At 33.1% G+C, this 128,251-nt stretch overlaps 8 protein-coding genes and 3 long non-coding RNA genes across 17 annotated transcripts; 6 read left to right on the top strand and 5 right to left on the bottom strand.

Moving 5' to 3' along the window:
* Nucleotides 1–12,999: 12,999 nt before the first annotated feature.
* On the bottom strand, nucleotides 13,000–17,098 carry LOC135145215 (uncharacterized protein K02A2.6-like). Its single transcript, XM_064077335.1, has 2 exons — nucleotides 13,219–17,098; nucleotides 13,000–13,148 (listed from the first exon to the last, which is right to left on the bottom strand). The coding sequence occupies exons 1-2, from the start codon at nucleotides 17,096–17,098 to the stop codon at nucleotides 13,000–13,002; spliced, it is 4,029 nt and encodes a 1,342-aa protein (XP_063933405.1).
* Nucleotides 17,099–18,177: 1,079 nt separating this feature from the next.
* On the top strand, nucleotides 18,178–18,946 carry LOC135122297 (uncharacterized). The gene is made up of 2 exons (XM_064046492.1): nucleotides 18,178–18,587; nucleotides 18,645–18,946. Exons 1-2 carry the CDS (start codon nucleotides 18,270–18,272, stop codon nucleotides 18,900–18,902), a joined length of 576 nt encoding a protein of 191 aa, XP_063902562.1. The 5' UTR covers nucleotides 18,178–18,269; the 3' UTR covers nucleotides 18,903–18,946.
* Nucleotides 18,947–18,953: 7 nt separating this feature from the next.
* LOC135122288 (protein FAN-like) lies at nucleotides 18,954–23,367 on the bottom strand. The gene is made up of 11 exons (XM_064046487.1): nucleotides 23,175–23,367; nucleotides 22,679–23,114; nucleotides 22,438–22,620; nucleotides 22,315–22,386; nucleotides 21,559–21,761; nucleotides 20,881–21,509; nucleotides 20,632–20,829; nucleotides 20,327–20,579; nucleotides 19,643–19,873; nucleotides 19,248–19,591; nucleotides 18,954–19,127 (listed from the first exon to the last, which is right to left on the bottom strand). The coding sequence occupies exons 1-11, from the start codon at nucleotides 23,186–23,188 to the stop codon at nucleotides 19,036–19,038; spliced, it is 2,655 nt and encodes an 884-aa protein (XP_063902557.1). The 5' UTR covers nucleotides 23,189–23,367; the 3' UTR covers nucleotides 18,954–19,035.
* A 236-nt stretch (nucleotides 23,368–23,603) lies between these two features.
* Nucleotides 23,604–25,247, top strand: Rpn3 (Regulatory particle non-ATPase 3). Its single transcript, XM_064046479.1, has one exon. It carries the CDS (start codon nucleotides 23,685–23,687, stop codon nucleotides 25,170–25,172), a length of 1,488 nt encoding a protein of 495 aa, XP_063902549.1. The 5' UTR covers nucleotides 23,604–23,684; the 3' UTR covers nucleotides 25,173–25,247.
* A 5,614-nt stretch (nucleotides 25,248–30,861) lies between these two features.
* On the top strand, nucleotides 30,862–46,564 carry LOC135122254 (uncharacterized). 4 transcript variants are annotated; one of them, XM_064046456.1, is made up of 5 exons: nucleotides 30,864–31,425; nucleotides 31,477–32,079; nucleotides 37,748–38,014; nucleotides 40,535–40,774; nucleotides 45,262–46,562. In XM_064046456.1, the coding sequence occupies exons 2-5, from the start codon at nucleotides 31,510–31,512 to the stop codon at nucleotides 45,991–45,993; spliced, it is 1,809 nt and encodes a 602-aa protein (XP_063902526.1). In that variant the 5' UTR covers nucleotides 30,864–31,425; nucleotides 31,477–31,509; the 3' UTR covers nucleotides 45,994–46,562. The 4 variants fall into 4 exon arrangements, with proteins under 4 accessions (XP_063902533.1, XP_063902526.1, XP_063902529.1 ...); XM_064046459.1 differs by having other exon boundaries at nucleotides 37,748–37,900; nucleotides 45,262–46,561; XM_064046463.1 differs by lacking the exon at nucleotides 40,535–40,774 and having other exon boundaries at nucleotides 30,862–31,425; nucleotides 45,262–46,564.
* Nucleotides 46,565–53,085: 6,521 nt separating this feature from the next.
* Golgin97 (Golgin 97) lies at nucleotides 53,086–56,685 on the top strand. Its single transcript, XM_064046448.1, has 7 exons — nucleotides 53,086–53,682; nucleotides 53,739–53,956; nucleotides 54,382–54,642; nucleotides 54,704–54,949; nucleotides 55,360–55,574; nucleotides 55,629–55,857; nucleotides 55,908–56,685. Exons 1-7 carry the CDS (start codon nucleotides 53,307–53,309, stop codon nucleotides 56,301–56,303), a joined length of 1,941 nt encoding a protein of 646 aa, XP_063902518.1. The 5' UTR covers nucleotides 53,086–53,306; the 3' UTR covers nucleotides 56,304–56,685.
* Nucleotides 56,686–59,218: 2,533 nt separating this feature from the next.
* LOC135146323 (uncharacterized) lies at nucleotides 59,219–60,008 on the bottom strand. Its single transcript, XR_010283787.1, has 2 exons — nucleotides 59,607–60,008; nucleotides 59,219–59,548 (listed from the first exon to the last, which is right to left on the bottom strand). It is a non-coding gene; the product is annotated as an uncharacterized LOC135146323 (long non-coding RNA).
* A 3,276-nt stretch (nucleotides 60,009–63,284) lies between these two features.
* Nucleotides 63,285–66,000, top strand: LOC135145209 (uncharacterized). Its single transcript, XM_064077322.1, has 3 exons — nucleotides 63,285–63,461; nucleotides 63,513–63,628; nucleotides 63,688–66,000. The coding sequence occupies exons 1-3, from the start codon at nucleotides 63,353–63,355 to the stop codon at nucleotides 65,998–66,000; spliced, it is 2,538 nt and encodes an 845-aa protein (XP_063933392.1). The 5' UTR covers nucleotides 63,285–63,352.
* A 381-nt stretch (nucleotides 66,001–66,381) lies between these two features.
* On the bottom strand, nucleotides 66,382–68,706 carry LOC135122237 (uncharacterized). 3 transcript variants are annotated; one of them, XR_010279299.1, is made up of 6 exons: nucleotides 68,420–68,706; nucleotides 68,023–68,310; nucleotides 67,765–67,967; nucleotides 67,283–67,709; nucleotides 66,784–67,202; nucleotides 66,382–66,725 (listed from the first exon to the last, which is right to left on the bottom strand). It is a non-coding gene; the product is annotated as an uncharacterized LOC135122237 (long non-coding RNA). The 3 variants fall into 3 exon arrangements; XR_010279300.1 differs by having other exon boundaries at nucleotides 66,784–67,720; XR_010279298.1 differs by having other exon boundaries at nucleotides 66,784–67,709.
* A 290-nt stretch (nucleotides 68,707–68,996) lies between these two features.
* Nucleotides 68,997–69,980, top strand: LOC135146319 (uncharacterized). Its single transcript, XR_010283786.1, has 2 exons — nucleotides 68,997–69,177; nucleotides 69,235–69,980. It is a non-coding gene; the product is annotated as an uncharacterized LOC135146319 (long non-coding RNA).
* A 2,017-nt stretch (nucleotides 69,981–71,997) lies between these two features.
* Nucleotides 71,998–120,318, bottom strand: LOC135122303 (long-chain fatty acid transport protein 4-like). 2 transcript variants are annotated; one of them, XM_064046511.1, is made up of 9 exons: nucleotides 120,294–120,318; nucleotides 86,955–87,259; nucleotides 79,013–79,401; nucleotides 78,729–78,960; nucleotides 78,475–78,676; nucleotides 73,789–73,981; nucleotides 72,787–73,068; nucleotides 72,423–72,734; nucleotides 71,998–72,369 (listed from the first exon to the last, which is right to left on the bottom strand). In XM_064046511.1, exons 1-9 carry the CDS (start codon nucleotides 120,294–120,296, stop codon nucleotides 72,215–72,217), a joined length of 2,073 nt encoding a protein of 690 aa, XP_063902581.1. In that variant the 5' UTR covers nucleotides 120,297–120,318; the 3' UTR covers nucleotides 71,998–72,214. The 2 variants fall into 2 exon arrangements, with proteins under 2 accessions (XP_063902581.1, XP_063902573.1); XM_064046503.1 differs by lacking the exon at nucleotides 120,294–120,318 and adding an exon at nucleotides 108,647–108,844.
* Between the last annotated feature and the right edge of the window lie 7,933 nt (nucleotides 120,319–128,251).

Here is a 128,251-nt window from a genome sequence, read left to right as displayed (position 1 = left end):
AATATAGTTTGTACCACATTTTCTTACTCGCTTTTAAACCCCCTCCCCCTCCCCCATCCACCCCCTAAAAATTACCTCTGGGTGCGTCACTGGTAAAACTTAACATGTTCCCACCGAAGTTTAAGGAAAATTTAAATTAAACTGATTATTTCTACACTATTCCACTCTGCTCAGTAAGAATTATTTTTTTACAGTATTAAAATCACATAAGTACAATACTCCAAGAAATATGTAATAATTTTATCCTCTAAGTGAAACTGAAGGTCGCTTTGATGAATGCCTAATTTCACGGTTTTTCGATATTTTACAGCGTGTAGAATACGAAAATGTCGGTCCTGTTTCCGTTTGTCTGTTAGCTGGAAATTTTACAAGACAGATAATAATCTCCGGAATTACTGAACTGAGTACCGTGAAATTTTCGGTGAGTAGGTTTAATTAAAGTCAATCTTTCTTAAAATTTATATTGTGACATGCTTCTTTATCTTAAGTACCTATATAAACAAACAACCGTGGGATGTAGATGACTTCAGTTCGATTTTTTTTGCAAAAAAAAAAACAAAATCAACTGTCTGATTATCCTCTGCGGTGTTTTAATGATTTTAGGTTACAAAAAACATTCTGTTAAAAAACCAACACATGAATGTGATACAAACTTCAGCCAAATAGTATTTTTGAAATTTGCATAACTTTTTTGCATAATTTTTTATTTTTATGTTGACGTCACATCAAAATTGTTCATAGTAAATGGGTCTTAAATTGTATAAAATAACATAGTTCTACACGTGTAGTTTATGAATCCGTATTAAGTTTTTAGCCGAGATATCCAGATTTTTGGCAAAAATCAAAAGTATAACAACTAGGGATGTACCGACTAGTGGCCGACCGGTCGGATAAGCCGACTATTCGGCCGTTTTTCATCGTCGGCTGCAGTCGGCGACTAGTCGGCTAAACAGCCGATCGGTCGGCTTTTTTAATTAAAATTAAAATAGTATATAAAACAATTAAACCCGGTTTACATAACGTCAATTAAATATTTAATTGCGATTTAATTTTTAACCCCGCGTTAAAGTACCATGTGACCGACTCTACGCCAATCAGACGTCGCTAATGGCGTTGTTAAATGCGCGATCAACTTAATCTCAGTTAAAATATTGTATAAACTGGCCCCAAATTGCGTAATTCTTTATTTTTGTACTGAGTTACTAAAAAAAAATAAATGTTAAAATTATCCAAACAAATTTAACAAATTTTTTGGAAAACAAAGGAACTTTAGTTATTCCTTTTATTAAAATAAAACAAATCTTTAAGGTAGTCAGAGAAATAGAAAAAAAAACACACTGTTTGTCGCATTTATAAACCGGTTTTAGCAAAGCCGAACAGTCGGCCGACTAGTCGGTTTTTACTGGCCGAATAATCGGCTAGTCGGTTAGTCGGCCAGACCTACAGTCGGTACATCTCTAATAACAACATTTTGCAGTTTAATTTTTAATCTACAAAACTGAATGCTTTGAAATGTTACAGACGTTTTATAGTTATTGTAAGCATTGTAAATTTTTGAACAAAAAATTGATGACGTCATCTCAAAATTTAGCCGATTAAGTCCTACTTAAAATGGACAAACTATGTTGAGTCTACACTTGCGATTTATCAGTGCCTTCATATTTCTGAGAATTCCTTATATTCCTGAGATTCCATTAATTTTAATAATAATGAAAAAACTTTCAGAGTTTAAAAAATATATTTGTAGTCACTGCTACACGTGTTTCGGTACACAGTACCGTCTTCAGGCAGAAGAGAAACTGAAGACGGTACTGTGTACCGAAACACGTGTAGCAGTGACTACAAATATATTTTTTAAACTCTGAAAGTTTTTTCATTATTATTAAAATTAATATGGAGTTTAAACACGTATCAGCCTCATCAATACAAACATTCCATTAATTGTCCCGAAAATTTGGAAATACAATATTTTTCATATTTTCGAAGTTTATGCACATATGGCCCAATAAAAAACACGTAAAATTGTAGAGAACAATTTTATAAACTGTGTGAGCCTCGAATTTTTTGAATTTTAGTAAGGCACTGACTAGTTTGCGCTCAACTGCCTGTGACATTAGGAACACCGATCGATTTTTTTTTTACCACGGTGCGCAACTGACCCAGGCCCGTTATTTCTTTTTGTTTTTTTATTTATTTATAATTTAGCTAATCAACTCGACCTACTTACAACGCTAACTAATATGTATTGTTTTAGCCATTAAAAACAATTAACAATTTTTTTTTTGTACCTATCCTTTAAAAAACTGAGGATATCGTTTAAAAACTTATTAAATACTTAAATATTTGTTAACATGTATGCTTTGAAATTAGGTCTTATTAGAATTTTTCTAATGTGGTTTTTGTTTTCACGAGTCTTACAGAGGTGACCAAAAATATTTCAAGTATAATTCGTTGTCTTGTATTAGGTGCGTACATAATATATCAAAATGAAAGTGTCTATGAATCATGACTAAATAAATCTTGATTAAAAAAAAGCTGTAATATGTATGCAGATTAGTTGTATTTCAAAAGCTCTCTTTCAATAACTTTACTCCAGTTTTGTTAAGTTAAAAATATCGTTGAAAGTAAATCAAATAAAAAAGCATGTCCTGTGTATCAAATTTGACAATATGACTGTCATATTTTGAGAACAGAGTTAACAATTTGGATTTTCCCAAACCACCGGGAAGAATTGATACAAAACATTTCAGATGCAATGCAATCCTGTTAGAATGTGTGCAGAGTCTCCCAAGTCATTGATTCAGCTGACGTTACAATAAAATGTTAACTTTTGTGGAGGTAAAATTTCCTGCTCTACGACACTGTTTTCAGTCACATTTTAGAAATTTCAATTTTGGAGTTCACGAAGACCAAATTTTAGGCATGTCCAAATGTAGCAGTTTTCAACGGCCGCCACTGTGCTGTAAAAAGACTTTCTGACAGTACCGCATATCTCATAAATTTGGTTGAAGAAGTGTGTGTAAAGTGAAGTATAACATGGTGAAATGAGATTAGGCTTCCAGATAAAACGTCAAATTCTAATCTTTTAATTTATTCACCTCAACCACTGAAACTGACACTGACAGTAGCAATTTCTAAAACGAAGAAGTAGATAATCTACTAGTATTGTGGCGGTACCAGGTATTCGTCACGGATGTCAATGTCACATTACTAATAAATATTACCTATATGATATTTCTGTTACGACGCTTGTTCCGATTCTTTTTTGAAATACTTACTTTGGCATGTACCTTATCTATTGATTGGTGTTTTTTTCTAAAAATCATATCAATAATATCCACTCGTGAAAATTTATTATAACAATTCTGACAACACTGTTAAAGTCGCAGTTTTTCAGCTTAACCACCAAACAGACTTAATCCCTTTAAAAGTCTCTGACTCAACGGATTAGGACTACCCGTCAGTTCGACCACCACTAATAACCCTGGGAAGGTACAAGGGTAGCGACTAATTTTGATTGACAGTTGTACACAGGTACAGCTTCGAAAGCGACTGGAGATTTTACAGCGGCAATACTCACAGGCGCGGATACAGGATTTCGTTTAAGGGGGGGGGGGGGGCAATTTTTGTGCGATTTTACATATCTCCCAGAAATTTGTTCTAAACAAAAAAATTTATAAAACTTTAGCTAGTTTACTCTTTTTCACATAACATGGGTGACATTTGGTTGTTTTCGTTACAGGTATAGTGTACAGTAGAACCTCAATAATCCGAATTAATTGGCAAAAAGGTGTGTTCAGATTAACGATTTGTTCGGATCAGCGATTTTCCCAAAAATCTGAAAGGGAATTGAATAACAACTTCATACACAGTTGAAAACAAACTTCAAGAAATAAACCTTAATTTTATTAAATAAAATTAAATAATTCTTAAGCAACAATGGATAATAGATACATTCGAAAAAAATATTACTCTGTGACCATAAACACGCTATCATTTTGGAGTCAACACGCCGAGATCTATACCCTGAATTTTTTTAGAATTTTTAGATGAATTTTACAAAAATGAAATTTTCCATGGTATATTACCTCCATTATGCAAATTTCGACTCATTCTCGACGATTTTCGAAATTTAACTAAATACATTTTCTTGTAGATTTTGGGCCTCAGAAGCCACCTCTGGCTTCATTTCTTCGATAACTTAAACCATTTTTCCAGATTCGTCCAGTTGAAATATCGCAATTTTTAAAAATTTCGAAAAATTCCAATTTCACACCGAATTTTCCGAAAATATTGCTCGGTTACCATTAACATACTATATTTTTGGAATCAGCACATCGAGATATACATATATCCCTGAATTTTTTTAAGAATTTTTAGAAAACTTTTTCAAAAGTGAAATTTTCCTCATGCAAATTTCGACCCATTTTCGACGATTTTCGAAATTTAACTAAATACTTTTGCTTGTAGATTTCGGGTCTCATTTCTTCGATAACTTCAACCTTTTTTCCAGAATCAGTTAATTAATTCAGTGCATTGAAATATTGCAATTTTTAAAAATTTCAAAATATTCCATACAACATATGCAGAAAGACCTTGCGTCATTTTTGCAAGTGTTTCCAAGTTCAGTTCGGATTGCAGAGTTTTTGTTCAGATTAAAGAAGCATTGACTTCAAATAGCCTGTGTTTGGATTACTGGATGTTCGAATAATCGTGAATTCGGATTATAGAGGTTGTACTGTATTTACAAAATAAAATGCAATTTCAAAATTTTGAAATTGGTCAAAATAAAGTACCTCGGTCGTGTGTCAGGGGGGGCAATTGCACCCATTGCCCCCCCCCCCCTGGATCCGCGCCTGAATACTCATAATTGGAGTCCTTTGCATTTATCTTTTGGCAAAGTTGAAATAAATTGTAGTGCAAGTTCGTTTTTCTGCAATAGTTTTTATTGTTTGTTTGTCACCCTTTGCTGTTTATGCGATGGCATATTCTAAAGTTCGAGCAGAAACTATAGTCTATTTCAGAACTCCGTTCGCTTAAGCCATAAACTGTCCCAATAAAGATTGACACATTCCAGGGTTGCTCAACCGTCGGTCGCTTGATAGATGATAATTCTCAAAAATCACTACCACAATGGAGCAAACGATTCATTTTGTTTTATTAATTGTAAATAATACAGAAATAGGTTAACTTTAAAAAAATGCTATTTCAATTTCTCTTGTAGATGTAAATGCAGTGCTTCGATATTTTTAACGTCACTGCTTTAAGCATTGAGTAAATCGCTTATCATCCAACCATGCTGAAAGTGCACTACGGTTTTCTTGTTTCAACTTGTTTGCCCTATACTGAAAGACAAGAACACCCTTAGATTCAAGGTTATTCTTTAACAAAAAAAGCGCGGTAAAAGCTGGGTGATAATTGTTGATTTACAATCACCCCAGTTTATGGCTTATGCGAACGAAATTCTGAAATAGACTATATGCACAGCGAAAAGGGGAACATCATGTTAATATGTGATGGTTTTAAATTCTCCAAAGCCCAACTATGCACATATTGTTACGAAATAAACCCATACGAAGCTTCGGTACGACGCCTATGGCGCCGTCGAGAACTTTCTGGTCTTACGCCGATGATGTTCATCTTCAATGCGACCGCGCGGCGGAGCGCTAGAGAAACGGAAGCGGAAGTCGCGAACGGCAATCCAGAAAGATCCCGATCGAGCACATCTCGAAGGAAATATGTTTTTTTTTGAGCTTGGTCAATAATAACTTCACTTTCATTATTAACCTTGGTCAAATTTAATTATCATTATTGACTTTGGTAGAGAAAAACGAACTCACAACTCACAGATAAGCATTCTAATGGTCCATTTCTACGCTACTAGTGAAAAAACATATTTGTTTCCATCTTTCCCTTTTAATTAATCCTCTTATCTACTTAATTCCGCAAGTCGAACACCGTGATCGCACTGACCGGGGGGTTTTATGACCACCCGCCGCCGTGGTCGAACTGACATACGCCCGTTAAAGTGTATTTAAAATTTTAAAGTTTCCTAGTTTCGCAAATTATCTGACAGAACACATTATACAGCACCACATGAATGTGCGAGTTGCAAAACCAATAAATCTTACTAAAGTGCGAAATTAGATTTTCCTAAAAATGATACTAATGCAATGACAATATTAACAGATATATACTATTGTTTAGACGTATAAATAAAAAATATTGCTTTTATTAATAAATTTTTAGTTTTTGACAGTCATGAAGAATTTTCTTTAACATTAAGACCATTTCATTTCACAGGTTGTAATGTATCACATCAGATACAGTTTGCTATAAATTATTTTGTTTTTGGCCACATGGTGATATAATAGGTGTTTATAACATAAGTTTAATAAGTGAGATGTTTATAAATTTCGGGACGAGTACTAAGAAGTGCTACATACACAGAATACAGTATATGTACAACGTGCAACGTTTTACTTTAAACTGTATCATATCTTATCGAATTGCATTGTATAAAATGATTTAATTCAAAATAATAGCTTTAGTGTAATCACATCTTTGACAGCAGTGAACTATTAACTATTTAATTTGTTGATTTTTTTAAGGCCTTGAAAATAAACGTCTATAGTCACTTACATTTTAATTAAATTAAAAGCGAAAAAAGTGGCTAAAGTTATTTAGATACAGGGTGACTGCGAAATATATGCAAATATTTTAACCACGGCATCCCCCACCCTAGTAGAGCCGAAATATAAAAAAACAAATTAAAAATCGAATGGGGCAAAACCCCCATGAACCACCCTCGATACGAAGGCATTGAGCCGCCTTGTAAACAGAGTTGGAAAAACGTTCGAATAAAAACGACCTAAACACTTTCACTTTCAATTAAAAGTAAAACCGACTTTTTGCTGCTTATCATTCGTTCATTCATTTACTCATTCATCGTTAAAGGTCAGTGTGAAAGTTTTTTGGTAATTTTGATTCTGACGGATGTTTGGTCCTTGTCACAACGATTTTACATTGTTTATTGGAACAGAAATAAGAGCAACTTAGAATGCTACTACCTTTTTACAAGAAATGTTGAAAATGTTGTCCTTGACTAGCAATGCAGGTGTCAGAGCATCGCAAGAGGTTTGTTGATAGGTAAAAAAACACCGGAGTAGCGGCTGCCACTTTCACTTGTTGAAGCTCTTCGATAATTTCTGGACACTGTTGATTTCCACAAACGAATTGTTTCATCCAACTAATACACGTTTCTCGAAAACCGTCTCTTGAAATCGTACGTGTTGACGACTATGTAGACTTCCATGGGACAAAAAGTGAGTTACACAACGTGGACAATCAGCGGGCTCCAAACCGTGCATTTTGTCAACATGGTACGGATGTGACCGTGTTCTTTTAATGCAGGATGCACTACAAGCTGCGAAAATCCAAATTCTCCTTTCTGCCCCATCACGACCACGATCGTGAGTTTGAGGTTGAAGGTACCATGATCTCGGAGATGCTGTACCACCATATCGACACACTCTGCATTGGAAAACTGGACCATACACCGATTTCAACGACCGCTGGATAATGACTGGCCCTTTTCGTGTTTTTCACGTTGAGATTAAAAAAGTGCCTGATAAAGTTACTTTTTGGTTCTTACTCCGAGTCCCCTACCCATTCATTGCAGTAATTATGTAGGTCACGAAACATTACCAGCGGCGCGTATAACAATTTACATTTAATTTCAAATAATTTTTTCTAGACACTGCTACCATTTAGGACCGTGAATTTTTGCCAGTGACATAATCATATTGTGAGCTATTCCCCATTTTTTTGCATGTATTTCGCAGTCAGCCTGTATAATTTCCTTCACCCCTGAAGTACAGGCGAACCAATACCTACAGCTTCTTCAAAAATCTATAAAATTGAATTTTACGAATTTTATTTTTAATAAGTTAAAATAAAGATATGTGTGATTTGTTAAGGTAGATAGAAGCATGCTATGCATAATTTTGTTTTCAAGTGAATTTTTCCATAACAAAATTTTGTTACAAAGTCGTCAGCAATTTAGCAATTATCAATTGGAATAGGTGTAGTGTAATACTAATAATAACAGTACTAAAGCTGGTTTAAAAAAAAACGGGACAAGATGAGCAAATTAGGTTCTCATATGTATATACTCCCATTTTTGGAAACATGAAGTGAGTCGTTCTTGATTTGATCAATAAAATAGACTGCCTCATTCATTAACTTATATGAGTCACCCTGTATAAGTAATTCTAAAAACTATGAATGCATTTTTATATTGTCATAATATTTTACATATTTTACACAGGTTTTATTTGACAAAATTTTAAGATGACATAATTAATTTTTGGGAAAAGGGTAAAGGATAAATTTTGATTAACGATTTACGATGCTTGTGATAACTTTTGCAAGATTTCAGAGTATTAAATTTTGCCGTTGCAAAGCTAAATTACAAAATGTTTAAAACATGGAAAATTACTTGCTATGATTGTTATTATATCGAATTTAAGAGGCTTCGAAGTGCATGTAAGAGATTAATAAATGTTGCACACCATAGTCATTTAAGTAAAATTGAAAATTCTCTATATGATTCTCCAAAAAATCTATGGAAATATGTTCAATCTAAGAAAGATACTACTCGTATTCCTAGTAAACTGTGTCATAATGCCAGGGAAAGTGATAATCCTCAGCACTGTGTTGATATGTTTGCAGAACAATTTTCAAGTTCATTTAGACCAAAACTACTTAAATGCTACTGTAACAGATGCTTACACTAATAATCTTTCTTTTATTATCCAAAATGTTTCCGAAGATGAAGTTATATCTGTAATGTCAACCTTATCTAATAAATTGACAGCTGGAGATGATCTCGTTCCTAGTTTCTTGATTCATGATACCCGATTTGTCCTTGGGTCCTTGCTAAACCTATTGCTATTATCATGAACCTAACCATTAAGTCAGCAACATTTCCAGATAAATGGAAGATAGCGAGAACTGTTCCTATCTTTAAAAACGGTGATTGCCACTTAATAAAAAACTATAGACCTATTTCAACCCTTTCCAAAATATTCGAAATTCTCATTTATCGAAATATCTATTATAATATTAAAAGTCATCTCTCCATTTACCAACATGGATTTCTACCAGGTCGGTCAACAATTACCAATTTAGCAGTAATTACACAGTTTATCTCGCAAGAATTAGACAGAAATAATAATCAAGTCGATGTTATTTATACTGATTTTTCTAGCGCTTTTGACTCAATAGATCATTATACTTTATTAAATAAGCTAAGCTGTTTTGGATTTGCGGCCAGTTCTCTCAAGTTATTGCAATCGTATTTAAATAATCGTCCTATGTTTCGTATAACGGTTTTAAGTCCAAGAATTTTATTTCCACTTCCGGAGTCCCCCAAGGGTCTAATTTGGGTCCCTTGCTTTTTGTTATATTTATCAATAATCTATTAGAGCTTCTTAATTGTAAAGTACTGGCATATGCAGACGATATAAAGTTATACTCTTCAATTAATAATATCAATGATGTTAAAATCTTTCAAACTAACTTTGACAAATTAGTAAATTACTGCAATAGTGTTAAACTGGTATTAAATACTGAGAAATGCTTCTATATGACATTCACAAGGAAGGTAAATCCTGTGCATTCTACGTATACTATAAATGGTCAACATCTAAAAAAACGTCAAAATGCTAAAGATCTAGGTATAACATTTGATTCGCAACTTTCTTTTTGGCAACATGTTAACAATATTTCCCTAGCGTCGTTCAAGATGCTAGGATTTATATATCGAACTGCTAAAGATTTCACTGACCCGATCTTAATGAAAATATTATATTTTGCCTTTATTCGAAGCAAACTTGAGTATGGTTCCATTATCTGGTATCCTTATTATGCGTCACATAGCCTGGTACTTGAAAAAATTCAACGCCGTTTTCTCAAATACTTGTGTTTCAAAATTGATGGTAACTATCCTGAGCGTGGTGTAGACTATAACTCTCTATTATCAAGACACCAAATACTTAGCTTAAGTAACCGAAGGGATATCCATAGTGCAAGATTTCTGTGGAAGCTTATACATGGCAAGATCGACTGCCTCCAATTGCTGTCTAGCGTCGATTTCTACGTGCCAAGAATCGCTTCTCGAGACGCAAGTACCTTCTTACCACCACGACCAAGAACCAACTTGTTACGTAAAGCGCCACTATCGCACATGTACATAAATGCTGGAAAACTATATGAAGATATTTTTTGTTGATGTAAAATGTAATGGGAAAGCATTTATTATTATTTTCATATTACTATATATTTTTTTTATATTTTTTATTATAGTATTATTGTATGTACTACTTTTTTTTTCTCTTTTTAGTATTGTCCTATAAAAGGATTGTATATCTGTTGGGCAATAAAATTCTATTTATGGGCTTCCGAAAAGGTAAATTGATGTATTATATCAAAAGGTACAAAAACAATATAATTTTCTCATTTTTTTCTATTATTGAGAACGTCCCAAAAAAATAGTAGTCATACTTTACTGGAAGAAATGTTAGCAAATTATTAATAGTTTTTTGTAAAAAAATATGTATACTAGATTTTCCTAATAACAACCTAAATTGCTGAATTTTTTGAAGTAAAAATCTAAAAGTAAGCATACAGGACATTGCTGCCGTCGTATATACTTACATCCGTTATATTTCTTGCTAACACTGGTGTTAATTTTGAAAAGTTATGCAGAAGAGTTCTTCAATACCTGGTAAACATATAAAAGATCTATCGAAGAAAAACAAAAAATAACTTACATTATTTTTGTGATATTTAATAATAATAAATTTATAGAAATGCAGCTGCAACGAACAAAGGTTTCATCAACAATTTCTAATATTCATGCTATTCTACCAATTAATATTCAGAGAAAATACAGAATGTATTAGTCAGGTAAAAAACCAAATGCATGAAGCATGAGGTATAATTATAGCAATTCTAAAACTGAATTTTGAAACGAAATGTAAACAATAAACCAAAATTCTGTTCATTGACGAATTTATACCTTTGAACTTCACTAAAATAAAATCTAAAATTAGACGATCATAGCGACATCCGCATGTGGCAAATGACGCTGTAAATTGAGTGTAAATACATATGTTGCTGTATTCACCAAAAACAAATACTAATTCATTAAATGAAAATCATTTCCCATATGATAATATATTGCTGTTTTTCTTAACAAATATTCTATTTCTATCTACGAGGAATTCGATTTTATATTCTTGGAATATTGTAATAGGGTCTATACTTGTGGTTTATCAATATATTCCATTTCATATTTTCTAGAATTTCTTATACAAGTGTCTCAAAACAATTAATGAATGAGTCAATTCATTTTATTGATCAAATCAAGAACGGCTCACTCCATTTTCCCGAAAATTTGGAGACACTGTACTATTATTATTATTATTATTATTGTACAATGGACCTATCTAAATTGATATAGGATATAGGAACGTGTCCTTGTAAATGTTGATGCGTCATTACAAAATTTTGTAATAAAAAAATTAACTTGAAATATGTATATGCATAGCATGCTTCTTTACCTTTACTTTAGCACTACAAGTATATATATTTTTATTTTAAGTTACAGGAGTCATCATAAAAAAATTAAATTCGCAAAACCAAATTTTCCGAAAAATCTGAATATGTTGTACATATTGTGCTTCAGGAGTGAGGGAAATTGCGTCTAAATTACTTTAGATCTTTTTTTATTTGTTACATACATCAATAAAAGACATTGTAAAGAAAAAAGAAAGATAATATGTAGTTAAGGCTAACTCATCATTACAGTTCCCGTTTTTTTCATTAGGGACAGTATGTCTGTTGGAAGCTTAAATCAAATGAAAAATTACCTTTCTTACATGCACAGACTGATGTTAAATCAAATGATGTTAATTAATAATTATAGTTTGTAATTTTATTGCATGTACCTATATATAGTTTTGAATCACTTTTATTTAGAAACCATTTTAAGATGTATGATGTGTACTTTATTACATTAAATAAAGCAAAAAATTGTAATAAAATGTTCATATTAAAACCACAACAGTGACGAATGAAATCTTGGAAGAGAGAATTGCAGCATTATAGTGAATTCAGTTATTACAACGTCATCTTCTTTGTACTGCAGTATGGTACATTACTGAAGTCAACGAAAAATAACGTAGGTATTAAATATTCCTTCAACAACAGAATTAGGTAAATTTGGAACCATTTCCGAGTTATTTTGTTAAGAAAAGAAGATTTAACAATTAACTCAGAGAATGACAGATTATCAGTAAAGTGTAAATCCAGCTTCTTATGAAGGAGAATAATTAAGATTTGTTTTTAATTAACATTCCGAAAATAATACGTAGTTCCGATGATTGTACTTATTTTACGCATAAATATCGAAAAAGAACCTTCGAAAAGGGAATCTAAATCTAAATCTGATATGCTCGTATTACAGTAAATTCTGAAAAATGAAATTGCAAAGATAATTGAAAAATTGAAAAACAGTACACTGCATCCTAGTAACAATTACGTTTGAGGATTTAAGAAACAAAAATTGGCCAAAAGTTGTTTCGACAAAACTTCCCTTCCTTTTGAGAGACGTCATCAAGTTTTTAGGGGGAGTAAACAGACATATTTTGATTAACAATTTACCATGCTGTAGGTAAGCGGAGAAAAATGTTGTTACCTCGGTGGGAATTGAACCCACGCCTCTCGCTGTGATGTCTTGTTTGGGGTGGGTAATATTGTTAATTTCTCAAATTACACGAGCTCATTTTTCTAACTTATATATTCTGTCAACTGTCATTCTCTATCTCTTTTTTTAAGCTAGTACATTACATTTCCTCCCTTACTGAAAATTAAAGAACACATACCAAATACAAAATAAAGTTAAACTCAATAACTCATATGACGCACATGCCATTAGAGTTCTACAAGATAGTCCCGGAGCTTCGACGGTGGTTTTCTGTCTCGCTGGGGGCGTCGTCCAGTGGGCGTCTCGACTCGTTGATTTGGGGGACTGTTTACTTTGTCCTCCGTGTTGTCTTGTCTAAGGGGTGTCGTGGCTGGAGCTGTCGACCTTGGAGGTGTTGTGGGGAACGGTGCTCGCGTTTGTTCAGATTGGGAAGATCGACTGGGTGCCAGACTTGTTGAGGGGTGATACTCTGGCCTTGGACTCTGTGCTGAGTGGTGTGGCTTGTCGAGCTTCAATTTGAGAACCGGTGATTCTAGTGATCGTGTATGGATCTGGATCAAAGAGTGGAGTCAGCGAATTCTTCTTTTGTTGTTTGCAAAGAACTTTTTGTCCAAGTTGTAAGCGATGTTCAAATGTCCTTCTTTTACGATTGGCGCGTTCGTTTTGTTTTCTTCTGTTGTCGATGTCCGTTTGGGGATTGTATTCATGAAACGTCTTGTTTTTGAGAGTGGGTAAGAAGTTGTTGATTTCTCTGTTGAACATAATTTGATATGGTGGGCAGTTTGTTGTTGAATGAGGGGTGCTTCGGTAATTGATTAAAAATTCTTGAATTTCTGCGTCTGGATTGTTACTGTTGATCGTTGCGCACAAGAGGGCTTTCTTGAACGTTTTCACGAATCTCTCAGTTCTGCCATTTGCTTCTGGCCAACGTGGTGTTATTAAATGATGCTTGATGTTAAGGCTTGAAAGATATTCTTTCAACTCGTATCCATTAAAGGGTGGTCCATTATCGGATTTAAGTTCTTTTGGTAGGCCAAATAGTGCAAATGTCTCGTCAAGTACGGGCTTCAGCTGTTTGAAATTGGTCGATGGTACTTTTTTGACAAATGGGAACTTTGAGAAATCATCTACCATTATGAAATAATATTTTCCATCTGGAAATGGTCCGGCGTAATCTACATCTAGACATTCAAGCGGGTGAGTGGATGTCGGGTATGTTTGAATCGGATTTCGCTGGTTGTAGGGTGTTACTGCTTGACATGCTGTGCATGACTTCACTACTTCTTCTACCATTTTGTTGATGTTGGGAAACCATACCTTAGTTCTTACCAGTTGTTTGGTTTTAACGAGACCTTGATGACCTTTATGTGCCAATCTGATAATGTTTTTCTGCAGTTTGCTGGGAATTACAATTTGACTACCTTTGAGAATAATATTACCATATACAGTGAGCTCTTGTTTGATTTGTTTGAATGTTTGCAGTTCTCGTTTCTTCCAAAACAAGGAATCATCTTCTAACAAGGCCTTTTTCAGTAGCTGCAACTGAAAATCATCTTTCATTGCATTTTCGATTTCTTCAAGTGAAATTGTGTTTGGTAGTGAATGATTGGTTACAAAAGCTACGTATTCTTCACTTTTATCATATGCTTCTGGTGAGCTGTGTGTTGGATGACGAGATAAATAATCAGACGGATTTGTTATGCCTCTTTCGTGTTGAACTGTAAATTTATAAGGCTGAAGTTTCAAACAAAGTAGTTCAATGCGTGCGTTTGGAGCTGATCGAGGGTTCTGTAGGATTGAGACCAAGGGTTTGTGGTCTGTGTGTAACACAAAGTGACCTCCTAACAGGTATATTCTGAAGTGATGTATGGCCCATGTTGCTGCTAATGTTTCTTTCTCTATTTGACTATATTTCTGTTCGGTCAAAGTTAATGTTCTGCTAGCGTACGAAATAACTTCTGTTTTGTTGTTAAGTTCTTGCGAAAGGATCGCTCCAAGTCCTATGGGACCAGCGTCTACATAGAGGTGCGTCTTTTTCTGTTGGTCAAAATAGGCGAGGTTTCGTGCTGATTCTAGTTGTTTCTTAAGATCATTAAAAGCGCTGTGATGCTTTTCAGTCCAGTCCCATTGAGCATCTTTTGTAATCAGCTCACGTAATATTGCAGTATTTGTTGCTAAGTGAGGCAGGAACTTTCCAACATAATTTAACGTTCCTAGGAAGCTTCTTAGTTCATGTACGTTTCTGGGCGGTTCTAGGTTAGAGACAGATTTGACTTTGTCTGGATCAGGGTAAATGCCTTTGCTAGAGAATACATATCCAAAGAAATCGATTTTGTTTGTGTTAAAAATGCATTTCTTTGTGTTGATTGTCAAATTATGGTTATCCAAACGTTCTATTACTTGCTTGAGAGTCTTATCATGGTCTTGTTGAGTTGTTCCAAAGATTAGTATATCATCGCTGATGTTTAACACACCATCTATTTGGTTTAACAGTTGTCTTATTGTGTTTTGAAAAATCTCTGCAGCGGAATTTATCCCAAAACTCAATCGTTTATATTGATACAAACCAATATGTGTTGAGAAAACTGTTATATACCGTGAAGATTCTTCTAATGTTAGTTGGTGGTAGCCATCTTTCAAATCAATCTTTGAGAAGACTGTTGCGCCATTTAACTGGGCAAATATTTCTTCAATAGTTGGTGTTGGATGCCTTTCTCTAAGTATGGCTTTGTTAGCCTCTCTCATGTCTACACAAATTCTGATAGAGTTAGGATCGTGATGTTTGGGAACTACAACTATGGGTGAAACCCAGGGAGTTGGTCCTGTTGCTTTTTCAATGATGTTTTGTTTCATCAGTCTTGTTATCTCTTGTTCAACTGCTTCACGAAGATTTATTGGAATTCTCCTGTGTTTATTTGCTACTGGAGGAATTGACTCATCAATATGTAGCTTGACAGTTTGGTTCTTGAGACAACCTATGCCATTACACAAATTAGGATGCTTGTTTTTGATATAGTTCATGTCCATAGGTTGATATATCATCATAGATAGTTGTATCAGCTGCAATTTGTTTGCTGTATCATAGCTCAATAATGATTCACTGTTGCCTTTTATCACAAATACATCTGCTCGCGTTTGGTGGTTGTTATAATGGAACAAACCTTTGAATTTTCCAACTACTTCTAACTGTTGTTGACAGTTGTACGGGAGAATCGATGAGGAATCTGGTTGTAGCGACTGCTGATGAAATTCTTTAAATGTGTTTGAGCTTATCAGATTAACAGATGAACCAGTATCTACAATGAAACTGATTACTTTCCCATTCAACTTAACATGTACCTGAGGGCATTTCATGGCTGTTCTGTCGTTTGGACGAATTGTTGTTTTGAAAGATGTCTCAGAATTAGTTGACTCTGGCTCCATATTAAGCTCATTAAAGCGAATTTGTGCTCTGTTCTTCCTCTCTCCATTATGTTTCTTGTTTATGCTAGTATTTGTGCCATGGTTGTTGTGCTGGGGGTTTGCTCGTGATTGTGCTTGTTGCTGTTGTGTTGATGTGGTGGACATGCAGACTCGGGCGTAGTGTCCTTTCTTGCCACAACTTCGACAAATTACATTTAGAGCAGGACAAGCTCTCCTCCCATTTGGATGCCATTTGCCTCCACAATTTTTGCAATTGTTCTTACTGGTACCACTGTTGGCTGGTGCGGTTCTGTGTTGCTTTTGTTTGTTTAAGTAGCTACATTCTTCTGTGCTTGTGTTCATGACAATCTTGTCTTCAATGACCTTCAGTTGATTAGCTGTGCACTCAATTGTACGTGCTCTGCTCAATAGATCATCGAGATTGGGTTGTTCAGTGAGTCCATATTGACGTAGTTCTGTGTACTTTGTGTTCATGATGATTTGAAGTTTGATTTCTTCATTTGGGTTTTCAAACGTGCAAGTCTTGGATAGTTTCAGTAACTTTGCGTAAAACTGATCAATTGTTTCATTCTCGCTCTGTCTGGCTTGCCTAAAATTAAACATTTCAAATTCTTTGTTGACTCTAGGGGTGAAATATTGTTTGAGCTTTCGTTTAGCTGTTAGATAAGGTGATTCATTGGGTTGTGCTGTGTTTGCTGGTAGTTCAGGAAGTGACAAATATAAATCATGAACTTCTTCGCCTGCGTAGTGGAGAAACATGGCTTTCTTTCGGTCTTCATTATCGATGCCTGCTGCTATGAGATAGTTGTCAAAACGGTTGAGCCACTTTTCCCACCTTGAGCCAACGTTATTGGGGTCTTCTGCTATATGAAATGGAGGTACTGGTGTTGAGTGGTTGTCCATGTTCTGCTATCTTTTTCTCGATTCGTTTGTTGCGAACCACGTGTTGTGTTGAGGTTATGTTTTTCTCCTGTTGTCTGTTCCGAGTGTTTGTTGTTTTTCGCTTCGTTGATCTTCTTCTGAGTTCTTTTAATACTCGTCGCCAAAATGTGATGTCTTGTTTGGGGTGGGTAATATTGTTAATTTCTCAAATTACACGAGCTCATTTTTCTAACTTATATATTCTGTCAACTGTCATTCTCTATCTCTTTTTTTAAGCTAGTACATTACACTCGCTTTCCGGGCAAGCATCCAGACCACTAGACCACGAGGCCACTTATCTTTCTTCGCTTACCGATGTGTCATTGTGCCGCCACACATGCTTACAATAACTTTAAAACATCAGCAACATTTCAAAGTATTCGGTTTCGCAGAGTCAAAATTAAATTGCAAAATGTTGTTTTATAATTTTGATTTTTTTCCAAAAATTTGGACGTTTCGAGTAAAAACTCAATACGGACTACCATGTTGTTTTATACAATTTACTATGTACGATTTTGAAGTGACGTCATCACATTGTTGGTGGGGATCATTAGACAAAGTTTAGTTAGCATTTTACCATCTACATGATATTTATAATACACATAAAATTTGACACAATTGGTCCAGAAGTTTCGGAGATTATCTATCTAATAAAAATCCGGACAGACGGCAGACAGATAGACGCAAACGGGAGACCTATTTCTTCGTTCTTTAGGGTTCATAAAAGGTCGAGAAAACGTAAAAAACGGTCGACGGACTCAATTACAAAACTTCCTTCGGTTATGCTCGGGAAGTGAAAAAAATAATTTGCCTCATTCATTAATTTTTTTGAGATACCTGTTTAAGTAATTCGAAAAACTATAAATGCATTACTAAATAATATAATAATATGTGTAGACCATAGTAAAATACTTCCCTAACTTATGTTCGGGAAGGAAAAATTAAAAATTGCTGTTTACAATTTATCTCGTGGTTTTTCAATTTCATTTATTCTAGACTTTACCAGTACATTGTACATGGGATATGTTGTCATGGTTCTAATACTGTTAAATCAATAGATTCTAACATATCAAAATCATCAAAATTAGGTTTGTGCTTACTTGTACTATTTGTGGCAAAAAGAGTTAACTTGCACTCTTTTACGGTGTGCATAATGAGCGAGTTCTACGAAATTCAGCAGCTAGTAAAATTATTTAACCCTCCACGTGATGATGACAACTCAGATTCCGATGACGAAAACTTGCATGAAAATACAAGCACTGAACCTTGTGTGGAAAGCAAACACACTCAAAAGAAAACAAACCCCTACGATAAAGTACAAATCGAAAAAAAGGATAATGAAAAAAGTGATGTTTACGACTTCGAAAGTTCTTTGACTTCAGAAGATGAACCGTCCCCTGACTGGAAAAAAACTCCGAAATGGAATATAAGTTATCGACAGCAGGTTTCGGCATCCGACGTTTTCCTTCAGGTATTACTGTCAGTTCCAACTCGTTTGGAATCATTGCTGTTTTTTATTTATTTCTAGATGGGAGCTAAGACACCAGCGACTGCCAGTTGTGAGGATATGATAGTGACTATAGATCTTCCTGGACAACACGTGCAAAATATGGATATTAAAGTACACAAGAATGAATTAGTCGTGTATTCACCAAATTTTAGCGTCAAAATACCGTTACCGCATCCGGTTCATCCTCAGAAAGGTGACGCAAAATGGGACAAGGAGCAGGAGAAATTAACTGTAACTCTGAGAATGGAAAGAGAATTCGATTTTATTAATTTTTGAAATGGTCACTTAACTGGTTAAAAAATAAATTTTATTAATAAGAATAAAAAATAAAAATAAGAATTTATTAAAATATCACAATACAATTATCTCAATACTACTAAAAATTATTGTTTAAAAATGTATAAATCATTTATTTTGGTTTCCACACTTTAATTAACCGGTCTTCGCTTCCAGTAATAATTATAGACTTATCAGACGAAATATCTACAGTCTTTATGGCCCCTAGAAACCAAAAGCACACTTACATATATTAGGTGAAAACTATATTATCGTCAAGAAATTATAATTTTCCAGTTATTTATTTAAACGGAAAAACAGTAATGTTTAATTTAAAATACGCACCTGAATGGGCTTGGTGAACTTCATATAATAGTTTAACTTCAACCATATCCCAAATAAATAAATTACCATCATCACAGCCTAAAATAAGTAAGAAACCGTCCCATTTTAAAGAGGAAATAGGTGATTTCATCATTTTAGTAAAAACTGATAAACCAGTTTCTACATCGATCACTAATAAAGTTTTATTTTTACTTCCTATAGCTAGCTTCACGTCATCTGGGCTATAATTAATTGTTGTTATACTGGAAGAATTAATCTGGTATTTTTTCTTCAGAATAAATTCTTTAGTCTGCCAAATATAGATTTCTCCATCTTCTGTTCCCACAGCAAGATAATTATTATTGCTGCAAGACTAAAACTTTAACAAGTTTTTAACAATGAAAGACGCTACTTACTGATCAAAATCTAAACAGTTCACATGAGAGTTGTGATCAATTTGTTTTTGTAAACACTGTATTGGTTTGATTACACCATTGGTATTTAAACCCTTCCAAATTTTAACAGTGCAATCGCCGCTGCCGGACACCAAGATATTCGATTTTGTACCCCAACTAATACATGTAATTGCGTCTTCATGGGCTAATACACTTTCGGTAACTTTTCCATAGTCTAAGTCGTACAATATTCTAAAAAATAAATTGAAAATTAACCAGTAGAAATGGTCGTGTTGGCCAAAACACGTTTAATTTACTCAAAAAACAAAGGCAAACCTGATGAGTTAAGCTCTTAAAGGAAGAATTTAAAAATGTTTGTATTCTTTAGTAAAATGATAGTTTCATAAACAATTTAGCTTTTGCTATATTAATGATGATACATTTAGTTCATTTTTGTTGTTTTCTTTAGCTAAATATTTTTTGGTCGAACTCGGTAGACTAAAAAATAATATTTTGGACACCCTTTTTAGGACAATTATCTTTTTATTAACGGCCATCAACAAGGAACATACCACAGATTTTGTTCAACAAATGTTTATTGCAAACGACGATTGTCGAATGTTCTCTAAAAAGGATTTTCAAAATTTATTACTTTCCAAAAATTTAGTACCACAACTGTGCATATGTTGCTTAAGTGCTACTTACATCTGATTATCCCAACTTCCTATAACCAAAATATTAACATTTGGCATCTGGACGCAACTACTTAAAGGCATATATCCAATGTTAGCACTTCTTATTTGACGGTTTTGTTGTAGCGAAAATACTTTTAATTTTGAATCATGACCCACTGAAGTAACTCGTGTGCAATCATCGCTAATAAAAAGACGACTGACGGTATTTTTATGGGTGTTAAACGTACTGATTGATTCTAATAGATTCATATTCCTCCAAAGATCTAAAAACGATCATTTAAAATATAAAGTTGTTGAAATCTTGAACCTTAGTACCCTCAGTTTCTGTTGATTTAACTTGATATGGTTCAGTCAATAATGGAAGACCAACTTTTCTGGAAGGGTGAGGTACTTTGAAAACTTGTTTAGGAATTTGTCCAAACTCCATTATTTGAACCTCTAATGCATGCCGTTGATTTAAATCTTGAATAGAATCTAAATCTACGTTTCCTTCGTAACACAAATGATAAAATACTAAAAAACACATTGATAAATGAAGCAAAATGTTTCAAAACTATGACCTACGGTTATTAGCTTTTATAGCTTCTTCCCCTTGTTGTTTATAACCAAAAATTAAATCGATCCACTGGTGCAGACTCTGGGATACAATATCACTTTCTAATGCACCACGAAGTTTATCAACAAAATTTTTAGGACTCTCTGCCCATGGTGGCAATTCCACATCACCAACTTTAAGTCCGTTATGTCTATAGCCAAAATTTATTCCCAAGTTGTTAACCAGAAATTTCCCTTCTTCTTCCACATCATAAAATTCAGGAATTAATTCTTTAAAATCGGACATATTTGTTTGGCAGTTTTTAAAGACATCTCCCACAGAATTAAACATTCTGTCAGGATGATCAAATCGTCCACTTTGCAAACACAAAACATAATGGGGGTATAGTCTCGCCAAGTAAAACAGTACAAAACCTGGAGTCGAATAATGCGAGCCATACATAAACTTAGGATGAGACATTTCTTCGTAACGTTCAAGAAGTCGTCGTAATCGAACTTTATCTAATGCCCCGACCGGTTTACTCAAATCTCTAAAATTTACTGGATCCTTTAAATCCAATTCGTTATTTGAATAATTCGATACAATCCATGGAAATACTGGATACTGAGTTAGATCATTTATTGTGCGATCACCTAAGCTGTAAATTTTCTGAGTAAATCAGGATGTAAAGTGTAGACAAAAATTACCTATTAACGTATAAAAGATAGTCATAATTCGATATAATACCATTTTGCCACTGCAGTGTCATTACATCCTGATCTAATTCTTCAAGTTTTAATGCGGGTTCTTGTAAAAGTTTATCATATAAATTATCTCTTTTAGCTTGATTTCTAAACGATAAATAAATATGTGGATTATTACAGTTTTCACCAGAGTAAATTTCTAGGCCCTAATAAATGCAAATGGAAATGTTAAAAGATGGATGAAATATGACACTCCAAAGCGGTCCAAACCAATATTTTATAAGAGTGTCTTGCTCTAACAAAACAAAAATAGTTTACAATTATTTAGCACCATCAAACACGTTTAGTTTGTAGATACGTTATTGAAATTGATTGTGCAATGTGTAAATTCTAGATTTTATGATAATACATATTTATATTTTAAAATAAAAAGTAGTACTGTGTTCCCAGAATGTTGGGAAGGTTAGAAAAACCATTTTTGATTTAATCAAGAAAATTAACTAAATTCATAAAAATATAAAAACTCAAAACGCAAAAAACGTTGCATGCCGATTTCGACTTTTTTTCCAAAAACCTACATATTTAAAAATAGAGATGGATGAATAAGTCAGCGGCACATAAGCAAAATTATGACACGTCATTAAATTTGTGGTAGGGATGATAGGTAACTGTACCCTAGCCAGAATATTTTTTATAAAACACTGATTTGGTTGATTTGGCGCGTCATAAACAAATCAAGCACTGTGTAACCTTACTTACAATATGTCGTAACAAGAATCTCCTCTTAACCATTCTTTTGATACTATTAAGTTCAATTTTAATTACTGGAACCTAACATGCAATTTTAGTCTCCAATTCATAAAAATCTCTTAAGATACTTACAGTTTCTACATTATTATAAGGCTGAAAAAATAACCTTGCTGTTGTTAACACAAGACGTCCCGGGTTAATGACTAATGGTGTAACTTTATCAGCCTCAGTTTCCATCACAACCTTTTCATACAAGTCTAGCCACAGTGGGTCAAAACTAACTCGCGCTTGTCGAGAATGGACAATTGTTGCAATCTTAAAAATAATATTACTTAGTACAACACGAATGTAAAATATTAACTATTACACTAACCATATCAGCTTGTTCTGCTGCAGGCAAAGTACTTGCGCGATGTAATTGACAAATTTGTGGTAAACAATTCATAATATTAGCATAATTTAGTTGGAATAAAAAGTTTGTGGATTCTTTAAATTTATAAGGAGCAACAATATTCCCTTCTAGCATTTCAATGTATTCTCGACAATTGACAGCCAGCACATTACTACTATTGGCTAAATACTTTGCGCTGCCCTTCCATTGCTCTATTACAACACAATCTTTTAATGGAATTTTAAGTATAGGTTTGTTGATGTCTTTAGGGTCAAAAACTAATGACTTAGAACACATTTTCAGTCGCCCATCTTGTTTTTTGCTATCGAAGGTTTTCGGAGTGACATCAGGTGGTATCAATACGGCACTAAAGTCTTCAAAATATATTTCACCAGGATCCAGAAGTAATAATGAGAACCTAAAAAATGTAAAAGAAACTATCAAACACTGTGTCACAAAAAATGAAGAACAGACACACTTTCCTCGATCCATTTCACAACTTATAACATGTACGAAAAAGTGCGCAAATTATTGTGATTATAACATTCGCAAATGATATTGTGAAATCTCATTTATCTGTAGAATATAAACAGTGCTATTGCATTGGATTAATATTGCTCACTACAGTGAATAACCTCAAAATTTGTTTATTAGTCAAAAAACTGTCACGATGTCACTCAGTTGTCAACTGTCAAACATTCTATGATAACGTAGGCAGCTGTAATAATGAAATTGAAAGAAAATATTTTCAATAAATTCTTTTTAAATAATTACACACGACGAAATACGTGCGAAGAAACCATACAATGAGAAGAACTCTTGAAAATATTTCCTTATTTTTTTATTTCCATTATCTTAAATTTTAATAATTCTATTCAAAGGTGTCGCCCGTTGCAAGTGGTTTGCATCCCGGGTGCGTTACGAAGCAAAACCAAAATTTTGACAGTCCAGACAGAACAAAAGTGTTGTTTAATTTCATTAATGAAAAATGACTACTTCAGTGGCACCCACAGAAATAACCGACGTAGAAATGAAGAACGCCGATAGCCCCCCTGGTTTAGAAGCTGGTGACAGTAAGCGAACCATCGATTTCCAGAATTTGGTGGAAATTCGTGAACAAGCCCGGCAAATCGAAAAGGCAGTCACCAACAAAGAAAATCGCTTCATCCTTCGAGTCCTGAGATGCCTCCCCAACACCCGAAGGAAACTCAATGGTGCCGTACTTAAAGGTTTAGTTAATCAGATCTATCCAGTCTCGGAAAGAGATGCTTTGACTGAATATCTAGAAGACGTACCCGCAGGGCTGGAACTGGAAACGGGACGAGCAAGATCAGCTACAAAGTCGCCAGTGCCTGAAGTCGATGCTTATATCCATCTCCTTATTTTGGTTTATTTAATAGACACGAACAAGCTCTCAGATGGGGTAAGATGTTCACAAGCTTTAATGAATAAAATCACAAGCCAAAACCGCAGAACTTTAGATCACATTGCGGCCAAGTGCTATTTTTATCACTCTAGAGTGGCCGAACTAACAGGGAAACTGGATTCTATTAGAGCCTTTTTGCATGCTCGCTTGAGAACGGCCACTTTGAGAAATGATTTTGAGGGTCAGGCGGTGCTCATTAATTGCTTGTTACGAAATTACTTGCATTACTCCCTGTATGACCAGTCAGACAAGCTAGTTAGTAAATGTGTCTTCCCTGAAACTGCCAGTAATAATGAGTGGGCTCGCTTTTTGTACTACTTAGGCAGGATAAAAGCAGCCCGGTTGGAATACAGTGTGGCTCATAAACATCTAGTCCAAGCAATGCGGAAAGCCCCGCAAAACGCTGCAGTTGGATTCAGACAAACAGTCCAAAAGCTTCTTGTTGTAGTAGAATTGCTTTTGGGAGACATCCCGGAAAGACAAATTTTCAGACAAGCTAGTATGAGACACTCATTAGCACCATACTTTCAACTCACCCAAGCCGTCCGAATGGGAAATCTACACCGCTTTGGGGAAGTCTTGGAGAATTTTGGACCCCAATTTCGCCAAGACCACACATTTACCCTAATCCTACGTTTAAGGCATAATGTAATCAAAACGGCAATTCGTGCAATTGGGTTGTCCTATTCAAGAATATCTCCACAAGATATTGCAAAGAAACTTGGCCTGGACAGCGCTGAGGATGCGGAGTTTATAGTCGCCAAAGCAATTAGGGATGGCGTTATTGAAGCAACTTTGGACCCAGAAGGTGGTTATATGCGCAGCAAAGAGAGTACCGATATTTACTGCACAAAAGAACCGCAAATGGCGTTTCATCAGCGGATCTCGTTTTGTCTAGATTTGCACAACCAGAGTGTTAAAGCAATGAGGTATCCTCCTAAGGCGTATGGAAAGGAACTCGAATCTGCTGAAGAGCGCAGAGAAAGAGAACAGCAGGATTTAGAACTGGCAAAGGAGATGGCTGAAGAAGATGATGATGGTTTCCCTTAAACATTTCTTCTGTCATACAAAGTTGATCTTAACTGTATTTTATAGTTCAATAAATTTGTGTATTACACTTATAAATGTGCTGTGTCATTTTTGTGGAGGGAAGCACTACTTAAAATAGACATCTTTAGAGTTACAGTAGTTCAGCAAAAGTCTAATTATAGAAGTGTGATGTTTTATAAATACTGTGGGTAATGCGTTTTATTGTAATATAAAATAAAATCAAAATTCCTTGTTTGGAAGATGTGAAATTATTTATCGTGTATAAATAAGATTTTTTTTATACAATTAGTTTTAACTTAACAATTTTTTAAAACTAGTTATTGTTGTGTGCCAGTTTTCAGTGGATGTGATCGCATGTAATAATACTTGTGTATTTTTTTTCTGATCCCCGAAACCATCTTTCATAACCAGATTGCATAAACCTGGCCCGCCACCCTTGAATTTGTCTAATATTTATATGTACAATCTTTTACCATTAAAATCTGAAATTTGTGGAACCGAAATTAGATGCTTATTTAAATGACTAGTAATTGAAAAAATTGATTTTTTCAAATGGAGTGGTGATCAGTATAATTTTTAAATACACTGACCTCTTATTTATTATTATTTTTATTTTTAATATACATTACTGTGGATTTTACTGGCAGTAATACATACCTCAGCCCACTATTATCAAAAATAAATTTTGGTGGAGCATTTTCACCTTAACATTCAGATAGTTGACATTTTATTACTATTATCGTATTCTAATTTTTATGCCGAATTCAAAGTGTAAAATCCAATTTCTTATAAGAATTGTAAAATTTGATTTTGCGAATTTTCTTTTTTTTGTTGTAATAACCCCTTTATGTTAAAATAACGATAGGCAATGGTATGGAGTATGGATTGTTAAAATGCCTACGGGTAAACAAGGTAGCTGTCCGCTTACATTTCAAATGAGTTTTTCTTGATAACAGTTTGTGATGATACTATCAACTTTTTGGTAGGGATAAATATATCACTTTGGATAAGCACAATGTAGTAAACAATAATACTTTATTCCGAGAATTTCAGAAAAATGAGCAAACTATGTATTTTTCATTTATTCAGTACTTACATCAGCGTAATTTTTTTGGCACACTGTATAAGCAATTCTAATATAATAAATTAAATAATAATATATCAATAAATCATAAGAGTGTAGATTCATAACATTTTGTATATTTTAGAAAGAATTTATTCAGCAAAATTTTGAGATGACGTCATCAAATTTTTGAAGGCCATAAACTATGAAGTTAGAATTCATTCCAAGTACTTCCGTGCGATAAACATAGATTTTGATTAGCGATGCTTACGAACTTACGATAACCTTCAAAGATTTGCATGATTTCAGAGTACTGAATTTTCTAATTTTTATAAATTAAATCATTAAATATTGCTATACAATTTGATTTTTTTTTTACAAAAAATATGGATATCGAAGGTAAAAGAAGCATGTTATTTTATAAAATTTCAGTAGGATTCACTTTTCGAAGTTTTGGGATGATATCATCAAATTATTATTGGGATGATGTCATCAGATTATTAGTGGGGATAAAATATGAAGAGAGGAAGGAATATGGTTTGACGTCATTCTATGTCTCCATGAGATAATCGGACAAATTTTGGTTATCGCGTTTTACTGTAAAATTTTGCTGTAAAAGACTAGATGTAGACTACACAGGTATATGTATGTACATATGGGCATATTATTTTATACATTTTAGATAGGATGTTGTAGGTATGTATATACCTACTTATTGTTTTTGGTCAAAATAATCAGACAAATTTTAGTTAGCGTTTTACCTTAACGGAAACGGGAAACATACTATTTCATATTCTAATAAGAGCTACAAAACGTTGAAAACATTAAATTTTATGTTTCGTCAGATGGACCCTCTTACATTAATCCCGCTAATACCCTCGAGAAGCAATTCTGTTGTGTCAGGAAATAAGAGTTAATGAACAATCGATTAAGCAAGCTCAGTTTCTTTTAAATAAACTAGAAAATTTAATTTAAATAAGGGTGGATCATGGAGGTAGAATGATTCCACGTCCACGGGGTGAATTTATGCTTCAAGTAAGATTTTCTCAATAAAATTTTGTGATGACGTTATCATTTTTTTTTTTTTGAAAAAAATAAAAATAATAAATATATCAATTTGAATAGTTACAGAGTAATACTAATTAACAACAGCAGTGTACAACTGTAGAGTTTTGGAAAAACCAGCTAAGCCGTTTTTGATTAAATTAATAGTTTCATTTATTAGTAATTTTGAGCCATATATATAAACAAAACTAAAAAATACGAAGCATGTGAAGAAACAGATATACATCGGTATATGCAGAAGTAGGTACGCTTTTCTGAATATTTCAAATGAGATTGGGTTTGCAAAATTTTGATATGACATCATGAAATTTTTGAAAGGGATGAGATGCTGATTCACATTTTTCGTGAGAATGAGTAAACAAAATTTGATTAGCACCTTAGGCCTTACCATTGTAAGGATCCAATTCGAATTTTTAAATTTCAAACGAATTCCGCGCGCACAAGAAACGGTTAGTGAGAAGAAGGAGAGGTTGGCAACCAACCACCCCAAAGAAACAGAGATGCGAAAAGCGAGGGTGATATTGTCTTGAAAACGGTCACTTCGCTTTGACCGCTTGGAACGAACGGTCGACTTCTTTTCGAGCGCTTCGAGCAACAGGTTGTATTTTTAATTGTGAATTATTCTGTGCCTTTTGCTGTTGTGTTTTGTTTTTCCAGTGTTGATCTGTTCCATTGGAAAACCTAGCAGCCTCGTTGAGCCATTGGGTGTTCCTGATTTCTCATCGTTCTTACGACGAGGTTTTTGTGTTCCTGTTGGCGGTAAGCCGTGTCGAAATCTTCGCATCTTTGGAGAGGTATGTTTTGAACACCTGTTTGGCGGCGAATTTCAAGCCCCGACGATGCTTCTGGCCTCGTGACATCGACGCGTGCGCTTTTTTCCACTAATCTCGTTTTTTTATCTTTCATTTAAAATCCATCGCAGTAGGGCTTTACAGGAAGTGATTTCTAGTTCGGGCCATGCTTTATTTAGCTATATTTGTGAAATCTGTATTTTGGATGGCGGCAAACGAGTTGTTATTTTCACCGTTCTTTGTTCAGGCAGCGGCCATTTTGGAGCGTCCATTTTGTTTCTTTTAACCGAGCACATGTTTTGACTGAATCTATTGAACAAATTAACAAACATTGTGGGTCATGGGGGGACGTGCCTTCTATTCCTTTTATTTAGCCCATCGTTTATACAACGCCACAGGATTCATCGTATTTTGCATCGCATATTTTCGACGCCTATTATTTGGAATGACGAATTCGTCCAACGCCATTTTGCAACTGCAGATTGTCTACCATGTTTGTTTATGTGTTTTGTTTGGGGAAATGTATGTGTAATAATGGCCCACAATGCAGCTAAATAATTTCACGTTTGAATTTTAACCAATAACTTGACTGGACACGAATTAATATTAATCACATGTAAATCTGTTAACTTTACACTCTTTCACCTCATGCAATTTGTCTTTGTCTCACAATTTTAGCTTCAGTAATTTTCTTGGCTGTATAATTTGAATTGAATGTAAATTTCCATGCTCTACAGTTTTGACCTAACATGATATTTTATTTGCACAAGTCTATTTCACACCAGATCTTTGTTTTATAAATCTTTGCTAAGTTTTGTTCTTGTAAATGTTTTGTTGATGAATATTTCTATCATGTAAATTATCTGATGTCCAAATTTAATCTCAATTAAGAATCATTTGTTGTTGAATTTTCGTAAGAGTGTGTGGCGAATTTAAATGTTGTGTATTGCTCTTTGTTGAAACTTTAACACTTGTTCGGTTGTCATTTAATATTAGAGTCATAGAGATTGAACATTTAAATAGAATTGAAGGTAAATAACACAACAACACGTAGTGTCGGCGGTGGGCGCAGTTCCTAGTTGCGGTAGCGGAATGTAGCGCGTTGTCTGCACAAGACGTGCAGACTTTGAATCAGATTTCAGTGGGAACGGTCTTGACGACGAGGTAGTAGTTGACGAGACTTCACCGCTAGTTTTAGGCCGAAACGGCCTGCTTGGACAACATGTTCGTAATGGAGGGGTGATGTCTGGCAGGCTTGGTGTAGATAGAATCACCGTCGCGGGGGAAACCAGCCCAGACCGGGAGCTCCAAACTTCGCTCACGCTACGACACCCCCTCTGGGTATTTTGCTGTGCTCGTAAATGAAATTGATATATTTTGTTTTATGTTTTGTTCGATCGCCACACTCTCATAATGATTCGGGTTCTGCCATCCAATTTACATATGTGTAGGTCTTGTGTTTGTTCGGTTTTCATATGTGTATGTCTGTCAATTCGCGAGTGTTTTCTTTCACATATCTTAAGGTGTTTGAAATGTAATATTTAGGTCGTCCGGGAATAAAACCAAGGGGGTTTTTGCGCTGAGGGGTAAATCTTCGTAGCGTATTTCCCCCTGTGAGGGTGGTGCCGTTTCCCCCCCTCCAAAACAATTTCTGTTAATTATTTCTTGCGCTCTCGACAGTGTATGCACTTGTATGAAAGAACTTCTTCCCGCCATTTTTCAAAACAAAAAAAAAACACACAACGTAGGTTCTCATTTGTTAGACGATCACAGCCAAGGCCAAACTTTGAATTTTTGAATTTTTCGCGGGCCTTTCAAACTGTTTCAAGGTCAAAATTTTAAGGCGGGAAGTTTGGGTTATCACACCATATACACGATATTCTTAAAATACATCACCTGCTAATATTTTACAATAATTTGTCCGGTAGATCCGGAGATTACTGTGTGTAATAAAATCGTCAACACTCGACCGACGAGACAGGTAGACAGGCCGATCGAAACAGGAGACTTACTTTTTAATACCCTAGGAGTTATGAAATGTCGATGAAAAATTAAATTAGTCGTTCATCAAGTAAAGTAAAAAGCCCGTAATGTTAAATTTTGAATATGTTTAAATATAGTCGATTAATAAAGTCATTAAGCAAGTTTTTCTTGAACGTAGTCTCTACTTGTTGAATATTTTAAAATGACTATACTTCACTTTTATTTGAGAATTTTAAGTAGAAACAAAATTCCACAGTGCATTCTTTTTCAAGCGTTCACCTTATATTTTCAAAAAATGGCGCACTTATAAAACTCGAAAAAAAAACATTCAAAAATTCCATCTCATGTACCCAACACTATGTAGTGACTAAAAATATGGTGAAATAGCGAAAAGAAAAATTAAACTTTAGAGGGTTGTCTTCTAGATTTAGGCTTAAAGATTTTTTTTTCTCAACTCAATGCACAAATCTTAACAACGTGTCATAAAGTTAGTGCGCTATTTTTTGAACAACTGTATATACTTTTGTTTTATTAATCTTTCAAAACCACGTAACTTTCCAATGCGATAACGGATAATAACTATTAAGGTAGGTAAAGTACATAAACAGCTCTGATAAATGCTTGTGGTTTTATATTGTTGTGTAACTACGCTGAAACCATCTTTAAAACGCCGAGATATTATTCCGAGCTTTATTCCTGAAACCCGAAAATTTTACAGGTAGTAAAACCGCGTAGGAACAATATTCCGGTTCAACCTGCTTCGGCCAATTCCACAGGTATCCCGAATTTTGAATTTGGCGCGCTATCATATGTTTTGAAGTTTGTTCGTTCGGTCGCTAAAGCAAAAATTGCAACAATCAAATTTGACACATTTTTGGAAATGTGGCAACGTTACCGACGAGAAAATAGTGTGCTTTTTACCTGAAAGTAATACCTTTGAACCCCAGTTGGATAAAACCCATATAGGACAAGTCTTCTCGTTGCAATTGCAGAGCAGATCGCGAAAAAAGTGGGGACGGAGCGAACAAAGCTGCATTCTGCAGTGTGATTCCCGAATGGTTGAGTGTCAGAATTGTTTTGCTGAATGTTGAATGGTTAGGTGTTATTCGGTGTTCAGGTCAAGACGTTCGCTTCCACCTGCGACGTTCGTGGGCCCCAATAATCAGGTGTTGCGGTTGTGGTGTCTGTGCCTAACACAAGTGCTGCTGTCAATGGGCATCTCCTTTTGGTCATTTTGCCCACCAGAAGCAGCATCGACTGTCGAGGAGAGCGGTGTCCAGTTCCTCTCGCTGTGAATGGAAGTGTTATCCTTCTGGTGCGCCTTCCTGCTATGATCTTGGATGCGTTGGATGTGAGTGGGATATAGGTTATGTCACAGTTGTTAACCATCATGCCCTTTCAGAAGTGTGCTTTGTAACATCAATGTTTTCTGGAGATGGTGTGTAAAGAGGATGTTTTATTATGGTTTAAGGACTTGGAGGGTTATAAAAGAATAGATGTACTGTACGAACTGCTAAATATGTGCATTCCTTTCGAACTCCGTTTCCTGGGGAGCTGCATTGAAGAGATTGGTAAACACACGTACCAAGAACTGCGCGGACCAGCCATAAATGCCAACGACTTAGATAGACTGTCCAAAGATACCTCATTTACTCAAGGTCTCTTAGATGAAACTGTTCGGCATCGAGTGTTAGTTTATTTATCTTTGCTAGCGTCAAGGAACTATAGTGTTGCCAACTGGCTTTACAAAAATGTATTACGGACAGACTGGTTAGAAGATTGTATAGTGAAAGGAAATCTAAAGGATGAGAACGTTCAGAGTGAATTTTTGTTGTTGTTTGTTATGGCTTTGCACCATCCAGCTTTTACTTTCGAACAAAAGCTTTATTTTAATACTATACTCACTCAACTTATCGAATTTAGGGAAGCTAAAAAGAGGAACTCGCCCAAACCTAGTGGTTATGGATACCCTCCAGGATTTGGGTACCCTACAGTCAAAACGATGGTGAGAGCTGTTTTTAAGTACATATCGAGCTGTTCATTTAAATTATTGTGTTTGAAGAAGTAAGCATTTTTTTTTTTTTTTAGTTTGTTTTTAGTGTAGTTACAACATATAATTCAAATATTTTTCTTTCAGAAAACGTTTTAAAGCGTTAAACATTGTACCACTAATTCAACAGTATGTTTTAAAACAAAATTTTAAATTTTAAAAGATTGTCACGCGCTCCCTTGATCTTGTTTGATCTTTTTACATGTTATATTTACCTAAAAAAACATGTCAATTATTAAGTGTTAAATTATTCTTTTTGTTTTGTTTTTGATAATTATTGATAAAACAAAAAAAAAAGTTCTATCATAAGATAAGTGATCCTAACGTGCCTAATGGAGCTAATAAAACAACATCTACCTGCAACAATATTAATTTTATTTAATAAATATATAATATATATTAATATGCAATATAAATATAATTTAAAAAATGTTTAAAATGAGGTAGAAATTAATCATTTAACGTAATTCATTCCATTAACGACTAGATAGATATCTTTGATCATGTGATGCTATACATATAATCTCATATATTTTTTTGCACCCAGTTTTTTTTAACATTTTGACGCAACTGCAAAAAGTAATATCAATAAAAGTTATTGTAGGTATTCGGTTTTAAAATCTTTGTTAAAAATGTCACATAGAATTTTCATTTCTTTAATTGGTAATTAAATTTTGTATTTAATTTTATTGGTAGTTTATTCCTATTTGTGAAGCTTTTAGTTACAATCGTTTTTTTTTTATTTGAATAAAAATTGAATTTGATATAAATTTATAAAAATATGTATATATAAAGTTACAGGTAACCAAAAACTGAACATAAAGGAGCTGTAATTGCATGGTGTAAATAAACGCTAAACTCATTCGAGTCTTACTAGGACTTTTGAATTTAATTAGTTAACAAAATTTTCTAAAGTTAATGTTTATCAAACAATACGAGTTTTTTTCTTTTTTTTCTGTTTATTCCAATACACCGTTTTTAAAAATAAGGAAGATTTTGTGTATCTAAATCAAAACACTAACTACAGACTCATAAGGTATCCTACAATTACTATTACATAACTGCATTTCATAACATGATTCGATGATTGGACATAATTTATAAAATAAGAAAAGATCTATTATACCGTGTTACGATATGATTTTTAGAATATCTGTTTATTATGATAATATAAAATTATTGTCGTAAGTAGTAATCTAATTGTTGACTTATCATTTTATTGCAAAATCTGTTTTTTTTCCTTATATTTATTTTTATGTTTATTTTGATCGCGAATAGTTAATAATTATAATTCATCAATTAGTTCATCTTAGATACTTTTCAGTTGTATTATTATTTCAGGGTTGATATTTCTTAAACTATATTATTTACTGTAGTATTTTCCATTATATTTGTTTCTGATTGTAAATGATATGAATTTAAATCAAACCGGTTAATGTAGCCGTCGTTTTGAAATGAACACGTCTTTCAAAAATGAAGCAGGTTATTTTTTATTGAATTTGTGACATTTGATACGGGAAGTGCAATCTGGACAAGTTTTTCTAAAGAGTATATATCCATTCAATAACTTTTGTTCATGAGCTTTTATTCTCATCAAAAAACGTCGGCTATTGTAATGTATTACATATATTAGCATTATGTATTAGTGATCAATCAGTTAAGTAGCCCCTGGAGGAACTTTTTGATAACAGTAATCTAAATTTTAAATTATCAACAATTTTTAAAGAAGACATTTTTAACGTTTAAAAATTTGTTTGACCGTTTTGTTGTATTACAGTTACATTATCTAAATCTTTAAGTTATTAATTTTATTGTACCTTATCAATCATAATACTATAAAGATTGATAGATGATCAGTTAGAATTTATTATCTTTGGAATGTTCACCATGCATTCTGGATATCCAAATAAATAATCAAAAAAATAGGTAATTTAAAACACCTGTGTATTTTTTACTATCAGTGATGTGTACACATCCACGTAATTAATTTTTTATCAATAAGGAAAAACTCTAATGATATGTACAAAAATTATGTCAGAATATGTAAAATATTTTTCATGGTAGGAGTATTTGCCGTGAAAATTTAATATATATTGCTCTTACATAAATGCGCTAGGCAATAAATTAAAGTGTTTGTCCAGTGGAGAAAGTAATTTAGTCGAAATAACTGGCATAATTTATAATTATGAATGTAAATTCTGACATATAGCATTTTGTTGTGTAAAAGCACCTTAAACAATTAACTTTGAAAAACGTCAGCATTGATTTGACCGTAGGTTGAAAGCAGTTTGTAAATCCAGTGTAGTACATAAAATACAAGCAGTTTCTTTGAAATAGCTCCCAGCAACATAATGTTTTACAGCAAGCGGGCACGAATCGAAAATGTACTATTCAGTTTTTGGTGTATTCAATTCAAATTCTTGCGAAATTGTCTATTGTGGATTTTAAAAAAGACGTTTCTCTTTGTCTTTGAAAATTTGTAGAAATGACTATAACATACTGTGAATTAGTGTTAGAATTGTTTATTAGAGAAATTATCATTACGTTTTAATAATTTGATATTTTGTGTTGCAAACACTGACAACGCCAGTAGCACCAATTGCTAAGTACAAGTGTCTTACAAAAAACTCGCAGGTATATATCTGGAGAACTGATTCGATTACCAAATTGAAATTTTGAAAATGACGTAGCTTTTAGATTAAAAAGTAATCCTAATTTGTTATTATATTTCTTTAGACGGCATCCTACATTTTATAATGGAGTCGTAGGGAATTTTAAATCATGGTTACAATGATGAACATACCCGGATTTTATTGGTATCCTACATTGACAAAACTAAAAAGTTTTAATTTGTACATGGCTAACCGCCCCAGTCGGGGGTCAGTAATTTTATGAACAGTAAAGATTACATCAAATTTTATTTAAATATGTATTGTAAAATGTTGTAGACCGACAGATGAAGGGCATTAAAACCCGGAACTATTGATTCATAAATAGTAAAAGATTCAGTAAGAAAGCGTTTTAATTTTTTTTTTTATAAATTAATTAAAAATAATATAACTATGCTAAATCATAAATAATGTAGGTATTATTAGCGTAAAAACTATTTTTTTATTAAAGTAGAGTAACAAAACATTTTTGTAAATCTTCAATAATAAGTACATACTTTGAAAATTAATTCTATCGCAATTCGTCGGTACTGGATGAACTTTTCTACACATTTTACGTATTTTTTGATAATGAAAGATAAAGTAAATTAAGTATGTTATACGAAGTTTACGATCGCGACGTCCTACACTAAAGATGTACGAAATTAGGGTTCTGTTTCAACTAAAAACGATGGCGTTTGCAGAATTTTAATATCTCAAATCATTCTGTAGATATATACATGTCCGCGCTATTTTGTAGGGAGACACCGTGTAATATACAATAGTATCAGTCAGTGACAATTTGATATTTTTTACATTTAATTTTGTTTATTCATTTATTACAGTACTTTACATAATAGATTAGTAGATTAGTTTACTTATTTTTGTTGTGTAGTAATACATTCTATGTATTTACATATATTCAGTGGTTTTTTAATGCATCGGTGCGTTGTTTGTCCATCAGCTGACCTAATATTATTTCAATATATTGTGAGTTAATTTTTCCAAATTTGTTTGCATTGAATATATTTTCGATAGTTTGAGTCAGATTGACTTCAGAAGTAGGTACAATGCGACCGAAAATCATCCTTAGCAAAGTCACCTTTCGTTATAATGTTGCCTGTCGGTTATTGACTCTATTTATCGTCTTCTAATATATATTGACAATTAAAATATAAATATTCGATCTGATACAGATACATGCGATATTTAAGTAAGTAATAAATAAGTCCCATTTATCTTCATTCTGTCGTTATTTGTTGTAGAAATAATTATTGAAATAATCGTTACCACGATAGATAGTCGTTTGTTCAATTTACCAGTGGTTGATAAATTTGGGCCTCAAAATATAAAACTGTTGGGACTTTTTTTAAATGTTTTGTTGTTACTCATATATTCTGTAGTTGTTGTTTTTTCACATTGAAAGGGGGCCCTGAACAGCAGACTGGCAAGCACACGCTCATCATCATTAATGAAAATTACTTATATGTAATGTAAGACCAAACTTTATATTTTGAAAAAGTTCTATAATATAATTGATAATCCCATATTTGTTGGGTTGAATATTTAAAAAAACAAAAAGTATGTTTGTTTTCTATATACATACATTTTTTTGTAGATATCATTAGATAATGCTAAAAAGCTTTTGTCGTGTGAACCTCAAACCTTACGTCCATTATTGGATTAGGTTTTTATTTTATATTACATTACAGTATTTTGTATTGTAAAATCAACAAAAAACTGCTGCTTACAGTGGAAAATGAGAAACAGCTAAAATCCTCAGTCAACTAGAAAACAATTTTTTCAGTCGTACGATATTATCGTTTGAAATAATAGCTTAATTTAAATAATAATAATTATTATTAGTATATTGATAAATTGAGAATAACATGACACGAGTTTTTTGTGCAGACTAAAATCTAATTCATAGATCACATGAACCGAAGAGTATCCCGTCAAATTAAAAGTTTTGTATACGTTTTTTAAACAATTGGTATTTTCGTTGTCAATAAATGTTAATATTCTGATTGGGTTGCAACAAAAAGAAATAGGAGGAATATATTCAAACTAGCTGTATAATAAGATTAATTCACATAAATGTGTGAAAAGTGCATCTTTTAAAAAATATGCCACCTGTGCCACTAATTCGTTTTTAAGTTAAAACTTATGTTTTTTAGAATTGTATTACCTCTCATTTTTCAAGATTATATTTTATTAAAAAAGTTTTATCTACTCGAAGCCACTAAATTTTATGGCTTATATATAAGTTATGTATTAGAGTTGTAAATTGTCAGTATCAAAATAGTTGAAATTTTTGAGACAATTAAATACAATTAATTACCCATATTTTTCTTCCATACTACGTTTTTCATTTTTCTCTTTGGTTTTGTCAAAAGTTGTATGCTGTGGTACGGGAAAATTGGTGTTGTTTTTACTTAGCAAGCAATATTTCTTCCATTAATGAAGATGTAGATATGAAACATGACACTTCCTAGTTTCTTGTCTTTTAGTCTAGAATATATAATTATGCAATAATCATGCAAAATGTGGTTTAGTTATGAACAGGGTTATTAATAACGTGCAAATATTTAATCGATATAATGAATTTAATTGCTCCGATTTTTTTTTAAATTGCTGCTACGTGACACTTAATAAAACGTAACGTAATAAAAAAATAGAAAATACCAAATACTTCTGTGTGTTCACGTTTAGTAGAAATCATCTCTGCCTACTATCCAGTATTGCATTAAACTTAGCTTTTATGTATTTAATCAAGAGACATCCTCTGTTAAATAAAATCAGAGCCAGTTTTACGTGCATTGCTCATTTTTTTTTGTTCTTAAGAATAAAATTTTTGTTGCCACGCATGATGGATATTGCATTTATTGACAAGTTTTCTAATTCTCACTCTAGTAAAAATACCACCTAGAGTCGGTATTCAGCTAATGTATCTTACTATATTTTTATAATGTCAGAATACTCAAGAAGTTCCAATTATCCCCGTAAAGTCATCAATTATCCCGTGCGGTGACGATGGTCTCCACCAACAGCCTCCGTGTCTTCCTCCTTGTCAACCAACCCAGGAATTCTTATGGGGTATTCCTGGATTTCCATGTGGAGCTCCGGAGGTAAGAAGAAAAGAAAACTCAGTTCTTTTCATCACCACGTTTCATCAATCAAATTACTCCAAAACTAGTACCTGCATAGGAAACAAATTATACGATAGAAAATCTGCGAAAAAGGTATTACATATGAAAATCATAAACTTGATCATAGCGCTTTTGGTTTTGCTTTTTACTATTTTTTGAAGAGGCTATTATTTGATATCAAGTGACAAAACAAAATTATTGAATAAGTTTGTAATTTTTTTAAATAATAACCACATACATGGTACGATGAAAATTGACAATTATCGGACGAAAAAATGATGTGTAACCATTTTCCCTAATTACAATTGCTTAAATCATTGTAAAATGTCGTTAAGTAACTTGTCAGTTTCGTATTATGGTGTTAAGGAAACAATAATCTTTTCAAAAAAGTTAAAAAAGAGGGTGGTCTTTAAAAGACAAGCGTCCTCTGCATTTTTTGTGAGAGCATATGTTCTACGATTAAATGTATGTTTTTAAATCCACTTAATACTAATAATAACAATAATAACTTTGTTATCATTTTCGTTAATGTAGATAATTACTTAATCTTAATACTGTAATGATAAAACTCTTCTTTCAACGCTGATGATTTCCAATTCAGCTGTGGGTTTTTTGATAATAATAATAATAATAATAATAAGAATAATAATCACCTTATCATCATTATCATAATTTTATACAAATTATAATGCAAAATTAATACTACATGTCTTTCATGCTGGTTCAATGTCCCTCTCAAATGTTTCCCTTGTTTGATGTTTGTTGTTCGCTCCTGCTGACCAACATTTTCACCTGCTGTAGTTTCCTAGCACACGATTTTTTTCTATATTTATGTCCATTAATGTTGTCCTCTTTCTTTTCTCGGTACATTTTTGTAGAAATTCCAGTAATAACTTCGTTTCGCTTGATTATTTCTCGTCGATTGTTCTGTTTAGTCACTCCTACCTAAAGTAAGCTTTTTTATGTATTTTTACATTACTCAACATTTGGTTTTTCCACCCTTGTACACTTTTTATTTTTTAATCACGTTGTTCTCCTTTACATATTTTATTCAAACTTCTTACGTAAACTTTATAATTAGGGTACCATCATAAATTTCAAAATAACCTAGTCCCTGACTAATTTTAAGTTAATCAAACATTTCCCTCATTTTCTCTATTTCAGTCACAATCATTGTCATTATCATCCATAACCATCAATATCCAAACTTTTCCCCTTCCGAGAATTATCTTCGTTCTACCTACTAAATTTTTTCCTAATATAACCGTTGCTTGTATACAAGCTGTGTCAATCAAAATTGTTTCAAAACCACAGCCGATAAAAGAAACAAATACACAACGAAATTTGTTTAATAAAAATATTATAAAAATGTTTTGCGGAAAATTAAATTAGCTTTTGTTTCTTAAATGGGAGTACTTTATTGCTTAATAATAATTGTTGATTAAAAAACGATATTAATGTAATGCAAAAAAAATATATGTAATGTTGTTTAAGTCCTGAACAAACACATCATCCTTAAATGATTATTATTTTAAAATTTTAAATGAATCAGTTCTGAATGTATTATGTCTCTGATGTAAATTTTGTGTTCTTAATCAAAAAGGTCATGCTATGATGCCCTTAGATCTACTTTACTTCGCAGATTCTTTATCGTACAATTTGTTTCTTATGTAGGCAGTAGTTTTGAAGTAATTTTGACCAGTTATCGAGTCGAAACACCCTGCGCACAGCGAAGAGACTCGGGTTCGGTCAGTGAACAACTTTCCAGCTTTCTCTCTACAATTTTTTACTAACTCTTTATCGCTCATGGTGAAGATAGGGTTTATAAACCTTTTTCTCCATTCATCTGGAAATCTTTTTCCTTTCCATACTGATTTAACACATTGCCTTAATCTCTACGGTTCTTTTGTTTCGTACTTCTATACATCATTTACAACTGGTCCATCTTTGGGTCTTTTGCTTGTTATAATTTTTATTTATTGTTATAAGCACGGTTGCTCAGTTTTTTCTGGGCGCCTATTATTCTCTTCTTGTTTTCTGTATCTATTAACCATATTTTCTTGCTGTCCTTTCTGTCAACTTCTTCTATTTTTTGTTGTTTTAACGTATTTGTTTTCATTTTTCCTTTTTCCCTCCATTATTTTTTCACTTCTTTTTCCGCCCACGTATCTACATAACTTCAAAAAAATGTTGAAATAGTCGGCTCAACGTTTTTTTGCAGTTTCCTCTTTTTTAAGTTTGATTACTCTCTTAACCCTTCCTCTACTTTCTTGTTCTTATTCTGAGATTCTCCTTTCCACCATCCGTTTGTTTTACCTTTAGTTTTACTTGACTCAAGAGTACACTATGCGAAGTTGCACGATTTTCTTTAAACTTACGAATATTCTAGAACTTTTCAACAATAAAAGCGTATAATTTTTGGGCTCACTAGTTCATTTTGGCAGTTTTCAAAATATAACAGTCATGTAGACAAAGTTTACGGGAAATACTAGTTTATTGTCAATAGTATCAAATTCTAACAGTCGGTTACTTTTTTTTTTCTATGCAGATAATAGTTTAAAGTGAAACAATTGATCAACTTAATGGAACACGTATAATTTACTTTTGTTTTAGGTGCCGCCACCATTTCCTCTGCCTACTGTATCACCCCTAGTCAGCGAATCAACTTCACCCAATCATAGTCGAAGTACCTCACCACACCGAATAGTCACTTTACGATCAACGCCGATGCCACCTCCTCAACCACCCCGGCCGATCGATACTATACCAACGCAGTTACCTATTGACACGCTCTCTTCAAACAATTTTCCATTTCTTCACCCCACTGAAAACGTTAAAATAGCCGACGAAGATGTAAGTTATAACGTTCTAAGATTTTGCTCTTTAACGACTAATTTCTCATACCTTGGTAGGTAGAAAAAAAGTAGTGTAGTTTAGATGGCCAAAATTTTAACTGGGAATTTTGTAGTTTTGCGTTATAGAAATTGGATTTCGTTCTTTTAGTATTGTATGACCAGAAATATTCTGCCGATTCGGCCTCGAGCGTCTATTGACTTTCATTAATTTTTATGACAGTTTAAGCGCCCACCGTTGTAAACTTGTCTACTTACCCCATAAACTTTAAATACGTATAGACTTGCTATCACCTTAAATTCTAGTGTGTTTTGTGGAAGCAGTTGCGTACACAGGAAACGCCGCCATTGCTGGTACTTTTCTGTCAACTCCAAACTCTGACTCTACTTAAACTATAACCGGGACTATCTCAGTTTTCGTTTTCGCGTTTTTTTTTTTTGTGTCAACAGAAGGTGACAATCGGCTGGCAACAGATGATTTAGTTTTTTATTATAAAGCACTGAATTCGTTTATAAACTATCCGATTGGTTATTGTTTCATTGACGGAATAAGTGCAGAAATAAAAACTCTTCTCTTAATATAATATCTACAAAAACTCCAACAAACGGGAATAATTTATAGCTGCCATTACTTGTGATGTTTGTTCAGCAAATCTGGAGGCATTTTCTAATTTCATCAACTTTGAGAAGTATAGGTTTATATTTATTTTATCAATTTGACAATTTTTTTGACGCGACAGAAATAACTAGAGTGAGTCGCATTTTAATAAATTAATAAAATTAATTTTAAGCAAATATTTAAAACTGCGAATGAGGCATTCATCTTGATTAAAAACAGAAATGATAAGAGGAGAAAATATTCGACAAAAATATATTAAACTGATTTTGTTTAAAGGCAATAATAAATATATTTAAAGTCTCTGACTTACCCCGACCTCTGTCTTGAGCGTAGAATCGTACTTGACTTTAACAGGAGTGTTAACGTAAAAATTGTCGAACATAAAGAATACACACTTGCTAGAAATTTATTAAATTTTTATTCACTATCATCACTACTATCATCATCAAAATTAATAATTAATTCCTGTATTAACCGATCTCTATAAAATTTTTCTATATAATAAATTAATAATTATTTTTTGCACATGGTGGTGATGCTGACGACGGAGGAATGAATTTATATTACTCCTATATCAGATAGTGGTGTTATTTCTTTTGAAATTCTACTATTTTTGGTAGTTTTTTAAGTGTAAGTGTGGAAAAATAAAATAAATTTTTCGTGTCCTTTTTTCGAAGAAGTCCTCTTTTTTTCAAAGGCGAAAAACAGAATAAAACACAAGTACGCTTCACACGACAAACGACAAGAACAACATAATTCATGTGCATAACTTCAGGTACTGACTGTATTGTTTAGGCCTTAGTTTCCAATAATGAACTCTTCTGAGAATTAAAGAAACCGAAGGTATCCAGCTAATGGCATACTTACTTAGAAACTTGTAAACACACTTGTCTTGGCAATTGTTAAGCAATGTTCGAGAACAACAACAGCAACATAGGCCTGTAAGCCTGTAAAATTTAAATGTTAAAAACCTGTTTTTTTTTAATAACTGTTTTGCATATTTGTTGTATTGCTAATTACGAATTTGGACATCATTTTTGCTATAGCGTAAGGTATATTAAAAAAAAAACGAAAAAGTAAAATTTAAGAGATGCACATTGTTAAAGAAAAATTAGATATTTATTTTTTATATGTACTTTTATTCAGCTACTAAAAATCTTTGTGAAATCGTTATCGTTTCTCATGACTCATGATGCAATGCACTTCAAATATTATTTCAAACTCTGAAACCCTACTATCGTATTTTTTTGCAAGGTCATAACTAGAGCCAGGGGGTCGAAATTTAAACGCTGCGAATTGACCCCTACTCCGGCAGACCAGTGGCTTGCAGCCGACGTTACGTATCGCGAAGAAAATGTCAGTTGATGATTTTAAAATCCATATTCACGAAATAAGAGTAATAATAATTCTAATAATGTTCTGGAAAGCAAGACGCGTGCAAGGCAAGGCTGAAGCGATCGGCACTGCGGGCCGATAGTGGGGGTAAATAAATTTCGACCGCCCAGCTCTAGCCATAACATATATGGATTTTTTTTTTATTTTTTTTTTATTTTTTTTTTTAACAATATGATGGCAATTCTTAAATATTTTTACAATAATTGGCACTCCAAAAAGTATCACATTCATCTGTTTATTTTAAGATAGGTTTTTCAAACCAAGCCTGTGTAATTAATCAAATACTATTTCAGTTTTTATCACGTGTGTTGTAGAAGCAATTATCAAAGTTCTTTATTTTGCGGATATTCCCCATGACAAAATTTTCATTACGGTCCATCTCGACAAACCCTTTTCCAACCATCTGGACTGGGGTAAGTTTACAAAGGTGTGCGGTTAAGCCGTCATAAAAATTTGAGAAAGTCAATTGACGATTAAGGCCGAATCCGCACAATATTTCTAGTCCTACATTGGCGTTAATCATACGCTCCTTAATTGTAATTGTTATATACAGAAACATTGATCGTGCAAATTCCATTTTTGATACCTTACTGAAAACATATATACAACATGTGGGTCCGATAATTTTCCAAACTAAACATTAATATCGCAAATGTGTTAAAAAAATTTGACTGTTAGCTCTTGAGGTTTTTCTGTGTCCCAGTACTAATAGTGATGCCAATTTACAATACTATTATTATATATTGGATTATCAAGTCTTTTAAACGTTGATTTAAAGGAATCAAGTTTCATTGTTCCTAAACTATTTCGGAGATTACTGTAGTTGTTTCTTGTGATATTTGTCTAGTGAAAATGTGGGGACCACTTAGTTTAACTCTTTTAGGAGACCAACAATGCATTGCTTATGTGTTAAAGTCGGTTTTTTTGGAAAAGTGGAGTTTTTTTTAAATCGAAACTCTTAAACTTTTTGTCAAAATTCCAAATATGTACATATATAAAAAAAAAAACAACTGACTGGAAAGTTTATAGGTATATTCATTTTCAGGACCATTGTTTTGCACTTCCTTGATTTATTAAACTTGTCAAGACAAAATCAGGTGGTAGGATTTCAGTCCTTAAAAAAATACTTAAAAGGAAATTGGCGTTTTCGAAATAGTTAATTTTTATTTTTTATTTATTTTTTTTTTTTAAACACCCTTAAAACACTACCTGATCACGAAAATTACACTGAAATGTTGTGCAAATATCTATGTAGTTTAAGACATATTTGCATTTACGTGGTGTAATTTTGTAGGCAGGCAAGGCTTATTTTTTCATGAAATGTAGGGTTATTAAGGCGCACTTATTTGGTTGGCTATATCATAAACGAAACGTTGTCTGAAGACTAAAACCGCAACGTAATGAATTAAACTAAAATAAATGTGTTTTGGTTTTTGAGTGTTTGTACAAGAAACAAATGTGTAATTTATATAATTCATTTTTCGAGAAACCACAGAGACTTAAACTAGGTAATAGCCATGGATGAAAGACTGCTAATTGTTTCTTGGATATGTCGTTAAAATATATACTATCCATTTGAGTCGGACCATTTGCATTTACATCACTACCAATTTTTGGGTTTACAGCGTAGGGACTAAACTTATTTAGGTGGAATTTGGTGTTTGGGTTATAGATTAAAGGCTTGCTATAAACATAGGCAATAAGTAAACCACAGAAATGAAAAAAAAAAATATAGGGGAGTTTTTTTTTTTCAATTTAAAAAACCATCGATCTAGATTTGCCTATCCGCATTCTCAAATTATTAGTCCAAGTAGGAACCGTAAAATCACAATGTTCATTTCTGATAAGCTGAAACTTTTAAAAAAGCGAGTATATACCGTGACAATACTCAAGCACTAGGGTAAGGGCTTTGCTTTTGGGTATTTTGATGAGATGGTCAGGCGGGGTTCTCTTTCGGACTAAATTCTATATATTTACTTAGCTCACGACATGAAAGCATCTAATTGGTGCCAAATTTTAGAGCTCGTGGATTGGCTAACGAAATCCCAGTTTGATACGTAGGTAACTCAAACAATTTTTTTTGGGACACTGTTCGTGATTGTGATCGAGACGGATAAATTTAATGCTAAATTACAGATTTTTAATTTCTTTATTGTAATAATATCGGATAATCCATTTTTGACAAATGAGCATAAATATTACATTATCAATATTTTTTTATTGTTTTAAAAATAATAGCATAATAATATAAGAAATTATTCATTAAAGTAACTTTGGCTCTGGAAGTAAAAAGAGAATTTGGAGTATATTGTGGTTTATTATTTTTTTGAAAAATATAAGTGTTGCACAAACTCAAGGAAAGATGTATGGTCAGGGTGTTGTAACAAAATGCCGCCCACAGAAATGTTTGAGCTTGTCAGAATTACATATTTTGTAATTATTTTTTTACTAATGTATAAATTTTTAAATTTCAGTTGAACTCTATACCAGAGGAGAAACTGTTAGAAGGGTCGTGGATGCCTCCCCACATAAAAGAGGTGAAGCAGCCCAACGGTATTCGATTCGGCGTCTGTCCTACCAAGAACAACCCGCGACAATTCGTAGAACAGTTCCAGGCATTGAGTATAGACGGCGAAAATTCGTTGCATCGTTCAAACTCGTCCAGCAGCAGCAGCTTAAATCAAACGCCACCGGAAACGCCGGCCGCAACGCCTCACTCGACGCAGGCGTCGCAGTGTCCTGTGCGAGGGGGTGACAAACCGCGCGTGAATGGTATGCCAACATTTGTAACGGCAGGCGGGCCAACGCCGGGTCTGCCCATTTGCGACACGACGTCGCCGCCGCCGCCGCAGCCGCCAACGCAAACCTTCAATAACTGCTCCACTGTGCCTTACACCACTTACTCGCCGTTCACCGCCATACCCAGCAGGTCGATATTCCCTTACACACAGCCATACAGGCCGCCGTTCACCACCCACTTTCCATCCTACCAGACCAACGACAACTCGTATCAGGCCTACACCCTCCCCCTCATGCCATTTATTTATTCCAGTCAGTTCCCGCATAGGAACCCAAACTGCTATAATTGCGGCGCGATGGGCCACTCCGGACAAGACTGCACAGGCCAAAACATCGAGGATATCACTCAGAAAAAGACTTATACGATCGAGTTTGCGGCCCCGCCACTTCCTGACGCTGATAAATGATAGTGTTTTTATGTGTGTAATTGTTTTTGTAGTTATTCTCAACAGTGATTTGGACAGTTACCGTACTGCTTACGAGACAGTGATTTTGTAATATAGGAAGAAAATGTATTATTTGTAAAAATCTCATGCTTCAAGATTTTTTTTGTTGAATCATGGCCTGCAATCATAGCGTCGAACTGATCGTTCGCCGACATGATCTGAACTATACGATGGTGGTACGTGCGATTCTATGCAGATATTGTTGCAGTTATTTTTATCAGTTTATTATACAGTCTCAAATTTTTACGTCCGCTTTTTTGTGGTTTTAAATTTATTAGTACAACTTACAGTAGCGAATTATTTTTCATTTGTAATACATGTGTACTTACTTCATATGGTGAAGTTCCATTTTAGACTTTTTAAATTATTTTATTTAGACATTTGCCACAATATTTATAAGGAACTGAAAATATTTATTAATTTTGTTATTTTTGTTTTGAATTTGTTACTACCTTTTTAAACTATCACTGATTGTCCTAAATATATTGTTCTGTATATTGTCATGATTTTACTGTACATAGTGACTAGTTATTACATAGTTAATATTAAATATTGATATATTTATAATACAATCAGCATCTGACTGAAAGTTTATTTGAAAGTAATTAAAAAAAAATAAAGATTTTCTAACAAGGTTGTTTTTTCTGTATAATTTAAAATCGTCTGCCATTTCTTTTTCTAACGATTGCCCTGGTAAGAGGGCCTAATCCAATATGTTAGAACGCCAACACATTAGTCAACGTAACTAAAGGAGGTGATGCGCACTAGATTAGATTAAAAATTGGATTTCAAGAGGGTTTATATAGGGCTACGCACGTCCTTTCCACACTACGACCAACAAGTCTGATCTGCTGTTGTGAGAGACGCTTCTTCTAGTGTGAACTTAAGACACTTAGCTCCCTTGCAAAGTTAGCTAGCCCCTTAGGAACTGTATCAGTTACCTGAAAGTACGTTAGTTTCGTCCCTCCCAAATGTTGTAGCCTTTTGCGAGATAGGCCATCGCCGCTGTTTCTACAGCAGATCCACACACTCGACACGTCCTAATCTCGGTTTTTCCCATTTTTACGAGATGATTTCGTAGAGGGCCGATCTGTTATTAGTCTTAGCTCATTCTTAATCAAATTGAGAAGCTTTTTAGTCTTTCACATGTTGTTAGCCTGGAACTTTTTCCAGTGGGATTATTTTTCCCTTTTTTCCCACTCATAAATTTCAGAAGTCAAGTGGGCTTTGGTTAGCCCACAGTAGGGTTCTGCACCAATGAAGAGAGCTTTCGCACCTTTTTTAGCAAGGGTGTCCGTTATTTCGTTTCCTTCCATTCCCTCATGTCCTGGCACCCAGCACAGAGTAACGCTATTTTTGCTATAGCCAGTTGGTTGAGACGTTGTTTACAATCCCAGGCCGTTTTAGAAGTACAGGAAGGTGTCGCTAAAGCTCTTAGAGCCTAAAGCCTGGTTGTCCAACATTATATAAATCTTAGTGCTTTTGAGACTCTCTTGTGCGCAGAGATTTATAGCAGAATGTCTGCTTGTAGAATCGTGGGGGTGTTACCTAAAGGTAAGGATTTCCTGCATTTAGGATCATATATCTATATCTTACTTCCTTGCTCCTTTTTTGATCCGTCTGTATACCAAATAAATGAGTACATACTTTGGCAGTTGAGTTAGAAACGGTTTGACCTCATGGTGGCGAATTATCGCCATTTCAACGGTCGCCCCGAAATCAAATTCAACTGGCATCAAATCCAATAGCATGATCATCGATTCCTTTGGAATTTCGTCGAGTATCTTGATGTAACCTACTATATCTCCAGATTTTAGGTATTTTGTTTGTAAAGTCCTTAAAGCGCTCAATACTGCTTCCCTTCTAACAAAAAGGTGTAGACGGAGCAAATCTAGCATTACCTCTAGGGCTGCCGTGGTGGTGGAGTGCATAGTCCCCGTTATGCCAAGACAATCTAGTTTTACACTGTCTGCAATTTAGTTTTTATCCACCATATCATTGATGCATAGGGGACAATAGGTTTAATAACCGTCAAGTATGACCAATAGATCATCTTTGGCTTTAGATCCCATGTCTTACTAAAAAGTTGGCAGGCGACATGTTCACAATGCCGCTGTTGTTTTTGTAAGAATTTTGTTTACGTGAGTATTCCAAGTTAGTCTCTTATCCAGCATTACTCCCAGATATTTGACTTCCTCAGGAAACTGTAATGTTTTTCCCTTTTAATTAATACGATCAAGTCATCTGCATCACGCAAGACGTAGAAGCCGCTAAGCTTAACTATCAGATTGTCAACAACAAGTAACCACAGCAGAGGTCACAAAACTCCGCCTTGACACATCCCTAACGCCAGTTTTTATGATTCGGTCACTTAATATTGATTTAATCCAATTGATTGTTGAGGTTGGACTTCCTTTACGTTAAGCAGTTCTTTCGATGAGTTCCCAGGAGGTATTATCAAATGCATCCTCTACGTCAATGAATATTCCCAGAGTAGCTTTTTTCTCCACATGTCTTTTCAATGTTTTTGATTAAACAATATAAAGCGTTAACTGTGCCTGGTCAATGGACAAACTGATTTCCATGTAGAGCGATCTCCTTGAGAACTCTTTCACTAATGTAGTTGTCAAAAATTTTCTCCACAGTTTTTGGGAGAAAGGAGGTAAGGCTAATGGAGCGGTATGATTTGGCCTGTTCGGGACGTCTTCTTCCCGTTTTGGGAAGCTTAGCTTTAAAAATTGTTTTCAGGCGGAGTACTATAATTTATCTACTGCCCTTTGAGGCACTGCTTGAAAAAATGCATATAGGCCTGGCGATTTAATTCTTTTAACGGTAAAAATATTATCTAATAGGGTTTTGCCTTTTTTAGTAGGGCGTGATGCGACCCCTACGGGCATTATTTCAGCCTGAGTACGAACGTGTTCGTAGGATTTTGATCCAGGGAAGTGAGTTTCTAACAGAACCCTCAAGCTTTCTCCTAGATTTGTTTTGAATGAGGCCTACATCAAAACCCCCTTTGGCAAACTTCCGACAAAGCACGCTCGAAGCTGCTTTTGCATGTTGGAAGTTAATCTAGAGGAATCCCAGTCTAGTCTTCATTGTGACTTTGGTTTGGGTTTTTTAAGGACGCTCTCCTTCCCCGTTTTCTTAGGCACCTGTTTTCCTTTAGAATTTGCCTTGGGTTGTGCCGTGGTTTTTGAAGCTTTGGGCTTAGGGTTTTGGGTAGTTTTCACCGGCTTTAACTTTTCGCTTTTGGTCTTGTCAGCAGATGATGCTGGAGTCTGAGACTCTGGAGGTCCCTGCTGTGGTTGCAGGTTGTCTAGTTGCCTCCACTTCCTGAGCCTTCTTGGCTTTGCGTCTACTCGGCCTTAGTTGAACTTTGCCGAACCTGTAGTTTACAAAATGGTCGATCCTTTTCAGCTTTTCTGTTGACTGGGGGTCAGCAGAAAAAGTAAGCTCGAGTGCTCAATGAGTTTCAGGATTCTCTCATTTGAGTAGTCCTGACTGCCGGGTATGGTTATTAGGATTTCAATGTGAGACATTTCTGCCACCTCCATCACCTTGAGTGATGCCCCGTCCCAGGGTTTAATATGACCCCCTCTGCCTCTTAGCCACTGTGCAGTGGTTTGGTCGTCAGAGATTAAGGACAGCCACCCTAGTCTGTGGTTTGTGCTTAGAAAAAAGAGCTTTACTTCAGCTCCTTTTTCCAGCTCCACCATCTTGTCCACGATCGACGCTTGTACCCTGTACGGCCTTGAGTTGGTCCATTGGCAGAAGCTTTTGTGGAAAGTCATTTGGTATGATTCCTATCCTTATGCCAGAGGGATTAGCCTCTGGCTTTTTTACCTTTTTTGTTTCATAGCTGTCAGGAGTATCACCTTCATCCTTCAGATTGGACCCTTTTGGATCTTTTACTGGAGATTTCGTTCTTGAGTTCTTTAGGGATCGGCTGTTTTGCCTTCTCTAGCGCCTCTTCTTTGGAGGCCCCCTTGCTGAGAAGGTATTTCGACCTTTTCCTAATAGCAGGGCTACGTAGTCGAGGCCTCTGGTCTTTTAACTTAAGAGCCTTGAGGGCTTTGTTGACGTCTTCGTCGATGCTTTAACATATTATTCACTGTTGTAGGTATAGTGCGGATTAACTGAATGAGTAGTTAGGGAAAGAAAGTCACCCAATAGCAGAGCTCCGCATGCTATAGGAAGTTTTTTTTTTAATATTTCTATATTTTATAGAAATTAGTATCTTAATCAAACCAAATAAGGATAACTTTGTAGGATTGTATATATTTTCTTTCTTTAATTATAAATCAAAAAATCAACACTACAGACGGATGAAGTAGCATTTTTTCTATAACATAAAAAAATTATTGCAAACCAATGCATGTTTGGCTTTATTTTAACAGAAGTACAAACATCACTTTCGAGCGAAATATTTGCCAGTGCGGATCCCTCTTAAACACGATGCGCCAGGTTCCTGCAAGTCCGCATATTAGTGACCAATCTTACCCCAAATAGTGTTGTTAAATTGACTGCAGTTTGTAATCCAGCTGCAGTTGCGGTGAAAAATATCTGAAGCCAAGGCCACCATGGGGGGTTATGCAATTTTCAGTCAAGTGGGATCACAATTTCAACTTGCTATCACCCTGATTTTCGATATCAAAGAACTTTTTTATGTAATCAACTAATCACCTTTGACGACATTTGAGATTAAAGCTTCACCGGTAGTAGTCGTCTGTGACAAAGTTATTATAAGTATTTCCATTTTTTGCTATATGGTATTTTGCCAGTTTTTATCAAGTGACGTATATCAGCAAAAACATTTGTATTTATCCCACTTTCAACTTCGAAAGAGATTCTTCTTTCTGTTCGGTTCACACAAATATTCAGTGGACCCACATGGTTTTATTATTTGATCCCTTGTTCAAAGTTAAAGCACGTATATGTAAATAAACCTACACTGGTGACGGCAGTTATTGCTGGGCAAATGAACTCTTTTACTAGCAGTTCTGAAGTAAAAGGACCAGTAAATTCCTAAAATTTGCTTCCAGTTGGTATTTAATCCACGTAACAATACCTCATCATCTAATGTTACATTTCCTACAAACAAGGAAGCGTATTTGTCAAAATTTGCCCTATTCGAAATGTTCATTGCATCCATCATAATTTGACAATCCCTTTCGTTTCTTGATAGAACAGAAACAATATACAGTAAACTCTACTATGACGTCATAGGCGTCTAAACAGTTTGCACATTTTTTAACGATTTCTATGTTCTAATGGAATGTGACCATGAACTACAACAGACTAGAGAGGGTGAGTTTCATTTTGATGTTTCTATCAATAATATCTTTAACATTTTAAATTATTTAAAATTTAAACTGTAATGATCTAGATAAAGCTGATGAAAACAGTTAAAGGATATAGGAATATAATTTAAAAAACTGTAATTTTCAAAGGTAGAACTTCACTATAACTTTAATCAAATTTTAACCTAATTTTTGAGTAGATTCGATATCACCGAATTTCCTATGTGTCTCCATGTGTGAACCAGAGGGTATTATAATCTCCTTCAATTTCTATTTTATACGTCTCGGTTATATGCAACTTTTGTCTAGGTTACCTCCGTTTCTGCTTGTTCAATATATGTTTTGTACACAGGTATTTAAAAATGTATTTATTTAATAAATCATGAACCTATTTAGTAAAAAACATCTAAACAGAAACGATCCACATAGCACATTTGATAACAATATGCCAATCGTGATTTTTATGAAATTACCCTAACCGGCAAAAACCGATCATCCTGAAATACCTATTTCGCAAAACCGCTTTAATTAAAAATTATTAATTAAACTACAGTGATGGTTATTCTATTAAAGAACCATTCATTATTGTTGACGCAGGATGTACAAGTTGGCTAAAAAAGAGCCAAATAAATACAGAATTAAATTTAATCTAATAAGAAAGTAACAAAACTAGTGCAAATACGATATTTTCTTAATTAAAATAAAAGCATTTTTAATGGACTTCCTGATAATTATTAATAGCGTGTATGTCTTCATCGAGCTTGAATTACTTACATCATTCAACCGTCGTATCGTGGTTCCTATTGAGTTTAGTAAATTGGATTTTGTTTACTCAAATTTGAGATATTGCTTCAAATTCTTCCTGAAGGACCAACTGTAGCTGTTAAAGAGTCGCTGGACACAACTGCTGAAGCGCGACGAATACATCTGTGGAGTCGATCCCACAAACATTCAATAGAACCAACATCCAGGCTTCCGGCTGGACAATCAAGCCTTCGAATGCCAATCTCACCCAAAAATTTAGTCACAATTCGTGTAGCATGTAGTCTGGGGTTGTCCAGGCCATCTTCAATAAAATGAGACAATGGGACGACGGCTTCTTGAAGAATATCTTCAACATATCGTTTTTATTATATACCTTCATAAAATATTTTTTAATATTAGTAATATTCTTTTTAATATCTAAGTATTTCAAAATTTAGAATTAAAAATCGTACTTTTAATTTATGAGCTACAACTTTGCTTGGTTTTTTCACATCAGTCGCAATACGATTCTAATTAAATGTCAACAAAAGTTACAAATAGAAATGCTATTTAGTATTTACTAAAACTGGTTGGAACCAGTGAATTATTATTTATCTTTTGCCTCATTTTAGAATTTCCTTGCCCCGCAAAACTGGTCGTATCAACCTATTAGGGATTGCAATTAACTGATGGCATCAAACAGGGGAATCCATGAAATAAATTACACTGATGAAATGCGGGAAATTAAAAATGAAAATTTTAACCGTGAAATTTGAAATAATTAATCTAAATTCGCAGACAGACAAAACGAAGCAAGCACACTTATTCCGAGGGGCACTTTTAGAACAGGGATCGAATAAACGCCCCAAAACCCCAAACACTATTGAACGTTGGTGTCATTATCGCATATTTTTAGCCGTTCTTTACGTCGTGTTTGCGATTACTAATAACATTTTACGTTTACGTACGTGTTGGCTAACCTGCTATGTAGTACGTCATCATTTTTTTGACACAACACCACGCCTGTCACTGTCACCTGTCGGAGAACATTGTTACTTGAAAGTTTTCTAATAAATCGTCAATAAATACGTGTAAATGTGAGTACCTTATTACTTTGCCAATAAAAATTCCACCTGTGTTCACTAACTGTTAAAATACACCGTTTTTTATAAATCGTCCACGCTTATAATGCCTATAAACTTTCAATAAGGTTTTGAACAGTGAAAAATGTTTGCATCTTTAAAAAATAAAATCCGTGAAGAAACTGGCAGCGATTTATCAAAATTAACAGCAAAGATAACATCATCTACAGTCCAAAGAATTGATTCATTACGGGGGCGTTCTCATCAAGGCTCGTCATCAAGTATTAACTCTATTGTATCATCAGATGGTGTTAAAGAAGACGGCACAATTGAACCAGAAGAATTGAAAAAGCGTTTACTAAAGATCGAAGCAGAGTTTGTCAAGAAATTGGATCAGAAGGAGTTAGAGTGGAGGGAAATATTAGCTGAAAAGGATAAACGATTACAAAGTTTGGAAAAGGAAAAGGATGAAGCCCTGAAACAAGTCCATGTATTAAGAGAAACATTAAAGAATGCAGAAGGTTTGTCTCGTTTTTTGTAAACATATGTTGTCTCTTAACATCGTGTTTTTAAACAGAATATAAACAAAGGCTAGTGGAACATCAAGAGGATAAAGAACAGATGGAAAATCTTCAAACTCAGGAATTAAGTAAAGTAAAACATTTAGTTTTATTACGTGATCAAGAGTTAGCTGAAAAAACAACATCCTTAAAAGATGCTAATTTGCACCTAGAAAAACTAAGAAATGAAGTTTCTAGACTAAGACGACAGGAAGAACAGTTGAGTGATTTACAGGTAATAAAACGCGATCATTTTGTAGTGCTTATTCATGTACACTCTGGAAATTGAACACAAAGAAAAGGACTGGCAGTGTGATTTAAATTTTGACTGATTATAAATTAGTTCACAAATTTTAAGTCACCTTTAAGCTGGTATTTTTCATTGTTTGATACATAAGTGCGCTGAATGAAATTTGAAAATTATCCTGTTACCACAACTATTGATTAGTAATCTCATTGTGGTTGTTTATTTAATTCGTGTTTTGAAATTTATTGTACAGATTTTATGTTGAAGTGTTTATTTTCTGTTATTGAGGGAGTTTGCACTTGTTTTATTATTTTATTTGGTGAGCTTGGAGCAATCACAGGTATGTGCTTTTGGCTTTTATGTTATATTTCTTTCATTATAATTTATTTTTCACCTCTGCTTTTAAATTTTAGGATGATTTAGAATCTCTAAGACATTCCAGCTCAAGAGATTTGGCTGCTTTGGCCACAGAATTGGCAAAAAGTGAAGAAGAGAGGCGACATTTATCTGATTTGGTTGTCGTTTTAAGGCAAAGAGTAGCAAATGAAACTTCAGATGATGAACATATCACATCAGAAAGACGCCTTTTGGAGCAAAGACTTGAAGAAGCTCATTTACATTTAGCTGACATCAAAACTTCATGGAGTGATAAAATCGCCTCTTTAGAAACTCAGGTAGTGACATAATTTATATTGAATTGTTAAAGTTTCTGTTTTATTATTTTTTAATATTCAGGTGGGTCGTTTAAGTCGACAAGCAGCTGAAGAGGGAACTGAAAGGCGAAGGGCTGTCCAAGAAAAGGAGAAACTTGAAGAAAAAGTTAGACAAATGGAAGCTGAATTGGAATGTAATAGATTAGACTTAAATAATAAAGAAACAAAAATTAAGAGGTTGACAATGGATGTTGAAGAACTGTCCATTGAAATAAAAGCTCTCCGATCTGAAAGTGAAGAGGAAGTTACATTCCTCAGGACGCAACTTGTGAGTTACAATAAGTAAATCCAAGTGGGGACGCTTTTTATTTCCTTCACCAATTATAATTTTGCCAGTATTTATTTATATATATATTTTTTTCTTGTATTTTATCAGTATTATTTAATCATGTGTATTTTACATTTCTATTTACCCCATGGGCGTACTATTTTTAACAGCCACATATTTTTTAACACTGCTTTTGGGTTATATATATGTACTTCTATCTTTGCAACTATTCATATTATGTTTTTTAGTTTCTTTACTTTGTTACACAATAAACACTTTCCATAGTATTTTGATTTTTTAATGCTTAATGTTATCCTTTTATATGATGTTTAAGAAAATCCACATCCTGTTTCCATATTATGTTACCACTATGTGCACTAATGTTAATAGTTGGTACATTTTTTTTTTAGCAAGACGCTGTTACAGAAGTGAAGGTGGTACGGAAAAATTTAGAAAATACTGAAAGTGAATTAGATAAAACAGGAGAAGAGTGCAGTAAGTTGAAATTATCAGTTGATTCTGAACATGAAGCAAACAGTTCACTGCGACAGTTAATAACGAAATTGGAAAAAGAACTAGGCGAAGAAAAGACAAATTCACTAAATGTACAGAAAACGTTGTCAAGGTGATTTGTGAGTTTCACCTGCAAATTATAATGCTTAATTTGTTTATTTTATAGGGTGACCGCTGAAAAAAACACAGCACTTCTACGGAATGCGGAAATATCCCAGCAGATGGAGCTAGTGAAACAAGAAAAAAGACGCCAAGAGAGTGAGATGACTGATCTTCTTAATAAAGTTGTTCAGCTTGAAGACGAAAATAAAAAACATATTGAAGTGAAAGTGTTAGAGCAAGAATTAAGAAACAGTGTAACAGAACTAGAAGAGCAGCTTTCAGAGAAAAATAAGGTAATTACCGTAAAACTGTATTTTTTATGTATTCGCTATGATTTTTGTAGAATATTAAAACGCTCCAGTTGCGGTTAGCTGACATGAAAAAGACGTTACAGCAAGAATTACGAACGCCAGGTAATCCCAATTATCATAGTGACTTATTGGATAATTCAGCAGCTATTCTCACTCCCAGTCAAGTGTTGACAAAAGGTTTTCCTAGTGTGGTGAGACGTGATGAAGATGATGTTAATTTTAAATATTTAAAACATGTAGTTATTAAATTTTTGACAAGTAGGGAATATGAAGCTCAACATTTAACCAAAGCAATAGCAACCTTACTTAAATTCACAGCTGATGAAGAGAAATTAGTTAATGATACATTGGAATGGAAAAGATCATGGTTTGGTAGTAGGCCAAAACTAGGAAGTGGCCAAAAAGCCAGAGCTATTCCACATAGCTGATGGTTGCTTTAATTTTCTTTTCTATGCTTATGTGATATGACATTATAAACTAAATTGACCATTCCAGTGGTATATGCAGGAACACAAGGCTTTTTTTATTTTTGGATATGTAAATCTTCCATTTTTGTTTAGAGGATCGAGTTTGCACTGGCTTTTTCATTTTACTGAATTGATTTATCTACAGAGGTATAGTTATTATAATTTTTGACAAACTGTTAGACAAAGTATTAAATAAAAGCAAATGCCCAGTTTAGAATATAGTTGTACAAAAGTGTAAATAAATCAGACAACTTTTGTTGTAAAACTAAAGTATGGATGCTTTGTAATAATTAATGCCTGTATTTATTTCTGAAATTTAAATATAAAAAATATTTTAAAGACTGAATAATTTGAAGTTTCATTCTTTCGTGTGTTTTGATACAATAGTCATGCACCTTAGACTCTGTTTTTAAATGATCGCAGTGCCTTTTTTTAAGTTTAAATTTCTTTACTAAAAAGAATCTGTTATGTACTGATGGATAAACTGTATGGGAGATGATTGAATTAATTTGCAAAAAAAATCTTTTGATATACATAAATGTTTATGAAGAGTTGGATAGTTGTAGTTGGAGCGACCAGCGCGCAAGACCTCCGTGGATGTTGTCAGTAACTAAGTCAATATTTAAGAGTCATCAACAGTTAAAAATCTTAACATGAACGCCAAAATTTCACAACATTCCAAATTAACTGATATTTTACTAATTACTAGGGATGTACCGACTAGTGGCCGACCGGTCGGATAAGCCGACTATTCGGCCGTTTTTCATCGTCGGCTGCAGTCGGCGACTAGTCGGCTAAACAGCCGGTCGGTCGGCTTTTTTTATTAAAATTAAAATAGTATATAAAAAAATTAAACCCGGTTTACAGAACCTCAATTAAATATTTAATTGCGATTTAATTTTTAACCCTGCGTTAAAGTACCATGTGACCGACTCTACGCCAATCAGACGTCGCTAATGGCCTTGTTAAATGAGCGATCAACTTAATCTCAGTTTAAATATTGTATAAACTGGCCCTAAATTGTGTTATTCTTTATTTTTGTACTGAGTTACTAAAAAAAATCAAATGTTAAAATTATCCAAACAAATTTAACACATTTTTTGGAAAACAAAGGAAATCTTTAAGGTAGTCAGAGAAATAGAAAAAAAAACACACTGTTTGTCGCATTTATAAACCGGTTTTAGCAAAGCCGAACAGTCGGCCGACTAGTCGGTTTTTACTGGCCGAACAATCGGCTAGTCGGTTAGTCGGCCAGACCTACAGTCGGTACATCTCTACTAATTACACTCCTTGAGGGGGATAGTGGCGTCGAATGTGATTCATTTTTGATTAAATAGTCCCTTTTGATGAAATTACAAAAAAAAAACTACGTAACAATTTTAACACGTAGTTACGATATTAAAAGAAGAAGTGAGGTCAAGGGTACAATCATTATACTACCGTAGTAAGGTCTGCGTATGTTTATTCCCACCGGCCGCCATTTTAAAGGCCCCTGATGTTATTATATAATAATAACATACTTATTTCCAAGTCCTACTGTGACGTCATAGAATTGGCTGATAATATAAAATACTAATTTTCAGATGGGCTTGGGTTATAAATATAAAATGCATAATGAATACAATAAATAGTCAATAAACTTGTGCATTTAAATTGAAATTTTGATCTAATTTGCTAATTCTACCATGAGTACAAGGCATTTTTTGTTAATGTTTTTGTATTTACTACATCCGGCATTTTATAAATATAAAAAAAAATATAAGCAAGTTAACTCGTTACCGCATAATTTTTTTTTTTTAATTTTGTAAAATAAATATATATTTCAATGTCCCTGATCTTACAAATGTAAAAATATAAAAACATAATTGGGCCATATTTACCTACTGGAGGTAGGATGACAGGAGGGAGCATGACTTATTTAACTAATGTTAAAAAAATGCCGGCAAAAGAGCTGTACGCAAAAGCCACTTATGACCCTTTCTGTACTATATCGGGAGCGGTCGCTTATCAACATCAAAATTTGAAAAGTGGCCATGAACGGTGATCGTCAACAAAATGACACCATGCGTTGTGTTTTGAAATTGCGGAATGCGTTCTATTGCAAGTAGTGGATCGCAAAGGTAGAAAGTAACTTTGAATTTACAACATATAAATATGGCGTGAATAATTTTATTAATCTCTTTCAAAAGGCTGTATTTTCTCAACTATCAAATTTTCTTGTTCTTTTCATATGTAAGATTACAAATTTCGATCACATACGCACAGTTTGTTAAATGCACACAATTCTGTAACATCTTATCTAAGGTGAATGGATGGCAAACTTCACATTATTTTGGTTACGTGTTGGCAGATTTTTTTTTTTTAATTGGCAGTCCGAAAGAAAAGAACACGATTTAATTCACCAATTTCAAGAACGTGGAACGAGTAGAGCCAATGTTCCAGACCCTGCCTTTATCTTTTCGCACTCACCACATGTACAATCATGCCGCGGTGCCCCCGTAAGCGTCCGCTGTACCTATCGTGTCCGCTGACAGCAGCAGCAGCAGCAGCTTCAAGTTTTATTCCGCAACTATTTACTCCAGCCCACTGGCTACCCCCAGCGGAGTTTCCTCTCCCAGCAGGACTATCTCACGTTGAAAATTATCACTCTGGACTTCGGCCAAGTTCCGCTTTCGCCACCCGAATTTAATAAATTAAAATGAATGAATTAAGACTACGCATGAATTGAATTCCCTCATCACATATATACATAAAAGATATGTTAAATTTAGTCGAGAACACACGTCGCTTTGAGAGGCGTGTCCGAGTATAAACGTTCCAAAATTGAAGTCGCCGAACACATAAAACATTACAGAAAATCAGCATAAAATCACCTCTTCAAATTCACGATGACATTTATTTCACTGCTATTCTAATTTTCAAAGAGAATCAATGCTTAAGATTAAATTGTGAATACTGCCAATTACTACATATTTATTTTTACTACTGGCGGTGATGGGACAGTCACCATTATACAGGGCCGTATTTATATTTTGTATTTGGTTACTGGTTGAGAGGTTTACGGGCGCATACAGCCCTGTGTAGTGTAGACAGTGGTCCCTTGATGGTTTATGAGCGCTGGATTACTTGCGGCAGAGGTCTATTCTGGTACACTTAACTCCTTCACAATAGGATGCAGTCATAAAAACGAACCAGCAGTTGGAACACTATAATTGATACTGCAGTATCATAAAACCGAATTAGGTCTGTGCGAAGTATACTTACGTATTTCATTTGAATAAAGTTGCTTATTTCTTCGGTGGCATACAAGAAAAATAAAATGTATAATTTCGAGATTGCGTGAAATAAAATAACAATTTTCATGACTGTTAAATTGTATTACAACCTAACATGACGGTGAATTTACAATCAATCAACAAATTCACGCCACGTGGTCAAAAAATCCCACATTTCCGATTAGGAAGATGTTAATAATCAATTACGCCTGTAAGAAAAACTGTGGCATCGCTGTCGGCAAGATTAAGTTTCGTTTAAATCAAACAAAGGCTATTTTATGAAACTACCAAATCAAACTAAACTTGACCTAGGTAACCTTAATGCTTACCGCGTGGTTGCACCTACACCAGACCAGACAAACAAGTGACGCATCTCAATCAAACAAGTCTGCTTTATTATTAACCCTCTCACCAACTTACTGTCCACAAATTCCCTAAGCGAGCTACTAAACTACCAGCAAGAAACTAAACATGGTTGCCTATGTTTAACGATTATCTTATTCATTTTTCAAATGCGATTATGTGCCGTTGTTTTTGCTTTTAATTCAAACTTGGACATCACACCACGCGTTGGGTCATTGTGAAAATTATTATCTGTTAAATTCATATCGTGCACTCGAAAAACGGGACAGCTTTTATTACAGATTCAGTAGTTGGTTTCAAGTCTAATCTCGAAGCACGCGAGCGTTATCGAGACCATCCTCTCGCAGTTACCGCTCTAGGGCGAAAAGTTTGCGGAGACCACCTTATTTTGATTGTATATATTTCATGTGTTTTGTCTGTATGGGGTTTCATCAGTTAGATTTAGTCCTTGACTTGAATTAACTTAAAATCATGGAAATTATTGTTGTTTGAAATCTTGCTACAATGGGGCGTAACGAAGATTTGTTGCGTTGCAGTTTCAATATCTGGTTGACCAAGCCATGGTAGAAGGAGATGAAGTTCATCGGTCAACTGCGGCAACGTTAGTAGCGGAGATTTTGACGAAAGTTGTCTCGTAAACCTTTTTATTTTGTTTCGCCTGGGGGTAGATCCCTACTTCTTTTCATGGTACAATAAGACTTCTTGTACCATGCTTCTTCGTGGAACTAGTTCGCGACGAAGTGAATGATGCGGTGAATTGTGTAACAGCCTTGCACCGCAAGGATGAGTGTTTTGTAGCTCGTGAATCTCGTAATACAACGTAATGCTAAAAACTGGGGAGAGCTCGATCATTTTAGATTAGAGAGCCATCGATTCGTAATTATGATTTAAATTTGTCGTCACACTGTGGTGACCGAATTTAAATCAAAGTTTTCGCGCTGAAATTAATTAACAGCGGCGCGAAATCACATTTGAATAATTTGAATTTGAAAAAAAAAAATTCAATCACGAAAAGGGAATCGTTAAACATAGGCAACCAAATAGACATGTCGGGTTAATGCATGATCATTGAGTTAGATGGCAGCACGTAGCGCTAGGGTGATTTCAGTTAGAGGGTTGGTAGAGGGAAACTGCATGGCGTAGAATGATTATTATGAATGTGCTTGTGTGAGTGTAACCACGTGGTAAGCGCTAGGTTGAAATTAGTTGGTTTGGTAGTTAATAAAACGGGAAGAAGCCTTTGTTTAACGACGATCAAACGTATTCTTGTACCCAACCCGCGCGGTTAATTCTTGCGCCCTTTCAATCAGAGAAATGCTGACTTCCGGTCGAACGCTAACACGTGCCGTAAATTTTGTTTCGTTGTTTGTAAATTCACCAATCAAGCTAGTTTTTCTTAATACTCAGCTAGAGCAAACACAATTTAACAATCAGGATTATTTAAATAAACCATTTGCTAGAAGATTTCATGAAATTCACTTATTAGTCAGGAAAAACGCCTTATGTTTAATTACGAATAGGTCTCTGGATGCATATACGTAAGTGTTACATTATAACACTTCTAAATTCTTCACACAAGATTGCTAATAGTTCATTTACGGCAGTTAAACAAGTTCATTATACTGCGAACTGGCGGGGGCGGGGGGGGGGGGGTTATGATATTTTCTTCCCTTAGGTGGTTATCATCGTTATCATGATTAATTCATCGGGGCATGCTTCACAACGCCAGATTGATTAATTAATCAAGGCATGCCCCCCAACGCTACAGAAAATTTGCATCACCGAGACGCTTTTTCCTCGCAACGATTTTAAAATTTACATCACCAAGACGCTTTTTCCTCGCAACGATTTTAAAATTTACATCACCGAGACGCTTTTTCCCTCAGAGCGATGATTGGATATTTTTGTGTTTGTTTATTATGTGTTTTGTTGGGGTAACCAGTTCGCGGTATTTTAAACTCTCAAAGTAAATTATTTTTGAAGTGACCAATCACTTAGATCATGATATAATTTGGCATAATGTAAACTCTTTGTTTGAACCGTTGATAAAGTGTGGCAAAAATTAATCTCATGTAAATTTTGTTAACTCTGCAATTTTCACCTCGTACTATATTTCTTAATCTCACAATCTTAACCTCAGTAATTTTATTTGTTGTGTGATTTTAATTGAACGTAAATTTCATATTCGACAGTTTTAACCTCACATAATATTTCTATTTGTACAAGTTTATTTCACACCAGATCTTTTGTTTCATAAATCTGCTGAATTCTGTTTTGTAAATACTTTGTTGATGAATGTTTCTGTCATATAAATTATTTGATGCCCAACTTTAATCTCACATAAGAATTATTTGTTGTTTAAAATTTCACAAGATTGTATGGCGAATCTAAACGTTGTTTATTGCTCTTTGAAACTTTAACCCTTGTTCAGTTGTTGTTAACATCAGAGTTATGGGAGATTGAATATTTAAAATGGAATTGAGGTTAAATGACACAGAAAATGTGGCTGAAGCCTGAAGCCATGGTAGAAGGAGACATGGTATAGGCATCCGATGTACCAATTTAAAAATGGTCTGCGCATCCATTTGTGACGTTAGGTGGCATCAACGACCTTGTGACTCTTGTGAGCTTCGCCTGTGGCTTCGCTAGGGAAGTCTAGGGAATTTCAGCTTGAGTTGTCATTGCTCTGTCCAATACGTCAATTAGTTGTCGGATAACGAATTGTATTTTGAATTTCGCGCTAATTTCACTCCACTTGACGTCACACCCGATGCGTATGCCTATACCATGTCTCCTTCTACCATGGCTGAAGCGAAGTCCGGTTCCTGGTCGAGCTGGCGAGATTTCTCGTGCCACCTGTACAAGTCCACAGGTTTCGATAGATTCAGGGGCGGCCGCCGATGTAAATTTCTCGATTTGGCCCAATAGTCGAGATCTCTTGCGGGTTGGACGACCGTAATGGCCTAGTTCCGCAGGGCACGTTCGTAATGGAGATATGCGTGTGGGATAGGCTTTGCGATAGATAGAATCACCGTCGTGGGGGGAGAACAGCTCCAGACCGGTAGCCCAGACTCCGCTCATGCTCCAACGCAAGGGGTACTTTTGTCAGGGCTATGAAAGTCTCAGCTGATTCCATAAGAAATACCATGGCCGACTTCATTAATATACACTAACGTGTATATACGGCCGTTTCAATTTCTTAAAAATTTGTTCCCGCGTAGTAATCCATGGGTACATAAGCATACGCCACCCACGGCAATGTCTTGAACTAAACTGTCACTACTGTCAGAAATTTTCTTTGACAATTTTCAAATCCAAAATAATTTTGGGCATGAATTATTATCGTTGTTAATAAAACTAGGTCTTTATAATATGGGAAGAAAGTGTATGATTTGTGGTAATACACAGAATCCACTTTTTGGAATTCCTGCGGAAGTAGATCTTAGAAACAAATGGTTTGAATCACTTTCAAAATTTTGTGGTATTTCATAAAACAAGTTCCTCAAAAAATATTTTATTCGAATTATTTTAGATCTGACCAAGATAAACGATCATACTGTTGTGTGTTCCAAACATTTTGCAACAGAATGTATTGTTAGAAGCGCAAAAAGTACTCGTCTTAATAAACAAGCGGTTCCGTTTATATTCGTATGTACATAAAAATCTACGTACCTCACATAATCTATAAATCTTTGTCATCATTCCAGAATCCTACTGATCCTGACATTTCTAGTACCCAACCAACAAATCCTTTTTTAGAAGACACTCATCCAACTTCCGTTTCCTCATTCCAAAATGCTAATAAGGAAACTAATGTTTCCACATGTGATGATTTAAGTGCGAAGGATAAACAAGAACTTAAAGATCTCAGGTACCACAACAAAGTTTTAAAGCAACAATTGAGTAGAATGAAACGAAAGAATTCTGAATGTTTATCAAAAATGAGAGAGTTAGAAGAAAAAGTAAAAAATTTGGATGCTTTAAAAATAACCAAAATTATAGAAGACGCAAACAACGCAGATGAAAAGTCAATATTTCTTTTGGACTTGATAAAAAATCACTATAAAAAAATACCTAGGTGGTCAGAAATGTCTCTTCGTCTGTGTACTGTCTGGAGATTTTGTTCGCCGAAAGGTTACAGATTTTGCCACAATAACTTACTAAAACTGCCTTCAAAATCGACTATATCCAGATTCCTTGGAGACTTTCATGGTCAAAATAAGCTGATCCAAGAGCGATTGTGTGCAGAAATTGGTCAATTAAAAAAGCCAGTTGAAAGGATCTGCTCCTTAATAATGGACGACATGTCCATAAAAGAAAAAGTTCATTACTGTAGGGCAGAAGATCGAATTTATGGCTTAGAGACAACAAGTTCTACTCGTGTTGGAACTAAGCCAAAAGTAGCCAACAAGATGCTTTGTTTTGTGGTGCAGGGATTGAGTACTAGATATACAATACCAGCAGGGTATTTTTTCCACTCGTCGTTAACAACTCAGGAATTATATTTATTAACAAAAAACATTTTACAACTTCTGACAAACTGCGGCTACATTGTGATTAGATTTGTTACAGACAATATTTCAACAAATGTCGCCCTCTTTAAAAAATTTGGAAACGGATCACTGAAAAATTCCATTAATCATCCCATTCTGGAACATATTCCACTATTTTTGAGTTTCGATTTCTGCCATGCTCTAAAAAATGCACGAAATTTGTTTTTAGACCATGATATGTATTCTTCTCAAGGCAAAATTTCATCATGTTACCTCAAATTATTGTATGATTTGCAGAAGGGAATGCCAGTAAAGCCTGTCAGATATTTAACAAAGAAGCATCTATTTCCATCAAACTTTGAAAAAATGAATGTCCTAAGAGCAATCCAAGTTTTTTCACCTACTGTAACCTCTTCTTTAAAATTTCTAAAAGCTGCAGGGGACGATCGTTTTGTAGACGCTGATGCCTCTATATTCTATATGGAAAACATGTACCATTTTTTTCAGGTGCATAATGTTTCAAGCAGAGATCACTATCTTCGTTCACTAGATAGCAGTATTGCACCATATGTGCATATTTCAGATGAACGTCTTGACTGGTTAAATCTCACATTTCCAAAGTATATTGACGATATCCAGAAGACTTCTGTAGATGTTGGATTTAAAGGTCTTACTAAGGAAACAGCTCATGCGTTACAATTCACGGCAAAAAGCATATACCTCTGTGTAAATTTTTTGCTAAGCCAGGTTGGCTTCTATTATGTTGTAACGCGATCCTTCAGCTCAGACGCAGTAGAGGCCATGTTTTCACATGTAAGACTGAAAGGTGGTTCTAATGATGCCACAGATGCCAGAGCTGCAGATTATGCATTAAGGCAAATTCTTCGTTGTGGGATTGTTAAAGCTTCCCATTCCTCAAACACTGCTGAAAATGTTAACTATATTAGTCCTGTAAATATTTTAAATTTACAAGAAAACAGAGAGAGCTTTACTAAGCACACAGAACAACTCATATTTCCAATTGAAGTACGAAGAAATATTCACAATCTTAAGAAGTGCATCATACCTGATAATAATATTTTCTCAGCATCAGTAGCTTTCTTGGCAGGATACATAATAAAAAAATTAGAAGATATATTTCATTGTGATGAATGTTTAACACCTCTATTATGTACTAGCATTCCAGGTCCTTTGCTACAATTGATTGCCATTCAAAACCGAGGAGGTTTAGTCTATCCCAAAGATATCTTTGTTGGTATTATTCAGCTGATAGCTGAAAGCATCCAGCAAATGTTGCCATTTCTACAACATGATAATCCTGGTAAATACATACTTGAAGAACTGTATCCACACCTTGTGCAAAATCCCATTTTCGTCTGTGCAAATCACAGGGATTCTGTGTGCAAATATATAATCAAAACGACTGTAAAGCCAGTTCTCAGCAATCTTTGCTTGGAGACCACAGATTCTGTCAAGAGATTTGCATTAAATTTTAAACCTAAAAGTCGAAAAGTATTGAAATTGTAACTTTACGTTAATATTATTGTTTTACTTACTGTGTTTTGTGATAAAATTAAAAAAAAAAACCTTATTATCTGAACCAAACTGCTTTTTTTTATGCTTCGAGTAAAATTTGTTGTCAATGTCAGTTTCAACCATGTTTCAACCAGAGATATGGAGAAGGAGAATGAGCTTCCCCATGCGCAGACGAAATCCTTGGTCTAAAATTGAAAGCAGCCATTTTATCAGTTGACTGTTGCCAACATAATCACAAATCACTAACAGAACTTGATATCCCTAGACAATTGCTTCATTATTGGGCGGGAAGTTTAAAATCATTAATTACAATCACCTAATAATAAATCACAACTAAAATATATTTCACCTTAAACGAATAAATAAACATAATTATACTTCAATATATTTATTGATGCGAAAACAGTACTAATTATGTGTACACATGTCTAACAGAAGTGCCTTGAGCAAGACATGAAAGTCTTTTGCTCAAATGAAACATTCTTATTCGCATGTAGGCATTAATTATTTGTTTAATAAGAATATATAAATGGCCTTCATCGATGGCCACCGTCTCGAGTGCGTGGGTCTTCTAAATTAGGAAAAAGAATGCTGGCATGCCGAAAGTTTTAAAAAATTGTTCATCGCTTGGAAGTTTATCGGTGAGTTGCAAAATTTTTCGTATTAACAGTAACAACAAGTCTTCACAACCCCAGCAAAAGGTTTAATAAGCCCACCTAAAATCAAAATTTTGTTAAGACTTAAAAAATAACTATTGTAAGTATTTGATTTTACCCATGTTTTTTTTGTCCAATAATCTGTAAAAGTGTAAGTCACTTCTTCTTGTTTCAATACAAGAAGAAATGCAGTCTGCGCACTTAAACGTCTTCACCACCATTTTGACAACATAGCTACCAATATATGCCACGTTTTCTGCCACTTCACTCAGCCCAATAAACTTAGACGGTCATAGTCATGATCTGCAAGTGCTTCAGTCAAAATATCAAGATCATATTTTTTCAAGACAAACACGTCAACTGATTGTTGAACATTTGTGCTCTTTTGCTTTGGGCCAGTTTTAACAGAGAGCAGACAGGTGGTGCAAAGCACTTTACAATTTCCTCCTTCCCTCGTTATGTTTGTAAATAGAAGCAATCTTCTAAGTTTTACAAAATCGTAGAGGAGTAGGGTTATTGTTTCACCCATTTCTCGATCTGAAAACAGAAAAATAAATACAGATTTGTGTAATTCCAGTGCATAAAAAAGTAATACAATTGTTTTTTTAAAAGCTTACCGCACTGAGCAGAAGAAAATTTCTAGATGATCTTGACTACATTTATGTTAGCAAGTCATTCAACCTCTTACTACTAACAAATTCATCAAAAATTCCCATGAACGACGTAGCGGAAATAACAAAGCCCAGAATTGACGTTTTTCGGGGCGTGCACCACAAAGGCCCGCCAGTGACATCCTTCAAATTCAGAAGATACTCACTGGTGTCGATGAGAAATGGACGCCACATTTCTTCATTGTTTTCTCTCAAAGGTGCCTTAAAATTCTTAGCACGTACACTTCGGGAATTGAGAATATCAAATAAAGAATCTATCCTTCTGATGAATTCTATTGTTGTTTCACAACCTTGAAAATCACTAATACCAAGATCTTTTAAAAATTCAAGTGCATCCGCAACTCTTGCTAAGAGTTTGTGCTGCTAAACTCACCTATAATAGAACTTAATTATTGTCAATAAGGAATATTGTCAGGAAAACAACTTACTTTCATTTTATGTTTCCATCACTCCAAATGTGCCTTTTTCAACTTGTTTGCAACATTTAGGAATTCATCATTTTGTAATTCATGTAGTTTCTTTATGTAACGCCAGCTTATCACCTTCCCTCCTGTCAGAACTACTTTTTGAGTTCTTGCTTTTACTTCCACTTGTACTGCTACTGCTTTTTCCATGGTATCTCTGCGCAGCACTAAATAATAATTATTAACAGTAGTAAAAAATTCAATATAATAAAATATTCAAACCTTAATGTCCTCTTTACACCTTGAGGTATAATCGATGGAGACTCTTCTCAAATATCAGCTGAAGTAGCACTCACAGTACTCATTGAAGTTGAAGAAGCTTCTAGACTTTCATCTAAATTCACACTGGGAATTGCGTTCGATTTCAATCGTTTTCACTCATTTACAACAATGAAATCAGTTGTTGTGAAATGATCTGAGCACACCAGCTTATACTTAGTCAGTTTGAAGCTGTCATCTTTTTTCACAACAATCAGCCACTTTTTTAAAAGTTTTCGATCTTTCGGAAACCTAAAATCAGATATAATAAATATTGATCACATAGTATTGCAATAACCAATTGTTATTAATTATAACTATCTACGTATTCGATTTTAATAAGATAATGAAGAAAACTTACTGATGAAAAGATACACCTTCTGAACGAAATCGTTGACAATTTTTACAGTGAGAAACTGTACAAGACATGTTTGTTGTCAATAATAATGTCCTTTAACACTAACAAGCACGTTCACACGTACACTAACGGTAAAACAAATTAAGTAATAATTTTAACTCCAAATTACAACTGGTTCAACAACGTCGTAACCTCGTAGGTAAACAAAACTTTAAGGTTAACTGATAAAATGGCGGCCCCCATAGTGTACCGATGCGCAGAAGTCGAAGCTCATTCTCCTTCTCCATATCTCTGGTTTCAACTCGACAATTAATTTGACAGAAATAGCACGAGATCTGTCGTTTGAGGGCGCCACAATATGCACTAGGCGGCGGAACATTTTTTCTAATGGAAAATAAAAAATTGAAACGGCCGTATATACACGTTAGTGTATATTAATGAAGTCGGCCATGGAAATACATGGGGAGCTTACGGAACGACATAAAGAGGTCACTAGCGTCACTAAAGGTGCTCCGACCTTGAAGAACATAGTTTCTTTTTCATTTTAAGGTTTTCGGTGAACGTTTTGTCTGGTTTTGTCAACAAGAAATGTCATGTTATTTACGGAATCATACGGGATGTTGGGTTATGGGGTTAAAAACAAACGTAAAATTTATTTTAACAAAGTAATAGATACTTACGACACAGTCTTACGATACATGTAAAAAATACTAGAAAATTCCAGGCTAAAGAGGTCAACAAACTGCAGGTTAAACGAAATGGTTTAATTTTCGATGTGTGCGTGTTTGAGCAGTCCAAGATTTATTTTTAAATTTTAGTGTGTAAAAAATTCTAACTCTAATAAAAACTGAGACGAGGTAATCAAGAGAAAAGTCTTTGCAGGGGTGGTGGAATGGTATTTTTGTATGGTTGGTTTTTTAGCCGCAAACCAGTTAACGACTACGGTGCATAAATTGGGAAAAACTCACAAAATGTATTACCCATTACCGGAGTATAAACTGCAAAATGTTTAGGTGGCATTATTAAATCGCCAAAAATCACATCTTCATTGAAGACTTTAAAATGTCACACAATTAAAACAGGATGTACCGCTTCGTAAGGATGTGCAAAGTTCACACAAACTTCGAAGAAGTGGTGGTGTAAGAATTTTCGTAGTGATGAGTATCCACAAACATACCATAAACAGTTGTGTTCTTTCAAGGTGAGTTTCTGGTAACTCACATCACTTAATGATTATTGAAGAGGCCAGGATACAGGGAAGATGTGTTGTAGAAGTTTGTTTAAAAGAACACCTTAGCAAATTTTTCATTTTAAATAAAATAGTGTTTTACAGTTGGTTCTTGCACTTGTATCGAAATAATCTGTAGTAAATAGTTTCCGAAACGCTCTTTGGAATTGTATTGGTGTGGGATTTATACAATTCCCAAATTGACGCCTCACAGAGCCAAACAAATATGTCAAACAATACTAATTTAGTTGCAGCAACCTTTTAGTGAAAATTGTAAACAAATTGTATTCTGTGAAAACTATTAAAAATAATAAGCAAAATGTTTATGTTCCTGAAGTTGTTTTTTATTTTTTTGTGAGTGATTTAAAAATATTAAGAGTGAATTAAAAATTTTGCAATTCACTTGTGGATAACAACTTATTTGTCAGACTTGTTAAGGTTTTAATAAACGCAGTTTAAAACGTCAAAATTGAATAAAAATGTTTTGCTTGAATATATTAATAATTCATAAGAAAAAAATGACCAATGTCACTAGTACATGCCAACCATTTTTATTTTTGTGTACAATTATTAGTATTATATGAATCACATACGAATGCTACGAAATATTTGAATCTTCGTGTTTCCCGGGAACGGGCTCCCAAGGTCACACCCGTTCCGCAAATATTGCTGAAGTTTCGTTACTGATCTACTGTGCTTTTGTTGTGCTCCTGTTAACTGCCGTAACTTAAAAAAAAGGAGATCTGCCGCCACACGCCTGTAATAAGTTAGCTTGTGTATTTGCATCCAGTTACTTGATTCAGTTTTGCTTTGTTTTATTAAATTTGTGATATTCAAGTATTTGCATTGATTCCAAACAGATGTATAGAATTTTCCGTTTGTTCGTTTTCATATGTGTATGTCTGTCAATTCGCGAGTGTCCCTTTTTTTTTTTCACATATCTTAAGGTGTTTGAAATGTAATATTTCCGGGGTAAAACACAGTGCCGAAACTAGCTATAGGCCGAGTAGGCCCTTGCCTAGGGGCGCCAACGACAAGGGGCGCCAAATTCGTCCAAAAATTATGTTGTATAGTTTTGGAAATTTCATTATACCCTATAAAATTTTATTGGCAATAACGAAACGCACAGTAGTACAATAGCAAGAGATATTTACAACTTAAGTTGCCGCGTGCCGGTAATCCCCAGATGTTAGAAACCAGAATAATCCAGGTCCGGGCTGGGACCATCGTTACTTATGAACGGAAATGACCATTATTTTATGAGTACAACTACCTGCCAAATATTCTCAGACAAATTCGAGTGAACTGGTGTGAGCCATAAATATTTCTTACCATTGTACTACTGTCCGTCTCATTTCGTCAATAAAATTTTATAGGGTAGAATGAAATTTCCAAAACTATACCAAGAATTATGTCATATTAATCTTTTTTTATTTTGAACGGAAGCTCAGAAACATGTAACCGGTGCGACAGGTTTTTTAATGTTGATTTTATTTTGAACTTATATAATATTTATAGATTTATACATATTATATACCTATATGTATAATCTCGATTTTTTTTTCCATTTTTTTTTTATATTTTATCATAGTATCTGTTTTGCATACCTGTTAAAAAATATAAATAAAACTGTTCTGTAAAACTGCATTTTTATGTGTAGGGGAGGGGCGCCTAACGCAAGGTTCGCCTATCCCTAAATATTCTTGGGTTTCGGCACTGGTAAAACAAAAAGGGGGTGTTTACGCTGAGGAGTAAATCTTCGCAGCGTCTTTCCTCCTGTGAGGGGGGTGCCGTACTCCCCCCTCCAAAACAATTTTGTCTTGCGCTCTCGACAGTGTATGCACTTGTATGAAAGAATGGCTTCCCGCCATTTTTCAAAAACAAAAAAAAAAAAAAAACACAACGTAGGTTCTCATTTGTTAGACGATCACAGCTAAGACCAAACTTTGAATTTTTAAATTTTTCGCGAGCCTTTCAAACTTTTTCAAGGTCAATTTAAAGGCGGGAAGGTTGGGTTATCACAATCACAACACCATCGTAATGATTTGTGTATTTGCATCCAGTTTCTTTAATTTAGATCTTTTTTCCTTTATGTTTGAATTTGTAATATAAAAAGATTTATGTCGAGATTGGTTTGCTACGGGAGCGGTGTATCATCCAACATTTTCAAATTCTTGCTACTACGCACGTCTTATTTTTTGAGGTTTGTCAGAATTTGCTGAACATTTGGAGTCTCTGCTCGAGTAACATAATTTACTTGCTTTCATTTTTTAAAAGCATACTCTGAAAGTGAATTTCGCCATATAAGCGAACTGGTGTTAAGATAATGGGTGGGTTAAAAAATAACACTAACTTAACCAACCATATATTTAACAAGTTGTTCTCAATAAAGATAAAATTAAATCAAAAATAACAATTACAAAATTATTCTAAAAATACGTATATAAAAAATACGTTGTAGTTTTAATCGTAACGAGGATACTATGTACTCCACGAATATTAGAATTTCTAGCTCCTTCTCAGTTCTTGGAAATGAATCACAGTAGAGGCCAAAGTACGTACACCAAATATTATACTCTAATTATTCCATTATTAATTTTTTCATATATATCTGGCGTAACTAAGGTATACGCGCCTGTAGCGTCTAAATAATAAACATCATCACTTATTTTAGTTACGTCGAAACCTTCTCTCTGTAGATCATTCTTCTTTAGCTTGTAAGTACCTAAAAATAATAAATACGTCAACGAGGGAAAACATTTAAAGAACCACTCGTACCTGTCATATCTAGTTTCTTCAATATCCTAACAAAAATTGGTCTAGCGTAAAAGGGTAGAGCCTTTTTAGTACCTTCGGCAAGGTAGGTTAGTTTAAGTGTACCATCAGGATCATATATCGCTGCCATGCCGGCTCTACCCTCCTGGCCCCTAATTTCCACACCATAAACAACGACATCTTTATACGAAATAACATTGCTTAACACAGCTTCTACTTCGGAAGTGGATACATTTTCGCCCTTCCATCTGTACGTATCGCCAGTTCTATCTTTGAAAAACAAATTCCCAAATTCGTCCGCAACGATTATATCTCCTGTAAATTAAAACTTGAATTTTCTGTTTGTAGTCATTATTTCGTGATGTACCTGATAGGAAAGCTTTATCGCCTTTGCGGAAAACATCACATACAACTTTTTTCTTGGAAGCCTCTTCATCCACGTAACCCAGGAAGGCTCGTGATGGGTTATTTGGAATAATTTTACCTATGAAAACTCCAGGTTCATTTGGTTTACATGGTATGCACAAACCCCTGGCGTCTCGAATTGGCTCTCCTGTTTGGGGATCTACTTTTATTATGGATATTGGGTATACGGCAGGAATAATACGAGAAATAAAGCCGATTGAGCCCACGGTGTTGTCCACATTGACTGCAACACATAAAAAAGTAAATATAGGCTCCTTTATAAAATACACATGTACAGAGTATACAATAAACTTTTTGTTTCAATATTGAGTAGACGTCGTATGAACGTTTTGGTTTTGCTTGAAAACGTAATTTTTAAAATGACAAGTTTCAAACATTTTAAATTTATTTTTGGTTAATGCATACATAAATTGTTTATTTTTAAAATCTCTGTCACGAATAAACGGAAATAAAATAGTATAAGTCAGTCTGAAGCAACTCAAGCAGTAACTATCTGTTTACTCGCAAACGATCGACAATTTAAGATGACAACTTAATAGATAACTATTATTGTTATGTTATTATCATCATTATTTTTTAAATTCTCGTTGAAACATGTAATTTTGGAGTGTATTTAAAAAAAACGACAACAATACGTATAATTATATGTAATATACGATAGGAAAATGACGTTTCTGGTCAATTAATACTGATAAGAATCTAAAAAATGTCAAACAAATAATGCCAAACAACCTTTTCTATTTTCACGACACATTTGATAAGCCTATTTTTTAATAGAAAATTGATCGGCAAGACGGAATGGTTTACAAAATAAATTAATTGAAAAAAAAAATGGAAGGGTTTATAAAAATAAGGTCTACAGAAACGTGCAATATAAGTATTTATATTTCATTATAAATTGAAACCTGCAATACTTGTTAAACGTTCGAATCAATTTGCTTACCAATATTTGCGTTTCCTTCCGTTGCACCATAGAACTCTGAAACTTTTGGTATATTAAATCTTTCAATGAATTGAACCCATATTTGAGGACGCAATCCATTGCCATAAATCATTCGTAAGTGATGTTGTGTGTCTGTAGGTTTTGGTTGTACTGCTAGTATATATCGGCACATTTCTCCTATATAATGACCAATCTAAAAAAAAAACAAAGGACTTCATAGTAAAAATGGCTAAATATTGAAATAAAAAAACTATTACACAAAGTCTTCATCACTCTTATGAATTTTACTTCAAAATGGCAAATTCAGTAATCGACGGTTCTAGAGCTTACAGTAAATCATTTAATTACCAATTATGGTTTTTCTATTTTTATCAAGCGAGCAACAAAAAACACGATCAAAGACAACCATGGATTTTGGAAGTTCTGTCAACGATTACAGACAAACTTTTAAAAATCCATGGCTGTCCTTGATCATGTTTTTTACACACTAGGTGCAAAATGCATAAGGAAAGTTTAATAAATTATCAAAAGGACAATCGCCAAAAACTAATAGAAGATGCGTTTCCACTGTTAGTTTCACAATTGGTCAACAGAAGTTACGATAACGGCTTTGTATCAAGTAAAAATCAGAAAAGTTTTTCATTAAATTATTTGACTGCCAAATGTTTGTAAGTAATAAAACTAAGTAAATATATAACACTATTGAAACAACTGTAACATACACGCTTCCTTTTTGGCCTTTTAGGTTTGATTGTCACAAAAAAATTTGTGAAGTGAGTTATTGTATACAAATAAGTCTGAATTAAAACATTGTTATCAGAAGTTTTTGTACGTACGGTATTTTCATTATCATTTTTACAGAACATTCAGATAACCTTGAACTTTATAGTAAATACAACTAACATATATTGTACATCACTGAGAATTTGTGGAAGGAGTTTTGTTTAAACAATAAGCGAAAAATATTGACGGAAAAGTTTTAGACTTCAGGAGGAATGGAAAAAATATCGCAGTTTATGAGTTACAGTTACTTCAAAATTATGTCCCTCCACTATCAACCATTAATCGATTTTATGGGTTTTCTTGCTATTTCTTCTGGTGCTATATTAGTACACGCCGATTAAGAACAATATGTTTGAAAACAGTTCAAATACAGTAGATTTCTAACATGAAAACAAATCATTTAATTGTAACGTTGTTGAGTTTGTGAGTTTTTTGAAAAATGAATTAATTTTACATGAAAAGTAACAGTATGCGTGAAAGTAAGTAGACTGGTAACCTGTAACACGGTTGTATGCTGACCTGTGGTTTAGTTTAATAAGTGCATTAATCTAGGTAAGAATTTTAATATTCAAAAAGTTTATACAGAAAGGAAGGCAAACCATCCATAAAAACAATGTAAATTTAAATTAATGAATATTTTTTAAAGGTGACTGTCTGACAGTGTTTTTTCAAGTTAGACATTAACAAGTAGATGTTTAGGTTTTCCCAGATCCAATGTCTCATCACACTTATTTAAGAATTATATCAAAAGTAAGAAAAAAATAAATTATACAAAATCATTATAAATCATTACTGACATTTTATTTGAGTGACTACAATTTACATTTGTTAATCGTATATGGTCTTAAAATGTGTGAAAAATGATATATTTCATTTATTGTCAATCTTAATAATTAATCTCAAAGAAATTGTATGTTGCTAACAAAACTAAAACGTTTTGTTACAGAGATCTAGGATGTTGTAGCTATAGGTATATACTTTTGTTTGATTTTGTGCTAAAATTTTGTGTAATAAGAAATTATTAAAATGTACTGCGTTATACAATTACCAGTTGACAGACGCCTCAGTTATGTGTCAAGTATTTTAGTACTTTTTAGTAACATTATATTTGTAGATTTTTCATATCTATAAATTTATGTTCCACACGTGTAGTAGTTTTGAATTAATTTGTTACTATTTTAAATGAAATAAGATACAGGCTTTCTGGAAAAAATACAACGTAAAAAGAGCTAAGTCTAATTAACTTATATTTAAAATTATAATGTAATTGGTTGCTTTTATGGGTCACTATTTTTAATGGTTGGCCAACACATTTCCATTTTTGCGAATACCTGTTCGTAAAAAATAACAAAATAATTGAAGTACAAATACATAAAATTTGTTGTCAAAATATTTCGGAATTTTGGATTCGGATATTCTCGGTAATACTAAGAAAGATAACTACTTATTTAATTTTTTTCTGGTTTCTTGACATTTGTTGTCCAATTTAACTAAAATATTTAATGTTTCTACAATTTTTGGGTTACTCGTGAAAGTAAAAAGAGGAACACAATTTTTTCAGTTATCTGAATAAATCATGCAATTAAATCAGTATACATCAATTTTACGAAGATAATAATGATATAATTCTATTAGATTCTAAAGTGTTTTGTTTGAAGATAAGTAAATCTATTTTTTTAAATCTCTATATCTAAAGTGCAAAGTGCGATTATTTCAGATAAACATGATTTTTTTCTGTATTTGAAACCATACTTGGATTGGATCTGTTACACTGATTGGTAATCTGCAATATCGGAGTTTACTAAAATTTATAGATATTAGAACTCTTATAGCAACAGTAGATAATGAGGCATTGATTGATTTTAACCATACATAATAGTTTGATATGTGTCCAAATAAAGAAACAGGTTTTTGTTTTTTTTAAGGGTTATATTTGTTATCAAATTAATACGCACTGTTCACTGTTCCCATCTGTACCATTATTATCACTTTCGCGGCTAATATTGTTTGAAAAGTCGCTAAAATTATTTAGGCAGAATTTTCTATTTTTATGAAAGGCAACAGATACATCATAAATATCAAGGCGAATTTATGCAAACAAGAAAAGAAAGAATTCACGTTTTGGTGGCAATAAATATATTAACTTATTATAGAAACTTTAATCTAAAATTTGAAAATTGTCATTATATGTCCATTAACTATTCGCATAACATTTTCAGTTTCGCCCGAAATAACACACCGTATATTTGAAAATTTTCGTAATTTACAAAAAATTCTGATTCTGATTGTATAAGTTGTATAAATATATTGTATAAAGTTTCCAACATGTTCTGTAGGTCTTGTTCTGAGTTCTACAATTTTCCCTCAAAAAAAAAGATATCTTTGACAACAGTTTTATTTTGATTTTAAATCAATGTAGTACGCTTTGAGTATAAATGAATAGTGAAACGTCAGCCCAACTAAAAAAGAGTTTTATTTTGTTCAAATTATCTGAAAACATAAACCACACTCCAGCGAAGCCACTGTTATGGATGGATGGTAATAATATTACTGAGTTCTTAAAATTCCCGGGAAATTAAATGAACTTTTAGGAGAAAATAAATCTGTTCATCGAATCATTTTTTTAAATATCCTGTATAACCATTTTTCGAAATTAAAAGTTATTACGGCACACACAATATTGCATTTCGAAGCGTATTTTTCAATAGTTTTTTTTAATATTTTTTTGAGATGACGTTTTTAATTTTATGAGTTATGTATATTAAGTAGAGCTGGGCGGTCGAAATTTAGTTATCCCCACTACTGGCTGCAGCCTTCCCTTGCCCGCTTCTCGCTTTCCAATTATTATTTTTGATAATTTACACAAATAGTTTTTTTTCAATGAAACCGATACTTGAAAATTATTGAAAATATTATTATTTCGGGGATATGGATTTTAAAATCATCAACTAATGTTCAGTTAACATTATTTTTCCCATAATTTTCTTCGAGACACGTAACATCGGCTGCGCGCCATTGGTCTGCAGTGGTAGGAGTCAATACGAAGCGTTTAAATTTCAATTAGCTTTAATTATAAGTTATACATAGACGTGGGTGTAGCCAAAATTCAATGTGATAGAAATTTAGGTTAACATTGTACTCTCACTTACACGTCAAGTGAATGTCATCCCCTTTATATCTGTCACTTGTGTCACTCTGGTTCGACATTTACATGCAGTGGCTAAACCTTCAACATTTTGACAAATCAAGTGTAGGCTAATAGTGAGAATCCACTTTGTGGTTGAGTTTTGTCTGTGACTTTACATATATGGAGATGAAAATATACAAGGATCTAATGAATGGTAAAGGAGTATGCCACGCTGTATTTCTTAACAATACTTTGAGATAACGTTATTAATTTTTTGGAGAAGCGAGAACGTTGAATTTTGATTAAGCTGCTACCATTTACAGGACAATAATCTTATAGTACGGACGCGGCCATAGTTATTATTGTTATTTTTTAATATTACACAATTTGAATGTACGCTCCTGATTTGAAAAACGGGACAATGACTTTGTCAAACAACATTAAATAAATCCTATTTTTTTTTTTTTTTCTAAATTTGGAAGTGTGTGTCAAACCTAGTGGTCCCGTTTTCTATGGCCGCGACTGTACATTAAATTATACTTAAAAATTAAAGGCAATCTCTTAGGCAGTTTATCAGTGACGTCGTCACAGTACCTTTTTTAAAAATATTACTTGGGAAGAAAAAAATAGTATAAAACAAGCGTTTGATACTAAACAGGCTGGAGTAACGTGTTTAACACGTGAAACTGATGAACGAGGGGATATTTAAATACGACGTCCCACTTTGCATTATTTTTATATACCTGTTACATCAACTACATTAAAAAACTACTTACCGTGCATTTATATTTGGCACATTCCAAAAAATATGCCGATGCGGAAAATTTTTTCCTTATGACTATAGTAGCACCATAGATCAGCATTTGTCCAACTGACATACATCCTCCGGCAGTGTGGTATAACGGTAGAGGTACGTAAAAAGTGTCAGAGCTTTTAAACCCAGCTAACCAATGAATAGCTGCTGCGATGAAAATGTACCTACAAAAATATTTACTTATCAAATCGAACGACAATAAATTAACTAACTGACCGTGAATTACTAATTACTGCAGCTTTAGGCAAACCAGTTGTACCAGAAGTATATATGTACACCAACCGGTCGTGGTGTTCGGCCTTTTCTGAATTTGCGGGTGGCGTTATTGCTGCTTCACTTAGTAACTGATTTAAGTCTCTAAATTTTTGATCCTCACTAAACTTGCCTTCAGTTACAAATTGGTATAGCGACACTTTTGATTCAATTTTTTCAAAAATATCATTTATTGCTAAAACAAAAACACAATGAATTATAGAACAATATCGGTTTCATAAACTTACCACCGGTGAAATCGTTACCAAATATCAGCGCTTGACTACGAGCGATTGTAATGGAATGCACAAGAGAATCCAGTCTTTGGTTTGTGTTTATTAAAGGTACTATCACACCTATCTTTGTTAATCCTAGCCACAATCCAATGAATTCTGGCCTATTTTCCAAAAGCAACGCAACAACATCGCCTCTCTTGTACCCGTGGCTTTTAAAAACATTCGCTACTTTATTACTGAATTCTTCAACTTGAGCAAAATTCCATTCTTGATCTTCAAAAAGAATACAAGTTTTATGAGGGTGTTTTTGTACGTTGTGTCTGAATATATCGGCCAGCGTCAAGTTTTTTCTTTGCCACGATTTTATTTGAATTAGTAGTCTTATATATTTGTAGAGAGCTCTGCAATCACGCCAGAGAATACTTGTAAAGAGAAAGTTTACATCGAAAAGGAGGTATATATAAACAAATAAACTACATATTAGTATATGTCCTGCTTTGTTTGAAACTTGAAGCCTATAAACACCAAACACCAATGCAGCACAATACAATAATGTCATGAATTTACAAAAAAAAGTAATTGAATTTTCTAATGAGTTCATCTCAGAGTATATTGTCAACATGTTATTGCTGAGTACTAAATAAGTAAACAAACAACAGAATTCCTATAATGGAGGTAACAAAAAAGTATATTTACGTGCAGATGAATCCATTAGATTGGTCAGACAAGCTGTAGGTACTTTTAAATTTACAATTCAATGAGTTGCTTCTTTTGTACTAACAGTCATGACGCTATTATTTAATGATGACCTTATATTAGCAAAGAAGTTAAATGTATACTATTTGGCAATATATGTAAAGGTTACAGATATCATCTAAAGGTACATAAATACCGCTTCAAAAAATTAGGACTTCGAAAACTCTATAATAAAATAACTTACTATTTACTGTTTCTTACACATGTACGAAAAATGCAAAACATGTTATTGTTTTACTGTTCTATGTTTTTCATTGTTATTACTTTAAACATTTTATATAACAAAGAATCGCATTATTAAGTTAATTCCAATAATTATAATAATTTGTATTTAAATACAAAAAAGCCACACATGTATACAGCAATGGTTTCTTTGTCTTTTTTTTTAATAGTGCAATCATATTTTTGCTTCAGTTTTGAAAAATCATATTATAAATAACCTTGTGCCTAATCGATTTAATTATTAAAATGAACTTTGCACGTTTAGACACGACTCTATTATTACGTTGTGAACAAGTACGTTTCAAACCATGTAATACTACAAACAAATTTGATAAAACATTTCTAAAAAAAATAATAATAACAAAACCACTTAGGCAGGTCAAGCTTTTTCATTTTTCTAGTTGTGTTGTCAAAGTTATGAAGTCATCGAAGTTTTATTTCCTGAATGTAGGCTAAGAAAGCATCGTAATAGGGTCATTTCGATGCTTCAGAATTTGAAGGATATGAAAATGTTCTTTTCCAGTTTGTCGACGACTTTATTAAACAATAATCTCCGAAATTACTGGACTAATTAATGCGAAATTAGGTGTACTTTAAGATGATCCTATAGATAATAAATCATTGTTCGTCCAGACCAAAAAAACTGATGACATCATCTCAAATTTTGCCAAGTAAATCTCACTTAAAATTTTGTATATAGAATGCTTTTTTATCTGTGGTTTGTTTAATAATGTATTCAATATTTTTAATCCTACATACGTATGGGTTATTACGTTATCAGTATCACGAAAGAAATAAAATTGAACTGTCTTTGAACCTGTATACCGGAGTCCTTGAGATCTCGATAATACACTACGGCTGGTCAGAGATTACAGAAAATCGACAAAATTTGATGATCTCAATGTTAAATGTTTATTAAAAAAGATGTCCTGAGATCCACAGTGTTAAGATAATTTCAATACAGAAACAGCTTTTAATGAACTAAAATAAGAAATTACAAGATGATAACTAATATTAGACCAAGAATTTTTATTCTCCAATGGATATTTGCTGTTTACTTCGTAGCAATAATGCACGCGTAGAATAATAGTATATTATTCATTATACGAGCATGTTATGATGACTTTTATAAGAGCCATAACATGCGAGTAATATGTACTACATTTTATCTACGACCATTTATTGAATAAGTTTGTCTTCCAAAAGCACAACAAATTAACAATAATTTTAACGAATTTTTCGTTGTCTATTTAAAATGTGATATTTGTTTTCATGGAGCATCAGAATACAACGATTAAACATTAAGTTATTGTCATAACGATAACTTATTAATGGCCAATCAGAAAGCTCACATTGAATTTCATAACTACACAGTTATCAGTCGGGGCTCCTATAATTTATTTAAAATGAACAATGTTAAAAGCGAAAAGCTAAAAACAAAAGGTCGCAGATACATATATTTTCCTGGCACTTTAAATTATATTACGTCGTCAAGTTTTATTTAGTGTTAGATTACGGACATTAATAGTTATTTTTGTATCACAAGGAAACTAGGTTTTTGCAAAAAGCATGTTCTGGACGAGCAATACATAAGTAAGATTTTGTGTGCAGATTTTTATATAAATAAAATTGTTATCAATTATACTGTTTTTGGCGGTAAATAAATATGGAAATGAAAGTGTATAAATAATCCCTGCTAGTCAAAGTTGATAGGACCAGCCCGATAATCGTAAACCGTGAGTTCGAATTTCACTTGGTGCTGAACATTTTTTACTTGCCTTTCTCGAATTTTTTACATTACACACATTATCTGCTTTATTTATACTTAAAACAAGGTGTAGGTATTTTTACAGTCCCTTTAAAAAGGGTATACTAGTTCCAAACTTAGAAAAATGTTGCTTTATTGTAAAAACATTCACAGACAACCAACCGATCAGTGACAGAATGACAAGATACAATACCAGCCGAAACCGATAACCATAGAGAATCCCTAAGTCGATAATTTTAGCTTCCAAATGAAAGACTATGAAAAAGCACGCCCTATTATATATACACTGTATTTGTTTGTTTTTTTATTAAACATGGAAAGAAACTTCACTGAATGTTACAAAAAAGGAAATATTTATATAACTGAACTAATTACGCACTAAAAAAATAGAAAGATTATTTGCAGCTAACTCCCCGAGTTCATCAATTTTTTGATGGAAATAAATACATATACTAATTTTTGTAACATATAACGTTACTCTGGTTTTACATTTTTACAAAATTAGACCCAGCATGGTTAAAAATTTTTGAGAAAGATGAGTTGGTATGTTGTGCAACATATGTATCAATATCTTACTAAAATTTAGATAACAAGCAAATTTAAAGGCCTAAAATTATGTTTTAGGGTATGCAATAGTGGTGGTCCACTCACATAGTAACAACATTAATAATTAAGAAAACGCTTTAAAAAAGTAACACTTACTCGTATAAGAATTACCTACTAAAATTATCTATGATAATTTAAAGATAATAGAAACCTAATTTATTTGAAATTCTCTGTTGACTTTTAAATTTAAAAAATCGCTCGTTATTTTAATACTTAATAATGATTAAAATGTATAACAGAAGCAAGTTTAAGCTGCACAACAAAAAGTCAATTACAGCCAGCAGCTAAATTACAGCAGGGCCAACCAGTGCTTTTTACGCATGTTTATCATAACGTTGTTTTATTGTTAAATATTGTTGTCAACAAATGTAAAATTTACATTTTACTGCATCTAATAAGTCAATTATAATAATACTCATAATAAATGAATAGATTTGTCACATGAAATCAAAATGTCACAATGAAACTTGCGAAAAGTAACGATTGCAAGTTTCAACGATCTGATAAAATAACTCTAGAAACGCAAACAATATTATTATTACCTGTTGCGGCTAGTATACAATATGAAAAACAGAAATGGATTCTTAAACTATGACTATGACGTAAGTAAACGAGCGTGTAATGTTGCATATTGAAACCACTACTTACTTAAAAATGTTCTGATTATATTCGTTGGGAAGGACGAACAAAAAATTTGCAATTGCATTTTGTCACATTTATAATAATGCGGTATTTCTGGAGATTACCTGCTTAATGAATTTGCAAAAGGTCGACAAAAGCAGGGAACATGCACTTCGTATTGAATGAGGTGCGAATCGTCAGAAAAACAAGGAATGAGGCTACTAGTCAAAGTGAACCTATGACAATATTTACCTTAGCTACTGCAGGATACTTAAAAGTGTACTCTTTATGCATATATTTGCTATGTAATTATTACTTTAAAATGAACTAAAAATCAACTAACATGACAGTAATTAGATAAACCTCAAACTTAGTAAACTGTACGATCTTCGATTTTATTAAAGAAATAGAGAGCTTCCAGTTTAGCTATTACACTATGGCTACGGAGTACAGCGAATATTTTTTAAACATGATATGATAAGATTGATAAGTAACATTGAGAGTTATGTCACTTTGAAAGACAAACGGCACTGTTTATTCACATGCTACTGAGAAAGATATGTTTGTATAGAGTCCTGCAGAGACAACTTTCGTTGGGATTGTTTCTGTGACTCTTGAATTTGTAATATAGTTTTAAAAAATATATTATTAAAAATGCATTAACAAAGTAGCAAGTATTACAAAAAGCATTCATAACTGATAACAGTTTCATACTTAACAACACTACATAATCTAAAAATTTAATAAATTTAAATAACAACAAATATGTTAGTTTGGACTGAGTACTTGACACCTGGCACATCAGGTTCAAATTCGATTTATCTTTATCTAATGAATCTAATGATAAATGAACATTATTTCAAACATGCTTTCACTGATTTAGATTTAGTATTACTATCCGTATTATTCCTAAGAATTTTGAAAAGTTTTATTTCTCTCTTCTATCCTTGTAAAGAACTTTCAAATGACGTGCTAAAATGGGTGTTATCGTTGCAAAAACCGAACTAGTAACCGAGCTGCTTTACATTTCTAGTCCGCGACCGAATTGCGGCACAAATTTTTTTCAACTACTTGATGCCTTTTCTTATGACCGAACTGCGGTAAAATTCTCAACTGGGGGTTAAGCGGTCTCGCCTTAATTAATTAGTAATTTAGGTGATGAACAAGTTATTATTATTATTATTATTATTTTGCATCTTCTCACAGACGGTTGTCCAATTATGAGAAGGCATTATTATGCTTAATTCTGAGTCAAGAATGGTGTATTTTTTGAAAACTATGCTAGCTAACAGAGAAATTGTAACTTCATAAAAATTTTATAATTAATGGTATTAACATGTTATATTTGTTTTAAAATTTACTGTTAGTAAATCCACTTTGTCTGTTGTCATGTCATGTTATGTTAATGGAAAAACTAACTGTTGATCATATACACACCACAGGGTTGTCAGCTAAAAAGGGACACCCCTCGAATAACTTTTTTAATTATGAATCTATGTTAATAGAATTTAGTTTATACATAAAGAAGAAACGTTCTATGTGTGCATCATTTCATTAACATAAAATGACTAATAGAAAACAATAATTTTAAAAAATCGTAAAACAGTCATTCATCTGAATTTTTATTTTACTACAAAATTGAGAAAAGATACTCTTCAGGGTTCAATATTTAATATTGTATTTGTTTTTGAAAAATAATATTTTCTTGAAGCACTTTCTGTGGTTTGTTCATTTTTTAGACTGACGAAAATATTTCATTTATTAAGCATTTCTGAATAACCCAATCCAACATTTTATCCCATCTAAGTCGCACTAGCGAATAAAGGAGAATAATAAAAATTGCAATAATTTACTAATACTAAATGGTGACGGTTATAGAGATATTTTTACATTTTTGAGATAAAAAAACGTGAAAATTTTTGAAAAGTAAAGAAAAGTTAAATGGTATTTCTGAAATATATTTTTTTACAATGCTTTTTTACAACAGTAAATTTATTTAAATTACCTCTGGCTAATAACAAAAAAGTTATTCAAGATGTTCCCTTTTAGCTGACTCACCCTGTCTTGACTTTTCTCAAGATTTAAATTTATAACATGACCTAAATAATGTTTTTATCTTCATACAAATTTATTCAATTGCCATAAGTCCCCATCGTTCGAGAACTACTTGAACAAAATTTGTAAGTGCTCATTCACAATGGGCATAAAGCATAAGCATTAGTGCATAAAAATTTATGTTTAGTGCTCTATGCTTGTATTCCTTCACAATAAGCATAAATGCTCATTCACAATGGGCATAAAGCATAAGGTTGTCCTAAGCATTATGCTCATTGTGAACGAATACAAGCATAGAGCACTAAACATAAATTTTTATGCATTAATGCTTAGGACATCCTTATGCTTTATGCTCATTGTGAATGAGCAATAATAAAAAATAATACACGAGAAAAAAAAGATTTAAGAGTGTCTTTACACTCATCCTTATTATTAAATAAACTGTCTAATAAATGCATCAAATTGGCACAATATTTGTAGTTTAAAAATATGTTACGCGTCTTTTAGCTACAAATTATTTCTACAATTTACGTGAATATTATGATTAATGATTATTCAGAAAGGTACTATCTTGTATGTCTCATTTTTATTTTACATTTTGTTTGACGTGTGCAATGTCATTTAATGAACTCTTGGGTTGCACATTTAAAATTGATGCGTTGAAATAGAAAAGTAATTGTGTTTTACCATCTTCACAATATTATTAAAGTACATAAAAGTTGTCTGTAGGGTAGATAGTTGTTCAAAAAATGTGCAACACAGAGGCGTTTACAGACAAATTAAAGCGGGAAACTTACATTTTCGTATTTCGTATTTTACGAGCTGCTAAGGAAACTTGAAATTCATCAAAATGAACCTATTACTGTTTTGGTCGATAATTTCAATACAGTTTCGCAAGTATCAAATCGATGACTGGATTATACTAGTCTCCAATAAATTTAACTGTGCAACATAACTATTCTTTACTGCCTAATACATACAGTCACAATTATAAAATAATGGTCGTCAATGTCAGATTTTGCCATTTAATTCTGTGTAAAAAAAAAAAAATGACACTATTTTATGATTGTGGCTGTATTTCCTAGACAGGTAGTTTTAAAATATTTTAACTTTTATGTTTTCCACATTATAATAATCTTTAAACAACACATTATGATAACTGACGAATAATTCGTTGTTAATTAATCAGAACTTATTAGCAAAAAATCTAGTATCTGTAAACGTGCAGTTCGAACTATGAGAAATAAAATGTAAAAGTACTACATAAGAAAAGATCTACTTATTTGAGAACGTAAGTTTTTAGGAAATCAGATATAGGTAGTGGTTTTCTTTGCACACTTTTTTGGAACCACGTTCACTTAGTAAAATAGTCTATTTAGATACTTCGTTTTTTTTTTCATTTTTAATTTATAATTCTTTTTGTCAAATATGGAGGTAATTAATATCAAACTCGTAATTTTTGAATATGATAAAACTTGGGTAACACACATAAATAAAAACTGAAGCATAATGAACAGTGACCTCTGTTAAAAGAATGTAAGTATTCCATTGGTAAAGTGACGCAAGCAATATACCATGAACTTGAACTGAAATATTTGGAAAGAATGCAAATGTCATGGCAATTATTTTGCATTTTGCAATTTTTAATTATTACCACCTCATAAATCTATTGTTAATTTTGTTAACTAACTTTGCTGAATCAAATAAAGTAGTTGGTAGTTTTTTTTTAACTAAAAGTTTAGTTTTTGTTGACTAATAAACTTGCATGTATAGTACATATCAAGGTCCTTATCATCAGCTGTATACGTGTATGAGATAATAGTAAACACAAACACGTGGTAAAATGACAGCAACTATCGCTAACTCTAAAGTACATGCTACTTAAAAAAGCCTCTGAAAGGTATAAAGTTATTTGTAAAATCTTACTTTATGTCCCTTGGAGCTGTCATCAGAGCCACATAGAACCATTTCCACTTTCCTGCAGCGACGTACGCAACGACAGCAACTAGTATTAGTTGTATGAGGCTTTTCCACCCCAAAAAGATGCATACAACGGCACTTAGAGCCACCAGTACAATTGCTATTGTTGTCATGACCAGCAGTCGTCGCACCAGGACACGAACTGGCCTGGTCTTCAAGCTTCTACGATGCGTGGCGTTTGCTCTACTTGAATCCTCACTAGCGATATCTTTCCCGCTCTCTAAGTCCTCCGACTGGCGATTTTCACAAATCTGACGAGGAAAACGAGGTTAAGTTGTTTTGTGACAGCAACGCACTCTGACGTTTGAAATGTGTTTAAATGGTTGCAAACATTCTAGTTTTAACACGTAGTGCAATCTTTGGAGAGGTATTGAAAACTGAAGAAAGGACAACGTAAAGCCGCTTTCACACGACTAAATAGTGCCGGTTTCACAGAATGCGAGGTTGTATTAAAAAAGAAACGTTATATTTTTGTTGTTTAGTGAATTAAAAACATAATTCATGTTTTTTATTTGATTTTCAGTCTGTATTAGGAAAGATTTCAACTTCGAATTTGGTCAAAATCCAGCAAATGCAACACAAATAACTACTATGTTTAACAGCGGCTGACATTTTTAATAGCAAAGATAAGCGACTCTTTCAGGAAATTTGAAAATAAATTTATGCAATTTAGTTATAATTGTCCGCAATTAGGATTAACTGATTATTATACACCTTAACACTTTTCGAAAGAAAGCTTATGCACAGATTAGCTCGAAAATGTTACCTATAAGTTTATAGGATACAATGTCCATTTGAATAGTTCGAAAAATCTAACTAATACCATTTTATATGTACATTTGTCAAAGCAAAGTAACTCAAAAAAAGTTTGTTCAAATTTGCGGACCTTTGTCGGCCAACAAATATGATGCAACTGAGAACTGAGGATTTTTAAAAATATATAAAAACGCAAAGATATTGAAAACTGCTGTCCAAAAAATATTTGTGTCTAATCTTAAGTTTTAACTTCAATGAATTTCGTATCAGACTGCGTCAAAGATTTCTTTTCAGTGTTCACGGGGAACGTGCAATCTTTGTCCGCCAGACCGTTACTGGAACATCCAGCACCAAACGGGAATAAAGTGGCTCTTCAAAATTTCTTTTGTTATTGTTAAATTGCGTTTCACTTTTCTAGTAATTTCATCAGATGTACCTACATCTGTGAAGAGATTTCACAATCACAATTTAATGAAAGTGTCTTCTTATTAGTTTAATACCCCATTTTTTTCGTAAGTCACTGGGTGAAAAATTGCAAATTTTACTATGTATTGCTCTGTTTAACATTTAATTACACGTATAAACAGATTGTTTTAATTTAATTAATTCCGGCAGATTTAAGTATTTCGAAATTGCAAATAATAATAAACAACATTTTTGCATAATGGATATGACTTATTCTAGATTTAATTAACTCAAAGTAAGAGAAGAAATTAGTCGAAGGTTATTTCGACAGAATTTCCCTCGTTCCAGTAGGGTAACTAACATCTCCTCAGCCCCTGCGCCACGAGGGTGAAAAATCCAAGGGGGCACAGTCTGCACAAATGCGGACAATATGAAATATATTTAAAGCAGGTAATCAGCGAGAAACAATGTATTATTAATCTCTAGTAAGGTACTTATTTAATTTTAACCGTTTATGTTGATACTTCGAAAGAATTCGACCAGTATCACGTTATATCGTTTATCAGCGCCGGCATTGGAGTACCTAACGCCGGCATTAAATGGATGCATATGTGTTAAAAGAAACTGAAAATTAATTGATTTTGTAAGCAAATATAAATGGTAAAACGCTAACTAAAATTTGGCTAATCACCCCCACCACCAATGGGATGACATCATCTCTACAATTTATAATAGTAGTTTTTTGAATTTTATAAAATAAGATACTCCTGCACTTGTGGTGTGTGAATCCGTGTCGAATTTTCACCCCAGGCATTCAGATTTTTGGAAAAAAATTAAAAACGGTGTAACAATATTTTGCTGAATTCATTCATAGTTTTTAGAATTATTTATACAGGTGACTCAAAAAAATTAATGAATCAGGCAATTTATTTTATTGATTAAATCAAGAACGACTCACTTCATTTTTCCAAAAATTTGGGAATACATCAGTACTGTTATTACTAGTATTACACTGCATCTATCTAAATTGATATACGTGTCCTTACAAATATGTTAGTGACGTCATCACAAAATTTTGGAAAATTTGGGAAAACTCATTTGAAACGTACGCGCAGCATGCTTCTTTACATTTACTTCAACGTTACATGCATAACTTTATTTTAACTTATAAAGGTCCCCATAAAAAATAAAATTCGCGCAATCAAATTTTATAAATTTTCGAAAAGACATTTTAAAGTGATTTAATTGTTTAGTTCAAACTTATTGTCACAATATAAATACTGTATAAAAATATAATTAACCTTAGAATTAAATGAAGTTGAATTTAATCAACTAATAGTTTACTTATTTTATTATTTTAACGTGGACATCTCATGAACAAGGTAAATAATTGCAAGTCGTCAATAGTGACTCCAACTACATTAAGAACTCAGTTATCTTACATTCTTGAAATATATCTTTTCTAATTGGAGATTGACCTTCAATAGGCTGCATATAAAATAGCTTCACATATTCTTGTGAAAACATAGCTTAATTATTATAAAATGAAAGGTATAAAATAGTTAATAATACTGAAACTACATATTACTGCTCTTGAAAAAACATTGCTGGTACGGTGAATGTGAATAGGTAACATTAGAATTTATTTTAAGAATAAAAAACAAAATACGACTACCTACTATTTCCAGTGAATGAACTAGAATGACTTATGTTGAAACACCGAAGAAAGTAAGTCGGTTATCTAATGTTCCAAAATAATCCTTTCGCAGCTGATGCAAGATCGATGTATGTATGAAAACTTGATTAAATAATACCACTGTCATATTTTGTACTAAAAATTCGGTAAATGTGTCTTCTTCCTTTTAATTAATTTTTAGTATGAAAACCAAAATCAGACATAGGTACTTATTTATGTAACTCTGCACAACCATCCACATAAAATAAAACAACGGTTTCTTTTCTTTCATAGAAATTGTATCCAGGGAAGTTAAAGACAGACTCCTGCTTTACAAAAGGTGACAAAAGTTTCTCAATCTCCATAACCCCATGAGCTTAATGTCAAAATTCCAAAATAACTTTTGCGGTGGATAACTTACCAATCTAGGTATAAGTTACTTAATGAATGCAGAGACAGGTTATTAATTAAGTATTATCAAAAGTGTTTCCCTTACTTAAAGAAAACGATAGAATGTGTGATTATTTACTTATTTCGATTAATCCTGTCATTAGTAAAATATCTTAGAACGTCTTTCATCAACAAATAGTGCAAAATGTGGTCTCTCGATTTAAAAATTAAATTTCGTGCCTTAAAAACTGCGAGATCTCACTTGAAGAGGAAACTTTAGAAATCAAAACGGCAAATGTCGTCTACCATGATAAGGTGTACTGCGCATGTACTACATTTGTAATTGTTGTACGTACCATTGTTTGATTCGAATTATTTTTCGTCATTATCGAAGAGTTATTCATTTTGTTTACCTGTATGCGGAAAAACGATTGATAGTCCGGTACACAGTAAACAGTATCTTTCAAAGCTTCTCTTTGAACGCAAACACCGTTTCTATGTGGCTCTAAGGAGTCCGCAATATAGAATATAGGAGTAATAGCGATATAGTAGGTACAAAAATTTGAGGATATTTGACAGGATTATCGTTTCGTGGTGTCGTGTTAAAATTATTAGGCAGAATTTTGTCTGTAATTTCACCAAAGGGTAATTGTTTAAACAAAAATGAAATCGCATTCGATGCCACGGCCCTCTCAACTGCTATAATTAGTACAAGATCACTTTATTAACGATTTGCTAATCTGATGTGTCGAGTAGTTTTTGGCCATTTTGTGATTCATGGTTATAATGCAATAGTATACATGTTCACGCAAAGCACGTGGCCGAAATTAATTTATTCAAGCTCAACTTATTTTAATCACGATATCTAAGGTTCTGGATGAGTTATTATACTATTCACACTTTATAACTTTTCACTCGAGATTTAAAGTAGTTCATTTATGGCAGTTAAGTTACTCTTAAACATTGATGACCCATTTTGAGAGAAAGAACTTTGAAAATTATCATCAGCTAAATTAATAGCATCATGGACTCGAAATGGGAGGGGTATTTCATACTTATTTTGTTATTCACTGCTGATTCGTTTTTGGCCAGTTAATTTTACTTGATTTTTATTTTTAGGCCAGCAGCCAATATTAAAAATAAAAATCAAGTATTTATTTTGTTTTATATTAATCTACTATTTTCTTACAGCCTCATGAATTCGAACATTTATTCTCAAATTATTATTTTAATTTTGACCGTAGTCACCCTGCATGTTATAATAAAAATAGGGATAGATTATATAACAACAAAGCCTGCTGTATGTTTCAAGTGAGATTTTCTAAATCACCTTTTTAGTGGGACAAATACGTCAGTTTTCGCACTTGCAGAATATACACTAATACTAATGTAGCATTAAATAAACATTGTGTTTCGAGAATTTCAGGAAAATTAGATAAGTTATTTTAGGTTTGATTTAGTCAATTCTTGCATCATGTATTTTTTTTTTAGATATCAGTTATAAATACATATAAAATTATAAAAAAAGAGTGGACTGAGAAACTACATTGTACATATATGTTATTCTTTTTGACCGAGTCGTAATAAAAATTATCTCAAATTGAGTAGCAATAAGCTATAACCGCACTATATCTTTCACCATACTTTACAGAAGCATATTATTTTTCATATTTTAAATATGATTTACATATCTGTAAAATTTTGAGACATAAATTAGGAGGCATGAAAAATCGAGAAAACATGCAACTGGATATTAGTGAAATGGACTCTATTCAAGATATCGAAAAGCAAAAATATTGAACTACAGAAGTGAATGTGGAGGCTGTTTTATTACGCCGTGGGTTTTCGCTTTTGAGATCTTACATCTAACTTTGATTTGACTAATGTTTTATACAGGGTGTCCCAGAATTCGCGCCATTCCCGTGAATGACATGTTCCCTGTCCCGAACTGTGCCGTAATTCGCAAAAAGAATTGTCCAGGCTTTAACCGTGTGAGAACTGGAAGGCGATTAAGTTGACCAATAGAGAGGCTGCTTTTATATCCGAACGTTTCTATGTTCAAAGTTACCTATGTCAAGAACAAAAAATCCGGTAATACTAAAGTTGAATGAATTTTTTCCGAATCCCCCTCCGTCAACAAAAGGAAACAGAAGTGTGGTTATAAATTTAATCATTTTGACAATTGTTTGTCATAAACTGTCACGAAGTTCATCACTGACCTGAACAGACGCTTCTGCCCCCAAAGATGACTGATTAATGTACACAGAGACGTCAAGGTTTACTTTAAGGCAAGTAGCATGGGACAGAAGTTATTTCTGCTGCCATTCTAGTTAAATTGTGTTTGACTGAGCTGTACATGTCATAACATAAGAGAAGCTGTTTCATTTCATCGTAGGCAAATAATACATTTATTACTATTCTACATAGTGTAGATACCGAAGAGCAGGTATTAGAAGTCATTTTCTTAGAGCCCCGTGAATAATGTGTTGTTCTTTTTAACGAAAAGTGGTGCATTTTCAGAATTCACTATGCATCATATCCCTGACATTAAGTTTATTGTTATTTCTAAAAAAGAGTACCACATGTTCATTCAAAGAACGTTATTATAAGTGTACTAAAACATAAATATCGCTTTTGATTAATCGGTGCTTATGATTTTCAATAAACAGTATCAATTTTTACCGAACAGCTTTGTTGCTGATACCTAATCTAAGCAACGAAAAAAGAGACGAGACTCTGGTGTATTGAAATCATAGGTATCTGCTGTGGTGTCAATCATGTGGGGGAGATACTGAAAACGGAGACTTATTCAAGAATAATATTGATGGAAGCGGATCCTAGGAGAAGTGTCCGCTGCGTAGCGCAAATGAGTGGATGCTCAAGATCGACCACTCATCGTATCCTTCAAGAGAGAAAACTGCATCCTTACCATTACACGAGAGTGCAGCATCTGGGACCAACCGACTACCCGATTCCAGCCCATAGATTAATAGTATTGCTCTGGATATGCTCTCACGTTAGCGAAATGTGGATTTTCGTTTGCCCAGAAGTGCCAATGGTGAAGAACAAGTGGCACAAATGAATGGATGCTCAAGATCGATCATGCATCGTATCCTTACAGACAAAAATCTGCATCCTTACTATTGACGAAAGTGCAGCATCTGCGACGAGCCGACTGCGCGACGAGGGCATGTTGCTCAATGGTTACTGCGACAAAATGAACTAAATCCTGATTTTTCACGGCACATTCTTTTCGCCGACGAATGTTCATTTTCCCGAAAAGGAATATTTAATGCGCACCATTGGCACTTCTGGGCAAACGAAAATCCACATTTCGCTAACGTGAGAGCATATCCAGAGCAATACTATTAATCTATGGGCTGGAATCGGGTAGTCGGTTGGTCCCAGATGCTGCACTCTCGTGTAATGGTAAGGATGCAGTTTTCTCTCTTGAAGGATACGATGAGTGGTCGATCTTGAGCATCCACTCATTTGCGCTACGCAGCGGACACTTCTCCTAGGATCCGCTTCCATCAATATTATTCTTGTATAAGTCTCCGTTTTCAGTATCTCCCCCACATGATTGACACCACAGCAGATACCTATGATTTCAATACACCAGAGTCTCGTCTCTTTTTTCGTTGCTTAGATTAGGTATCAGCAACAAAGCTGTTCTGTAAAAATTGATACTGTTTATTGAAAATCATAAGCACCGATTAATCAAAAGCGATATTTATGTTTTAGTACACTTAATAACGTTCTTTGAATGAACATGTGGTACTCTTTTTTAGAAATAACAATAAACTTAATATCAGGGATATGATGCATAGTGAATTCTGAAAATGCACTACTTTTCGTTAAAAAGAACAACACATTATTCACGGGGCTCTAAGAAAATGACTTCTAATACCTGCTCTTCGGTATCTACACTATGTAGAATAGTAATAAATGTATTATTTGCCTACGATGAAATGAAACAGCTTCTTTTATGACATGTACAGCCCAGTTAAACACAATTTAACTAGAATGGCAGCAGAAATAACTTCTGTCCCATGCTACTTGGCTTAAAGTAAACCTTGACGTCTCTGTGTACATTAATCAGTCATCTTTGGGGGCAGAAGCGTCTGTTCAGGTCAGTGATGAACTTCGTGACAGTTTATGACAAACAATTGTCAAAATGATTGAATTTATAACCACACTTCTGTTTCCTTCTGTTGACGGAGGGGGATTCGGAAAAAATTCATTCAACTTTAGTATTACCCGATTTTTTGTTCTTGGCATAGGTAACTTTGAACATAGAAACGTTCAGATATAAAAGCAGCCTCTCTATTGGTCAACTTAATCGCCTTCCAGTTCTCACACGGTTAAAGCCTGGACAATTCTTTTTGCGAATTACGGCACAGTTCGGGACAGGGAACATGTCATTCACGGGAGTGGCGCGAATTCTGGGACACCCTGTATAGTTCATATTTTCAACGGCATCTTTTGAAGAAAAATAAAGTAAATGATACAAATGTAATCTATAAATGTTGAATTATACTTGTATTTGACAAAATTTAATTATTTTCGTTAATACATTAAATATGTTAAAAAAATACATTTAATGGAATATTTAATAGATGCTGCTCAAATTTTGTTAGGAAGCTTTATTCAAATTTAGTCTGTTTTGTCATTAATTACTCTTTCCTCAAAATGTAGCAAACGTATAATAACCTATTGTCCGTCTTCCGGGATAAATAGATTATTATTGGTTAACCGATTACAAAGAATTATTGCAATTTTTTCATTCTATGTGACGAGAAAAAAAAATTCTATGCAAAAATGTTATTTAGTCATAACTCATATTATATTGGTTGCTATACTTGATTAAAGATTTTCTTAAGAATTTGCCTCTTTCGAGTTTAAATTCAAATTTGCCATCAGTTTTATTGCCCCAATACTAACTTAAATTTTTAATTTTGGGCGTTTGTCTTTTGGTGTTTTATAGTTCTACAAAATAATCGACGGAAGGAAGAGTACGTAAAATACCAATTTTCCTGTCGACGGCATCGTTTTTATGTCGTGCTAGAAAACTCATGTTCGTTTTTTTGATCTCCACTATGTTTCGTCCAGAATTAATTAATAATGAATCGTTATAAATTCAAAGCCCGCAGTCCAAGCTTAATGACTGAAAACGATTCGAGTAGACTCATGCGAAGTAGAACCCAGATCAGTTTTATATTCTGTTGTCGATAAAACTTTAATGAGAAAATGTTTTATCAGAGTTCGTGCTTTTTTTTCTGCATTGTTAAAAAAGCTTAAAACTTGGTAATTTTAAAGAGCTCTAAGAGACAGATAACTCAAGTCAGGAGGATACTGCTTAGAAGGATAAGCAGTTAAAAAAAAATCGTGTTCTCTATACGAGTAGAGCCGAGGCGGGAAATTAATTATCTCATCCTCATAAAAGTTAGTTATATATGCATTAGCGTTCTAAGGGTCGTCTACACAAATATGTATTGTATACAAAGTATATAAATCGTTTTACCTCTCTATAATGCCCGAATGTAAACTCACATACCTCTAAAGCGGGTTGTTAATAAATAACACGTTTGGGATATGATAAAACAAAATATAGAACTGCAACATTAAGTGGTCGCGTTGATTAGTGTATCAGAGGCACTGCTCGCAAGGCAGGATGGCTATAATTATTGTTTTCAAACAGCGAAACGGCGTGATACAACTGTTCAGCCTTGAGTGCTCGAAGGATTTTTATTTGCTGCTGAAAATAACCTGTTGGTGAAGTAAATTTTTTTGATTAAGTTTAGCTACATGCTTTTTATATGTGACTGAATTCCTTTCCATTTTTTCCTTCTAAACAATAATTTGGACTTCGAATAGAGCCTTTTACTATGTGCAAATACTGTAATATTGTAATTGCCCACAACGTGCACCAATGAAACAGTCAAGTTTTCATTCCACTAGTCTAGAAAATTAAAGTTTTTTTTAATAATCAGAAATGAAAATAAGTATACGTCTACAATCTGTTTTTTCTGTCGATTATGAATTTGTTTTTAGATTCTTTCTAGCACGTATAGTTTTTTCAAAATATTTATAATAATCAGAGAGGCATACAAAATAAGGTATTCAGATGAAATAAATTTTTGACATGTTCGGAACAATATAAAATTTCTCAATCAGTCATTATCATAAGTAAGTTAATATACACATTAATAAATTTAACTAACATTGCATGTAATTCGTAAGCATGAGCACATTTTTGCCAAAAAGTACCGATTCAAATATTTCCAAATTATGAACGCACATTACTATTATTATTAGTAATGTATCTATCATCTCAACAATGTGACTTGCTAAAAGGAAGCTAATAATTACAGATTTAAAGTTAGCATATCCAACTTAGAAGTTCCCTATTCTTTTTCGTGAGAAGTTTTTTTGTAGATCAGTGTTATTGAAAAGGTGATTCGCTTGGTGTGGAATTCCCTGTTACGATAGTGAGAAAAAAGTTTCCCATAAAACACCAGCGAAATATGGGATCTTCTATTAATATTTTTTAATACAAATACGGGTAGGTATTAACGATTTCTTTATGTACACCTACGCATGCAAAGTATTACGAGTAGATATCATTAAACACAAAAATTCGTTTTGTAATGTAGGGAATACTTTTTTTGTAATGAGTGATAGTTTATCGTGGAAAATTCGTAGTTCGTGATACATAATACATAATATGTATTTCTATCGAATACAGGCGAAATATAATTTTTTTAAATACTGATAAACATTGGTTGTTTGTTTTATTATTTTTATCAAATTAATCTACTACACTGATTTGCCTGTTACACTTATAGTCATTGGCTCCACCATCATTTTTTACTTCTCGAGTAGTACGTAAAGTAATTTTTGCAATAAAATCATTTTATGTGTAACTTAAACAACTATTAATTAACTCTCTTTTATTGACGTTTCATGACTGTCATCGATTTCTGCTTATGTTATTATGATTATGAGACATGTAATAATTAATTTTAAAAACTGTGGAATACCCAACTAATTATTCTACAAATTATAAATGTACGTTAACATGATTCTGCAAATGGTGAAACATTAGTGGAAATTTATAAATTCATCGTCTCAAAACTTTGACAACATCATGTCAAAATACTATACAAGAAATGTTATTCGACATGTACAGCATATTCCTTCACATTGATTTATTAATAATCTCCAGTAATTGTATATACATATACAACTTGCTCTAAAAAAGTGTGGACATATTTTACGATTTATCTCAACAATTTCACAAAAATTTGTAAATAAAAACTTTCATAGTTGACTGAGAAAAAGCATTCACACTTTATTTTGCAATCAACAAAATATGTTTCAAAAGCAGTTATTTTAGCATATTGTTGCGAAATAAACCCATACGCCGCCCCGGTACGACGGCTATGGGTTTTAGTATGTACGACGATTATGACTCATTGTCGGTGACAGCGGCCGGAGAAGAGCCTGGAAGCGGATGTCGCGACAGGTGTTCTGTTTAAATAGGAACCACCGTCGGGAGTGAGCTGGTGCAGACAAGGAGAGAAGCTACAGAATGACTTATATATTTTCATGGATTTGAGGAAATTGGTAACATTGCTATTAAACTGGCGACTCTGAAACGAAAAAAAAACTGTGCCACTCTTTATCAGTTTTTTTGCAGCCCACTCACTCAACTGTATAATTGATCACATAATTGGAGGAAATTAGACTAAGCAGGAGGTAAAATAATTACCGAAAGAAATTTCAGATTCACCACTGACTCGAGAATCATTTATCGACACACAATTGTTAATAATAATTAAATTTATTTCAAGTCCTAAGTGCTTTTTAATATGTCACTTCACTAATGCAATTATTTTAATGCTGTCGACTAAGCATGTTCCAAAAATATATATTTAGTTCGTACAATGAAACTGATTTAAGTCATTTTTACTCAGAAAGAAATGTCTGAAGTTCGACATGGTGCTTGATATCAGTTGTCGAGAGCACTCCACACTTCATATATGTATAAAAGTATTTGAACTCTATCCTTTGAAATATTATTAAAATTTTCATCAACATTTGTTTTGGAAGATGCAAGGCCAACTTGATTTTTTTAAATAATACGAAGGGAAAATTTAAAATAAAAAAGCATTTTTTTTCTGCATCCAGCAATATAGCACATGTCTTTCTTTATTTGCAACGAAAGGCAAAAAAAATAAAATTAAAATAATACAATTTTGGAAAAATATAATTTTTTTTGATTTATTTTAGTTAAATGTGTTATTTTTACTATTATTATTCAATTTAATTAAATTTTTTGGCAACGCACAAGTGGTAATGTAGTGATAAATAAAGACAACATTTCTTAAGCCAATAAATTTCATATTTTTCAAATTGTATTATTTTATTTTTTTTTTAATTTTTAGTGCAAATAAAGAAAGTCGTGTGTTACATCATTGAATACAGAAAAAATGTTTTTTTTTTAATATTAAATTTGGCCCCTCATGCCATTAAAAAAATATATTTATATTAAGTTGGCTTTGTATCTCCAAAACAAATGTTGATACTTTTTAGCAACCCTGTATAAGTACCAGTAAAGTAATATAAAGTATGTAAAAAGGTTATGAAACCGGCTGTCAGAGTATTTATCAGAATTTCGCATAAGATTTTATCAAATGGGTGTCAATTATTTTTCATAAAAAATCATTAATTTGAGCTCAACATTTTGTTAACACATCAGTGTACAAAAATGTCTAATTTCATTCATTAGTAAGCATATAAATAAAAATTTCAATACACTAACTACCTATTTTAATTGTTTAAAATAGCTCTACAAAGGTTTTTATACAAATTATTACTAGGTCGTTAACATAAAAAATTACATATTGATTACCTACTACATATATGCAACTTTTAGCGTATTTAACAACAACAAAAAACAAAGAAAACAGAAAAACGTTTGGTAGTTAGAGGTCTGAACAATGGTGATGGTGTCCTAGCATTAAGACATTCCCTATAAACACTTTATAAAAGTTGTAGATCGCCGTTTCTTTCGTTACTTATACGATTATACTTAATTTCAATCTTTACAAAATACTCACAACGTTTTGTTTTGGCTGACACAAATTGACACAGAAAAATTAATATACGTATCAGTAAATAGGATTACATCAAGCATTGATAATTTGGCAGATTTGGTGGTTATCGGGTTACAAAAAAGGATTATAATAGTATGATATTTTTTTTGTAAAACTCGTGCCAATCAGTTCTATCTTATAAATAAGGTGCACTTAATGAAATAAAAAAAAATTTGAAAATCCTACATTTAAGTCATCAACTTGGGGCACGCGTAGTGCAGTACTTTTATATCTTATTAGTAATAAATTACAAATATTTTGCACTATTTAGATTTTTATAAAAGGTCTGAAATGGATTTCCTGAATTAATTTTTTCCTCACTGCAAATTATTATTCCTGTACATACAGCGGAGACTCGCCATTAATTGTCAAGAAATTTATTTTGCCAAAGAAGTTTGGTTTAGAAAGATGAAACTACGTTTAATCACTCTTTTATTGCTGTTGAATACACTATTATGATGCAAGCACTCGATGTAAGCTTATTGTAGTAATTAGGAACTGTATTCTAGAAACAATCTTAACGCTTGTGTAAATTTAAATATTATCGAAGAAATGTTCCATCTTTTCTAATATGTGTAACTTTCTATTAGATTGATTACCAGTGTTGGGGACAGATACTTTTAAAAGTATCTAGATACAGATACAAGAAAACAGATACTTTTTGAAGCTTTGGCGAATAAAATAACTGAAAACATGTTTATGTATTTTTTTATGTATTGTTTAATGATTTTTTTAAAATTAACAACATTTCGAACGTATTGTCACCTAAATTATTTCTTCTTGTTGTCAGAATTTGGTTTCCGCTACTAAACACCCGTTCCACAGGTGCAGAAGAAGGGATTGTGGTATTAAATTTAAAAAATAAACATTTTACTGTAGCATAGTTATTCAAGGCTGAAAAATCTTTTCTTTTTTCCTGCAAATAGGCGATCGCTTCGCTGTTTTATGTGTGTCAAATTGTGCAATATTTATTACGTACGCTTAAAAAGAATTCTTTTTTTGTTATAATTCCCATACTACAGTGTCCAAATTGTGTTTGAGTATATCTAATAATTATCTCTAGCATTAAAATTAATATTTCAAAAGAATACGGGAAATGATTATTCTGTGCTGAAGATCTGTTGTCGGCAACCTGTCATAAATTATTATTCTTCAACATCGGCTTACGATGTTTTTATGACCATGTCCGATAATCGTCTATCCCGGTGCGGCAGGTATATACATTTTAGGAAGAATTGCTGGTTCCGTTTAAGGCAAAATAAGTACAATTTCTTAGAAAGGTATTTAAACCCCTTATAGGATCAAAGGTTGCCTGGCAGGCCGGAATCACCAGAGTGCAACTTTAAATTTTCAGATTTTTGTTGAAACTCATTTTATTTTAATCTCGTTTCACGATTTCTGAGAATATATCACGATAAATTATTCTACCGAGGGTTGTAAAAATATTAATTTTATTGCCCAAGATTTACACTTAAACATAATCGGCACATTCTAGGGCAAAACGGACCTGTCAAGCCCACCTCGCGTTAGGTCCAACAATGAAAAAGTGAAGAAATGACACATGTGGCAACAGGAAAAGATGCTACAGTTGTCTGAAAAATAAAGGTATAAACCAGTAACAAATATGCGATTTATGCGAGAGAAATGTATGTATTGAACATTCGATTAGTCGATTACAGAACTAATTTGTGCTAATTGAAAAAATTAATCATTATGTAACACGCAATTATTATTTTCTAAAAATAATAACATACCTTAAAGAAATATTTTTACTATTAAAATTACTCTTATTAGTCTTATTTAATAACACAAATACAACCAGCGGGCCTACCGGACCCAGGTTGCTCAGGTACACAGATAAAATGCATTGCCCCGATAAGGGTAAAACGAAGTTAATAGTAAATTATGGTTTATGGTTTTTAAAATACCATCTTACCATGGCTTAGATTTATTACCCCTCAGGATTATATTTAAAGATGAAGGCTACAATGTAGGAAATGATGGTATAAAAGAACGATCAATTTGTAACGACGACGATTGTTAGAATTTAAAGCAAAAAAACAACATTTTAGATCAGCTGACCATGACAGTATAACAATTTTCACTTTTGGCATATTGCTTACCGTCATCCGTTGTCACTGTTGAAGACCAGGGACCAGCGCCAGCACCGGAGTCATATTTATTTTAAAACTTGAAACGAAAATAACACAAAATTTGTAAATTTTAGCTGTTACGGATAAACTTTTATTTTGGATACTTGCATTAACGTAAATAAATATTTTTTGTAGTTTTCCTAGTTAGTATTTTACGACTTTATTTTGCTTAGGTAGGTATACGTCACTTATAAATTATATTTTATTACAACAAATGTGTTTTATGTGTTTACAGGTGACTATAAAATCGAAATTTCTGGTAAATTTTTAATGTAGTTGAAAATAAACTTTGCCTTGATATTTAAATTTATTTACCTACATTCGATTTTTTTTATAAACTGATTTTTTTAAATAAGTAGAAATATTAAGTGCAATAAAAAACAGAATTTTAATAGAATTTATGCTATATTAGCAACAGATTTAAATGATTAGTTTTAATTTTCGTCGATTTTTAAATGACGTATTGATAGAAAAGCACGTGAATTAAATTTCGTTTAACAGATAGTGTTGTCTGTTGTTTGTCACAGGTATTATAGAATAAATGTTAAATTTAATGATAAGTTGCTCAGTACGTGACAAGGACGTCATCAGCGTAGTGCAGTAATCGACTATAAGCTGCTACTTCGAACAAATGCAAAGCCGTCATTTTAAACTGATACGTGGGGTTTTTTTCAATTAGCATCATTAAATTATCACGTTGCGTTGGTGCAAAAATTTAAATTCATTTGTGTCGGTAACTGATTTACACTCACAAACAACATGACCAATTAATAATTTCATCTAAAAATGAAATAGAAGATGACTGATTGTTTGTATTAATTCTTTTTTTCCAAACCACATGCTAGATACTTTTTTATAAGTAGAAATTATATTCTTTGCTTTGACTTTTTCGATATTTTTTTCACAATTGTGAGAGTAATTTCTTTTTGTTGTGTTATACATACCTGATATGCAAACTTTATGAGATAAAATATAATATACCTACAGTGCTCTCATAGATGCTTCTTAAATTCAGTGATCTGTGAAATTAAAAATGTTGTAAATTTGCCACACTATAAAAATTATCTAAAGATGAACAAATTATTCTGTAAGTCGTGAATGGTTGTTTACACCAAAAATACGAGAAGAAAGTTTATTATTATTTCCAGTTATATTTTCGAGTACATTTACCTACTAACATACTTCATATACCTACAACTTTTATGTCACAGTAATGTGTGTGAGTAATGTCATCGTCACTACAACGGATTTATTGCCTAAACAGTTTGTACCTATGTATTTAGCGTGACTTCATACAAAAAAAAATACTCAATGCAAGTTTTACTAAATATTATACTAAAATAACATGTTCCACGTTATAGCTTTCTAGAATAATAATTGTGACATATTATTAGATGTTATTTTACATGGTCAAATTTATATGATAAAGCGGATACTGTTCTTTGTTACTGTTGCAACATATTCGTTTTTGTTATATAATTATTGTAACGTTAATCTGAACCACACTTAGAGTCAGCCGTCGATGTTAATTATGGGAAAAATTAGAACAATAACTTGTATTCACGATTTTTGACTTATAGGATCCTCTTATTTGCTCTACAGGGTGTCCCAGAATTCGCGCCATTCCCGTGAATGACATGTTCCCTGTCCCGAACTGTGCCGTAATTCGCAAAAAGAATTGTCCAGGCTTTAACCGTGTGAGAACTGGAAGGCGATTAAGTTGACCAATAGAGAGGCTGCTTTTATATCCGAACGTTTCTATGTTCAAAGTTACCTATGCCAAGAACAAAAAATCGGGTAATACTAAAGTTGAATGAATTTTTTTCGAATCCCCCTCCGTCAACAAAAGGAAACAGAAGTGTGGTTATAAATTTAATCATTTTGACAATTGTTTGTCATAAACTGTCACGAAGTTCATCACTGACCTGAACAGACGCTTCTGCCCCCAAAGATGACTGATTAATGTACACAGAGACGTCAAGGTTTACTTTAAGGCAAGTAGCATGGCACAGAAGTTATTTCTGCTGCCATTCTAGTTAAATTGTGTTTAACTGGGCTGTACATGTCATAAGAGAAGCTGTTTCATTTCATCGTAGGCAAATTATACATTTATTACTATTCTACATAGAGTAGCTACCGAAGAGCAGGTATTAGAAGTGATTTTCTTAGAGCCCCGTGAATAATGTGTTGTTCTTTTTAACGAAAATTAGTACATTTTCAGAATGCATCATATGCCTGATATTAAGTTTATCGTTATTTCTAAAAAAGAGTACCACATGTCCATTCAAAGAACGTTATTAAGTGTATTTAAACATAAATATCGCTTTTGATTAATCAGTGATTATGATTTTCAATAAACAGTATCAATTTTTACTGAACAGCTTTGTTGCTGATACCTAATCTAAGCAACGAAAAAATAGACGAGACTCCACTTCTCTGGTGTATTAAGATCATAGGTATCTGCTGTGGTGTCAATCATGTGGGGGAGATACTGAAAACTGAGACTTATTCAAGAATAATATTGATGTTGCACATGATGATTTAAGACAGTTTCTTTAAAGTTGTGAGTACATACTTTCTAGAGATTGAAAAGATACGAATAAAAATTATAACAATAATTGCAATTTTTTTTAAGAACAATACAAACAATTTATGGAGAATGTACACGCTATGCAGCCACTGCTGTGCGCGAATATACAGGTCTTTTCCCCAATCATCGGCTCCTTGACCAGCATGTGTTTCGTCGTTTGTTGCATCCAGCAAAAGAAGATGGATCTTTTCAGCCTATGCGGAAAGCCGTGCTGGGGCTCCACGGATTATACGCATAGACGGTGAAGAACAAGTGGCACAAATGATTGGATGCTCAAGATCGATCATGCATCGTATCCTTACAGAGAAAAATCTGCATCCTTACTATTGACGAAAGTGCAGCATCTGCGACGAGCCGACTGCGCGACGAGTGCATGTTGCTATATGGTTACTGCGACAAAATGAACTAAATCCTGATTTTTCACGGCACATTCTTTTCGCCGACGAATGTTCATTTTCCCGAAAAGGAATATTTAATGCGCACAATTCACTTCTGGGCAAACGAAAATCCACATTTCGCTAACGTGAGAGCATATCAAGAGCAATACTATTAATCTATGGGCTGGAATCGTTGTACTGTAACGTTATTAAACAATGTGCTCAAAATGACCACCATTAACTTCAATGCAAGTTCTAGCTCGTTGAATTATGTTGTGTTGTGTATTATGTAACATCTCAGGAGTAACTGTAGCGTAGGCTTCGTGCAGTCTCTCTTCCAGTTCTTCTAACATATCTAGGGGTTCTCTATATACGTAATTTTTAATTTGATTCCAAAAAAAAGTCCAAAGCAGAAAGGTCTAGAGATCTAGGAGGCCAGATATTAGTACTGCCACGCCCAATCCACCTATGACGATACTCTTTTCAATGTTCGTCGTACAAGTATCGAATTATGTGGAGGAGCGCCGTCGTGCTGAAACCACATATTCCGCCGTACATTCAAAGGAACGTCTTCCAACAATGCCGGAAGCTCTAGTCGTAGAAAATTAGCATATGCATCCCCATTAAGGCGATCAGGTAATCTGATAATTTTATCAGATGCATTAAAATTTTTACCACAGTAGTACCAATGATTCCAGCCCATAGATTAATAGTAAATCGCTCCTGATATGCTCTCACCCTAGTGAGATGTGGATTTTCGTGTGCCCAGAAATGCCAATTGTGTGCATTAAACATTCCTTCTCGGGAAAATGAACATTCGTCGGTGAAAAGAATGCGCCGTGTAAAATCAGGATTTAGTTCATTTTGTCGCAGTAACCATTGAGCAAAATGTACTCGTCGCGGGTAGTCGGTTGGTCGCAGATGCTGCACTCTCGTGTAATGGTAAGGATGCAGTCTTCTCTCTTGAAGGATACGATGAGTGGTCGATCTTGAACATCCACTAATTTGCGCTACGTAGAGGACACTTCTCCTAGGATCCGCTTCCATGTTTCCTAACACTTGCTCTTCAGCACCTACACGTACATTCCGTGGAGCCCCAGCACGGCCTTTCCGACTAGGTTGAAAAGATCTTCTCTTGCTCGATGTAACAATCGGTGAAACACATGTTGGTCTGGGTGCCGACGATTATTCACGGGGCTCTAAGAAAATGACTTCTAATACCTGCTCTTCGGTAGCTACTCTATGTAGAATAGTAATAAATGTATTATTTGCCTACGATGAAATGAAACAGCTTCTCTTATGACATGTACAGCCCAGTTAAACACAATTTAACTAGAATGGCAGCAGAAATAACTTCTGTGCCATGCTACTTGCCTTAAAGTAAACCTTGACGTCTCTGTGTACATTAATCAGTCATCTTTGGGGGCAGAAGCGTCTGTTCAGGTCAGTGATGAACTTCGTGACAGTTTATGACAAACAATTGTCAAAATGATTAAATTTATAACCACACTTCTGTTTCCTTTTGTTGACGGAGGGGGATTCGAAAAAAATTCATTCAACTTTAGTATTACCCGATTTTTTGTTCTTGGCATAGGTAACTTTGAACATAGAAACGTTCGGATATACAAGCAGCCTCTCTATTGGTCAACTTAATCGCCTTCCAGTTCTCACACGGTTAAAGCCTGGACAATTCTTTTTGCGAATTACGGCACAGTTCGGGACAGGGAACATGTCATTCACGGGAATGGCGCGAATTCTGGGACACCCTGTATAAATAAATTGATTTTTGTAGTGTTAAAATAATTTTAAATAACGTTTGAGTTAAGTCGCTTGAACTTTAGTTTACTACATGTCATGGATATGTTCAGCAGTGATAATTATATCTTTTAAAAATGGGTTATTTTTCTTCAACAACCCATGCACGTATATTCGGAACATGCGGAGTAATCTATCAAAAATATATTCAGATCAAACAGGTTTTCTTTTTGTCCTTTTTTAACATTCATTGAACAGGAGTTTTTAAATTGCCAGGTTGTTAATTTTAGAATTAATTGTGACATCAATGGAAATTTTACAATAAACTGCTTACAAAAGAACTCGCTGGAAACATCGAAAGAATTTTGTACAGATTTACGATATTGTTGCTTAGTTCAAAATCAAAATGTAATTACGTAGTATAGCTGTATGTAGAGGAGGTAAATCTACAATACATGCGATAAGAAAACCAATATTGTATAATATTTCCTTTAAGTACCTTTATCTAGCTATTACATATTTTTTTGATCAACAACATTATCAATTTGAGTGTTGTAATAACCGGTAACTCATCATCGTTGTCATTATATAATGGAAATACCGTGTATTATTAAAGAAATAATAAGCTTCATTCTTTGTTCAATGAAATTATTTTATATTAACAAAGACTAAAACTCGAAGGACTATTATTAGAAAAAACAAAAGTGCTTGTCTATTTAAGAACCTGACATTTCTGTTTTATATTTCTCAGTTAATGCCAGTCACAACGTTTTCTGCATGGAATTTTAGGTGCCTTCATTTTATTGCAAAATTTTAAATATAAGCTGTCCATAACTTTCCTTATATAACGCAAGGTCAGTCTTGTTAAAAACAGTTTGTGATCATCCTTTTTTTTTCAATTTTAGTGAAGTTTTTGCATAACTTATTTTTAAAAATCAATATCTCAATTATATCTATAAGGAAAATTGGAAACACGGTTTTGAACACTTTTTTCACCTTACAAAACTCCAGAAATCGTACCAGAAGCTGCTATTTATTATATCTCAGTTCCAACAAATAAAGGGGAAAATATATCTGATACAATTTGTAAAATTTTCTAAGGTGAAAATAGTGGTGAAAACCGCGTTCCAAAACTTCGATAAGTTATTGAAATATTGATTTTTTAAAAAACGTGATGCAGCAATTTCAACAAAATTTAAAAAATATATGAAAGTTGTCGACAGATTACATTTAAAACTTCATAACAGTAAGTGTGTTAATAATGAAGATATTACGTTCTGAAAATATATTGACAACACCATAAGGGTCAAACATAGCGACTCGTCTTAAGTAAACTCTGATTTTTTACATTTAATTGTCGTCTAAAATAAAATATAGATGTATTTCAGTGACATAAAATACAATATAAGTAATGTTTACGATTTTTTAATTTAATACACAACCTGTAAATCGAATCTTATGCTTTTCAGTGGCTATAGTTTTCAAGGTTAGGAGAAAGGAATATGCACGTCTCGAAATAAATGCAGTCGTATATGTTGTAGTTTATTTCAAAAACCGAAGCTTGCTAAAAATCTAGGTTGATAAAAATAAACTAATAAAATGGTATTTGTAGGTAAAAGTTAAATTACTGATCATCAGTTATGTAATATTATGTATTTGTTAACTTATTCACATCCCCATATTAAATTCTAAGATAAAACTGTACCTATTTATTATTATATATTACATTTACTGAAAAGAGAAATGCAGTACTCGTATGAACCGTATCCCCCTTTCAACTCATTTTGCAATCGACGTAAAAAAAATAGTACATCGAAGGTTAAATTTAACATTATGTTATTACTTATTCTTATTACCATCAACTACTAACATATATATGGAAAAATATAATGGAATCGGGGTTTCCAAGGATTTACATTTTGCAAACAGTTTTGTAACAAATTCTTACATCGATAATTGCCATTTATTATATGTCTCACCTTTTAACAGAGAATGTAGTTCAAATGTATCAACCTAAAATAGCATGTTCTGTAGAATGCCATTAATTTGTTGTGTATTTAATCTTAACAGAGAAATATTGCTCTGAAAAATCAAGATGCACTCTGCGCATAAAATTGTTTAAATATAAATATGTTAATGTTTGAAATTTGACATGGACACGAACTTAAAATTAAATATTTTAAAGTGTAATCCCATTACAAAGTCAATAAACATAACAATTTTATAAAATGACCATTGGGGCCTTTGATTTTGCTTAGCAGTCTCAATAAAAACATTTTCTAAAACGAAGTTCAATGAAAGTTAAAAAAATATACATAATTAGAATGATAGTGTCAAAACTAGATGAAGAGTGAATAAATATAATATCCTCCATACCTTTCCATTACTTTTTTTATCCATCGGAAAAATGCAAATACGCACACTAAGAAAAACTCAGTACTTACAACTATTAAACATAATTGTATGTACTATTGTTAACACTAAAACGTTAAACTTTCACGAATAATTAACCGTTGTTCGAGCACTATGCACACAGCGTCTGCTTTTCTTTGCGACAGGACTTTGAATGGACACTGACAGTGAACCTTTTCACTTTGATACCCCCCTTGCTTTTAATTCACCTGGTTATTACCATTTAAAATAAGTGTTCGAGTTGAACCAACAATAATAATTTTAATCTTGTGAGTGTTAAATACAATATTTAGAAGATTTCTAATCCTTTATTTTTAATTACTGCGAATGTGGAGTTCCATCGAAACGGAAAATCATAATTTAGATGAGTTTGTAAATCTTATAATAAAGTCTTGCTTTCTAACCGCCGTAAGTAGGTAACGTAAATTATAAAACTTCGTATCTCCACTTTCTAAGCCGATTGCAAAAATTTGCTGAAGGAATCGACGGAATAGGTATGCAATGTGTATGTATGTACCCGATTAGATTGAGTAACGTTTGTAAGTTCTGTGTTTTATGTAATCATATTTACCTACTGATTAAAATTATTTTTAAAAAGTGTTGTGTTAAATAAATAGGTAGCTCATTAAAAGCAAATAGCCAAATGACTGATAGGGTCAAATCACTAAAAATATTTAAGAATGACTTAAATATGAAATAAATGCGTCTGTAATGACGGCTCGATTCGATCGTAAACAATAGGCTGGTATCTAACTTGCATAATTATAATTGATTATAATCAACTCCTCAGTATCCTGTTTTGTTAGAGCAGAACATACACCTAAATTATTTTTGTACAGTTTTTGGTAGAATCAGTTACGAATTTAAAAAGGTAATACTTGTAATGTATTCAAAAATTTTAAGGATATTTCAACTTTTTTATTTTGCCAATACACGACTTTTTAATTTACGAGTAAGAGGAAAAATGATATTTTAAATATATATAGGTCAGAAACGTTTCTTAGTCGATTTCATCTCACTGTAACGGAATAAATTCATTTCAAAGAAACTTGTTTCATTTCATTTTCTTCCACTTAAGATGCTTTTTAAACTCGGGTTGCCCTAAAGAAGTCAAGGACAATACCTTTTAAGTAGCAGCCAACTGCGTTGATTAGTTTATTGTTTATACATAGCTATTGTTTTTTATTGTTTGGTTGTCGCTGTTACTTGTATTAACACTACCTTGAGTCTTAGTTGTATAAAAACTTACTAGATGTGTTCAGTAACTATTTATGTACAGGCTGTCCCAGATAAAACTTCCGGAATCATATCTAGAAAACGGATGAAGATATTGAAATTCTGCAAACCCCATTGTTTTTAGCGTCCAGGGGGAAGGTTAATTTGGTGCATTGCATGATATGTATTATTATGGCGTAAGCACCTACATTTTTTTAAATTGCAATTGCAATGCATATAACTAAGAATGGCCTCTTATTATGAAAAAGGTACGAAATATAGAGTTTCAAAAGCATCCAGCACACGTCCCAAGAATATAAAGGACATCTGAAATATATAGATATATATTGTTGAATTTGACTTGTCAGTATAATTGTATGTTATTGATTATTATATTGTTTTTGTTCTGAATAGTGTTTATAAGTGTATTATAAACACTATTCAGAACAAAAACATAATTTAATGATCTTTGAAAATCCATTCAAAAAATATACGTCGTAAATGAAAAAATATGAATTTGCATCGCGACGCCGACGGCATAATGTATCATCTTTGCAGTTTCAAGATAAAAACAATGGCGTTTACAGAATTCCAGTATATTTACCCGTTTTGAAGACATAAGACCGCGGAGTTTTATCTGGGACATCGGTAGAGTGAACGATGAATAATATTCTGTAATCTTTTTTTAAATCATTCAGGCACAACTGATTTAGCGCAGTTTTTAATCCTGCAATCTGCTAAGCATCTGAAACCATAATTGTTATAACGAGCGACAAAGAAAATCCTCTAGTTAGTAACTGATTTTCTTTTTTTCGGAGACGTAGGTCGTAGAAAAAAGAAAACCACCAAATGTGCACAGATTCATTGTCATATGTCATATGTGTCGTTTGAATTTTCGTGTTTGATTCAGTTGTTTGTGTTCAAGTTTGCATCATGTCACTTCGTTATAGCCTCCCTTTTTTTCGTAAAAGACGATCAACAGGTAAATTGAACTTTTTTTTGTGGGTCCTTATTTTTAATATAAACTGATTCTGTGTAACTAAAAAAAAAAAAACACTATAGACATAAACATTTGTTGCCTTTGTGGACATGGTGTGAATCATTGGCGGTGAGTAGGTACGTGGGTGCATCCGAAGGAGTGCACCTGACGAAAATATCGAACTTTTTTTTCAGGTTTTATATTATTTAATTTTTTATCTTGTAAGCAACAGTTATTGTTAAGAAAGCATTATTTTATTTATCAATTTTTGGAATTTGGACGAATCCATTAACCGCCTTTGAACCTGTTTACATCAAATGCAATTTTTTGTTAGTCTAGCTTAATTCTCTCAAGAAGATGCTTTTGTGTGGAACATAAATACTTATTCTATTAACAACAACTGGAGATTGAAGTAACCTTGATCATATTTATTAATTTTATGGTACACGGTGTATGTTGCCACTCCTACTCCGCATCTACTAAAATGGCTTTGTAATAAGAACAAACAAAAACAAGCCAGTTACCACGACAAATCGTAAGTACAACATTTAATACACAATTGAATTCTAAGCGTATATGTACCTACGGGATTATATATGCACATAAGTACATACGTATGCATGCCACCGTATACTTACATGTAAAAACAGTTGCAATTTTCTTATAATTTGATCAGAATAATAATACCCACTTACTTCGCCATATCGTAGGCAATGGAATTAAGGGGACAGACACAGAATCAGAATCAGAATCCACCAAAGAATCTCTACCAGAAAGTCTAGAAATTGATCTACCTAAATCGTCAGTAAATAATAGTCCATCGTTTCGTTTAAAATCTCGAAAATTTTTACCTAAATCGTCCAATGTTTTTCCTGGGTTTATTACAACTTGGAGAAAGATAAAGTAGTTTGTAAAGTATGCGTGGACAACATTAAAAATATAACTTTGGATTCCTTAACACCAGTAAATATACAGTCTTATAAGTGTTTCTGTGTAGAAGGATTTTCTTCTTGAAAAAAACTATATCGATATTCAGATATCACGAACGATATAAATTTCCTATGAGATCTGTGTTTGGCATCACATAAGAAAGGAGTTAATGTTGTTTCTATCATTAACAAAGAAAAACTTAATTAAATGAAAGAAGCGCCGGTTGCATTGATTAAGTTTATTTCTTCTCTCCAAGATTTGAGAGTTCAAGGTTTGGCAATTAGGGGTCACACAGAAAAATATTCAAATTTTTACAGACTTTTGCAAACAAGATCTGAAGACGTATCAGCTTGAAAATCGTGGTTAAATAAGAACTCGAAATACGAGTGGTTACCAAAAGACAATCGATATTGCACGAGCAGGTTTCCTTCTGTTTGCGCTTTGCCCATGAGCCTGTTTATGAACATTTCATAGGATTTTACGAGACTTCTTCTACTACAGCCGAATACCCCAAAAATTGACAAAGATGTTCTGATTAGAGCGGAATGATCTTTAAAAGACTGCAGAGAATGTTATCATGGTGCAAGCAATGTAGTAGTCATCTCAGTGATTTGCAAACTCGAATTCAAGCTATGCGATTAAATAATAATAAAGCTCAAGCTTTTTAAGTAACACTAAGGACTTAATAAATCTAATAAGAAAGTCTTCCAAACGTTCCAAAAGGACGACGTAGAGGAACATAGCTACATCGAAACTTTGAAACTGTTTTGCCCCACACGATGGTGCCTACGAATAATTTCTCTAGAATCAGTAGTGTTAGAGTTTATTAAAATTTTTAGAGGAAATTAACGAAGAATCTACAAGTGAAATTGAAACCAAAGTCAATGCTCATTTAAAAATCGTCAGTGTTTTGAAACATTGTTTCTCATTAGAACCTTCATTTTTACATTCGAAAAAGTTGAATTCTTGAATTCATCTTTACAGAAGATATCACAGCATTTTAATGAAGCGATGAGACTTATACAGAGTGTTACTGATAGCTTAAAAAACAAAAAGAACGAAGGTTTTAATATTCCTTGGCAAGACGTTATTAAGTTTGGTCAGGACATGCTACTAGATGAACCCGACCAAAATCTGAAAACGCGCCGCCTATGGTGTGAACCAAATATAATTATATTTTTAAACACGGTAAAACGTTTTCCGGGTTTGGACCAAACAAATTTGAAAAAGGTTTTGAGGTTTTGCCTACTTTCGTACTTGAGGAAACGATGAACAAGAAGTCCAGGAAAGAAGAGAGCGTCATCGAAAGTGAATCTTAAATTTGAATTAATGATGAATTTGTTTCAACCATTTACTTCTTACAGCCACTCTGAATTTTATAAAACTTTGTCTAGCTTTAAGATTTCTTTAAAAAATTTCATTGAGCAAAAAATTGATTAGGCTGCTGGGTCCGAAACATTCGAAATACCTACTCTATTTTTAACATTAGGTGCGTAAATATCTTTTTTTTTAGGAGTAATATTCTTTGAATTACGTTCAGTAACAAATCCTTTAATGATGCGATAAAAATCGACGTCTGTTAAAATCTACTATCACAATAATTGAATCAGTCGAATTTGGTGAAAAGCTTGTGGATAAATGCAGAAAAACTGAACCCAGAATGGTTTTACCACGTTTTTTTTGTTTAAGTGGCAACGGAAGATACTTAATTATTTGCATAAAATTTACAATTTTCATTATAATTTTTAGTGTAACGTGAATCTTTATTTCCGCTAATCTGATTGTTAAGCATGTTAGAAACGAATCTTCATTTTAAGTCTCTTGATTTAGTTGCTTCCAATACTTTTTGTTTGTTTCTTTTTCTCATTTAGATGTGCCTCACTCTCACTTTAGAATTCTCTTTGTAAATAAACACACATAACAAGCCAGGAAGGGTTCAAGGTCTTTTTCAGAATTCGTGACGTTCACTGAAAATATATTCCACTGGGGGAATTCCCAATGCGGTTTATAAACTTTATACTTTGCAGCATTTCGTGGAAAATGTTACATGGTACAATCGTCTGGGAATATTATTTGTTTTTTAAGAGTGAAGTTGGAAAGGATTTTATTATTTTTTATATTTTTTCAGTTATTTTCACGTATATGTTGTTTAATAAAAAAAATAAGACGTTTACCCAGGATTCTTGCTTGATTAATTTCTTGCTTTCATGTTTCTTTTGGAAATCATGTTATTTTAATTTTCTGAGTTTACTTATTTTGTCTATGTAAATTAGAATATTACAAATTACAATAATTTTCTTTAAAATACAAACTCACCGAAAAATGTTATTAACTGTGTGTTACTTTGTAACATTTAGATGCAGATAATAACCTACACACTTTGATTTTATATTTATTAATTGCACGTTACTACTTGCCCAGAGAATAACACATAAGAACAATATTAAGCACAAAAAATAAGTGGCACGTGAAAAATATGTTCTGATTCGCTCAAGAAGAAACAGTAGTTATTTTATAATTACATACCTATTTTAAAAGCAATTTGCTATTGAGCACAGCGAACCACATTTACATTCGGAACATAAAATTTGTATTTTTAATTATCTAATGTATGCGTTGTAGTAATTACCGTAATTTTAAAAATCTGTCGCATTGTCCTTGTTTTCGATTTTTTTATTTATTTTTAGCTATTACAGTACAGCGAAAGAATCTTGCTAACAAATACATCTCATTGCTTTATATTTAATTAATTATTTTAATATCATAAACATATTTATATTTTTGTATTCAGAAGTGAACATATCGTATTTCTGACAGATTTTATCCTGGTGGAAATAAAATTAATAAAATAAGGGATTCTATTTTTACGTTAAAATTTGACTTGATAATAATCTGACTACAATAAGCTCTCATTATAATGTTTATTTTGCCGTTTGAGGATGTGTTCTTTGACCGACCTCTTATCAAACAGGTTATTAAATTAATTAAACACATTACGCTTAGTCTAGGTAGGAGAACATTCTGACGTCTTCTGTATTGTGTTCGGGTATTTAAAAGATAATTTATAATCGACGTTTAATTGCTTATAATAGCCTCATATATTAGTTTTCAACATACTTATTACTCCTATGGCACTTTGTTATTACTGGATTTTATTACAAACGAATTATTTTCAATAAAACATGTTTTATTATGCTAAAAATTTAAATCAGTAGTTTATTAAAACCTAAATCTACATCAATCTACAGCATTAGCATTATTTAAATGAGTGAATAAATGCATTTCTTATTGTAATAACTCTTTGAATGAATAGTGAAGAAATCATGACTAACAAAAATATCGATAAAGTGTCAAAGCATAAATTTATATTTTTTGTAAGACGTTGAAATTTATGTGTTTGTTTTATTTGTACCTGGCATGATGACTGATGAAGTGATGTGATGACTATATAGTAAAATAAAAATTGATTAAAGGTGTGCTATATTATAGATAGTTTATTCATTGAACGAACAGGTTTTACAGATACAAATGTAAAATTGTACGCATATAGAGGTAAAAACAAAGAATTATATGATGGAAGAATTAATAGTGCCTAGTTAATATAGTTGTATGGTATGGTTAATGAGATGAGAAATTTAATGGCAACAACATCACTACATTAGTCATAAATGTTGCCGAAAAATAGCTCATCTCAACTTTGGAAACAATTTTTGAAAAGATGCACTCTGATAATCCGACATTCGGAAAATAATGTACTACGTTTCTAAATTATTAAAAGTGCTTGTATCCACAAGTGAAACAATATCAAACCATTCATCTCAAGTTTTCTATTTCAGAGGTTATCTGTCGTTACTGGTTTGACATTTTCGGAAACTGATGTTCTGTGTAGTTTATGACTTGAATTTAAGTACGATTTTTCTAGCACATAAATATTCTCAGATACCATCGTATTATGATTATTATTTTCCGCATTTCACCCGTGTGGATTTGAAGTTGGTTGCAAGGGAATAGTTAAAATAATAAAATAACATAATAGTTATTTATGCATCAAGGGAATAAACTGCCATATTAATCCTGAGACTGTAAATGATGCATCTTCAGTCGAGGGATTAAGAAAGTTTATTCCAGATTTGCATACAAAACTTTTCCTACCAACCGATTAAATAAATTACAAACGAAAATGATGTTTTCGTGTTAGGGATACACTTAAATAACTTAAATAAAGTGCGGTGACAGTTATCAAGGAAACGAGTTTGTTGTGTGGCAAAAAAAAAACACTTGAAATATTCAATTGATTTAATGAATAAAATGGAATCAAAAATGGAAAAAATGAACATTGGAGAAGAGTTTGAGATACCTTTGGCCATTACGGCAAGAGCTAAAGATAAAGATTTGTTACTGGTTCAGTTTTCTGTAATTTCTGAATCCTGTAAAGCTTCATCGCTCTGGTCGTACCATTTGAAAATTAAATCAAATTGATTTATTCATCGTAATGTGGACATCAGTAAATATCCAACATTGATAAGTTTTCTTAAAAGAAATGCGGAAGGATATAGAGCAAAGGAATCAAAAATTTTTAATATACACCAAATTACGCTATTCATAAAAGAAGCTCCGGATGAAATGTACTTAATGCCCAAGGTAACTGGTTTCTTATTATAAAATTAACAGTTAACAGTTTATAATATGTGACAATGTTTAATAGGTGGGCATAATGATGGATATTGCTGAAGCGATGAGGTGTCAGGAACTCTTAAATTTATCAGTAGATGATATTCGAGATGAAGGAGCTGTTACAATTGTTAACGTCAAAGATAGAAAAACTAGGATTGATGGGTCTTTTCATATTGTGAATCCTAAGGACAAATCATCGCTGAAATTAATTAACCTGTGCATGTATGCACATTTCAAGTATGCATCTCTTAGACCACAACACATCAACCATAGACGCTTTTTCATTTTTTATAAAAACGGTAAATGTTCAACTCAACCAAGAGGAACAAATACTTTCGGCAAAATACCATCGATTATTGCAAGCTATTTGAAGCTTCCTGATATTAAATTATATACTGGGCACTGTATGAGCAGAACATTAGCTACTCTGTTGGCAGAGAGTGGTGCTGATTTAACGACTGCGCCTAAGCGGTTGGAAATCTTGAAATGTTGAAGGCTACAAAATATAATCTTCAGCTTAAAGTAAAACGCAAAACAGATTTTGACTAATAATAATGAAAATAATGAAAATGAAGCTTCAACCAGCAAAAACGAAATTTCAACTAGCAAGACCAACAAGGTTTCTGTCGTTGGCAATAGAAATAATGAATTCATGGTTACTGTTAATGCAAATGTTAATGTTAATAAATAAAAGAATAAAATTTGGTATTTCACTTAAATTGTTCTTATTGTATTCCCTAAAAATAAAGCACCACTTTATTTCCGGTTGGGGTGGGAGGAAAAGTTAATAAACATATTATTAATAAATAAACAAAATTGAACCTACTTCACAACTGCTACCTGCGTAAATAACTAATTATTTTAAAAAATCTGTTTCGGAATTGGCATAGATCCGATCCTAGGGTTTCCGGTTTTACCAATGACGAAAACAGTTTTTTAAGGAATATTCTTTTTACTATTTTTGGAAAGGTGTGTTAATTTGTAAACACAAACCATAAAATATCTATTTTTATTTCACATTTACTAGAAATGTTTTTATATAGATTCTTGTAAATTTCCATTTAGCATATTAAGAAACAATAATCCCAATGAAAAGAATTCAAGCAAAAGGGCAGTCCCACCGGAAATACTACTATCAATTTTATAATGTATCTAATAAATATTGCTGAATCTGTGAATTGTATGTTATCGAAATGTTTCTGTAAAAAATGGCATGGTAATTGCAGCAATCATTTGTGTAAAACACCTGATAGTCTGGTAATTTCAATTGCTCCTGCATGGGTAGAACAACTTTAGAAACTGAATAAAATTATAATTTATTACAGGGGTCACCGCTGATTAATCATGAGCGTTATACCAGCTAGTTTTTTTCATATACATATTTTACACACGAAGATGTGGTTAGTTAGTAATGACGTCAAACTACTGCTGTCTTGACGTAATTCTTAATCCGAAAATTTTCCTTTCTGTACAATTTATGTTGTTGACAAAACCTGTTTCTTTTACTAAATGGTTTTTTGTAAGTACTGCTTTTGTACAAATAACCAAGGAGTTATAAAAGTATATGAAAAACAGGAACATGTAATTTTAATTCATTATATGAATTTTGCCTACTTTGGTGCTGCAACAAAAAAAAAAAAAAAACTGTTCAACTGTTTCGTTGTGTGTATTCTTGATATATGCAAATTACATGAAAATTGGAAGAAAGCTTTTAACTACCTGTGTCACTTCTTCGTATGAAATATGTATAAATATCGAATTGACAAAATAAAACTAAAAATAAATAGCATTTAAAGCCAACAAAACCAGAATAAAGCAGAGCACAGAAAATTATGAGCAAATTAGAAGATCTTGTGTAATACTCTGTTAAAACAACTACAGACAATTGAGGTAAAAAGATAATATTTTTCAAAAACATGAAAGATCGTATCATCATAGAAAAATTTTATAAATATTCATAAATATGAATAAAAGCCTATTTATTACTCTTCATTTTTGTATTTTTATAGTCAGCGTGGTATACTTATTTCTATTCCTTTTTATTTGTAGATTTCGTGAGTTACTGTTGTTGATTTTTTATTGAATTCCTTTAAATGAACTTGTTTTAGTAGATTTTATGGTTTTATGAATTTATTTAAACGGTTTAATAAAAAAATTTGATTTCTTCACAAATTGAGTACATATATACTTATATTTCTTTTTTAAAACATAAGCAAAAATATAGTCTGCACACTTCGCTTATACTTGTTCTCCCTGAAAGCTGTAAATTATAATAATACGTAAGAAGTTAGCAAGAATATTTTGACTTCAATGTTTTTACAGTAGTGTCACCAATTTTAATGAAAACGGATCAAATGAAAATTCATGCACTTTTTTTATTTTAGTTTTTTATTCATACTTATTTCATTTCATATTATTGCATGATTTATTGACGACCGGTTAGTGCGAGTTTGATCTTTTTTTTATGAATTTGGCATTGTAAGTACCTAGCTATCCGTTGTCAAACAGTAATTTGCTTCTTACATCGTAAATATCCAAAATAAAAGTGGAAGTACTTTTAGTAACTTTAATATTCACAAACTTTAAGTATATTCTATTCTTTGGACATCACTGAGAATTCTATGGAGTTGAATACGGCACATATTTGTTTAACATATCAAGCAATCGATTGTTAGTGTTTCTTTTTCTGACATTATTAATTTATTGTGTCAATGGTGTGAAAAAGTACTTGTGGTAGATTCCATAAGTTGTGGTTCTCTTGTTTTCAACTAGCGCACTAGGGCACTATAAAAATCTTGTCAACAACCTGAATCGTTGTCAGTAGTTAGTATTCAATTCAGTAAGCAATTCTTGGAGATCGTGCAAAACGATTAAAGATAATTACAGCAATGTAGTTGTTTCATTAAATTTGTTTAAAAATAAATAACGGAAATTAAACTTTAGACAATAATGGGAAACTCAGGAACAGATAAAAAGTATTAAATAGAAAAAAACTCAAATTTTCAAGAATTTAATAGCGTGTAGGACCCCTCTTATTGCAGTTTCCAAACTCATTGTTTTACACAATACACAACAGTTGCAAAGTTTGTAAATAATGACCTTCAATGATTTGTAGAATAACTTCGTTAGTTTATTAACGACGAAAATATAGTAGAAAAACTTGGAGGTGCGATCATTTCGAACAGGAACTTATTTAATTTCATTGTTTAAGTTATTTTTAAAGGACTCGGAAACCTCAAATGTTGACTCTGTTTACCTACATACCTAGAACTAAAAAAAAAATGCATATTTTTAAACTTTTGTTAAATTTTTTTTTGACGATTAAGATGGTCAAAATAGTTGGATAGGTCTTTTGATTAAGTTGTCAATAAAATTTTTAAACGAGATTGTAATAAAAATTGTTAAAATCGTCTTGTGTTCTCTTTTATTCCATCACTTATTAGTTGTCTGTGTTATATACTCATATGTACACCTACACCAAATGTATGTAACTGTTAATCAAAGTAATCATTCGTAGTCAGCAATGTCCGTTAAACATATTCCAACAATTTCGAAACAAATTATTTCTTAGGCCACACAATATTTTAGAAAAACGACGAAGTTTAATATAAAGCAATACCCATTAGTAATAAAAAATCAAAATATCGAAAATATCTGTTATTTATTACAGGGTAAACAAGTGGTTGAGGGAAAAATGACGCGCCTTTTAGTTAGTAAAAATCATTACATTACAATCATAGAAAACAAAGTTTTTGTGAAATATAATAATATTGTTTTTCAATCGCATACAACATGAATAAAGGTGTCACATACCATTTCTAAAATCCTTGCTATAGACACAAAAAATACTTCACGGAATATCTATCTAGTCATCTTCTTGGAAAAATATCATTTTTAAAGTAACTGTACGTAATAATATCTGTATCAAACGGCAAAACTAAAGTATAAGTTAGTATCTTCGCAAAGATCAAACTCGAACCAGAACATTATCATAATAACCGTAGGTTCAAAGATCAAATTTTATGTTGTCGGCACCAGATAAAAAAAAATCGTGCACTATTGTAAGAAATCGGCCAGTTTAATTTCTACTTTCATTTTCGTGGTAGCCCATTGCATCCTACACTGTAAATATCGAAAAATACCATTGAAATTATTTTTAAGACTACATTCCCAATATCATCGTACATACTATCCATAATCTGTAGATACATATGTACGTACACTCTGAACACCAGTGTTAAAAAAAAACGAATTTATAACACCAATAATAATTGTCACTCGTCGATTATACCTATTAGTATTAGTATGATTTTGTTTTTTATTTAATAGGTAATAATGATGTATTTACTTTTAATTATATACTGCAGTAATTTATTTTTATTTTTCTTAATTGCAGAACTACTCATTGCGTCTTTTTTATTAAACTATTTACATCGTTTTTAGCGACTTGGAAATTTAGAATTTGTGATCTTTTCTAAGTAGTTTTAACGAAAGCAACTCGTATGATTATATATATTTTTATTTTCTGTTTATTTTGTTTTGTTTGACTTTAAATATTATAAAAATTGTTGATTACAGATTTATTTTTCTATACTATAGTTTTCAATTGTTATTTATATTTTTGAATATTCTTATCTTAATCACTTATGCAATTTGACAAACTTAGTAGATTATTATTGTGTTAAACTGGAATGTATAACAAAATTACAAATTGGTTATATGGGGACAATAACACTCCATTGTCTCTGTTTTATGAATATTGATTAGTGACAATTTGAATTAGCGATATTTTAGTTTAGTTGAAGATATTTATTGAGATCTACACGTCAAGCTACTCGTAACTTGATCATTAGTTTTTGTATTGTTCTTAACTCAATTTCCCAAATATTCATTTTTTCGTTTTTTTATTCATTTAATTTTTTTAATTAATCGACCTAAGATCCTCTCTATCATTTATTTGTTTGTCGTAGATGGAGATTAAAAAAAACAAGTATATAATATTTTTCGTTCTGATTTTGTCAAGCAAATGACACTATACAATTCCGATCAATCGATTGTAGGAAAACGTGAAACAATGAAAACTTACATTTCTAGTGGTGTCAGTGAAATTTCAACAGTAGAAAATTCTTAATATAATGCCGCTTTCTTAGAGTAAAATAATAAGGCTGAGTAGTTGCAGTCAGTTTGAATTTTATACTAATAAGAAATATAATGAAAAATGAAATTAAATGATAAACAATTAAAAATCTTCAACTGTGAACAAAACCCGACAAGGTTAACAAGTACATGTTTTAATTATGCTTTATTGTGTATTCGAGTTCACCGTTAACTACTGTGTTGATTTTATTTTCGTGTTAAAATTATCAACGACTTGAAGACTCCTTTCAAAATCTGAAAGCCTGAAAAATGATAGTAAAGCTTGTAATACCAAAACTTAGTCGTCGTCAGCTTTGGATTTATATTAAGGCACAGTGGGCCCTGGCCTAGGGCATCAAAGCTGGAGGGGCCCCAAAACCTTTGGAAATGTATATTTAAAATTAAAAATTGCAACATTTTATTATTATCTTAGTACTCATTGACAAATTTTTAATTGTTCGAGTAATTCTTTGTGGTAGGTCACCGCTGCTGACACAGGAAATCACATGTGCAGAGGTGGCCAGTTTGCGAGCAAATCAGTACAGAATACTGAACCTTATAGAACCCGTATCCCTATGCTAACAAAGGTTGGTTTGCCGTACAAACCGTGTGCAAGACCATAAAGTAGTTTCCGAAATTCCTGAGAATTTAAATAGGAGATTTTCTAAACAGGTCATTTAAGAAACAATATATTTCAGCATCGTACAGTAGCAGATTTAGTGACTTTCGGCGCTTCGCAATTTGTGCAGTAGCATTACAATTTGATTTTTATTTTAGTACCTTTGTACTGTAAATGTTATTGTTGTCAGTCATATTTAGAAAAGGTGTTCAGTTCTTGTAATTTTCATAAAAGTGAACGCCATTTCATTTTTTATTGAAGAATTTTTTTATTTTGACATTGCCACAAATTAAAAAAAAATGTCAAATTGCTGTTAATTTTTTTTCTGTTATACAAACAGGGTATAATTTTTTTTGGGCTTCGACAGGCGGGTACAATCTTACGAAATCTGTTATTCAAAATGACAACATTTTGAAGAGACTTTCGGGCACCCGTTGGAAGACTCATGCTGTGCAACTTCAGCAGTCTTGGAATCATTTAATAAAATAATAAATACTTTAGACTATATATTTACAAGTATAAATTGTAAATGAAGGTAGATTCTTGTTCAATAAAATTAATAAAGGCGTTATGCAAACACTCCCTTATTCCTGGGGAGGGTTGGGGGCACCACCAGTCTTTGGTGCCTAGGGCATTAGAATAATTAAATCCGGCCCTGGTCGTCGTTAACATAAATTATCTCAGATGTATGTAGGCTAAAAGTCATTGTAACTATATAGGTTTAATAAAACTTGAGCTTAGTTTTACTTAAAAATTGGTCTAAACTGATTTAGATATCTTTCTCCTAAAGCAAAGTGGTTTAAAAAAGTCCCTTTATTACAAAATTTCATCTTACAAAATAAATGATGATGTCATCAATTTTTTAATGTAACATTAGTAACAACACAACTGTGTTCCCAGAATTTACGGAAAATGAAGTATCATAAATTTTTACTGAATCCATAAAATAAAAGAGCTTTCTTCATTATTTTTTAAAGTGCCCTTTATACCTATAATAATATGTATATTCTAAAAAATAAGAGCGGGCTAAAAATTAGGTACATGTATCATATACTTTGCAAAATTTCAAGTTAAAAACAATGGCGTTTACAAAATTTGAATGTTTCGATCTGTTCTCAAGACGCAAGACGGCGGAATTTAATAATTACAGGTCAGTTAATTTAGCACTATTTTTTTTAATTGTGGTGCACTGGTAGATCAAAAACTAGGTATGTTGTCAAATAATACGGACATTTGAATAACAAATCGACAAACTGGCGATAAAAAAGATATTTGAAATTCAAACAGTGGCGGCCAAAAAATCGTGAACATCAATGTCTTTCCACTATCATACACAGCTATTGTACCTTATATTTTTAGTTTTATCATTTTTGACAATGTGATAATGCTAACACTCCATGCGACTTGCGACATAATTAATTAAAATGCCTACACTACATTCAAATTTTTGAAATGGTAGAAAAATGATGTCCAGAATGATTTGTCCGCCGCCGTATTAATGTATCTACTTGTTGACAGCATGTGAGTTATCTCGCTCACAAAATTATTTTGTTTTAAAAACACAAAACTAGAGTTAGGTATATTAGCTCAAGTGGGTAGGTATAATCACAACTGACACTACTGACAGATCGGTTGCAAAGGGCAATTAATAGAAAATAAAAAGTTGGAAAGCATTTTTCAGATAAGAAGGTTAACACAAGATAATATATAGATGCCTACATTATTTATTTAATATGTCGTAACGATTTAATCATATTCTTCTAATAAAAGCGAAAAATTCAGCAAGTAGTTTTGCTAGGGACACTCGTTTATTGCAGTGGCGGCTCGTGACCTTTTGAAATGGGGGGACACAATTTGATTGATGAGTTAAATATGAAGATATAAAACAGGTTGTTATTACCAATTAATAGACGAAATTGTGTGACGGAAATAAATACGTTCAATAAAAGTAAAACAGTATTTGTCCACATAGCTTTTTGCCTTCGGTCAAAATTTCACGTTGATGGCATCTAAAAGTTCATTTTGGACACTTTTACACGTTCCTTTAAAAACCGTTGCTTCTTTCAAATGATTTGATAAAGCAGAGTGCAATTCAGAGCTCGAAATATACTTACCTGGATTTTGTGATTCCTTAGTTTCGTCACGGCCACGTAAAGCAAATTCTAACATTCCACAAAACTTTATGCACATTATTAATCGGCGTAATATGTATATGGCGATTTTTGTCGATCCTTGCGTTATGTGCTCGAATAGTATTAATACAGGGTGTTTGCGAAATGCACCGACAAAAAAATTGGAAGGGTTCCCGAGAGCATAAGGAATGAAAAAACTCCTGTTGTATTATCAAAAGCTGCAAAGTAAATTTACCCTTTATCCAAGCTTTATTCGCGCCACTGTAACAAGTGCTATCAGATTCAATTAATTCACGTTTTGTAAAAACATAGCAACCAAAAACTGACAACGAAAGGTAAAGATTGAAAAGTCTCAAGTAAAAAGCCAAAAGTATTTTTTCAGAAACAATCAATTTGAAACAATTTTGACAGGACGTTTAAACATTTTGGAATAAAGATATATTTTAAATGGTAGTAATTAGTCATTTTTACTTAATTTTCCTTGCGTCGAGGTCCTATTATAACGAGGGCCGGCGAACCACTGTCCAGGGTCGCGGGTCTTCTTTCCCGTTTTCGCGTTCCGCTGTGGTTTTTTCAGTTCTTACAAGAACGCGGTTCTGGACAGTGGTCCGCCGATATTGGTTCCATTGGAATTCCGACGTGATAGGTAATCGTCTGTGTGTTCTTTTTTAGGATGTTCTCATTTTCTCTAGTTATGTACAGACTTAATAATGAATGAGCGTAGTTAACAAAAAGAAACTACTAATAAGAATAAGACTTTTCAACGACGATAACCAACTAAACTTTACTAATCAAAATAAAAATAAAGAATAAAATTAACACAACGTTAAACAAACTACTACAACAAGTTTTCGAAATGACGCCCTCTATTTCGCACACATGCTTCTGCTCGCCGAATTAACGACTGCTGCGTTCTTCTAACCATATCTGGATTATTTATAATCTGGACAGCAACATTTTGAATGCGATTTGTCAACTCTTGCTCCGTATTCACTGAAGTTTGATAAACTACCTGCTTCATGTAACCCCTTAAAAAAACCACAGGGATTGAGATCGGGAGAACGAGGTGGCCACAACACAGGTCCATTCCTCCAAATCTATTTGTTTGGAAAGTTTCGGTCAAACCATTCCCGCACTTCTACGGCATAATGGCAGAGGCCCCATTCTGAAGGTACCATAGATCCCTACGAACATTTAAGGGTACATTTTCCAAAAGTGGTCCTAAATCGTTGTTTAAAAAATCTAAATACGCAACTACCGTCAAGCGAGGAGCCAGAACGTATGGACCTATCAAATTGTTGTCAACCATGCCTGCCCAGACATTTACTGAAAATCTGTCTTGAAAATGCGTTTCCCGTATGGCACCCGGATTTGCATCAGACCAAATATGAGTACTACGAGAATTAAAAACTCCTTCTCTTGTGAAAGTAGCCTCGTTGGTGGTAAAAACCTTCTGCACAAAGTCTGGTTGCTTCCTATTTTTTTGCAGCAACGACTCCCAGAACCGCACTCGACGCGGCAGGTCTTCTGGTTTAAGGGATTCCACGCGCTGCACGTGATATGGGTGAAGCCCTTGTTCTTTTAGGGTTCGCCACACAATAAACGGAGAAACTCCTAATCTGTATGATAATCTGCGAATGCTTATGCTTGGGTTTTCTTCCACAATTTCGACCACGATCCGTCGTACTTGGCTCAAATTTTCGGTTTTCCCGTAGACGTTGAACAATGACACTAATAAATGTTGTGTGATGAGGCAATCTTCGGCCTGGAAATTCCTCCTGGTAGAGACGCTGCACTTCATGAGCATTTGCAAATGCTCTTCCGAAAATCAAGACCATATCGGTCGTTTCGGCATTAGAAAAAGCTGCCATTTTAAAAGTCAATAAATTTACAATGCACCTACAATGGTACATTTTTCTTAGTAACCACATTATCTGTTTAATCAGTAATCACTATTAACTCAGTAGCGTACATGCTATTTTGACTAAATTTTCAATCAATTTTATTTCGAAAACTAAAACACTTTTATTAGAACATTTTTTTCTTAATGATATCTACTCATCCAGACCAATTTTCAGTTGGTGCATTTCACAAACAGCCTGTATAGGCGTCTAGTTGTTTCCGAATGTCTGTAGAAGATTAACCAAGAATATTTATCATACGTGTTACGCCTATTAAAATATCTATGGAAGGTTCTCGTTTTGCCATGAACACTTTTTTATTAATATTTAAATCGGGGGTGGCTCTCCCTAAATTTTTCACTAAAATTTTAGCGTCATGACACAGAGTACGATTTGTTCTTAAATATTCAGCCGAATTTTTATTTACAATCTAACAATTTCACTCGCGCAGAATGAAAACTAAAACCCGCAATTGAGTTACCGCGGCTGGGTACTATCGCTGTATGACCATCTTGCACTTTACTATCGCTACCGCACGCACCGTTTCCATGGCAACGGTGTACACAAAATGTATAAATTAAAAATTAGCAATGATTCGGTCTCCGGCTTTTACCAGTACTTCAACGTATCATATATCCAAGACACAACATCTTTAGATGTACCATCGCTGGACAAAAAAAAACTGAGACACAATAGATAACTAGATAATTTTGAAAATTCGAAATTTAAAACGTGTAAGTTGGGCTCGTTGGGCTCTTCCTGCACAAAAATATTATTTATTAGGCTTGTGAAACCTTTTCTCATATTTTACTTATTGTTTTCAAGAAATTAATCGGAAAGGTATAGGCGTAAACGAGGTCGTAAAATTAGGAACATAATTTGATTCAAGAGAAAAACTGGAATTATAAGTAGAAACATCATACTGAAGATGCCGATTCATCTGATCAGTATTTTGTCATTGCACCATTTGCATCGATCACATTCTGTAGTCGACGAGGCATGGAAGCAACTAACTGCCTCATATATCCAGGTGTTATAGTTTCCCACGCCTCGACAATTTTTTCTTGTAATTCTAGTGCATTTTTAGGTCGAAAATCATTTTGATAAAAATATTTTTGCATTTCTCCCCAAACATTTTCAATTACGTTTAAATCTGGGCTCCTAGAGGGCCAAGGCAAAACATTGACACCCTGGTCCTCCAAATACCGACTTATCAGTCGGGCATTATGAACTGGACAGTTATCCTACAATGGGTTTTATAATTATTAAAAAAAATTGGTCTAAAGAGTTTAAACAGTACTTCCCTCGCTGTCGGAAACTTGACGACTGCATGCCCATCATGTTTTTTTTTCACATTAGATTTTTGTAGTGGGAATTTAAAAAAAAATTGCGATGACGTCATCAACATGTTTGCAAGGACACGTATATCAGTTGGGATAGATGTAGTGTAATACTAAGAATAAAATTATTATATTCTCAAATTTTCGGGAAAATGAATTGGGTCGTTTTGAATATTGATTTTTTATAATCAATAAAATAACGAAACGATTTACTCACGTATACGGCAACTGAAAATCGTTTATGTATAAACATTCTTAATTTAAGATGACAAGCGTAACAGCATACTGAGAGTCAAACAGAGAAACTGTAAACAAAACGACCATCGGTTTTATTGCTTCGACTTCCGCTTATTATATAAAACATTGGGTTTTATTTTAATTCTTGACGGTGAAATTCACAATTGGTTGATTATAAACATGTCTATTTCGCATTCGCGGAACCAAGTGACCGCATAAAACAAATGCAGGTCTGTAATGTTAAAGTCGATGTAAATAAGCGTGCTACCCTTATGTTTCAACCGAGTTTTTCCTTTAACAAATTTTGTGTCTACCAAATTGGGTTGGTTGTTGTGTGATACTAATAATAAGTGTTGCCTTTAATTTAATCAATAAAATAAATTGACTTCATTAATTTTTTTGAACC

The sequence above is a fragment of the Zophobas morio genome, unplaced genomic scaffold (genome assembly GCF_036711695.1).
Source record: "Zophobas morio isolate AGI-343-1 ecotype UQ-CSIRO unplaced genomic scaffold, CSIRO_AGI_Zmor_V1 ptg000005l, whole genome shotgun sequence".
NCBI classification, from domain to species: Eukaryota; Metazoa; Arthropoda; class Insecta; order Coleoptera; family Tenebrionidae; genus Zophobas; species Zophobas morio.
The sequence above is the reverse complement of the archived record's forward strand: the minus strand, read 5'-3'. Positions and strand labels throughout refer to the sequence as shown.

Coding starts and splice junctions, on each gene's coding strand:
- LOC135145215 (XM_064077335.1), bottom strand. CDS start 17,098: ATGGACAACCACTCAACACCAGTACCTCCATTTCATATAGCAGAAGAC. Junction 13,149..13,218: donor ATCACCCCTCAACAAGTCTG/GCACCCAGTCGA, acceptor CAAGGTCGACAG/CTCCAGCCACGACACCCCTT.
- LOC135122297 (XM_064046492.1), top strand. CDS start 18,270: ATGAGCGAGTTCTACGAAATTCAGCAGCTAGTAAAATTATTTAACCCT. Junction 18,588..18,644: donor CATCCGACGTTTTCCTTCAG/GTATTACTGTCA, acceptor ATTTATTTCTAG/ATGGGAGCTAAGACACCAGC.
- LOC135122288 (XM_064046487.1), bottom strand. Junction 20,830..20,880: donor AGCTATAAAAGCTAATAACC/GTAGGTCATAGT, acceptor TGTGTTTTTTAG/TATTTTATCATTTGTGTTAC. Junction 19,874..20,326: donor GGAAGTTGGGATAATCAGAT/GTAAGTAGCACT, acceptor TTTATTTTTTAG/AATATTGTACGACTTAGACT.
- Rpn3 (XM_064046479.1), top strand. CDS start 23,685: ATGACTACTTCAGTGGCACCCACAGAAATAACCGACGTAGAAATGAAG.
- LOC135122254 (XM_064046456.1), top strand. CDS start 31,510: ATGGTGTGTAAAGAGGATGTTTTATTATGGTTTAAGGACTTGGAGGGT. Junction 32,080..37,747: donor ACCCTACAGTCAAAACGATG/GTGAGAGCTGTT, acceptor TTATAATGTCAG/AATACTCAAGAAGTTCCAAT. Junction 40,775..45,261: donor TTAAAATAGCCGACGAAGAT/GTAAGTTATAAC, acceptor TTTAAATTTCAG/TTGAACTCTATACCAGAGGA.
- Golgin97 (XM_064046448.1), top strand. CDS start 53,307: ATGTTTGCATCTTTAAAAAATAAAATCCGTGAAGAAACTGGCAGCGAT. Junction 55,575..55,628: donor GTACAGAAAACGTTGTCAAG/GTGATTTGTGAG, acceptor TTTATTTTATAG/GGTGACCGCTGAAAAAAACA. Junction 55,858..55,907: donor AGCTTTCAGAGAAAAATAAG/GTAATTACCGTA, acceptor TGATTTTTGTAG/AATATTAAAACGCTCCAGTT.
- LOC135145209 (XM_064077322.1), top strand. CDS start 63,353: ATGGGAAGAAAGTGTATGATTTGTGGTAATACACAGAATCCACTTTTT. Junction 63,462..63,512: donor ATCACTTTCAAAATTTTGTG/GTATTTCATAAA, acceptor GAATTATTTTAG/ATCTGACCAAGATAAACGAT. Junction 63,629..63,687: donor AAGCGGTTCCGTTTATATTC/GTATGTACATAA, acceptor TCATCATTCCAG/AATCCTACTGATCCTGACAT.
- LOC135122303 (XM_064046503.1), bottom strand. CDS start 108,670: ATGGATAAAAAAAGTAATGGAAAG. Junction 87,260..108,646: donor ATAAAAAAAGTAATGGAAAG/GTATGGAGGATA, acceptor TTTCCTCGTCAG/ATTTGTGAAAATCGCCAGTC. Junction 73,069..73,788: donor GGAAGGAAACGCAAATATTG/GTAAGCAAATTG, acceptor TATGTGTTGCAG/TCAATGTGGACAACACCGTG.